A 144,179-nucleotide genomic window follows, 5' to 3' on the forward strand; every position below is an offset into this window, starting at 1 on the left:
CCACAGATCCCCCTCTAAACAGTGCCATCCACAGATCCCCCTCTAAACAGTGCCATCCACAGATCCCCCTAAACAGTGCCATCCACAGATCCCCCCTAAACAGTGCTATCCACAGATCCCCCCTAAACAGTGCCATCCACAGATCTCCCCCCTAAACAGTGCCATCCACAGATCCCCCTCTAAACAGTGCCATCCACAGATCCCCCTAAACAGTGCCATCCACAGATCCCCCTAAACAGTGCCATCCACAGATCCCCCCTAAACAGTGCCATCCACAGATCTCCCCCTAAACAGTGCCATCCACAGATCCCTCCTCCCCTAAACAGTGCCATCCACAGATCCCCCTCCCCTAAACAGTGCCATCCACAGATCTCCCCCCTAAACAGTGCCATCCACAGATCCCCCCTAAACAGTGCCATCCACAGATCCCCCCTAAACAGTGCCATCCACAGATCCCCCTAAACAGTGCCATCCACAGATCCCCCCTAAACAGTGCCATCCACAGATCCCCCTCCCCTAAACAGTGCCATCCACAGATCTCCCCCCTAAACAGTGCCATCCACAGATCCCCCTAAACAGTGCCATCCACAGATCCCCCCTAAACAGTGCCATCCACAGATCCCCCCCTAAACAGTGCCATCCACAGATCCCTCCTCCCCTAAACAGTGCCATCCACAGATCTCCCCCCTAAACAGTGCCATCCACAGATCCCCCCCTAAACAGTGCCATTCACAGATCCCCCCTAAACAGTGCCATCCACAGATCCCCCCTAAACAGTGCCATCCACAGATCCCCCCTAAACAGTGCCATCCACAGATCCCCCCTCCCCTAAACAGTGCCATGATGGCACTGTTTAGGGGATCTGTGGATGATACTGTTTAGGGGGGATCTGTGGATGGCACTGTTTAGGGGGGATCTGTGGATGGCACTGTTTAGGGGGGATCTGTGAATGGCACTGTTTAGGGGGGGATCTGTGGATGGCACTGTTTAGGGGGGAGATCTGTGGATGGCACTGTTTAGGGGGGGATCTGTGGATGGCACTGTTTAGGGGGGATCTGTGGATGGCACTGTTTAGGGGGGATCTGTGGATGGCACTGTTTAGGGGGGAGATCTGTGGATGGCACTGTTTAGGGGAGGGGGGATCTGTGGATGGCACTGTAGGGGGATCTGTGGATGGCACTGCCATCCACAGATCCCCCTACAGTGCCATCCACAGATCCCCCTCCCCGACGCTCACAGCAGTATATTTATAAACTAATCAGTAACTACTTTAACTTTAATCATTGCTCATTGCTGAGCTCTTGGATTATTTGGATATCTTACTTTGTCTTAGCTCCGGTAATAGCAGGCAGTGCAGGCGGCGCTCACTCACTGACGTCACGCGCCTGGCCGCCTAGTGGGAGGAGCAGGCGCGTGACGTCAGTGAGTGAGCGCCGCCCTCCCGCACTGCCTGCTATTACCGGAGCTAAGACAAAGTAAGAATCGATATCCAAATAATCAGAGTAAAGAGCTCAGCAATGAGCAATGATTAAAGTTAAAGTAGTTACTGATTAGTTTATAAATATACTGCTGTGAGCGTCATGGCCCTGTATATTCTAACCCCCAGGCAAGCGTCCCTGTCACCATGGGAACGCCTGGGGGTTAGAATATACCATCGGATTTGAGTTTTTACGATCTCACTGAGCTCGTAAAACTCAGATCCGATGGTATATTCTAACCCCCAGGCAAGCGTCCCTGTCACCATGGGAACGCCTGGGGGTTAGAATATACCATCGGATCTTCTGAGTTACTCAGCAAAACAAGCACCGGCTCTGCTTGGCCCCAGGCCAGCTCGGGGCCCCAAGCAATTGCTTGTTTTGCCTGTCTGTTAGCGACGGGCCTGCTCGGAGGCGCACTGTAACTACAAGTCCTTGTTCTAATCACTTGTAGATCACATGTAATCACACTGCGCAGCCGCTGCAAGGAAGACCTTGAAGAGGTAACAGCTTCATCCGAGCGCCTCATCCTCTTCGAATAGCCAGGAGTCAGTCCCCCACCAGTCGCATATTTATGACCTATCCTGAGGACAGGTTATCACTATGTACTGGCTGCTCCTTTAATGTGACCCCCGCTAAATGTTTAATACATATATATATATTATTAGATGGCTAACACAGCGCCCGCGTTCTCAAAATAACTATATATCCAAGTGGAATGGCAGTACATTGACCGCAGCCCCTCAGAGGCTTCACAACACCTGGAGGCCCCCGCTGGCACCACGTTGGAGACACTGCAGCGCACTGATGGGCTGCCATGGCAGGCGGGAGCCGATCTACTGATCATTTTACCTGATGTAACCAGTAATGATTCCAGTTCAGTCATCCAGGAGGTCTTCTTCTGCTATGGCTCTTACCTGGTTCCGGTTCCGGTCTACGATTATAACTGCAATGCAGGAAACATCTGGCATCTCTACTAATAAACGGTCTGTGCACATCGCACATTTCTGTGTTCATGGTCTCATCTGTGTCTGATATCTGGACTCCCAAAACGTGACACCAGCTTGGAGATCAAAGGGGTGAGAACAGGAGAAAGAAAGGCATGTATACCGGGGTGAGATGTAACCGCTGCCGGCAGTGTGTTATAAGGGTAGCTCCACACGTATCAGAATTGCTGCAGATTTTTGTGCAGTGGATGAAGGCACCAGGCAGGTGGACATGTCACAAATCTCACCTACACCCCGTGGTCCATTTGACATGTGGTGTAGATTATAAAACCTGCTGGATGTTCATTTCTGTTGCAGATTTCATGCCAATTTTTGGTTTCTTCATTTGGGTTCATCCTACTCAAGTTCCAACTTTGTTTTACCAAGACGTTGAGGCCAATTTCTAAGTGCTTTTATTCTTCTGTCAAAAGATGAGGCAGGCGATTGTTCGCCTCTGATGTCCAGATATCCCCAACATGGAGTCTAAACCCAGGAGGTGGAGGAGCTCTACTGCCATGTGCCCGGCCTGTCTCTGACACCAGCATCCTATGTGCAGTAAAATGGCCTAAGACGTTCCCTACAGCCACGTCGGTAGGTAATGAGTGGGTAATCTCTGACAAACTGCCCAACATCCGAATCAGACCTCAGGATTCCCCAGTATACTTTGAGGACTTCCCTTACCTTCTCATGTGCTTGATTGTATGTGCCGATGGTTCATCCCTGAAGCCCAATGTTGGATTTGAATCTAGCCTGGCATAGCAGGCCTTGTCCTCCAGGATCTGTAGACACATTCCTTTATAGGTATCCGTGTCTAGGATCACCACGTTACCCCCTTTATCAGAGGTTTTATGACAATGTCTTTGTCATCTTGTCGAGGTGCGTAAGGCCTGAGATTCTGCTGAGGTGAGGTTGGTCTTGTCCTGGCAGTGTATACGTAACGACCTAAGTCTGTCCGTAACCACTGTTAAGAAGGCGTCAAGTGGAGAGTAGTCATTGGTAGGTGGATTTCTTCTTGAGGGCAATTTCAGTTCAGTAAAGGGGCCAGTACCTATTGCTCTCTGTCCTTCTTCCAGGAGGTCAGCTAGGAGTCTCACATCATTTAGCTCCTCCTCTTCAAAACCCAATTTATGGCACTGATCCCGGTCCATTTCAATCTCCTAAAAAACAGGTTGATATCTTTAACCCAGTTAAAGGGATTGAATTTGCAATCCGGGACAAAGGACAGCCCTTTACGTAGCAGCAACCCCATCTCTGTGTCAGTCAAACTACGTTTTGAAATAATAATTATTTGGAGGTCGTCGGTGTGTTTAGTAAGGGTTATGGGCCCTTTGTGTTTCTGAGCTGGTAGTCTGACCCTAGTTGTCCTGTCTCTTAAAAAAAACTCCCCTTGAGCCTCTGTCCCCTCTACCTCTATTTCTATTTGATTGCCAACCTCACCCCCTCCCCCTAGTTTGGTGTTGAGACTGGTGGCTACGGTTGTGTCTGCGTCGGTATCGTACTATGCCAAAACTGTTCCCCAAACTCATAGAAATAAGTACTGAGTGAGTCCTTTGTGGGCATTACGGTTCATAGTCAAGGCTGGATTACAGAGAGGCCAGACAGGGCCTCCACCAAGCCACCATGATCTGGGAGGCCTCCACCAACCAACCTCCCTGTGACTTTCTATACGAGTAATGTATACAGTGGAGAGGGCCTAGGTATATTCCCTCACCCCTCCTTTAATTCTTTGCCTAGGGGCCTCCACCAACTTCAGTCCGGCCCTGCTATTCGGTCTTAGACCATCGCTGAGTCCTATCAACACGTTACCATATTGATCCAGTTCTCTAGATGCAGCCTGCAGTGCAGTGGCGTACATAGAGAAGTAAGGGCCCCATAGCAAGGATCTCACCAGGCCCCCCACACAGGACAGAGGGGTTTCTGCCTAAACCCTTTTCAATTACCCTTTGGCCATTTTTCCACTGCCTCATTTGCTAAAAGTTGTTTCTTTAGAGGGTGGAGTCCTAACCAAGTTTTCACCTCCAGTAGAAGAGGAGATAATCCCAACTAAGACTGGGCCCCCTCTTGCCCTGGGCCCCATAGCAGTCGCATGGTCTGCCGCTATGGTAGTTACGCCCCTGCTGCAGTGTAAAGAATGGAGGTTTTCTTTCTGGTTGTCATGGTTACAGTCTGGGTCATTCAACTGTGTATACTCTGTTGCTATTTTGTTTCAATTTTTTTTTTTTTAGCACTAACACAATCTTGCGTGCACTAAATATGTTTGAATCTTGTCTTTTTCCTACATTTTGGCAATACATTGAGAAAAACAAAGTGTGAACAGGGCTTAATGCTCACATGTGTAATCCAGTGGATGTCTTATAATCCGGCAGTTACTGGATGATTATCATCAGAAATTCTGCTCATGTACCGAGCTCCAGCCTGCTTTACGATTCTGATAGTCCGCTGCCTGCCCTGACCATTGCCAGTTCTCTGTTCTGACCCACTGATGCCAGCCCAGACCTCCAGCTTGACTTACAGATACATATGAAATCTGCCTGCCCAGACTTTGGTTTATCTTCTATGAGTATTGGTGCTTCACACCGGTGTCTCTGCCCCCTATGGGTCAGCTGTCAACCACATGGAACTACTCAAGGAGGTAGCGGCCAGGCTGATTCCCTGCAGCAAAGGCCAGATCCCTGTATATGGGTTAAATAATGAAAATCAGGGAACCGCCCTTAGGTTTGGCCCAAAGTCAAACTGGATAGATGGCACAGTGGGTCCACGCCCATTGTCCCTTACAGCCAGCATCCTACCGACATTATATACTATAATGTGTAAGAGCTCTATATACTGCCCCAACACCACAGAAAACCCCCAACCAGTGATGGATTGTCGGGTGCATCCATCCTGACAGCCCTCCATCCACTAAAGAGACTTCACAAGTTCATAAAATACACAACTTCTCTTTATATAATAATACAATATTATAAAATCTGGTGTCTCCATGATAAATCTTCAGCCTGGGGGCCCTGTGTGGCTTCTACACATTTTCAAAATAATCCTTGAGCGGGGCGAACAGATGCCGGATGACCGGGACGCTCCATGACCTTCCCAGGAGCTTCTGTCGGGAGCAGCGGTTCATATCTGAGACAGCCGTATAGTGCGGGGGGAATCCGAAGACCCTACAGGAAGAAGAGTGGATGGACTGACTGGTGGTGATGACTGAGGAGGTTCTGTCCAAATGTTTTTGCAAGTTTTATTGTCTACTTTTTATTATTTTCAACAATTAGAGAAGAGGGAATGGTCATATGACTGTGGCAGCCAATCAGTATTGTATGCTGCGGTCATGTGATGTCTCAATGGACATGATGTCACTTCCTGGAGCACCAGTGATGGGGGAAGAAGCAGATCATCTGATGTAAATGAGAAAAGTTCATTATATAAGTTCATGTGATGGTAAATAGAATTGATAATGCTGGCATCTCCGGTGGTCTAGTGTACTGGATGGGTTAATGTCAGCATCCCTGTTGGGGGGATTAATTCATGTTTCCCAGGTGGTCTAGTGCACTAGAGGGGTAAATGTTACTATTCCTCGTGGTCTAAGGCGCTGAAGGGGTTAATGTCAGCATCCTTGGTGGTCTAATGTACTAGAGGGATTATTGTTGGGATGCCTGGTGGTTTAGGATGCTGGATCGGTTCTATCAGCATCTCTGGTCACTTAGTGTACTGAAGGGGTTGATGTCTGCCTTCCTGGTGGTCTAGGGTGTGTAAACAGGTTGATGCATGTTTCCCTTCTGGTCTAGTGTCCTAGAGGAGTTAAAGGGGTGTTGCAGGAATTTGATATTGATCGACATCAATTTCATATCAGCGGGGCTCTGACGCCTGGCATCTCCGCCATTCTGTTACTTGAAGAGACCACCGGGCTCCATGAGAGCTTAGGCCTCTTCCTAGGCCACTGACATCTTGTTCATCGGTCAAGTGAATGAGGCTGAACTGCAATACCAAGCAGAGCTGCTATCAAACGGATGGCGCTCCGGTGAGTGCTGTGGTCTCTTCAAACAGCTGATCAGGGGGGTGCCGGGAGACGGCCCCCCAACGATCTGATATTGACCATCAATATCAAATTCCCAGATAACCCCTTTAATGTTAGCATTCTTGGTGGTCTAGTGTCCTGCTTGCTTTCCTGGTGGCCTAACATATTACAGGGGTTCCTTTTATCATTTCTTTCTTTCTAGGATGCAGGAGTCGTTATGTCAGCATCCCTGATGGTCCAAGGAGATGAAGGGGTTATTTCCGGTTTCTCTGGTGGCCTTCTCTAATATACTACAGAGGTTAATGACAACATACCTGGTGGTCTAGTATGCTGAAGGAGATAATGCCTACTTCCCTGGTGGTCGTACTAGAGAGGTTAATGACAACATACCTGGTGGTCTAGTATGCTGAAGGAGATAATGCCTACTTCCCTGGTGGTCGTACTAGAGGGGTTAATGCTAGCATCAAATGACTATCAGGCTGGGGAAAGAGAGGACTAGGCGGCTGTGCAGATTGTTATGGAAATAATCTGTAGGGTCAGTTGCCCACCTACCACCTTTCCCCTAATTTTAGATTATAAGGCAGAAAGATTTCTTGGTGAATCTTCTAATATGAGACATGAATCTCTTATTACTTCCTGAGCTGTTTTCCAAATTCTGTTGGTTGGTCTTTTAGACCAAATTTAGCCCCAACCCATTGGTCGTATGACCCAACAGCAGAGCTCTGCCTTTTGTCCTCCCACGTGCCGCTTTGGATGTGAGAAGAGTATAATATGTTATGCAGTGTGGATCAGTACAAGATAACGTATTCACAAAGTTTCTCAACATTTTATGCAGATTTTGTCCCGTCCGGACACAATCCCCTGTAGGTGAAGGCTCAGGTGCCCGGTCACATTACCTCTCCATCTCCGTGCACCACAGGATGTCCTCCTTCCCATCCATCATGACTGGGAACTCCTGATCCTTTCCCTGACGAAGAGACCAAGGGCTGGTAGTAATGGTTTGTATCTTGGTGAACTGCGGGAGACAATCCAGTGTAAAAATCCAAAAAGCTCCAAAAAATGAAAATAAATTCCCCCATGTGCATTACAAATACATATAGTTTATTTTAAGTTTTATGACTTTTACACAATAAACCCCCCCCCCCCCAAAAAAAGAAAATGTATTTGCATTGCTGCATCCCAAGAACCATAACTTTTTTATTTTTGATTCTACTGAGCTATGTGAGGGCTTGATTTTTGTGGGACGACTTGTATTTTTCATTTGGTACCATTTTGGGCTACATAACACTGTTTCATTGCTTTTTAGTCTTTTTTTGTGATGAATAGGCAAAAAACAGCAAATCTGGCATTGTTTTTTTTAATTTTTTTATGGTGTTCACCGTGTGGGATCAGTTATGTGATAATTGTATAGTGAGAGTCGTTACCAAATACTTGGAAGTGTTTTTATTTTTGTAATATTTTCCATGGAATATCAATGGAAAATGTGTATTTTTTGAATATTTAACTTTTTTTTTTTACAACTCATTAGTCCCACAAGGGACCTTTGACATGCAATCCCTTGATCGCTCACATAGTACACTGTACCACTTATGTAGTGCAGTGTACTATATACTGTCAGTGCTACACTGACAGGCACAGCCTAAAAGCATGCACTGCAGGCAGACCCGGGGGCTTTCATTAGGCCCCCAGCCATAATGTACAGATATTTGCACTCCACCATCTATGACCACGGCATCAAAGGTGGTTAATCGGCTTTCATCGGCACTTCGGCAGGGACGGGAGCACAGCTGTCATATGAGAGGCGACCTCTGCTGAGCTTATTCTAGCCGTAAAAAGACGACAGCCTGGAATAAAGCCCAGGATTGACTGCTGTAGAAACACATATCAGTGGTCATTAAGGGGTTAATCTGCTCTAACTGTAATGAATCTTCAGAATATGTGAAATTCTATATTTAGTATTTGAGAAGAAGGAATCACTCACCAGACTGGATGATCCGGCTGATGGAACCATTGATTCCTACTCTCAATCTGCTCTGCTACCTTATCACTAATACACTTGTAACGGGGTTCCGAAGGTGCACTCGGTCCCCCATTACCCACAGACCTGTTTCTTAGCTTCGGGAGCGAGGATCTGTGTTTGACCTCATTCCCAGGGCGGCTTTACTAGCTGGGTGGCTCCCTGCTCCTAGTCTGCCTTGAGCGCCGAGCTGATCACTTGGTGCTCGACTGGTTGGTCTGTCGGTCATGTGACGCTGGCCACGTCACATGACCCTCACTCCCCACTATAAATACAGGCAGCCTGCTGGCCACAGGTTGCCTGTTAATTTAGGTTCCACCTGTGATTTGGTCTTTCCTGGCGTACTTACCTCCTGCTGAATTCCTGACAATCCTCTGCCTGCTTCTTGTGTACTTTGCTGCTATCCTGGTATTCTGACCCCGGCCTCCTCCTGACGTTCCTCTGCTGACTCCTTTGGTACTTCACGTCTCTCCTGGTTAATCTGTAACGGTCGCGTACACACACACACACAGGGGGGAGGGAAGTGACCACTGCGCTCCAACCTTACCCCTGGCCCTGCCTACTTGCCTCGCGAGTCCTAATGACAGGGGACAACTGGACGGCAATCCCTAACTTGTAATAAGTGCAGGGATGACAGACAGACAAACAACAGGACGTGAACGGACCGAGTCAATACCAGGAAAGCTACAAAGTACAAATGGAGCAAGCAGAGAATTGTCAGGAGAAGCCGGGGTCATAAATACCAGGAGAGACGTGAAGTACCAAAGGAGTCAGCAGAGGAACGTCAGGAGGAGGCCGGGGTCAGAATACCAGGATAGCAGCAAAGTACACAAGAAGCAGGCAGAGGATCGTCAGGAATTCAGCAGGAGGTAAGTATGCCAGGAAAGACAAAATCACAGGTGGAACCTAAATTAACAGGCAACCTGTGGCCAGCAGGCTGCCTGTATTTATAGTGGGGAGTGAGGGTCATGTGACGTGGCCAGCGTCACATGACCGACAGACCAACCAGTCGAGCACCGAGTGATCAGCTCGGCGCTCAAGGCAGACTAGGAGCAGGGAGCCACCCAGCTAGTAAAGCCGCCCTGGGAATGAGGTCAAACACAGATCCTCATTTCCAAAGCTAAGCAACAGGTCTGTGGGTAATGGGGGACCGAGTGCACCTTCGGAACCCCGTTACAACACTGCTATAAAGCTCATCATGTCCTCCACCGTCACATTACTTCTCACCTTCGCGACTCTTCCGGGCTCCAAGCAATCTTGAAGCTTTGTCTTCTCTTGCTCTGTAGCTACTAGAGGCCTAGAACAACAATGGAGTTATTATCTATGGCACGAAGTCACGGCTGTAGGTCCAGGTAACCCAACCCTCAGGATGGAATACTAATTTTCTTTATTCTTAGCACCAAGACTTGTGGGACTAGTTCACACCATTAACAGTAGGGGCGCCATTCGGATTTCACCCCTCTTTTTCTGTGAGCAGTTTTGAAGGGACGAAAAGAAGAGATACCTGGATGTTTTTTTAACTCAGTTTCAAATCTAGTTACAGCCATTTCGGTGACCATGTGATCGGCCATGTGACCATCGGGACCAGTACAGGCAGTGGCACTGCTGCTATCTCTATTCCATACACAGGACTCAGCAGCTTGTACGTGAGAATTGAGAAGACCAAGGAGATGAAAACCACCACTATCTTCTCTTCAGGGTTCGAGATGGCCGGGCACCTGATTGCCCACCACCCGATCCCTCAGGCATCCCACCACGAATATACATTGCCGAAGGCTTAAGGGTCAGGACTGTGTCCTGTTACTTTATTGTGGGTGGTTAATTTGTTGCTTCCTAACAATAGTGTTACTGACAATGGTTGTGGACCCACTGTGCCAAGTAACCGGTTTAACGTTGGGCTAGACCTGAGGGAAATCTCTTCTCCCCTTTACATCAGTATCATAGCATTAAAGGTGTTGTCTCACTTTAGCAAATGGCATTTATCGTGTAGACAAAGTTACTACAAGGCACTTATTAATGCATGGTTTAAAATAGTCCTCGAAGATGTGAGTCCTTGACTACGTCACCACACTCAGGGTGGAGATACAATAGACACAGAGTTATTCATTTGTATCTAAAAAAAAAATCTAAGTATGCGCTACATTGACGATGTTTTTTTTTTTTAAAGATCTGTGACTAACCTGTTCATGCCAGGCAGGTTCCCCCAGAAGTATCTTGCTCGATGAGCAGCCGATACCACACCTGCATCAATCTTTACAGGATTTGTCTGAAAGAAGAAAACCCTTTATTATTATTAGCTCATGGGTGACACACCGCTGATATCAGCATAAAGTTGATGACAGGTCCCCTTTAAATAGGAAGTACAATAAAGTAAGTAAAGGTGTAACTGGGATGTGACTGCAGTGGACAACATGATGTGTACGACATGATATATGGTAAATTTATGTTAAAGTGGACATCTGCTTTTAGTTTAACTTTAACCCAGTCCTACATGCTGCTTACCTCCAGGTGGAGAGAAATTGTTTTTTGGAAAGCTTTCTCCATCGCGACCACGTTCTCGAATAACCAGAAGACTGGCCGATTCTCTCCTGTCTTAGGCAACACTTTATTGAGTAATCGTGGAAAGTCAAAAAACAGTTGTCCACTTCCCCCTGGTGGAGATAACCGTGTACATATTTAGGTCCCTTCCCATAATGTCCTGTATATCACCTTTTATGGGATGAGAAATGCATTCTGATGGTTTACATACCATAAAGGCCTTTCCGGTGAGGGTTAACCAGAGATAAGTCATTGCAAGGACTGCCGCCAATTATCAGATCGAATTGTCCCCATTCTTCAATCTGCAGAAAAATTCACTGTAACGTTAAGGACAGATTCTATAAGTTTAGAGAGAGAGAAAGAGGGATCGGGGAGGTATGAAGAATGAGCCCCCATAAAGAACTGGCAGTTGTAATGAAAATGATCTGACGGCCATTCTCATCATTGTAATCTGTCCATAAGATCCTGTCGTCCTGGCTCTGCTATGTGGCTTAGTGACGTGGGGATCCAAGAATGGACAAGGAGGATTCCCTCAGGATTCACCCTGTCTGAGGAAGATGATGGCTGGATACCTCAGGTCATTCTCACACTGTAGTCACTTACATTACAGCGGGACAAATAATACCGACACAATATGATATCTATAGTAGATTGTAGATTCACGTGTGAGGACTAATAACAGCTCAAAGCTGAATGTGTATGACAAAGAAATGCAACGTACAGCACTGCCAGGCGGTATATGAGATTAGAAGGATGTTATATTCCTGTACATAGGGCAGTATTATAGTAGTTATATTCTTGTACATAGAGAGCAGTATTATAGTAGTTATATTCTTGTACATAGGAGCAGTATTATAGTAGTTATATTCTTGTACATAGGAGGCAGTATTATAGTAGTTATATTCTTGTACATAGGAGGCAGTATTATAGCAGTTATATTCTTGTACATAGGAGCAGTATTATAGTAGTTATATTCTTGTACATAGAAGCAGTATTATAGTAGTTATATTCTTGTACATAGGAGCAGTATTATAGTAGTTATATTCTTGTACATAGGGCAGTATTATAGTAGTTATATTCTTGTACATAGAGAGCAGTATTATAGTAGTTATATTCTTGTACATAGGAGGCAGTATTATAGTAGTTATATTCCTGTACATAGGGCAGTATTATAGTAGTTATATTCTTGTACATAGGAGCAGTATTGTAGTAGTTATATTCTTGTACATAGGAGCAGTATTATAGTAGTTATATTCTTGTACATAGGAGCAGTATTATAGTAGTTATATTCTTGTACATAGGAGGCAGTATTATAGTAGTTATATTCTTGTACATAGGAGCAGTATTATAGTAGTTATATTCTTGTACATAGGAGCAGTATTATAGTAGTTATATTCTTGTACATAGGAGCAGTATTATAGTAGTTATATTCTTGTACATAGGAGCAGTATTATAGTAGTCATATTCTTGTACATAGGAGCAGTATTATAGTAGTTATATTCTTGTACATAGGAGCAGTATTATAGTAGTTATATTCTTGTACATAGGAGGCAATTTTTATTGGTATAAAACAAACATAAATACAGAAATACTTTTTCATCATAATAAATCAGACTTTTTCATCATTCAGTATAAATTATACATGTTCATCAGGAAATAAAATGCATATTAACTGTAACTTAAAAGCACATTTTAGCTAAAGCAGAAAAAGAAGAAAAGTAAAATAAAATAAGAAAACAAACACAGTTACATCGTACACTTGAACAGTCAGTCTAGATGGACGTTCCTCCATAGTTTTATATTTTCCCCTTTTTTCCTGACCTCTAATGACCGGATCCACCTGAGTTCTGACATGATGAGGGTTATAGCTGTGGTATGATGGAATGGTTCGTTATGGATGGACACTCGGGTTCTGGTTTGCCAGTGGTAATATTTGATGATGGTGATTATCAGATACATGGTCCCCCGGTCGATGTTATTCACATGAGATGTGACACCATAAATTATTTCTGGGTATTTTAGGGACTGTAATGATGGGATTTTTAGCTTGGCGGATATGTCATGCCAGATTGTCCGCCCACCCCAGCACTCTGATATAAAATGGAGCATAGTCTCCTCCTGCTGACAACCTAAGGGACACATGCGATCTGACACACTGAGGAATTTTAGATTCCCCCTGACAAAGAGTTTTCCCTGCAATGAGAGCCAGCCAATATCACAGAACTTAGGGGGCAGCCTTGGTCCATTCAGAAGCCTCAGACTATCCTGTAAGGTTGAGGTTGGACAGTCTGGAAGTGCTAGCTGTAAACAGTAGAAGGTCCTACATACTCTGGAGTATAGATCTTTCCTGGTTTTACTCTCAATGAAAGACTTGTCTATACCCCATTTCTTCAGACATCTTACACCATAGTCCAGGTACTGGGGGAGGAAGTCACGAGTCAATCGGCCCCTCTTGAGACTGCCGCCTCGCATCCAAGGTTCTGCAAAAGGCAATATCCAATCCCTGATACTATTCACCCACAGGGAGCTGTTGTTTGAGTCCAGGTCACCAAAATTAACTTTAAGAAACATGGAGTCAAAGAAAACCCTTGGATTTAACATATCCAGCCCACCCTCTCTCCTCTGTAGGTAGGTGATCCCTCTTTTTACTGGGTTCAACCTGTTCCCCCATAACAGCTGGAAGAACAGGCTAAAGAGCCTAGCCGAGAAAGATTCTGGCAAAGGAAAGACGACAGAGATGTACAAGAAGACAGGGACCAGGTAAGTCTTCAGCATAGTAACCCTTTCTCTATAGGTCAGCCTCCAGTTCTTCCATCGCTGAACCTTTATATTTCCGGCATCCAACTTTTCCTCCCAATTTAGTTTGGCATTATCTTCCCTACCAAATTTAACCCCAAGGATTTTAATATGGGTGGAGGCCTTCGCAAACTGTGGCAGATCAAAATCAGGGTCAGTATCCGATGTCCAGAAAGCTTGACTCTTCTCAAGGTTGACCAGAGACCCTGAGGCCTCCGAGTAGCTTCTGATGGCTGCCGACAACATCTCCACCTCACGAGGCTCAGATATCACCACAGTCACATCATCCGCGTAGGCAACAATACTCAGGGGCAGGCAATGGGGGACTGGCACCCCCTGAAAATCACACTCCTGCAGTGACCTCAGGAACGGGTCCAAGGCAAACACATACAGCAGTGGACTCAGCGGGCAACCCTGTCTCACCCCAGCCTCAACCCTGAACGTGTCACCCTGCCAACCATTGATTAGAGGAAAGCTCTCAGCCTCTCTGTACAAAGTTCTCAGCCAATCTACAAATTGTCCCGGAATGCCGTACTTTGATAAAGTGGCCCATAGATACTCGTGGTCTACTCTGTCAAAGGCTTTAGCCTGGTCCAGACCTACAACATATCTCCCACACCTCAGAGCTTTACATCTCTCAAACATCTCCCTTATCGAGATGACTGCTCCAGAGATGTTCCGCCCTTTTACTGTGCCGAACTGACAGCCTGCCAACAGTGCCCGGGACAAACAAACTAACCTAGAGAACAGAATTTTTGCCAAAATCTTCCTATCGACATTCAAGAGGGCAATTGGCCTCCAGTTCTTGATGTCACTAGGCTTTTTCCCTTTAGACAGCAGAATTAAAGAGGACACCCTCATGGACGGAGGCATCAGGTGATTTTCTAGACAATTTTTGTACACATCCACGAGGATTGGAGCTAAGTGGTCTTTGAACTTCTTATAAAATTCTGCAGTAATACCGTCTGGACCTGGTGCCTTCTTCAGATGTAATTTATCAATGGCCACTTTAACCTCCTCCACCGTTATTTCTGCTGTTAAAGGAGAAAAGTCCAAATCTCTAGTATCAGTCCCTGGAGTTGCCTCCAAAAATTGGGTCACTTTTTCCTTATCCAAAGCCTTCCTCTGAAACAAGTCAGCATAGTAGCATCTCACCACCCCCAGGATACCCTCCCGAGATTCTTGTAAAACACCCTGGGATTCAGTGAGACCTGTGATCAGTTTTTTAGCTACGCGCTCCCGGCAGTTCTCAAAGGGATCAGGAGCCCCTAAGGACCCATAATCCCGTTCAGCTACCAGGGAGGTGTACCTGCTGTACTGATACTGCCTTATCTCAGATTTCAGCCGGTCAATCCTTTGTTGGTCATCCCCACCCATCGAATAGAGTGACTCCAATTCTTTGCGCAGTCTCAGATACTGGCCATACTTACTCTTCCCCTTCTTAACTGACAGTCTCTGTAAGAGGGACCTGATCTCCTCCTTGACATCCTCCCACCAGTCAGCCATGTTCTCATAGAAATCCACTCTGTCAAGTTGGTTCTGAAAGAAAGAGTAAATGTATTCCTGGACAGAGCTATCATCTAAAAGACTAGCGTTCAGTTTCCATAGCCCTCTACCAAGATCTGGATGCTTAGTGGCGCCCAAACAAAAGTACAAGGCCAAATGGTCAGAATAAGGGACTGTCTTTTCCCTTCTTTCACTGATGGCTTCAGTAGGACTCACCAGAGCCAGATCTATCCTACTACTGCGTCCTGCACAGGTGTAAGTGAACTTTGGACGCCTACCACCCTGTACAAAAACATCAGACAGGCCGGCATGCAGAATAATGTTGTTTAGGACCTTACAGTCCCTAGTAAGGGGTCTACCACTAGGCCTGTCACTGGTTGTAGTGGTGGCATTAAAGTCTCCAGCCATGATAATAGGAATAGATGTGAATAAGTATGGCTTAACATCATTAAAAAGCTGAGTCCTTTCGCTCACTGTCTGTGGCCCATAGACGTTAATAAGCCGGAGTCTTCTACCTCGGATGGTAATCTCTAGCAGAAGGCACCTTCCCATCGAGATCTCCGTTAGTCTATGTACAATTACATCATGGGTGTTAAACAAGATAGAGACCCCGGCATAAGGCTCCACAGACATCGACCAAAAGGACGGACCAGACTGCCACTCTCGCTCTGCCTCTCGTATGAGACCTGAGGTGTTTAAGCGTGTCTCTTGCAAGAAAAACACATCGGCCTTGAGGTATCTCAGGTGTTCGTAGACGGCATGTCTGGTCTTTCTAGCTCTAATACTATTCACATTGCTGGTGACCACTTTAAGATGGAAGTCTGCCATCAGGAGAAGAAGAAGAAAGATAACCCCCATCATCATAAATCAGGGTCAGAGTTTTCTTGCTGACTACCAGTTTCCATATCCCATACAGCCTGTGACTCGGCATGAAGAGGTCTCCTTTTTGTGGGAGGATCCCCTCCTGGGTCGTCATCACATTCCGCCATCATACGCTTCAGCTCTCTCTCTATTTCTGCCTCTCCATCTGACTCGGAGAGCACACCGTATCTGTTGGTTGTTACAGTTCCATCAGCCTGCCTGTCCACTCTCATTTTAGTGGGTTTTTGGACGGTGGTCCATTCACCCTCAGGCCTGCGGCTGGACTTATCTTTTTTCCGTTTAAGGATTTTATTTTCCCCAGTGGTGGGTGCTGGGGCAGGGGAGGAGACAGACACTGGATGCTCTACAGGCTGCTCCACAACCTCCATGTCCCCCTCGGTGTTACCTGCCTGCGGGTGGTCCGGCACAGTATCATTCATGTGTGGGGTCTCTGGCACTGTGTATAATGACCCTGACAATAGCGCCTCCTCCTCCTGCTCCTCATCTGGGACATCTGCCCCTTCCACCAAGTCCTCATCAGGGAGATTTCTACAGATGTTATGCCACGCTTCAGGACAGTCTCTGTGGGGGTGACCGATGTTACCGCACAGGTTACACCTTATGTTCTGGCAGGTGGCGCTCACATGGCCGATGTCCCCGCACAGGCTGCACTTCATCATGGTGCAGACACTCGCCACGTGACCTGATTTCCCACACTTGAAGCATAGCCTGGGCTGACCAGCATAGAAACAAACCCCTTTCTCCCGGCCAATGAAGAAGGAATTGGGAAGGTGATGGGTGATGTTCTGGTGCTGGTGTAATGTAACCAGGACCCTCCATCCCCCAGTCCAGATTCCATCCTCATCCCTGGTCTTGGTCAGGTTTGACTTGAGGTCGCAATGCCTCCTGAGCCAGATAATAATATCCTGAGGGGGGACAGACTCGTTCCAGAAAATGATGGTGACATTTACAGTGTCAGGCTTAGAGATGGGAATGAAGCTGAACTTGTTCCACCCCTCAGTATCTCTGACCCGGGTGTAGAGAACCCAGAACCGGTCCAGATCAGACATGAGCTTGAAGCTAATATCATAGCCCTGTCTGTCTGGGAGGTTTATTACTGCCAGGATGTTGGCTGGCAGGAAGCCCTTCTGGGTGCACAACATGTCTCTGACCACACACCTTCTGTCAGGGAGATCTTCTTTTGCCCCTTTATGTCTAAACCTGACAACGTTCCTTCTCTTGAAGGCCTGGCCTGTGTATCTGGCGTTAGAGGGAAATGATGGAGAACCCCGACTCCAAGCATTCCCAGATGTCTGACCAGTACCAGTATCCTGCGGGGGGCGACGTGTGGGCTGCTGACCGCCCGTACTGTGGGACTCTGCTGCCTGTGGTGTAACTAAAGGGGGGAACTCCTCAGCCTGAGACTGCACTGCCCCCTCCCCACCATCAATACCAGGGTTCTCTATGTTCCCAGCAGCCATAGATGACTCCTCCGCTGGAACATTATCACCCACAGAGACATCAGCAACATCAGACATGGCAGCCATAGAGGACTCCTCCACTGGGACATTATCACACACAGAAATATCAGCGACATCAGACATCTCAGCATCCATAGAGGACTCCTCAGCTGGGACATTATCAGACATCTCAGCAGCATTACAGTCCTCAGTATTAACCCCCTGCACCCCACAGTCCTGAGCGTCCTGCTCAGACACACCCTGAGGTGCTGCTACAGTGTTACCTGTAGGTGTCAGTCCACAGTCCTCCTGCAGTGCACTGCCTCCTGGGACTTGTGGTGTCTGCACTGCCACTTCATTGCTGTCATCAGGTAAGAGTCCACAGTTTTCATTTTGTGCAGTACTTACTGCTGGGACTTGTAGTACCTCACCGGGGGCTGATGCAGGACTTGGCTCTTGTTTCTTAGATGTACTTTTCTTGTACAACTCTCTCTCCTCAAAGGGAAGAGTTGCTGGCTGTAATATGGGTCTTACGTGGGACTGCAGGGTTTCAGACCTAGATGTTGATTTGGTCCCAGAGTTTTTGTCCTTCTCAAACCTCTGCTGGTTCTGGTATGTCTCTCCCACTGGTCCCATTTTCTCCAAGACAGAGTCAATCTCCTGCGCATTGTCAGCGAGTTCCTTGGCCAGTGAGTCCAGCTTCTTGTCCAGTAAGGCCTGCTTCCCTGGGTTTGCAGCCTTTAGTTTGTATGTGCAGTTTATCTGTTTCTGCAGGTACAGCTTATGTTTCTTCAGCGTCTCCATTCTCCTCACCAGTGCTGGGATCTGCTCAGCCAGGTGAAGCTCAGGTGGCTGCTCTGGAGGCCTCTGATTGCTGCTGGGGAGTTTTGCAGGCTGTTTGTTTGCAGTACAGGTTTCTGTCTGTCCTGGAACAAGAATCTGCATTTTTGGTGCAGAGCCTCGCAGTCCCTGGAGTTTTGCGGCTGCTGTCACTGCTCTTGGGTCACAATCTCCTGGTGGGCGACTGGATCCCGGCTGTGTAGCAGAGACAGTACTGGTAGCACCTTGAGGTCTTCCTCCATTACTGCCTTTGATCTCCTTCACAGCTTGCATGCCCCCAGACTTTCTGCGCTCAGAACCTATCACCACACGCTGCTGCAGATTCTCCTGGATGGTTTGCTTTTCCAGAGATGTCCTCCTCTGCCTCCCCGGGGTGGAGGTGGATTGTCCACCTGAGGCCGGCAATGGAGATTGTGTCAGCTCCTGCACACTCTGCACGGTTCTTACTTCTGGACTCTCCAACACTTTGGTCTTGCACACAGGTGACCCTTCATTCACACTGGCAGGTGGTTTCACCGGACACTTACTTTTTCCTTCTTCTTCTCTTACGCTGGAACTGGTACTGCTGACATACTTTCTGTCCATAGAAACTTTGGGATTTACATCCCCTGACGGAGTTGTCTGGGTGCTTCCCAGATTTGGCCTAGAAGCCTGGGCCTTGCTTGGGGAGCTTCCCCCCCGGGGGATGGCCACTCCCTGGACTTTCTCCAGACATCAAAAGCCTCAGGAGAGCTCCTGACACACAACCTCTCAGCAAGGAGGCAGTATTATAGTAGTTATATTCTTGTACATAGGAGCAGTATTATAGTAGTTATATTCTTGTACATAGGAGCAGTATTATAGTAGTTATATTCTTGTACATAGGAGGCAGTATTATAGTAGTTATATTCTTGTACATAGGAGCAGTATTATAGTAGTTATATTCTTGTACATAGGAGCAGTATTATAGTAGTTATATTCTTGTACATAGGAGGCAGTATTATAGTAGTTATATTCTTGTACATAGGAGCAGTATTATAGTAGTTATATTCTTGTACATAGGAGGCAGTAGTATAGTCGTTATATTCTTGTACATAGGAGCAGTATTATAGTAGTTATATTCTTGTACATAGGAGCAGTATTATAGTAGTTATGTTCTTGTACATAGGAGGCAGTATTATAGTAGTTATGTTCTTGTACATAGGAGCAGTATTATAGTAGTTATGTTCTTGTACATAGGAGCAGTATTATAGTAGTTATGTTCTTGTACATAGGAGGCAGTATTATAGTAGTTATATTCTTGTACATATGAGGCAGTATTATAGTAGTTATATTCTTGTACATAGGAGGCAGTATTATAGTAGTTATATTCCTGTACATAGGAGGCAGTATTATAGTAGTTATATTCCTGTACATAGGAGGCAGTATTATAGTAGTTATATTCTTGTACATAGGAGGCAGTATTATAGTAGTTATATTCTTGTACATAGGAGCAGTATTATAGTAGTTATATTCTTGTACATAGGAGCAGTATTATAGTAGTTATATTCTTGTACATAGGAGGCAGTATTATAGTAGTTATATTCTTGTACATAGGAGTAGTATTATAGTAGTTACAATATCTCACAAAAGTGAGTACACCCCTCACAGTTTTGTCAGTATTTTATATCTTTACATGGGACAACACTGAAGATCTGACACTTTGATACAGTGTACAGTAGTCAGTGTACAGCTTGCCATTAATGTCTAAACCGCTGGCAACAAAAGTGAGTACACCCCTAAGTGGAAATGGCCAAATTATGCCCAATTAGCCATTTTCCCTCCCCAGTGTCATGTGACTCGTTAGTGTTCCAAGGTCTCAGGTGTGAATGGGGAGCAGATGTGTTAAATTTGGTGTTATGGCTCTCAAACTTTCTCATTACTGGTCACTAGATGTTGAACATGGCTCCTCATGGCAAAGAACTCTCTGAGGATCTGAAAAAAAGAATTGTTTCTTTATATAAAGATGGCCGAGGATATAAGAAGATTGTCAACACCCTGAAACTGAACGGCAGCATGGTGTCCAAGACCATACAGCAGTTTAACAAGACAGGTTCCTCTCAGAACAGGCCGCGCCATGGTTGACCAAAGAAGTTGAGTGCACATGCTCAGCGTCATATCCAGAGGTTGTATGAGTGCTGCCGGCATTGCTGCAGAGGTGACAGGGCTGGGGGGTCAGCCTGTCTGTTCTCCGCACATAAACCGCACACTTGGTCTGCATGGCTGTCATCCCAGAAGGAAGCCTCTTCTAATGATGATGCACAAGAAAGCACGCAAACCGCTTACTGAAGACAAGCAGACTAAGGACATGGATTACTGGAACCATGTCCTGTGGTCTGATGAGACCAAGATAAACTTATTTGGTTCAGATGGTGTCAAACGTGTGTGGTGGGAACCATGTGAGGAGTACAAAGACAAGTGTGTCCTGCCTCTAGTCACGCATGGTGGTGGGAGTGTCATGGTTTTGGGCTGCATGAGTGTTGCCGGCTGTGGGGAGCTACAGTTCATTAAGGGAACCATGAATGCCACCATGTACTGTGACATACTGAAGCACAGCACGATCCCCTCCCTTGGGAAACTGGGCCGCAGGGCAGTATTCCAACATAACGACCCCAAACACCTCCAAGACGACCACTGCCTTGCTAAAGAAACCGAGGGTGAAGGTGCTGGACTGGCCAAGCATGTCTCCAGACCTAAACCCTATTATGCATCTGTGGGGCATCCTCAAATGGAAGGTGGAGGAGCGGAAGGTATCTAACATCCACCAGCTCCGTGATGTCATCATGGAGGAGAGGAAGAGATTCTAGTGAACTCAATGCACGAGAGTGTTAAGGCAGTGCTGGAAAATAATGGTGGCCACATAAAATATTGACACTTTGGGCACAATTTGGCCATTTTCACTTAGGGGTGTACTCAATGGCTGCGTGTTGAGTTATTTTGAGGGCACAATAAATTTATACAAGCTGTACACTGACTACTTTACACTGTTATACAGGCCGTACACAGACTACTTTACACTGTTATACAGGCCGTACACAGACTACTTTACACTGTTATACAGACTGTACACTGACTACTTTACACTGTTATACAAGCTGTACACTGACTACTTTACACTGTTATACAGGCTGTACACTGACTACTTTACACTGTTATACAAGCTGTACACAGACTACTTTACACTGTTATACAAGCTGTACACTGACTACTTTACACTGTTATACAGGTCGTACACTGACTACTTTACACTGTTATACAGGCTGTACACTGACTACTTTACACTGTTATACAGGCTGTACACTGACTACTTTACACTGTTTTACAGGCTGTACACTGACTACTTTACACTGTTATACAGGCTGTACACTGACTACTTTACACTGTTATACAAGCCGTACACTGACTACTTTACACTGTTATACAGGCTGTACACTGACTACTTTACACTGTTATACAGGCTGTACACTGACTACTTTACACTGTTATACAGGCTGTACACTGACTACTTTACACTGTTATACAAGCTGTACACTGACTACTTTACACTGTTATACAAGCTGTACACTGACTACTTTACACTGTTATACAGGCCGTACACTGACTACTTTACACTGTTATACAGGCCGTACACTGACTACTTTACACTGTTATACAGGCCGTACACTGACTACTTTACACTGTTATACAGGCCGTACACTGACTACTTTACACTGTTATACAAGCTGTACACTGACTACTTTACACTGTTATACAGGCTGTACACTGACTACTTTACACTGTTATACAAGCCGTACACTGACTACTTTACACTGTTATACAGGCTGTACACTGACTACTTTACACTGTTATACAGGCTGTACACTGACTACTTTACACTGTTATACAAGCTGTACACTGACTACTTTACACTGTTATACAAGCTGTACACTGACTACTTTACACTGTTATACAGGCTGTACACTGACTACTTTACACTGTTATACAGGCTGTACACTGACTACTTTATACTGTTATACAGGCTGTACACTGACTACTTTACACTGTTATACAGGCCGTACACTGACTACTTTACACTGTTATACAGGCTGTACACTGACTCCTTTACACTGTTATACAGGCTGTACACTGACTACTTTACACAGTTATACTAGCTGTACACTGACTACTTTACACTGTTATACTAGCTGTACACTGACTACTTTACACTGTTATACAAGCTGTACACTGACTACTTTACACTGTTATACAAGCTGTACACTGACTACTTTACACTGTTATACAGGCTGTACACTGACTACTTTACACTGTTATACAGGCCGTACACTGACTACTTTACACTGTTATACAGGCCGTACACTGACTACTTTACACTGTTATACAAGCTGTACACTGACTACTTTACACTGTTATACAAGCCGTACACTGACTACTTTACACTGTCATACAAGCTGTACACTGACTACTTTACACTGTTATACAAGCTGTACACTGACTACTTTACACTGTTATACAGGCTGTACACTGACTACTTTACACTGTTATACAGGCTGTACACTGACTACTTTACACCGTTATACAAGCTGTACACTGACTACTTTACACTGTTATACAAGCTGTACACTGACTACTTTACACTGTTATACAGGCTGTACACTGACTACTTTACACTGTTATACAAGCTGTACACTGACTACTTTACACTGTTATACAAGCCGTACACTGACTTCTTTACACCGTTATACAAGCTGTACACTGACTACTTTATACTGTTATACAGGCTGTACACTGACTACTTTATACTGTTATACAAGCCGTACACTGACTACTTTACACCGTTATACAAGCTGTACACTGACTACTTTATACTGTTATACAGGCTGTACACTGACTACTTTACACTGTTATACAAGCTGTACACTGACTACTTTACACTGTTATACAGGCCGTACACTGACTACTTTACACCGTTATACAAGCTGTACACTGACTACTTTACACTGTTATACAAGCTGTACACTGACTACTTTACACCGTTATACAAGCTGTACACTGACTACTTTACACTGTTATACAAGCTGTACACTGACTACTTTATACTGTTATACAAGCTGTACACTGACTACTTTACACTGTTATACAAGCTGTACACTGACTACTTTACACTGTTATACAAGCTGTACACTGACTACTTTACACTGTTATACAAGCTGTACACTGACTACTTTATACTGTTATACAAGCTGTACACTGACTACTTTACACTGTTATACAAGCTGTACACTGACTACTTTACACTGTTATACAGGCTGTACACTGACTACTTTATACTGTTATACAGGCTGTACACTGACTACTTTACACTGTTATACAAGCTGTACACTGACTACTTTACACTGTTATACAAGCTGTACACTGACTACTTTACACTGTTATACAGGCTGTACACTGACTACTTTACACTGTTATACAGGCTGTACACTGACTACTTTACACTGTTATACAGGCCGTACACTGACTACTTTACACTGTTATACAGGCTGTACACTGACTACTTTACACTGTTATACAGGCTGTACACTGACTACTTTACACTGTTATACAGACTGTACACTGACTACTTTACACTGTTATACAGGCTGTACACAGACTACTTTACACTGTTATACAAGCTGTACACTGACTACTTTACACTGTTATACAAGCTGTACACTGACTACTTTACACTGTTATACAAGCTGTACACTGACTACTTTATACTGTTATACAAGCTGTACACTGACTACTTTACACTGTTATACAGGCCGTACACTGACTACTTTACACTGTTATACAGGCTGTACACTGACTACTTTACACTGTTATACAAGCTGTACACTGACTACTTTATACTGTTATACAAGCTGTACACTGACTACTTTACACTGTTATACAGGCCGTACACTGACTACTTTACACTGTTATACAAGCCGTACACTGACTACTTTACACTGTTATACAGGCTGTACACTGACTACTTTACACTGTTATACAGGCTGTACACTGACTACTTTACACTGTTATACAAGCCGTACACTGACTACTTTACACTGTTATACAAGCTGTACACTGACTACTTTATACTGTTATACAGGCTGTACACTGACTACTTTACACTGTTATACAAGCTGTACACTGACTACTTTATACTGTTATACAAGCCGTACACTGACTACTTTACACTGTTATACAAGCTGTACACTGACTACTTTACACTGTTATACAGGCCGTACACTGACTACTTTACACCGTTATACAAGCTGTACACTGACTACTTTACACTGTTATACAAGCTGTACACTGACTACTTTACACTGTTATACAAGCTGTACACTGACTACTTTATACTGTTATACAAGCTGTACACTGACTACTTTACACTGTTATACAAGCTGTACACTGACTACTTTACACTGTTATACAAGCTGTACACTGACTACTTTATACTGTTATACAAGCTGTACACTGACTACTTTACACCGTTATACAAGCTGTACACTGACTACTTTACACTGTTATACAAGCTGTACACTGACTACTTTATACTGTTATACAAGCTGTACACTGACTACTTTATACTGTTATACAGGCTGTACACTGACTACTTTACACTGTTATACAGGCTGTACACAGACTACTTTACACTGTTATACAGGCCGTACACTGACTACTTTACACTGTTATACAAGCTGTACACTGACTACTTTATACTGTTATACAAGCTGTACACTGACTACTTTACACTGTTATACAGGCTGTACACTGACTACTTTACACTGTTATACAGGCCGTACACTGACTACTTTACACTGTTATACAAGCCGTACACTGACTACTTTACACTGTTATACAGGCTGTACACTGACTACTTTACACTGTTATACAAGCTGTACACTGACTACTTTACACTGTTATACAAGCCGTACACTGACTACTTTACACTGTTATACAGGCTGTACACTGACTACTTTACACTGTTATACAAGCCGTACACTGACTACTTTACACTGTTATACAAGCTGTACACTGACTACTTTATACTGTTATACAGGCTGTACACTGACTACTTTACACTGTTATACAGGCTGTACACTGACTACTTTACACCGTTATACAGGCCGTACACTGACTACTTTACACTGTTATACAGGCTGTACACTGACTACTTTACACTGTTATACAAGCCGTACACTGACTACTTTACACTGTTATACAAGCTGTACACTGACTACTTTATACTGTTATACAGGCTGTACACTGACTACTTTACACTGTTATACAAGCTGTACACTGACTACTTTATACTGTTATACAGGCTGTACACTGACTACTTTACACTGTTATACAGGCTGTACACTGACTACTTTACACTGTTATACAGGCCGTACACTGACTACTTTACACCGTTATACAAGCTGTACACTGACTACTTTACACTGTTATACAAGCTGTACACTGACTACTTTACACTGTTATACAGGCTGTACACTGACTACTTTACACTGTTATACAAGCCGTACACTGACTACTTTACACTGTTATACAGGCTGTACACTGACTACTTTACACAGTTATACAGGCTGTACACTGACTACTTTACACCGTTATACAGGCTGTACACTGACTACTTTACACAGTTATACAGGCTGTACACTGACTACTTTACACTGTTATACAGGCTGTACACTGACTACTTTACACCGTTATACAGGCTGTACACTGACTACTTTACACTGTTATACAGGCTGTACACTGTCTACTTTACACTGTTATACAGGCCGTACACTGACTACTTTACACTGTTATACAAGCTGTACACTGACTACTTTGCACTGTTATACAAGCTGTACTCTGACTACTTTACACTGTTATACAGGCCGTACACTGACTACTTTACACTGTTATACAGGCCGTACACTGACTACTTTACACAGTTATACAAGCTGTACACTGACTACTTTGCACTGTTATACAAGCTGTACTCTGACTACTTTACACTGTTATACAGGCCGTACACTGACTACTTTACACTGTTATACAGGCCGTACACTGACTACTTTACACAGTTATACAAGCTGTACACTGACTACTTTACACTGTTATACAGGCCGTACACTGACTACTTTACACAGTTATACAGGCCGTACACTGACTACTTTATACTGTTATACAGGCTGTACACTGACTACTTTACACTGTTATACAGGCTGTACACTGACTACTTTACACTGTTATACAAGCTGTACACTGACTACTTTACACCGTTATACAGGCTGTACACTGACTACTTTACACCGTTATACAGGCTGTACACTGTCTACTTTACACTGTTATACAGGCCGTACACTGACTACTTTACACTGTTATACAAGCTGTACACTGACTACTTTGCACTGTTATACAAGCTGTACACTGACTACTTTACACTGTTATACAGGCTGTACACTGTCTACTTTACACTGTTATACAGGCCGTACACTGACTACTTTACACAGTTATACAAGCCGTACACTGACTACTTTATACTGTTATACAAGCCGTACACTGACTACTTTACACTGTTATACAGGCTGTACACTGACTACTTTACACTGTTATACAGGCCGTACACTGACTACTTTACACTGTTATACAAGCCGTACACTGACTACTTTATACTGTTATACAAGCCGTACACTGACTACTTTACACTGTTATACAGGCTGTACACTGACTACACTGTTATACAAGCTGTACACTGACTACTTTACACCGTTATACAAGCTGTACACTGACTACTTTACACTGTTATACAGGCCGTACACTGACTACTTTACACTGTTATACAAGCCGTACACTGACTACTTTATACTGTTATACAAGCCGTACACTGACTACTTTACACTGTTATACAAGCTGTACACTGACTACTTTGCACTGTTATACAAGCTGTACTCTGACTACTTTACACTGTTATACAGGCCGTACACTGACTACTTTACACTGTTATACAGGCCGTACACTGACTACTTTACACAGTTATACAAGCTGTACACTGACTACTTTGCACTGTTATACAAGCTGTACTCTGACTACTTTGCACTGTTATACAGGCCGTACACTGACTACTTTACACTGTTATACAGGCCGTACACTGACTACTTTACACAGTTATACAAGCTGTACACTGACTACTTTACACTGTTATACAGGCCGTACACTGACTACTTTACACAGTTATACAGGCTGTACACTGACTACTTTACACTGTTATACAGGCTGTACACTGACTACTTTACACTGTTATACAAGCTGTACACTGACTACTTTACACCGTTATACAGGCTGTACACTGACTACTTTACACCGTTATACAGGCTGTACACTGTCTACTTTACACTGTTATACAGGCCGTACACTGACTACTTTACACTGTTATACAGGCTGTACACTGACTACTTTACACCGTTATACAGGCTGTACACTGTCTACTTTACACTGTTATACAGGCTGTACACTGACTACTTTACACTGTTATACAGGCCGTACACTGACTACTTTACACTGTTATACAAGCTGTACACTGACTACTTTACACTGTTATACAGGCCGTACACTGACTACTTTACACTGTTATTCAGGCCGTACACTGACTACTTTACACAGTTATACAAGCTGTACACTGACTACTTTGCACTGTTATACAAGCTGTACACTGACTACTTTACACTGTTATACAGGCTGTACACTGTCTACTTTACACTGTTATACAGGCCGTACACTGACTACTTTACACAGTTATACAAGCCGTACACTGACTACTTTACACTGTTATACAGGCTGTACACTGACTACTTTACACTGTTATACAGGCTGTACACTGACTACTTTACACCGTTATACAGGCTGTACACTGACTACTTTACACTGTTATACAGGCTGTACACTGACTACTTTATACTGTTATACAAGCCGTACACTGACTACTTTACACTGTTATACAGGCTGTACACTGACTACTTTACACTGTTATACAGGCCGTACACTGACTACTTTACACTGTTATACAAGCCGTACACTGACTACTTTATACTGTTATACAAGCCGTACACTGACTACTTTACACTGTTATACAGGCTGTACACTGACTACTTTACACTGTTATACAGGCTGTACACTGACTACTTTACACTGTTATACAAGCTGTACACTGACTACTTTACACTGTTATACAGGCCGTACACTGACTACTTTACACTGTTATACAAGCCGTACACTGACTACTTTACACTGTTATACAGGCTGTACACTGACTACTTTACACTGTTATACAGGCTGTACACTGACTACTTTACACTGTTATACAAGCTGTACACTGACTACTTTACACTGTTATACAGGCCGTACACTGACTACTTTACACTGTTATACAGGCTGTACACTGACTACTTTATACTGTTATACAAGCCGTACACTGACTACTTTACACTGTTATACAGGCTGTACACTGACTACTTTACACTGTTATACAGGCTGTACACTGACTACTTTACACTGTTATACAGGCCGTACACTGACTACTTTACACTGTTATACAGGCTGTACACTGACTACTTTACACTGTTATACAGGCCGTACACTGACTACTTTACACTGTTATACAGGCTGTACACTGACTACTTTACACTGTTATACAGGCTGTACACTGACTACTTTACACTGTTATACAGGCTGTACACTGACTACTTTACACTGTTATACAGGCTGTACACTGACTACTTTACACTGTTATACAGGCTGTACACTGACTACTTTACACTGTTATACAGGCTGTACACTGACTACTTTACACTGTTATACAAGCTGTACACTGACTACTTTATACTGTTATACAGGCTGTACACTGACTACTTTACACTGTTATACAGGCCGTACACTGACTACTTTACACTGTTATACAAGCTGTACACTGACTACTTTATACTGTTATACAGGCTGTACACTGACTACTTTACACTGTTATACAGGCTGTACACTGACTACTTTATACTGTTATACAAGCCGTACACTGACTACTTTACACTGTTATACAGGCTGTACACTGACTACTTTACACTGTTATACAGGCCGTACACAGACTACTTTACACTGTTATACAGGCTGTACACTGACTACTTTACACTGTTATACAGGCTGTACACTGACTACTTTACACTGTTATACAGGCTGTACACTGACTACTTTACACTGTTATACAGGCTGTACACTGACTACTTTACACTGTTATACAAGCTGTACACTGACTACTTTACACTGTTATACAGGCCGTACACTGACTACTTTACACTGTTATACAAGCCGTACACTGACTACTTTACACTGTTATACAGGCTGTACACTGACTACTTTATACTGTTATACAAGCCGTACACTGACTACTTTACACCGTTATACAGGCTGTACACTGACTACTTTATACTGTTATACAAGCCGTACACTGACTACTTTACACCGTTATACAGGCTGTACACTGACTACTTTACACCGTTATACAGGCTGTACACTGACTACTTTACACAGTTATACAAGCCGTACACTGACTACTTTATACTGTTATACAAGCCGTACACTGACTACTTTACACTGTTATACAGGCTGTACACTGACTACTTTACACTGTTATACAGGCCGTACACTGACTACTTTACACTGTTATACAAGCCGTACACTGACTACTTTATACTGTTATACAAGCCGTACACTGACTACTTTACACTGTTATACAGGCTGTACACTGACTACACTGTTATACAAGCTGTACACTGACTACTTTACACCGTTATACAAGCTGTACACTGACTACTTTACACTGTTATACAGGCTGTACACTGACTACTTTACACTGTTATACAGGCCGTACACTGACTACTTTACACTGTTATACAAGCCGTACACTGACTACTTTATACTGTTATACAAGCCGTACACTGACTACTTTACACTGTTATACAGGCTGTACACTGACTACACTGTTATACAAGCTGTACACTGACTACTTTACACCGTTATACAGGCCGTACACTGACTACTTTACACTGTTATACAAGCCGTACACTGACTACTTTATACTGTTATACAAGCCGTACACTGACTACTTTACACTGTTATACAAGCTGTACACTGACTACTTTGCACTGTTATACAAGCTGTACTCTGACTACTTTACACTGTTATACAGGCCGTACACTGACTACTTTACACTGTTATACAGGCCGTACACTGACTACTTTACACAGTTATACAAGCTGTACACTGACTACTTTGCACTGTTATACAAGCTGTACTCTGACTACTTTGCACTGTTATACAGGCCGTACACTGACTACTTTACACTGTTATACAGGCCGTACACTGACTACTTTACACAGTTATACAAGCTGTACACTGACTACTTTACACTGTTATACAGGCCGTACACTGACTACTTTACACAGTTATACAGGCTGTACACTGACTACTTTACACTGTTATACAGGCTGTACACTGACTACTTTACACTGTTATACAAGCTGTACACTGACTACTTTACACCGTTATACAGGCTGTACACTGACTACTTTACACCGTTATACAGGCTGTACACTGTCTACTTTACACTGTTATACAGGCCGTACACTGACTACTTTACACTGTTATACAGGCTGTACACTGACTACTTTACACCGTTATACAGGCTGTACACTGTCTACTTTACACTGTTATACAGGCTGTACACTGACTACTTTACACTGTTATACAGGCCGTACACTGACTACTTTACACTGTTATACAAGCTGTACACTGACTACTTTACACTGTTATACAGGCCGTACACTGACTACTTTACACTGTTATTCAGGCCGTACACTGACTACTTTACACAGTTATACAAGCTGTACACTGACTACTTTGCACTGTTATACAAGCTGTACACTGACTACTTTACACTGTTATACAGGCTGTACACTGTCTACTTTACACTGTTATACAGGCCGTACACTGACTACTTTACACAGTTATACAAGCCGTACACTGACTACTTTACACTGTTATACAGGCTGTACACTGACTACTTTACACTGTTATACAGGCTGTACACTGACTACTTTACACCGTTATACAGGCTGTACACTGACTACTTTACACTGTTATACAGGCTGTACACTGACTACTTTATACTGTTATACAAGCCGTACACTGACTACTTTACACTGTTATACAGGCTGTACACTGACTACTTTACACTGTTATACAGGCCGTACACTGACTACTTTACACTGTTATACAAGCCGTACACTGACTACTTTATACTGTTATACAAGCCGTACACTGACTACTTTACACTGTTATACAGGCTGTACACTGACTACTTTACACTGTTATACAGGCTGTACACTGACTACTTTACACTGTTATACAAGCTGTACACTGACTACTTTACACTGTTATACAGGCCGTACACTGACTACTTTACACTGTTATACAAGCCGTACACTGACTACTTTACACTGTTATACAGGCTGTACACTGACTACTTTACACTGTTATACAGGCTGTACACTGACTACTTTACACTGTTATACAAGCTGTACACTGACTACTTTACACTGTTATACAGGCCGTACACTGACTACTTTACACTGTTATACAGGCTGTACACTGACTACTTTATACTGTTATACAAGCCGTACACTGACTACTTTACACTGTTATACAGGCTGTACACTGACTACTTTACACTGTTATACAGGCTGTACACTGACTACTTTACACTGTTATACAGGCCGTACACTGACTACTTTACACTGTTATACAGGCTGTACACTGACTACTTTACACTGTTATACAAGCCGTACACTGACTACTTTACACTGTTATACAGGCTGTACACAGACTACTTTACACTGTTATACAGGCTGTACACTGACTACTTTACACTGTTATACAGGCCGTACACTGACTACTTTACACTGTTATACAGGCTGTACACTGACTACTTTACACTGTTATACAGGCTGTACACTGACTACTTTACACTGTTATACAGGCTGTACACTGACTACTTTACACTGTTATACAGGCTGTACACTGACTACTTTACACTGTTATACAGGCTGTACACTGACTACTTTACACTGTTATACAGGCTGTACACTGACTACTTTACACTGTTATACAAGCTGTACACTGACTACTTTATACTGTTATACAGGCTGTACACTGACTACTTTACACTGTTATACAGGCCGTACACTGACTACTTTACACTGTTATACAAGCTGTACACTGACTACTTTATACTGTTATACAGGCTGTACACTGACTACTTTACACTGTTATACAGGCTGTACACTGACTACTTTATACTGTTATACAAGCCGTACACTGACTACTTTACACTGTTATACAAGCTGTACACTGACTACTTTATACTGTTATACAGGCTGTACACTGACTACTTTACACTGTTATACAAGCCGTACACTGACTACTTTGCACTGTTATACAAGCTGTACACTGACTACTTTATACTGTTATACAAGCTGTACACTGACTACTTTATACTGTTATACAGGCTGTACACTGACTACTTTATACTGTTATACAGGCTGTACACTGACTACTTTATACTGTTATACAAGCCGTACACTGACTACTTTGCACTGTTATACAAGCTGTACACTGACTACTTTACACTGTTATACAGGCCGTACACAGACTACTTTACACTGTTATACAGGCTGTACACTGACTACTTTACACTGTTATACAGGCTGTACACTGACTACTTTACACTGTTATACAGGCTGTACACTGACTCCTTTACACTGTTATACAGGCTGTACACTGACTACTTTACACTGTTATACAGGCTGTACACTGACTACTTTACACTGTTATACAAGCTGTACACTGACTACTTTACACTGTTATACAGGCCGTACACTGACTACTTTACACTGTTATACAAGCCGTACACTGACTACTTTACACTGTTATACAGGCTGTACACTGACTACTTTATACTGTTATACAAGCCGTACACTGACTACTTTACACCGTTATACAGGCTGTACACTGACTACTTTATACTGTTATACAAGCCGTACACTGACTACTTTACACCGTTATACAGGCTGTACACTGACTACTTTACACCGTTATACAGGCTGTACACTGACTACTTTACATTGTACAAAAGTGTCAGATCTTCAGTGTTGTCCCAGAAAAATATCTAATAACATATTTACAGAACTGTGAGGGGTGCGCTGACTTCTGTGGGGGGTGCACTGACTCATGTGACGGGTGCACTGACTCATGTGACGGGTGCGCTGACTCATGTGAGGGGTGCGCTGACTTCTGTGAGGGGTGCGCTGACTTCTGTGAGGGGTGCGCTGACTCATGTGACTTGTGCACTGACTCATGTGACGGGTGCACTGACTCATGTGACGGGTGCACTGACTCATGTGACGGGTGCACTGACTCATGTGACGGGTGCGCTGACTCATGTGACTTGTGCACTGACTCATGTGACGGGTGCACTGACTCATGTGACGGGTGCACTGACTCATGTGACGGGTGCACTGACTCATGTGACGGGTGCACTGACTTCTGTGAGGGGTGCACTGACTTCTGTGAGGGGTGCACTGACTTATGTGAGATACTGTATATTCTTCTACATTCAGGTCAGGTGTTATTAGTCAGATTATAGTGAATCGCCTCCACTGTTCTATAAGTTACTATGAAGGTTTGTCGCTCACCTGTTTCCTGGTTATATCCTGTATGTCGCCCACATATACGATCTGCCCTGGATGGCGTACCCGTCCTATCGTGATGGCGTCCTCACACACCTCTGACGCCACATATGTTTCAACGTTGATTCTAAGCTTTTTGAGAACCAGTAATCCTGTGCGTCATGTAGGAGAAATACAAGAAGTGAGGAGTTTTCCGGAGTCAAAACCGCAATAAAATTCCTGAATCCCCCCCACCCTCTCTCTATGACCTCCAGCCTGTCTCCATCATGATACCGCCTGTCACATACCTGTCTGTCCTTTCCAACATAACCGGCACACTCCTGAAATACTCTGCACTGCTGCGGAATCCTGCTCCTTTCACTCTCAGTGTGTGATATGCTACTCATCTTTAAAGAAGTCTTCGTGCAGACTTCCTGAAACTCTCTGCACTGCTGTGGACAGCTGCCGTTCACTTTACCTGTTGCAATGCCATCAAAGAGGGACAGTACTCTGATTGGCTTCCTCCTGTCTGCGGGCAGTGGGGGGTAAAGCGGTGGCGGGTCCTGTAACATGTATAATGCAGAAATATTGTATAATAATCTCCATTAGCGCTGCAGCTGCCTCGTGTACGGGGCCCTGTGGCCCCCGGTGCACTCACATAGTCCTGGTCGTGGGTGTTGGACAGCAGGTTCTGCAGGTGGCGGGGCCAGTCCTCCCGTCTCTGCAGTAAGTCATGGACGCGCTCCTCTCTGCACATGTAGCAGCTCCAGGGATCCTCCTCTATGGCGGCCTGAGAGGTTCCTCGTCCCACCAACAAGTCTACGCAGTCCACGCAGAAACACCTGGGACATGAAGGGGGAGATGTTGAGGGTTATTCTTCAGTTTTTCTTCACAGGAGTGAAAAATGCCAACAATCCGGATACAACCCGGTCGGCAGAATATGCCGACACTGAACGTGTGGAAGGTGCTGCAAAGCCTTCCGCTCGTCCCTGAGCAGATCCTGACACCATCCATATCGCTGGTGCGGAAGAGACCTCCAAGTCCAATCATGGCCAAGTCTCTTCCTACCCACCGATGCGGCTATGCGAATAAAATTGTCGCACGGCCCCATGAATCAATGACGAACAAGTGAAGCGCCGAAGAAATTAGACCAAATGTGCGACTAATTCTGCCAGAAAAAAGGCACAGCTACATAAAAACATACACGACCCCTAAACCACTACCCCAAAGTCAGTGGAACCAGGAAAAAGAGACAAAAAAACAGGCGCAAAACGAGTAAAAAATAGAGTCTGACGAAAAAAAAACTCCAAATGAGACCAAAAAAGGCGCAAATATCCATGATAAATGACCCCCCTTTGTTTCTTCTTGCGCCTCCTCATACAGTAAATGAAGCTAATACGAGGCAGTTCATGACCCTCTTGCACACGACCGTATGTATTTTCCAGTCTGCAAAAAATATGCATTCCGCATTTTGCGGAACGGAACAGCTGGCCCCTAATAGAACAGAGCTATCCTTGTCCGTAATGCAGACAATAATAGGACATGTTCTGTTTTTTGCGGAACGGAAATACGGACATACGGAAACGTTTTTATTGTGGACCCATTGAAATGAATGGTTCCGTATATGGTCCGCAAAAGAAAAAACGGAACGGAAACGCAAAAAACTTTAGATGAAGTTCAAACATTGCTTTACTTTAAATTACTTGCATCCAAACAGCATACAGCATTGGTATCTTGGTACCAGCAGGTTTTGGCAATCATTGGCAGGAATGAGTACTTCTGCTTTAAATTTGGAGCTTGCAGGATAAAATGTCTGCTTGGTAGCTCTGTAACTGTGGCAGGATTAGCTTCTGCACTTATCTGGTACCTTCTAATGTGTGGGGACAGACTAACTGAGGAGGACTGCTGGAGAGGAGACATCATGTGACCTAACACCTTATCTCTACCTGTGATCTGAGCTCCCACAATGCACTGGTCTCCGGTAACAGCAGAATTATAAACGCAGTTCTGGATACCTATCATTTTATGCAGATTCATCTCCTAAATGTAGTAAACATGTAACTTATGTTGGGGGGTTCAGTCAGCACAACCCTGTATGCAGGTGCACATCGCTATGGCGAAATACACATACAAACGTAAAAACATAAATGCAATAGCACTCTGCAACCAGCACTCTGCCCTGCCTCTATGCTGGATGTTGAATGAGGCATTGGTGTACATTTTGGCCAAAGCGTAATAAGCCACTCACCACGTCAAGGTCGCCTCTATGAGTGGTCCCTAACACTAGTACCTACCTGTTTATGGGCCATGATAGCCTCATTCAACATCCAGCATAGAGGCAGGGCAGAATGCTGGTTGCAGAGTGCTATTGCATTTATGTTTTTACGTTTGTATGTGTATTTCGCCATAGCGATGTGCACCTGCATACAGGGTTGTGCTGACTGAATCCCCCACATTTTTTCTTTGTAGTATATATTGGAGGCGTGGCGATCTCCATGCAGTAATGCACACCTGACCAGTTAGTCTGCCCTGGAGGCTGGTTTTAAAGTCAGTATAAAACTGAGTCTACTTTTATAGCGCCTACCAGTAGCCATTTGGCTCCAGGAGAAGTATATAGTGGGCTCAGAGTGCATGTTGGTACTTGCATCCCTGGATCCGATGGAAGCTGTAATGGCACCGGACGGGGTTAAAAGCAGAGTGTGCTTGGCGTGTATGCTGACCTGCATTCCCTGGACTTTGTGTGGCTGTCATGGCCCATAACAGGTAGGTACTAGTGTTAGGGACCACTCATAGAGGCGACCTTGACGTGGTGAATGGCTTATTACGCTTTGGCCAAAATGTACACCCATGCCTCATTCAACATCATGTAACTTATGTTGTCACAAATTTTCTGCTTTTTTGCATCAATGATTTTCTTTCCTGGGAAACTTTTCTTGGTGACGGAGCGAAGCTTATTCTGTGTGCATTCACTGTGAATATATCAGATCAACAAAAAATTATAAAAATTACAGTACTTGATAAAACTCCAACTTAATGGTGCACGGCGGCAACACCAAAAAAAAAAAATAACCGATAGTCCTACCAGATCGTAAGGTTCATCCGGACTTCGTAGAATCACAACGGATAGTATGATCCTGGAAATAGAAGGTGGGCCGGTGCATTTGTTGAGGCAGTAAGATGACCTGTCACCGGACTGGAGGTCTCTTCTCATCATAAGGTTCCCCCACATTACGGCAAGTGCCCCACATCGCATGGTAGTTGTATAGGCCCAGCATCTAGGAGTGGAGCTTACATGTTGGGCTACCACTTCTATTGAAATAGCCCGAATTACCTTTCTGGCATTCGCTTACATTATGTACTAACATCTATCTGTACATTTATTTAACTCATGCCCTTCTAGATATGGTTTTTGTTCCTTTCTAGTTTTTGTTATGTTTCCCCTGATGAGAGTAAAATCGAAAACATGCATGTAGGGATTAGCTGCACTAGGGCACTTTAGGGCCAAGTAGCTTGAGGGCAAGGTTCCGGATGGGGTCATTCTTTTTAGGACGGGTGCTCCGTGGCTAGGACAATAGGGCTAGCATAACACCCGTACCTTAGGGTTGTCTAGGGATCTAGAGCCCCCTTCTGTACCTGTCCGTTACTTGCCTTTATTTCCAGGATCATACTATCCGTTGTGATTCTACGAAGTCCGGATGAACCGTACGATCTGGTAGGACTATTGGTTATTATTATTTTTTGGTGGTGCCGCCGAGCACCATTAAGTTGGAGTTTTATCGAGTACTCTAATATTATTATTTTTTGTTGATCTGATATATTCTGAGGGACCATTATTAATCTGACTGATTAAAAGTTTTGTTTTATTAGGGATCACCGTTTATTCTTTCGTGTTTCTGTACCCCGTAGTGATAGTGTTATAAATTATCATACAGTGCTTCTCCAATTGTGCATTCACTGTGAAAGAAGTTCCGCTTCAAATTCCAGGAGACATTATCCATTATGGCCAGCAGGTGGCAGTAAAGCACCTCTTTACATTGTAGTCTATAGAAAAATTTGGCTCTATTGCCACCTGCTGGCCAGAACAGGCACTACCTCTATATTGAATCTTACAGTACCTTGTGCTCTGTAGTAACATGTCATTTTCTGTTAGGAGTCTGAACATGGACGTGTGTCCTTCTAGTGTCCACTGTCATGTATTCCTGCATTTCACTCACCTCCAGCAGCTCCTGTTACTGCACATCAGAATCTCCTCCCCGGAGCAGCATATACTGCAGTAACTCTGCCGCCCGTCCTCACCGACATGATACCCCCAGCTCAGGAACCAGCTCTACATGGGGGGACATAGGACAGATAGTCGTTATATGAGGATGGGCTCGGGACCAGAACTCATCTATCCCCCCATACCACCTGATAACCTCTAAATTATTAATATTTGAAAGCTCCATTAATTCAATGGTGCTGTCCAAGAATATATTAGATGAAGCTCTATGTCAGTGCAGTGAGATAATTACCATGCATCTGCTGCACAGGCTCCCAACAAAGAGGGGGTGCAGGTCACTGATACTGAGGTCTCCACAGGCAAGGCAAAAATCTAGAAGAAACAGAAGAAGCAGCGTCAAGATAGAGAAGTCCTCATCATTAAACATAGAAAACTATTGTCTATGAGAGACTGGGACAACCAGACTTCCAGGATAGGACCAGCGTAGCATCTACCCCAGGGATGGTCACCTAGCTTTACTAGAGTCCTTAACAGTGAATCTTAATTGCTGTGCGACATCTTCTGTAAATGTAAATATATGATCTACCTAGAGACAGAGAGACACTGTTGTATCTTCTACCTCCAGCAGAGGGAGCCTGGACAAAATGTGTGCAGAGAACACTGCTCCAGTGTGTACCGAGGACACTGCTCCAGTGTGTGCATGTGTGTGCCGAGGACACTGCTCCAGTGTGTGCACATGTGCAAAGAACACTGGTCCAGTGTGTACACGTGTGCAGAGATCACTGATCCAGTGTGTGAATGTATGCAGAGATCACCGCTCCAGTGTGTGCATGTGTCTGCAAAGAACACTGATCCAGTATGTGCACGTGTGGGCCGAGGACACTGCTCCAGTATGTGCATGTGTGTGCAGAGATCACTGCTCCAGTGTGTGCATGTGTCTGCAGGGAACACTGATCCACAGAACTCTTGGGTACGTTCAAGAGTTCAGCTTTGGTCTCCATTCCCTCAGTGCTTTGTGGCCAGGGGCCACAGAAGCTCATAGCTTTCATGCTGCCCCAGTCAAAAATTGAAATGGTACCCCCCCATGCCAAATTCTTGACCTAATCCCTTCCCTCCAGCCAGTGTGTAACCTAACCAGCATCCACCTCTATAATACCAGTGTCTTCTAATGTGGCACAAAGGTCTTTGGGCCCCATATGGCTCCTGGGCCCAGTAGCGACTGCCACCTGTGAACCCCCTATAGCTACGCTCCTGAGTGTGTGCAGAGAACACTGCTCCAGTGTGTGCACATGTGTGCAGAAACCTCTTGTGTAGCTCTCTCAGAGTTGGACCCAGGTACCATAGAAGAACCAGAACAACAACAGGAGAAATTATGACTTTGTGGTCCCACTGCAGAGTATCAGAACCGGATGGCAGGAAGTACAAACCACAGTGCTGATGGAGAACAGAGGAATCCTCCAGACAGTCATCTCCGGTGGAGGCCACTGGCTGTATACAGAGGCTAAACACACTGTTGTCCTCACAGACTGATCAAGCAGTGTATTATCCTGACTGCCCCTGAGAGGGAGGTAAAGACTGTTTTAGCTGCCCCCAGCCCGTCACATGTCACATCTGTATTCCACCTCCACTTCAGCAAAGAAAAGTTACCGTAATCACACCCAGTCTGTCCGCCCGCACCTTACATGACTAAGATCTGAGATACACAGACACGTCTGCACTCGGCGTCACGTATGTTCTGACTACCGCTCTGTTAGTATGTTGTCACACCGTCTGCTGGACAGCGGAGCAGACAAGAAGCTACAGAGGTTCTTCTCATTACTACAGATGGTTCCTTACCTTCCATGTGTCTCATCTCCTGCCTCACCTCATCGAAGAGAGCTTCTGAAAGACATAAAGAACCTGGATGTGTGCCCATGTTATACCAGGATATGTGCCAACATTATAATCAGTGCCCATGTTATAATCTGCGCCCATGTTATAGCAGAATATGTGCCAACTTGAGATGAGTGAACCACTCGAGATTCTATTCGGGTCTGATTTGCTGAATTTTTGAAAAAGTTCAGTTCGGACGCGAATCAATTAGATTCTAATTGCCCTGAAAGTTGGTATATAACTCCCTTTTAGGAAAATTTGTTATCTCTTTTTGTTCATTTTTGATAAGTTTCTTTCTCCCTCCCTAAGCTCTTGGACACAATGACAGCAATAGTAAATGATGTCTGAGGGACACTGACACACATAGCTGGGGGGAAATGCACGTTTGATGGCGGTAACATACAGCGTGTTTAATATCACACCGCGCCGCCACTTGTGTTCTGCTTTCTCACATTCCTTTGTTTCCAAAAATTGTCCCTTATTGGGGGCAGATGATGGTTAAACACACACTGCTTGGGGGGGGGGGGGGGAGCAATTGTCCAAAAATTATGCCTTGACAGAATGGTGCCCACACGACACGCACAAGTGCTGATTGTCAGAAGAAAAAGTGTCTCATGAACGAGCCTAAAATAATTCTCCATTTTATTTGGGAGCAGCAGCAGAGCAGTGTAGATGTGGAAAGGGTATGGTATGATATAGTGGCATGCGGCTGCAATGGTTGCCGTCTATGGGTAGTAGTAGTAATAGTAGTAGTGGTGATAGATGCTTTGCATAAATGGTGGTTGCAGTAGGGGTTTAACAGGGAAGAGCAGCAGCCATATGGTACATGTTGGCAGAAAGGCAGCAGCATGATGGAAGATGATGGTCGGCAGGTTGCAGTAGTTGGTCAATGGAGTTGGCAGAAGCAGCAGCCATACAGAACCTGGTGGTAGTTAGGCAGACATGCAAACGGGGTGAGGGGGGGATGTAGAGGGATGTCCCTGTCAGACACGCTGGTGGCAGCCGTCTGTCCACCATAAACTGCGACTAGCTGCATACACAGTATTTTCTGGTAATAACGCAATTTGTCCTGCGAGGGGAAAATATTCCCCCATTTTGCTTTGATAGCGAGGGTCTAAAAGTATGGCTATCCAGTAACCATCAGACTGCTTGATGTCAACACTATGCCTGTCACTGCATAGGCAAGCGAGTCTACAGGTTGCTATTTTGGCCACCATGCCCGAGGAGCCACTTCTTTCCAACTCCACCCCACTGAGACGATTGGGTGTCATGGTCAGTGAAACTATCATCATTATCCTCTTTATCCTCCAACTCTGACTGCTCTACCTCCTCCTCAAATGGCAGCCACTCCTCCTCCATGGGAGTTTCTCATTGTCATTCCCCAACAGCTCCAGGGTCACCTGTTGCATGCATCATTTCAAAAATACATATGAGGGGGGTGAGGGACAACTGCAGTATGAACAGCATGAGCTGCCACTGCCCGACCTGGAAACAACACATGCTCCCTGCTGAGACCGTCTGGTGCATGACCAAATCATTTACGGCTTTCTGCTGTTCATACAGATGCTCGAGCGTGTGCAATGTTGAATTTCAGCAGTGTAGCTACAGACCATTCTGATGCTGCAAGTCCAGGAGAGTGTTCCTCACCACGTGAGAACGGTTGAAAAGAGGGACAGTCTCCTGGACATTGCCAGCACCTTGCCCAAGCCAGTGCAATGTGTTAGGTCATGTAGGGTGCATGTGTTATTTCACACAGGTTCTGGGCGGCCAGGATATTCCACCCAATGTTGCTGACCACCTTGCCCAGTTGAGTCGGCGAGATGACAGCCAGCGGGATGCTTGCTGCTTGATGTACTTGAGCAACTGCTCGCCAGTGTGGCTACTCTCTCCCAGGCCAATCAGCTCCAACACGGCGGCATCATCAGATCCTGAAGCAGGTGTGGCTCTGGCTGTTCTTTGGGGGGTACGTGGCCTGTACTCTTTATTGCTGCCGCCATTGCTCTTCTACACTGATGTTGCTTCCTCCTCAGCACCCCGATCCAACTCCCAGGTCCTGTCCCCACCATCCCTGCCGCTTTTTATCCAGACTAGGAGATATCATGGTGGGTTCCTGGGGCCATTCTCCCCTGCTCTGAGTTTTCCCCGACTGTCACTGTCGCTGCCCCATCACCAATGCTATGGCTACGGGGGACACTATTACCACCACCATCAACACAGGTATGCATGTACCTCCTCCCCAACCTCCTCCTCAGGGCAGCCCAAATGGTGAGGGCTCTCACAGAAGTTGTCAACAGGAAGACTCTCTTGACTATCTCCCTTAGGATGTGGTAGGGTTTTCTTGCCACTTCTTAGGAAGAAGGAAGGCACCACTCTAGGAATGGGCAGTGAAGACTGAGAGGACTCCACTGAAAGCCTTTTTGGGGGCTGCAGGGAGGAGGAGCAGGAGGAACACTGTGACCCCTGGCTTCATGGCACGGTGTCGGACTGCTGAAACTGAGAGGAGGAGTGAGCCATCCAATCCACAATCTCATCCTCTTTCTCCTCAACTATAATGTTGCGTCTTTCCGAAGCCAGCAGGGACAACTGCGGCCTACCACTGCTACTACTTCTGGCCAGATAATTGGTGCTGTTGCTACCCACATTCTGGATCTGGGTCTTTCGTTTGATGTTGAAATAAATGAACATTAACGGATGATTAAGGGCTAGGCCTCACGCTCAGTTTCAGGTTATCACTCACAGGTAGACTGCTGCTATACATTGTGTATTAATGCAGTAATTGGGTATATATGCTGCTTAATTAAATGGAACAAGTCCCAAAAAAATTTAATTTTCATTTCCAACCGTGTGGAAACAGAATATATGTAAATGGACGATTGAGGCCTAACCCTTAATATCACATTAATACTCCCTGGTAAATTGTTACCCTAGCCTGTAGACTGTTGTACTGATCACCTATATGCTGGTTTAATTAAATTCAACAAGTCCCCATAAATTTCAATTGCAACCGTGTGGAGAAATAAATAAATGTTAACGGATGATTAAGGGAGAGGCCTCACATTATCACTCACAGGTAGATTGCTGCCCTACTCTGTGTCTTAAAGTAACCACATATATGCTGGTTTAATTAAATGTAACAATCCTCTAAAAAAAATATTCAACCGTGTGGAAATGGAATTCATGGAAACGAACGATTGAGGCTTGACGCTCAATTTCTCATTATCACTCACAGGTAGAGTTCTGCCTTACCCTGTGTCTTGTAGTAACCACATATATATGCTAGTTTAATTAAATGTAACATACCCCCCAAAAAAATGTAAGTTGCAACCATGTGGAAAGTGAATACACATAAATGCACAATTGAGGCTTGATGCTCAATTTCACCTTCATACACAGAGGTAGATTGATGCCCTACCCTATGACTTGTAGTAATCACATATATATTCTGGTTTAATTCAATTTAGCAATTCCCCCAAAAAATTAAATTGCGACTGTATGAAAACTGAATATATCTAAAAGGATGACTGAGACTTGACGCTCAATTTCACCTTAATACCCACTGGTAGATTTCTGCCACACCTTCGGTACTGCTGCAGTAATCACGTATTTATATGCAGCTTAATTAAATTGAGCCCCCCCCAAAAAAATATAAATTGTGACCGTGTGGAAACTGTATATACGTAAATGGACAATTGAGGATTGGCACTCAATTTCACCTTAATACACAGGTAAATTGCTGCCACACCTTGGGTATTGCTACAGTAATCGCATATATATGCAGCTTAATTAAACTAAACCTCAGAAAAAACAAAAGGATTTCTGTGAAAATGAGGGAGAAAAAGGATTCCCTTGCAGGTAGCTGCTTTTGAGGTCTGCACTGCAGCAGCTCCAGTCCTACTAGAAGGCACAGCGGCCACGCTCCTTTATCCCTGGCTGACACCTTCCCTGCCTACCTATTCTACACACGCTATTCTTCTTTATTTTTTGTAATCCTAGCCTTTCCCTTCACTCTCCCTGGCAATAAGCTTGATTGATTTCTGACTGTCCCTGATTGATTTTTCACTGTCCCTGACTCCCTTAGATCATTTTTCTAGCAGACACTGTCACACCCAACCACCCTCATTCACAGCCCAGCACAGAATGACATTGTGCTCGTTCTGCTAGGGCACCTCCCTGCCTGCTGCAGCACTGATTGACTCATCCAGGCTGTCTGTCAGCCTCGGAGCCAATCAGGGCAAGCCATCCACCCCACTTCCTCTCAGGGTCATGTGAGACCCCTTCTTCTTTTCCCCTAGTGCTTTTTTCCCCGCCAACATGTGCACTACGCTCCATTTTAGTGGATTCGTCCAAAAATAACCTGAAAATATTCGGGTTTTTCTGCGGTCCGAAAACGTCAGTTTGCTCATCCTTAGTGCCTAATTAATGCCTATGTTATTTCATAAATTGTGCCTATTGTATACCAGGATATCTGCTAATAATATATTATTAGTGCCCATGTTATATTATAATCAGTGCTCATGTTATAATCAATGCCTATGTTATGTCATAATCAGTGCCCAAATTATATCAGAATATGTGCCAACATTATAATCAATGCTCTTTTTATATCATATTCAGTACCCAGTATGTGATTTGATAATCATTGGCATGCCTGGCACCACATACTGGTTTTATATGCCAGCCATTGAAATACCTGGTGCCAGATACTGGTTTTATATACCAGCCATTGAAATACCTGGTGCCAGATACTGGTTTTATGGACCAGTCAATGACATACCTGACACCAGATACTGGTTTTAAATACCAGCCATTGACATACCTGGTGCCAGATGCTGGTTTTATGGACCAGTCAATGACATACCTGACACCAGATACTGGTTTTATAGACCAGTCATGGATATATCTGGCACCAGATACTGGTTTTATAGACCAGTCATAGATATAACTGGCACCAGATACTGGTTTTATAGACCAGTCATTGACATATCTGGCACCAGATACTGGTTTTATAGACCACTCACTGACATGCTTGGTGACAGGACATTGCTGATGCCCCAGAGAGAGCTGAGATGTTGGTGATGTGAGACGGACAAACCTCGGATCTGCAGATCTCTCATTCTCCTCTCGGCCTCCCCAGGACACGATTCCTCATCAGACACATAAATGTAATCATCTATAGGAGAGAGGAGTAAATAATCCATAAGTGCCACACCTCCCCTACCGCGTGCAGCTGCCTGGATGTAATACATTATTACAGTGCTGCATATTTTCACTTTGTTGTCAGTTTACAGACTATTAGGCAGATTAGATGAGGAGAGACTAATGAAGACTAAAGCCGGACACATCAGAAGGCTACTGACTGACTGGATGCTGGTTTGGTCGACAGCTGTCTCTCCAAAGGTTGGGACTTATGCTCAATGGGCTTGGACCAACATGCACGTCTTGAACAGGATGAGAGGAGAAAGCTGCTGCCAGACCTCTCTGTCCCCTCCAGACCTCTCTTCCCCTCCAGACCTCTGTCCTCTCCAGACCTCTGTCCTCTACAGACCTCTCTGTCCTCTCCAGACCTCTCTGTCCTCTCCAGACCTCTCTGCTCCCTCCAGACCTCTGTCCTCTCCAGACCTCTCTGCTCCCTCCAGACCTCTGTCCTCTCCATACCTCTGTCCTCTACAGACCTCTCTGTCCTCTCCAGACCTCTCTATCCTCTCCAGACCTCTCTGTCCTCTCCAGACCTTTCTGCCCACTCCAGACCTCTTTGCCCCCTCCAGACCTCTCTGCCCCCTCCAGACCTCTCTGCCCCCTCCAGACCTCTCTGCCCCCTCCAGACCTCTCTGCCCCCTCCAGACCTCTCTGTTTCCTCCAGACCTCTCTGTCCTCTCCAAACCTCTCAGTCCTCTTTAGACCTCTCTGTCAGCTCCAGACAGCTCTGTCCTCTCTGTCACGAACTATGGATCCGATCGCTCCGGATCCCACAGCTGTGACGTAGTGGTCTGTGACGGAGTCTGCGCACACACAGAGACCTCACGTGACCGGGGTATTACCATCCGGCTAACACCCCCCCACTACACTTCGGTAACTGCCACCACGTGGGTTCCCGGTCCACGAGCCGACTATCCGGGTCATTCACTATCACACAGATCAGTGGATGAACCGGATATCACTTACTGACCAACCGCAGTCAATCAGCCCCAGCTACAATTCCTAAATGCAATTTAACTAACTACCTGGTAACGTCTCTTCAAAGGCAAGGTACGTTGTTCAGCAGCTTAGAATATGGAAGACTTGGCCACTTAGATTTTATAATCTTTAATAAGAGGTAAAAAGCAGTGCATACATCTAATGAAAATGACTATAAATCTACAGAATAATAATAACAATATAAATAATCACGACAGTTCAAATGAAAGGGAAAAAGATGAAAGAATACTTAGTTTCTCTGGAGGCTTTCAGATGGTCGTTCATATGTCCTTTTTGAATCCTTGCAAACCCAGTTCAGTATGTATCAGGGGAGACCCTCAAAGTTCTTCTGATACAGGGATATGCTGTCAATGTCCAATTAAGTGTCTGGTGATGTTCCATGGGTCTCTCTCTCTGTCCTTGCGCACAGATTTTTATCAACTCTCCCATGGGCAGGAGACTTACTCCTGTCAGCCAATGGCAGAAGAGTGACTGTGAAGCCTAGGGATTGGCCTCCAAGGGTTTTATGACCCCCATCAAAGTTCAGTTCCTACAATGAGGATTATACTTAAGCCTGTATCTCCCTGATACATCGGCATATTTTTATACAGAATACATATTTGCGATCCTTATTTATTTACATACAGAATGAGACCACACACGGTAATGCTGGGACCTGTAGTTCTTCTACCACCCATAGGTGAGCTACAGAATCACATCCTCTGGTCATATTTGATACCCAATTAACCACAATACTCTGTAGAGCCTGGATCTGGTGTCAGAAAGGGCATAAGTTGATTCATAACTGAAATATGAAAGTGGACTGGTTTTATGCCCAGAGCTAATTAAGGGCTATTAGCTCTCCTCAAACCAGACCTGGAAATTAATGACGTCACGCTCCAGCCAGGCTTGACAGCGAGCTGATCTTTATCTTATAGGACAGGATGAGCTGGGCCTGGTATGGCCTTTATGACCTTTTATAGCCGGCCTCACAGAGTAGTGGTAATAAAAGTGTCCATCTATATCATACTTGACCCAGGCTTCAGGAAGATGAGAGTTCACTGTTCTTTTACATAGGCCAGAAGCATATAAGATGGCTACCCAGAGGAATTATGTATGTATGCCGGCACACTCTCCATATCTCTCTGTCCCCTCCAGACCTCTCTGCCTGCTCCAAACCTCTCTGCCCCCTCCAGATCTCTCTGTCCTCTCGAGACCTCTCTGCCCCCTACAAACATCTCTGTCCCCTCCAGACCTCTGTCCTCTCCAGACTTCTCTGTCCTCTATAGACCTCTATATCCTCTCCAGACCTCTCTGCCCCTCCAGACCTCTCTGCCCCTCCAGACCTCTCTGCCCCCTCCAGACCGCTCTGTCCTCTTCATATCTCTCTGTCCCCTCCAGACCTCTCTGCCTGCTCCAGAACACTCTGTGCTCTCCAGATCTCTCTGTCCCTTCCAGACCACTCTGTCCTCTCCATACCTCTCTGTCCCCTCCAGACCTCTCTGACCACTACAGACCTCTTTGCGCCCTTCAGATCTCTCTGTCCCCTCCAGACCTCTCTGTCCTATCCAGACCTCTCTGTCCTCTCCAGACCTCTGTGTCCTCTCTAGACCTCTCTGTCCACTCCAGACCGCTCTGTCCTCTCCATATCTCTCTGTCCCCTCCAGACCTCTCTGCCTGATCCAAACCTATCTTCCACCTCCAGACCTCTCTGCCCCCTCCAGAACTCTATGTCCCCTCCAGACCCTTCTGTCCCCTCCGGACCGTTCTATCCTCTCCAGATCTCTCTGTCCCCTCCAGACCTCTCTGCCCGATCCAGACCTCTTTGCTTCCTCCAGACCTCGCTGCCCTCTCTAGACCTTTCTGTCCTCTCCAGACCTTTCTGTCCCCTCAAGACCCCTATGTCCCATGCAGACCCTTTTATCCTCTCAAGACTCCTCTGCCCACACTTTCCCCTCCAGACACATCTGTCCTCTTCAGATCTCCCTGTCCCCTCCAGACCTCTCTGACCCCTCTAGACTCCTATGTCCTGTGCAGACCCCTCTGCCCTATTCAGATTCCACTATTAAGACTCCTCTGCCCACACTGTCCTTTCCAGACTTTTCTCTTCCCTCCAGATGCCTCTGTCCTTTACAGACCCCTCTATCCTCTACAAACTCCTCTGTCCCTTCCAGACTGCTTTGTCATTACACTATTCTGTCCCCGTCAGACCCTTATGTCCCTCCAGACTCCTCTATTCCTTACAGACCCCTCTGTCCTCTCCATACTCCTCTGCCCCATCCATAATCATCTGTCCCCCCAGACCCTTCCAGTCTAGACCCCTCTGTCTCCTCCAGACTCCTCTGTTTTCTGCAAACTCCTCTGTCTTCTCCAAGTTCTTCTGTCCTCTCAAAACTCTTCTGTCTCCCTCCAAACTCTTCTGCCCCTTCCAGACTCTGTGGCTATCATTGTGATGAGGGCACTGTTATGGGGACAATCTGGATGTCATTAATATGGGGGGCACTGTCTGTAGCATTATCAGGGCACAAGCCTCTCATGTCTGTCTTTTCCATCTCCAGAAGTGCAGGTACAGGTGGTAGGAGCAGTGTCACCAGTGTAATTACAATACATGTGCCCCTTGTCTCTACAGTAGATGGTCTGACGTCTTCAGACATCTCTAACTTACCAACAGACTTTGTGTTTCCATTGTCTGACTTATTTAACATCGGTGTATGCTGTCAGTGAATGGAAACATTGTTATAAGAAATTCTCCCTGATGTGATCCCACCTGATACACAATCCTTTTCATCCGCCGTCTTCTCCTTCTCTGAACTTGCAGCAGTAGAATACGACTCATCCTCATCATCATCATCGGACACCACATAAATATAACCTGTCACAAAATTAACTTAAAGTGAGCAGAAGATATGGGAGCACTGTGGATGTCACTGTTATGGGGGCACTGTGGATGTCACTGTTATGGGGGCGCTGTGGATGTCACTGTTATGGGAGCACTGTGGGTATCACTGTTATGGGGGCGCTGTGGATGTCACTGTTATGGGGGCACTGTGGATGTCACTGTTATGGGAGCACTGTGGATGTCACTGTTATGGGGGCGCTGTGGATGTCACTGTTATGGGGGCACTGTGGATGTCACTGTTATGGGAGCACTGTGGATGTCACTGTTATGGGGGCGCTGTGGATGTCACTGTTATGGGGGCACTGTGGATGTCACTGTTATGGGGGCGCTGTGGATGTCACTGTTATGGGGGCACTGTGGATGTCACTGTTATGGGGACGCTGTGGATGTCACTGTTATGGGGGCACTGTGGATGTCACTGTTATGGGGGCACTGTGGATGTCACTGTTATGTGGGCGCTGTGGAGGTCACTGTTATGGGGGCGCTGTGGTTGTCACTGTTATGGGGGCACTGTGGTTGTCACTGTTATGGGGGCACTGTGGATGTCACTGTTATGGGGCACTGTGGATGTCACTGTTATGGGAGCACTGTGGATGTCACTGTTATGGGAGCGCTGTGGATGTCACTGTTATGGGGGCGCTGTGGATGTCACTGTTATGTGGGCACTGTGGATGTCTCCGTTATGGGGGCACTGTGGATGTCACCATTATGGGGGCACTGTGGATGTCACTGTTATGGGGGGCGCTGTGGATGTCACTGTTATGGGAGCGCTGTGGATGTCACTGTTATGGGGGCGCTGTGGATGTCACTGTTATGTGGGCACTGTGGATGTCTCCGTTATGGGGGCACTGTGGATGTCACCATTATGGGGGCACTGTGGATGTCACTGTTATGGGGGGCGCTGTGGATGTCACTGTTATGGGGGCGCTGTGAATGTCACTGTTATGGGGGCGCTGTGGATGTCACTGTTATGGTGGCACTGTGGATGTCACTGTTATGGGGGCACTGTGGATGTCACCGTTATGGGGGCGCTGTGGATGTCACTGTTATGGGAGCACTGTGGATGTCCCTGTTATGGGGGCACTGTGGATGTCACTGTTATGGGGGCACTGTGGATGTCCCTGTTATGGGGGCGCTGTGGATGTCACTGTTATGGGAGCACTGTGGATGTCACTGTTATGGGGGCACTGTGGATGTCACTGTTATGGGGGCGCTGTGGATGTCCCTGTTATGGGGGCGCTGTGGATGTCACTGTTATGGGAGCACTGTGGATGTCACTGTTATGGGGGCACTGTGGATGTCACTGTTATGGGGGCGCTGTGGATGTCACTGTTATGGGGGCACTGTGGATGTCACTGTTATGGGGACGCTGTGGATGTCACTGTTATGGGGGCACTGTGGATGTCACTGTTATGGGGGCGCTGTGGATGTCACTTATGGGAGCGCTGTGGATGTCACTGTTATGGGGCACTGTGGATGTCACTGTTATGGGGGCGCTATAGATGTCTCTGTTATGGGGGCGCTATAGATGTCTCTGTTATGGGAGCGCTGTAGATGTCACTGTTATGGGGGCACTGTGGATGTTAGTATCACTGATTGCTGGCAGTGTCTGGAAAAACTGAAAAGGACATTGTCCCTGATATGGATGTACCTGATGTGTGATCTTCATTCACTTTCCTCCTCTTCTCTGAGCTTCCAGCAGTAGAATAAGGCTCATCATCATCATCATCATCGGACACCACATAAATGTGGCCTATTAAAATATGAATATGAGGGGAGTGGAATTGAGATATGGCAATGTGTATTTCACTGTTTTTGGCATTGATATCACTGTTTGCTGTCAGTGGATGGAACTTTTTTTTTAATGGGTATTTGCCCTGATGTGTTTGTACCTGACATATGATCCTCTTCATCCACCTTTCTCTTCCTTGAGCATCCAGTAGAGCACGGCTCATCATCATCATCGGACTGTATATAAATGTAGCCTGCCATGACATGAACATGAGGTGAGCAGATGAGACACATGATCTCCTTCATCCTAAATCTGCCACTTCCGTGCCCTGATGTAGGAACAAGGGCCGCATTTTGGGGGTCAAAGAGACCACCTTATTGCTGGGGGTGATAATGACCTAGGAATGTGACATCTGCAGCTTCATATCCCCCATACTGCCATCTATACATCAGGTACAGTCTCCTCCCTTACCCTGGAGGTACTCACCATCATTACTCTCCTTCATCTTCGCTCTGGAGTTCTCATTATCCGACTCCTCAAAGACGTGATCTTAAAACAGAGGATACAGTGGTTGTGAGGACATCTTGTCCTAACAGTCCCCCCTCTAAGACCCTCTGAAAACTCTGACAGCTCACTTTATTACATGTGCCTCTATGTGCCCCGGTCCTGGGGGTAACTCTTCTTGTTACTAGGAACATCTTCTAATAACTGACGCCCTAATATCTGATTCTATATCCTCTATCCTCCCTAGACTCCTCTGACCTCTCCAGATCTCTGTTACCCCTAGATCCCTCTGTCCCCTCAAGAAATCTATGTCCATCCAGTCTCCAGTCCCCTCCAGGCCTCTGTGTCCCCTACAGATCTCTACCCCCTCTGTCCCTTCTAGACATCTGTCTCCTCCAGATCTCTCTACCCTTCTCCAAACTCTTCTGTCCATTTCAGACCCCTCTTTCCTCCTCTAGACCTCTCTGCTCCCCCATCCTCTGGCTTCTCCAGACCCCTGTATCCTGTCCAGACCTCTCTGTCCCCTCCAGATCTCTGTCCTCTCCAGACCCCTGTTTCTTGCAGGCTACTCTGCCCCCTCCACACCTCTATGTCCCATCCAGACTTCCCTTTATCCCTGTCCCTGTTGCCTCCAGACCCCTTTATCCCTTCCAGATCTCTGTCACCCCAGATCTCGCTGTCCCCTCCAGACCTCTGTTCTCTCCAGACCCTCTAACCTCTCCAGACCTCTGTTACCTCCAGACTCTTCTATCCCCTCCAGATCTCTGTCACCCCTACATCTCTCTGTCCCTTTCAGACTTCTCTGTCCTCTTCAGACACTTCTATCCCCTCCAGATCTCTGTCACCCCTAGGTCTCTCTGTCCCTTTCAGACTCCTCTGTCCCCTCCAAACCCATCTGTCCCCTCCAGATCTCTGTTACCTCTAGATTCCTCAGTCCCCTCCAGGCCTCTATGCCCCCTACAGATCTCTATGTTCCTACAGACTCCTCTGTCCCTCTCTGACCCTTCTAGACAACTGTCTCCTCCAGATCTCTCTACCTCCCTCCAAACTTTTCTGTTTATTTCAGACCCTCTATCCTCCTTTAGACCTCTCTGTCCCCATTAGACTTCTCTTCTCCATCACCCTCTGTCCTCTCCAGGATCCTCTGTCACCTCCAGATCCACCTCCGGCATCCTGCATGCCACAGCTCCAGGGTTCTGGCCACTTTGTTGCACTGTCACCTCCATTCATGGTGCAGCTGTGTATGAAAACATTTCTGCTTAGAAACATCTTGTCCCCCATGTAAAACATTGCATTACACTGCTACTGTGTATAATACAACACACACCCAACATCAGCCATAAATACAACAAACGGTAATAGAACTCACATAGAGCAGACATATAATAGTACAGCACAAGTGCAATTATACAACTCAGATATCACAATACAACATATAAATGATACAGCACTGCTACAATAATACAAGGATACAATAATACGACACATGTATAGTAATAGAACTAATGAACATCATCAACTATAATACAACAAAGATACTATCTACAACACATAACTAATACAATGCAGATACAAATTATACCACACACATATATATAATGATACAAGTACAATACTGCAACTCATATACAATACAACTCAGATATAATAACACTGCACATAATAATACCACACATACTGTAACACAATACAAATACTATAATACAACTTAATATAATACTACAACACTTATATAGCACAGGGGCAATAATACAGTATGAGAAGTCAGATACAATAATACAGCTCACAGTAAGTTACAGTAACACATAGATAACTATAAAACACACACTAATGCCCAGGGTATATGCAGTGTCACAGCAGGTATATAATGGCACAACACACAATGATGCTGCACAGATACAGTAATACAGGTGGTATTCTCATAGTACAGCAGGGATATAATAGTACAGTACAGACACAGCAGATACAGTAACACACAGTCCACATTGATGTGTATGGCTGCACCAGTGACTACTATCATCTCCATATCATTTCTGGGCATTTCTGGTACTTACTTCTCACTCCTCGGAAGGTCGATGCAACAGAAGGAGATTCCACATGTGACCAGCAGAGGGCGCTGTACCGGAGCTCAAAGTAACACCCTGCATTTCCACACATGACCAGCAGAGGGCGCAGCTCACCAGCCTGTTACTGTGCAGACCGTGAGGTAGGTAAGTGCTAGAGAATGTTAGAGACATCTCCTGGGGGCAGCACAGTCCCTGATGTGACCCCATAGTCCTGAGAATCACAGTAATAGTGCATGCTGGGGCTCATCACTGCAAACGGTGCTGGAAATATGGGGCTACGCTACATCTCTGGACTGGAACCAGTATGACCATGGGAAGGGTTTGCATTGGGACGCCATCCATGTGGCAGGTGTATCACACGGCCATTACATTATTACATCAAGCTCTATATAGAAGAACAAACAGATATCTCATAGATAACTCCCATCATCTGCTTCATGGAGCCCACATAGCATTATTACTGTCTGGTTGTCAGAGAACATTGCTGGCCTTGAGTTGTCAGATAACATTGCTGTTCTTTAGTAGTCAAGTGACATGACTGATAGTCTTTGGTGGTCAAAAATATTACTGGTCGCAAGATCACAGATTTTTAGTTGTCAGATTACATTACGCGTCTCCAGTTGTCAAATAATATCCTTAATTGCAAGTTGCCACATTGGTGATCTCCGGTTATTAGATATAATTACTGCTTTTCACTTGTCAGAACATATTTCTGGTCTTAGGTTGTCAGGTACTGTAGCATTACTGATATCTGTCTGATAGCATAGCTGGTTGTCAGATAGGATTACTGATCCTTAGTTGTCAGATAACATTACAGTCTCTGGTTGACAGAATCATTTACTGACCTTTAGTTGTCAGGTAATATTACTGGCCTTCAGTTGTCAGAGAACATTATGGGTCTCCAGTTGTCAGATCACTTTACAGATTTCTAGTTGTCAGATTAAATGACAGGTTTCAAGTCGGAAGATAAAATATTTTGTCTTCAGTCATCACATGATATAAATGGTCTTCAGTTGTCAGACGGCATGATGTGCCTAGAGTTGTTGCATGATCTTATTGGTTTCTGGTTGTTGGATACAATTATTGGTCTCCTTTAGTTGTCAGGGTTGGTGGGATGATTTTACATTATACAGACATGGACAAAACTGGACTTAAATACCACTGGAAGAACTTGTGAAAACATCAGGACTTCCAGATACGAGGGATGCCTAGAGGAAAGGTAAGTAAGTGACCCCAGACACAAGGGTGTGGTCAGTAATCCAGAGGCTCCAAATGGGGTTGTCTTCTACTGGACCTTTGGTGTCCATTATTATCTCAGAGCCCAGAGGATCTTTTGGTTCTGTGGCCGACCAACCTTACTGGTAACCAGATATTTCACCCAGTAGAACCAGTATTGACCGGTCACTCTTCCAGTGAGTCATCCCAGCTGTAAATGCTACAAATGATGATGGTGCCCCGGATGTGAGCAGTGTATAAGGTATATTCAAGGACAAAATATCTGGAACCATAGTGGGAGGTTCATAGATATGATCATAGAGGAGGCGGCCGGACAGGTAACACCAAGAACAGATTATAAAGTAAAAGGAATGAATCTTGTACAATCCTCAGAAGAGACATTACCATTCACTAAAGACAACCCTGTTATGATAGAATATTCCACAAAAATGCCTAATATCATGATATTTTGCTATTGGAATCCCCAGAGAATGGCTGTAATCTGTGGAGGACCCTGCAGTGCCTCCACAGGTGAAATGAAGCATTGCACATTGCTGTTCACATCAATGGGTTGCATGGAGGTGCTGGGTCCTCCAAAGAGATGGAGATGTTCTTTGTAGACACTATTTGCCATGACTAGTTGCTGAAGGCCAATAATTAGAAACCTCACCAACCCCACTGTGAACAGCATTTCTAAGCCTGAGAACTCCTCATGAGGATTTATAGATAGCAGCCAAACTGGTATCATCTTTCCCAAACCTCCATGTCTTGTCCCTGAAGGACCTATAAGGCTGTTGACCCTGAGTTTCCTGATTTTAATAATCACTGGAGTAAAGTAAAGGCTGACTCATACAGAGGCTTGCCAATGGACTAACATAACTCCACAGTCTACTCCAGTAGCGACTATTAGATGAAGAATCTGCAACTTATGTATTAGAATATGAAGATCCATGTCCTATCACTAAAGGACCTATAAGTCTGTTGACCCTGAGGTTCCTGGTTTTTAAAATGGCTGGACTAATATGAAAACGTACTCATTCAGAGGCTTGCCAGTGGGCTAATGTAACTCTATAAGCCACTCCAGTTGTGACTATTAGTGGTTTCTATCTAGAATTTGCAAGCTATTTATCAGAATTTGAAGTGAAGACTCAAATATGGCTAAAATGTATAGTTAAGAAGATGTGGGAAACACTGTTTTAATGACAATCTTGATCACCGGTGATGTTATAAAGAGCATAGATCATGGGGCTTCAATATAACAGAAGTTCTCCATAAATTTTGTATGGCACCTTGAACATCTTTATTTCTTAAGCTATAAATGATGGGGTTCAACATTGGGGTGACTAATGTATAAAACACAGCCAAGAGTTTATCCGATAAGTGCCCTGAGTGTTCAGGCTTCATATACATGATGATCGCCGAGCCATAGAAGAGAATGACTATGATAAGGTGGGACATACACGTGGAGAAAGCCTTGTATCTTCGAGACCGGATCTTCAGGACGGCCAAGATGATGTGACTGTAAGAGTAAAGGATGCAGGAAAGAGGAATCAGGAGCAATATGGAACTCCCTGCCAACTTGACCACATTGAATATGGAAAGGTCAATGCAGGAAAGCTTCATCAATAATGGAGCTTCACAGAAGAAGTGGTCAATTGTGGTGAATTCACAATATCTTAGCTGTAACAGAAAGTATATGTCCACAGATGATATGATGCCTCCGGTCAACCATGAAGCCCCTATCATTCTAACACAAGTCACTGTCTTCATAATCACACTGTAACGCAATGGATTGCTGATGGCAACATATCGATCATAAGCCATGAAGGCCAGGAGAACACACTCCGTCTCACCAAGGAAAAGGAAGCTATGCACCTGAATCAAGCAACCGGCATATGAAATACTCTTCTTCTCTCTCAAAAAATTGCTGAGCATGTTGGGAACGGTAATGGAAGTGAGGCAGATGTCCAGAAAGGATAGATTAGCCAGAAAGATATACATAGAATTGTGTAGACGATGATCATGTCTTACAACCACTATGAGCAGAAGGTTCCCAGCCACGGTGATCATATATAGGATCAAGAAGACCTGGAAGAGCAGAACTTGTAGAGTGGGGTCTGTGGAAAATCCGAGAAGAATGAATTCGGTCACTTGGCTGTAATTTCCTCTTTCCATGATGAGTAAAGTCTATTTATCTTGGATCATGTTGTGCCAGAATGGAATCTGCAAAGATCACACATAAGAATGTCATAGCCATAAAATGAAACACAGAAACTTCTAGAAAGGGTCAAACTGTAAAGAGATTGTCTATTGTAGGACTAGTCTTCGTTGCGTTGGGTAAAAAATCTTCACCCAAAACATCATAACTTGGCTAATGCTGGCCATGCACTAGAGATTTAGATCATTTTATGCCTTTCATGACATGAATGAACATGACAGATGTTAACTTAAGGTAGAAAGGTTATCCGCCATGGTAGAGTTTTATGGTCGTTAGGTGCTGTAATTGAAAAGTCGTTCATGCCAAATGACAGATTTGCAAAGGGAAGCCCAAACCAGTTCACAGATCCTGGCAGAGATTGTGTGGTGATTTGTCATTTTAACTTATGGCATTGGCATCCAAGGAAACGATTTTCACAGACCAACCATGGAAAACATGTCAGAAAATGGTCATCTAAATTCCCTATGCATTTCAAGCTTAAGATTTTAAAGGGGTTTTCCAGGTTCCTCAGCATAGGTCATTAATATTTGATCTGTAAGGGCCTGACACCCCGCACCACCACCAATCAGCTGCAGCCTCTGGAGCTGGTACTATCTCTGTGAATGGAACACGAAGCGGACAGCTCTGTTCAAAGTGTACTGGTCATGCAGCTCAGTTCCCATTCACTTCAAAGCCAGCATGAACACAACTTTTTGATCTGAGCTGTGCTTCCGGTTCCAACATGTAAGTATCCGAACACTGTCAGTCATATTACTTTGTAAGGTGAGAGCTGCCACCCCCCTACAGCTGCTAAGCCAAGATGCATCTAGTTCGGGTACAGCCAGATGGTCAGTTTTCCTGATGGAATTTTAGAAGCCAAAACCAAAAGTCTTGCCGCAAGTCCCTGTGGGAGCTTGTGTGGAGGATGGGAGTGGTAGTGGCCCAGATGTAGTGTAGTTGTGTCACAGTGTCCTACCTCAGGCCGTCGTTCTCTGGCATCTGTTGCAGTGAAAGTTATAGTACTGAAGAAGGAGGCCAGAGTTGAACATAACAAAGTCCTTTTTACTAGAACTTAAAAATATATGCAGTTGCAGCAGACTTTAATGCAGTTCTTCTCTGGCAGCACTTGAGGAGGTATTGTGGCAGGTTAGATGGCTGCAGTTCTGTAATTAGATGTTGCTGATCTTTATCTGTAGTTCCTCACTTCACAACAGTGTCTGGAAGCGATGTCACAGTTCATTTTGCCATCTTGGATCCCTTGGATATCTTGAGAGTGGGGGCTTTAGGAGCTACTTTTTCTCTCTACAGCAGGAGAGGGGTCATTTGGATTCTGCACTTCCTCACAGGGCAAATGATATAATTCTTAGGAATGGGTGCTCCATGAGCTGCTCCTCACTCTATGGCAGGAGAGGGATTATTTAGGTCTTGCACTTCCTCACAAGGGAAATTATATGATTCTTGGGAGTGGGTGCTCTAGGAGCTGCTTCCTCACTCCCTTACTATATGGACAGGACCTTCCTATCCTCTCTCCACCTAACTCTGACTAGATTACTAAACTACACTAGACTTTCCCCTCCTGGCTGGAAGTCAGACAGCCATCTCTACCAGGATAGGGTGGAACAAGGTGGTTAAACCCAGTTACAGCTAGTCATTGCCAAATAATGTATCACAGAGTGCATGAGGCTCTTAAAACATAATTTTTAATAGCACTGATATAAAAGGATTACATAAAAAAACATCCCAGTCCAAAATTGGGCCAAATAAAAAAAAATGTGTACACTAGGCGGATAGAGAGGATGGAGGAAACCACCGGTCAGGGATGCTGATATTTACCTAAAAAGTCCCTGCTTATTCCTCAGCGCAAAGATGCACCCTAATGGTGGGTACACTTTGTCCATGTCCTACCCCTAATGGGCCCTATTGTACCCTACGTCATACCGACGAGTTTCCCCCATATTTGGGTTCCTCAGGAGATAATAGAAAAATTGGGTATATACTGATATAAGAAATGTAAAAGTTTTTTTGTTTTTTGATGTAATCCTTTTATATCAGTACTATTAAAAGTTATGTTTTAAGAGCCTCGTGCACTCTGTGATACAGTTTTTGAATAGCATGACCAAACATAGCAATACCCCCCACTGCTGGATAAAATGACATTGTACATGTGACATACATAACATTGCATAGAAATCAATATAAAACATATAAAATGCAGAAATTAAAGGGCACAATAGTAATACCCGCAGGTCTGGGTTATTACAGTCTTTTCTGTCCTTTATATTTTCTCTCATTTTATGATCCGCACCTGATTTTGGCTTCCAAAACTGCATGCAGAAAGCTGACGGTTAAATACCAGTGAGGAGCCCCTGGAGGCCCTGAGATCTGATGAGGCTGTAAAGGGCAGACGCCTAGATCTCGGACCTGATCTGCCTCTGACTGAGTCACTGGAATGAGCGTTGACCTTGGTAGAGGAGAATGTCCTGGATAGTGCAGATGGCCTGATGGCCTAGAGGTCTTAAAGGGAATCTGTCACCCCGATTTTAGACCATTATCTACAGTAAAACATGAGTAGTCCTGCAGAGTGCAGATCACTATTTTTTATCTTCCTACTGCCCCCCCGTACACCCGCTGTCAGCTCTCAGAGCTACACTGAAATACATTCTCAGTACTGCTGCGCATGCGCACAGGAGTCCTCTCCACTGTGTTGGAGCGGCACAGCACTGGACTGTGTGTTTCAGTGCAGCTCTCAGCACTGACAACAGGGGAACGAGGGGGGCAGTAGACCGTCCAGTTACCATGTAAACTGACTGTGGACTATAGAGACTGTCCTGTTACCATGGCAACTGTCTGTGGTATGCAGAAACTGTCTTGTTACCATGGCAAATGTGTGTGAAGTGCAGAGACTGTCCTGTTACCATGGAAATTCCTGTGGAGCATAGAGACTGTCCTGTGGCTAGTGGTCACCGCCTGTTACACCTGTTGTGTTTGCACAATGAGTGCTGGCACTGTTTCTAGGGTCAACCACCAGGTACAAGAAAGGTACAGGTACCCTGTGTGTGGGTGTAGTGCCCTACTCAGTAGCAACTGCCTGTGGAGTTTAGAGACTGTCCTGTTACAATGGCAACTGCGTGCGGAGTATAGAGACTGTCCTGTTACCATGGCAAACTGCCTGTGGAGTATAGAGACTGTCCTGTTACCATGGCAACTGACTGTGGAGTATAGAGACAATCCCATTGCTATTCATAACCAGAACAAACCTCCAAATAAGTATAGACCAGGGGCGCACTGCTTATGAGGCAAAGCGAGGCATTGGCCTAGGACTGCAGGGGGCTGTCATTAGGGTCAGTCTGGCCTCTGGCTCCCCTTGTTCCTAAACTTCAGTTCCTACCCCTGACCAGACCCTGTAAATATACACTCACCTAAAGAATTATTAGGAACACCATACTAATACGGTGTCAGACCCCCTTTTGCCTTCAGAACTGCCTTAATTCTACGTGGCATTGATTCAACAAGGTACTGATAGCATTCTTTAGAAATGTTGACCCATGTTGATAGGATAGCATCTTGCAGTTGATGGAGATTTGAGGGATGCACATCCAGGGCACGAAGCTCCTGTTCCACCACATCCCAAAGATGCTCTATTGGGTTGAGATCTGGTGACTGTGGGGCCATTTTAGTACAGTGAACTCATTGTCATGTTCAAGAAACCAATTTGAAATAATTCGAGCTTTGTGACGTGGTGCATTATCCTGCTGGAAGTAGCCATCAGAGGATGGATACATGTTCTCATTCTGTTTACGCCAAATTCGGACTCTACCATTTGAATGTCTCAACAGAAATCGAGACTCATCAGACCAGGCAACATTTTTCCAGTCTTCAACAGTCCAATTTTGGTAAGCTTGTGCAAATTGTAGCCTCTTTTTCCTATTTGTAGTGGAGATGAGTGGTACCCGGTGGGGTCTTCTGCTGTTGTAGCCCATCCGCCTCAAGGTTGTGCGTGTTGTGTCTTCACAAATGCTTTGCTGCATACCTCGGTTGTAACGAGTGGTTATTTCAGTCAACGTTGCTCTTCTATCAGCTTGAATCAGTCGGCCCATTCTCCTCTGACCTCTAGCATCCACAAGGCATTTTTGCCCACAGGACTGCCGCATACTGGATGTTTTTCCCTTTTCACACCATTCTTTGTAAACCCTAGAAATGGTTGTGCGTGAAAATCCCAGTAACTGAGCAGATTGTGAGATACTCAGACCGGCCCGTCTGGCACCAACAACCATGCCACGCTCAAAATTGCTTAAATCACCTTTCTTTCCCATTCTGACATTCAGTTTGGAGTTCAGGAGATTGTCTTGACCAGGACCACCCCCCTAAATGCATTGAAGCAACTGCCATGTGATTGGTTGACTAGATAATTGCATTAATGAGAAATAGAACAGGTGTTCCTAATAATTCTTTAGGTGAGTGTATACAGACCACACACCAGAACTCTAAATAAATTGAGACCACAGACTGGACTATCTATTGTAAATAGACTCTAGATCACTTCAGCCTCGGATTTCTGCCTCTAGCAATATAGGTCGGACTCAACATGTGTGAAGATATCCTAACATTAATGATTGGATTACCATTAGCAATTCTATGATTACTAATAAATCTATGAATACACATTAATCTAGTACTGCACTGATACTTATAATTCTGCGACTGCTTCTAATACTATCACTGCTGTTAGTAATAAATATTGCAGGATACCATAAGAACTTCTACTACTAGTAGTACTACTAATGATCCTAACCTTACTACTTATACTACTATGACAATTTATGATTATAATACTATTAGTATGGATGAGCGAATTTTTTGAAATCCATTTCGGGTCGATTTTTACCATTGATTAGAAGATTCTATTTTGCTATAAATAAATTTGACCCAAATTGAAAGTGCTCCAATTGGCCTCAAAATTGGTGTATGACACTCTGTGGTCTCATTTTCTTATTTGTCTTTCTTTCTTTTTTTCTTTTTCACAGCAGAAACCCAGAGCTAATGTCTTTGATCGGCAATAACGCCGATCAGAAACATTTAACTTCTCAGGTGCTGTGGTCAATTGTGATCAAAAAGTCAGGTGCGATGACATTTACACTGACATTGGTCATTTCAATCAAAGTGCAAATGCAGAGAGAGCAGAGCCTCTAGGAGTAATGGTAACATCACCGTTGCTCCTGGAGGCTCATTTACATACAGTACAGACCAAAAGTTTGGACACACCTTCTCATTCAGAGTTTTCTTTATTTTCATGACTATGAAAATTGTAGATTCACACTGAAGGCATCAAAACTATGAATTAACACATGTGGAATTATACACATAACAAACAAGTGTGAAACAACTGAAAATATGTCATATTCTAGGTTCTTCAAAGTAGCCACCTTTTGCTTTGATTACTGCTTTGCACACTCTTGGCATTCTCTTGATGAGCTTCAAGAGGTAGTCCCCCTGAAATGGTTCTCACTTCACAGGTGTGCCCTGTCAGGTTTAATAAGTGGGATTTCTTGCCTTAGAAATGGGGTTGGGACCATCAGTTGCTTTGAGGAGAAGTCAGGTGGATACACCTGAAGCTGAGTCCTACCGAATAGACTGTTAGAATTTGTATTATGGCAAGAAAAAAGCAGCTAAGTAAAGAAAAACGAGTGGCCATCATTACTTTAAGAAATGAAGGTCAGTCAGCCGAAAAATTGGGAAAACTTTGAAAGTAAGGGCTATTTGACCATGAAGGAGAGTGATGGGGTGCTGCGCCAGATGACCTGGCCTCCACAGTCACTGGACCTGAACCCAATCAAGATGGTCTGGAGTGAGCTGGACCGCAGAGTGAAGGCAAAAGGGCCAACAAGTGCTAAGCATCTCTGGGAACTCCTTCAAGACTGTTGGAAGACCATCTCAGGGGACTACCTCTTGAGTGTGCAAAGCAATAATCAAAGCAAAAGGTGGCTACTTTGAAGAACCTAGAATATGACATATTTTCAGTTGTTTCACACTTGTTTGTTATGTATATAATTCCACATGTGTTAATTCATAGTTTTGATCCCTTCATAGTGATAAAAATAAAGAAAACTCTTTGAATGAGAAAGTGTGTCCAAACTTTTGGTCTGTACTGTATAGCAAAACTTCATTTTGATCATGCACATGGGACCAACACAGATGCCTTCAGCCAGTGTCATAGCTACAAACCTACAAGAAAAGTATAAAAGTGGTATCACTGTAATTGTACTGACCTGGAGAATGAAGGGAACAGGTCAGTTTTACCCCAAATAGAATTCCATAAAAACCTTAAAAACCCATAAAACAGTGGCAAAATTGCCTTTTTTCCCAATTCTGACCCATTGGGAATTGTTTTCCAAATTTCCATAATTTATAGCAACGGTGACACAGACCGGTACATCGGGTTAGGCACACATTAGGTTAGGTACACTAGTCTGGTCTAAATAGAATTTTTTTTTTTATTAAAATTTTTTCCTTTCTACGTTCCAATAGCCATAACTTTTTTAGTTTTCGTTCACATAGGCATATGAGGGCTTATTTTTTGCGAGACAAGATATACTTTTTAAGGGGCTTCCCTGTCCACGCCAGACCCACTTTTTTAGACCTGGTGTAAATGGGAAAAAGTCGCACATTGATGCGCAAATGTCTGCAATCTATGCTGGAAATACACCTAATATAGGCATATTTCTGTTAGTAAATAACCCCCTTACAGTGGTGTAACTAGAGTTCTATGGGCCCCATGGCAAACTTTGAATCGGGGCCCCCCACCCCAAGCCACCGTCCACCCCAAGCCTCCGCCCACTGCAAGCCTCCGCCCACTCCATGCCTCCGCCCACTCACGGTTTGAAAGTGTTGTAGTCGAATATTAAATAGAAGGAGATAGGGGTTTTAATTTTTTTTTATGTTACCATATAAAATATAGAAAAAAATGTTAAAGTATTCCAGAACAAAGATTCCCCACATAAGGCATAAACCTTCTTGACCCAAATCTTGGTAAATCACCTACAATTAAAAAAGATAATAATCACAGAATATTGGCTGTCAGTTTGGTGCCTAATTAGATAAGAATTTCAAATATAATACATTTTTTTTACTTACTGAAATTTGATTGTGAATAAGTACGAGTCGTGCTTCTTAACCAGAACAGAAATCCAAATGAATCATCAAAATTAACCAGCCAGGTCCAACGAGGAGGCATCAAGTAGAAAGGAACCAATTTGTTCTCACTGTAGGAAAGGAGATGGTAGCATTTAGTAAGTGGCATAATTGGGCTTGGGTTGAGTCTTGTTCTGACGTCAGTAGGGAATAACAGACACAACAATGATGTACTGAATGAACGCTCTGAAGTTTATTATTAGTGCACACAGGTTATATAGAGGGGGTCTTACCCCCTTTATTAGCATATCAAACTAAGTTATTTATTCAACCTATCATAAATCAACATGTTCTATTCTACAGGCAAATAGAGCAAAAAGCGGAACTTCCATATTTGGGGTATTGTCCGGGAGTAGTGCCAAAGAGATAAGATTCATGGTTACAGAGAACAGAAACTTAGCAGAAAACAGAATTAGTTTTAACATATAAAAACATGGATTCCTTTCAAATCCCCTCTTAAAACCTTTAGTGTGTCACACTACATGGTTCTTTCCTTTCTTGTCCTTTTTCTCTCCTCTATATGATATTAGGTAATTTTTTATACCCTTCTGGGCTTCGATCCTCCTGGGATAAGAGAGTTTGATATAATGAGATATTATAGATCCCCTTTTCAAGCATTCGTCTCACACAAGGAACAACACATAATGCTACTACACCTATTACTATTGGTTAGTAAACTCAATAAAGTTATTGAGGCCATTGCAATCTTAATCAATGCGCTCGACCGTTTCCCAAAACAGGGGGAGAGGATCTTCATGTTGGAGGTCAGGGCTGTCTCCCCCCGTTAGTACCTCTGGGCCTTGTTGGAGGTCAGGGCTGTCTGCCCCCGTTAGTACCTCTGGGCCTCGTTGGAGGTCAGGGCTGTCTGCGCCCGTTAGTAACTCTGATTCTTTTTCAAGGCCAAGGCTGTCTGCCTCCGTTTCTGCCTCCTCTCTTGCTTTTACCAGCTTCACTCGTGTGGCATGGATCCACGTCGGAGATTGTTCGTCAGTATAGCTGTTCTGGTTACTGCGAAGTCACCTTGGGATTTTCCTTTCTTCAGTGTTTTGATCACCACCTCATCCCCCACCCTGTATGGGTGGGTGGGTTCCTGCGGAAGAGAGGGAGACTAACAAGCAACTTTTTCCTCAGTTTTATTAAGTACCTGTATCAATTTGGTGACATATTCCTCTCTTATTAAATCAAGGTCCCCTTCCTGTACTATCATTGGGCGTCTGGCCCAGGGGGTGGGGAAAGGCCTCCCCATGAGTATCTCAAATGGTGATAACCCTAACTTTTTATTAGGTGTCATCCTTATCTCTGCAAGTATTATGGGTAGGGTCTCTTTCAATTTTTCAAAGGTACCTGCAGTGGCCTTCCTCAATTTATCTTTAATTGTCCTGTTCATGCGTTCCACAATTCCTGAGCTCTGTGGGTGATATGGAATGTGAAATTTCCATTCTATTTGTAGTAATTTAGCAATTTCCTTGAGTTTAGAGGTGAATGCTGTTATGTCCTACTCCGTGGAAATGTGCTATAAAGATGGAAGCACTGTGTTGGGGAATGCATGGCTTCCCCTCTTTGCAGACTAATCCTGTCTTAGTATTTTTTTGCAATACTGGATAACACCAGTCTTGCTGTTCCTGTTCAGTGGCGTATCTTTGAAGGTTAGTAAGCATCTGTGACATCTCAGGGGTTGGGGGTGCCAAACATGGCATCTCCCAATGGTTACACGGACCTGTGGGATTGCATTTAGCCACTCGTATTGCCACCTTATCTGCCAGCGCATTGCCCTGTGAGTCATGATCCTTGCCATTGGTGTGTGCCTTGCAGTGGACAATTGCTAATTGTGAGGGTAGTCTGATGGCTTCAAGTAGTTCTGTGACCAACTGTGAGTGTGAGATACGCTTACCATCTGCTGCCGTGAATCCTCTTCTCTGCCAAATCATACCATGGTCCCACACTACTCCATGTGCGTACCTACTGTCAGTGTAGATGGTGACAGGTTTGTTAGCATGTAGAATACATGACCTAGTAAGGGTGATGAGTTCAGCTGCCTGTGCAGACTGAAATTTTATGGGTTTCGCCTCTAGGATGACATCTGGGAGCATAACAATGGCGTAGCCTGTACAGTATTTGGTGTCATTTGGTATGGTGCATGACCCGTCCACAAAAACTTCTGGAGCTCCTTCAATGGGTGTGGATGACAAATCATGTCTTGGAGAGGTTTCATGTTCTAGGACCTGTAAACAGTCATGTGTGTCTGCGAGGCAATCTTCCTGTCCTTTAAGCCTAAGAGAGCATTCAGTATTGGTGCTGGACATGAGGTGTGGGAAGCATACTTGATTTTGAGTGAGGGGTCACTGAGTAGTATTACCTCATATCCTGAAAGCCTTTGTGCAGACATGTGTTGAGTGTGGATGCCCTTGAGTAGGCCTACAACATCATGAGTGGTGTGCAAAATGGTGTAATGTCCCATTGTGAAAGGAGTTGCCAACTCTACCATCATAGCACAGGCTGCAAGAGAACGCAGACATGCCGGCATCCCTTGGACAGAGGTGGACATTACCTTCGAGAAAAATGTACATGGGCGCAACTTGCCTCCATGTTCTTGTGTCAGTACGCCCGCCATGGTTTTACAGTTTTGTCGTGCAAACATGTGGAAGAGCAGTTTGTAGTCAGGGAGGCCCAATTCTGGACTTGACATTAATGAACATTTCAGATAATCAGAAGCATTGTAAATTTCTGAAGACCATCTTATTAAATCTGGTTTGTCCTCCAATGTTGCCTGCCTCAAGACATTGTCATAGTAGGAACAGTCTGGGATCCATTGTCTGCAGTAGTTTATCATTCCAAGGAAGGACAGCATTTCCTTCTTGGAGTGCGGGGTGACCAGGCCCGCCACAGACTGGACTCTCTCTGGACTGATCCTCCTTTCTCCCTTTGCGAGGACAAATCCCAAGTATTTAACTTGCTTTTTACACCATTGCATTTTCCCTAATGACACTTTGTGTCCACATTCAAACAACCATTGTAACAGTGATATACCATCCTCAATGTTGGCCTCCACTGACATACTGCATAACAGTAAATCATCCACATATTGCAACAACACGGAACTTTGGGGGGTGCCATGGTTTTAAAGTCATTTGGAGGACGATCCTGAACACTACAGGTGAGTCAGCATATCCCTGTGGCATTCTTGCCCAGGTTAGTTGTCGCCCCTCGAAGGAAAAAGCAAAAAGTAGTCTGGTCTTCTTGTCAACTGGGATATAAAAGAATGCAGTTTTCAGATCTATCACACTGAAACAAACAGCGTCTGCTGGGATGGCAGATAATAACTGAGTGATGTCAGGTACAACAGGGGCTATAAGCACAATGATGTTGTTGATGGCCCTTAAATCGTGTACAAAGCGAACTGAACCATCTGCTTTTGCCACAGGATTTATGGGAGTGCTGAAGAAGGGTGAAATCACCTCTTCTAAAATGCCCTTCTTTAAAAATTTCTGCATCATTGGCCTTAAGCCCTCAATTTTCTCTGTGGTCAACGAGTATTGTTTCTGGAACACTGAGATGACACCTGGTTTCACAGTAGCTTTGTAAGGTGTGCAATCTATGAGCCCCGTGTCATATTCATTTGAGGACCATAATGCAGGGTTAATGTTGTTAAGCTCTGAATGGTCCTGTATGTTTGCAAGAATCAGTGGCACGGGTGTAGAGATTGGAATGAGATCTGAGTGTACTTTTATGCCCTGATTTTTGGCTGACACTTGTAAGTCAAGCTTAATGAACAAATCTCTCCCTAACAGGCTGACTGGGCAATCTGGTATAATGCTGAATACATGATCTATGATGTATTCCCTGTCCATGGTCTCAAGTGGTAGTGAGTCAGTTTTGTAAGTTTTTGTCAATACCCCAATAATTCCCATAGAGGGCTCAGATTTTCTCAATGGTCCTTTGTACAAATCCTTGCTTAACACACTTGAGGTTGCACCGCTATCTACCATAAAACCTACTCTCCTTCCTCCCACTCTCAGTCCATCTAAGTCCACCCCTTTTAGTCGGACGCTGTGGTCCTCCTACTGTCCGTCAGTAGTGTCCCAGCTGTCCATGAGAACAGAGCTCTGATGTTAAGCACAACACTTAACATGTAACACGTAACTTCAAACATTGAAACAAACAGATCTGACAATACAGACATGAACACACAAAGGGCCCATAAGAAACTTTTCATTGACTTCAATAAAAAAAATATGTACAGCTCAATCAACATTGTTGGCACCAATAAAACCCAAAAATCTTCCAAGAAAAATAAAATAAAATTCTCAATGCGCATATTATATGAAAACAAATATCGTACTCCATACGCATTCACATTTTCATGTACTCCTTTTCACAAACAGCTTATAACCACGCCCTTATACATAAAATATGAATTACATACACAGCTCTGCTAAAAACATCCATCAGTCTTCACACATTTTCGACTCAACTACAACTCAAAGCCACACCCATTCACATTCCACTGAATCATTTATATCTTCCAACCCAGCCACATAGTTTTCTTTGTTTCATCCCAAAACTTGCAGCACAAAAAAACACAGCTTTCCTGGAAACAGGTAACCACACCACACCCAGAATTGCTGATGGTCTATGTCACTGTTGTGCTGTGTTTTCCAATGTCTTCTGGTCTTCACTCTGTGATTAATCAACTCTTATAAGAAGACAATATACATGTTATAATCATACAGTATTTTTGTTAAACCCATATCATCTTATATGCCAAGTGGTCTTAGTTAGTGTTGCACATATATAATAATTTTTGTTAAAAGCTGGATTCCCACATTACACTGCTTGGGAAAGAAGAAAAAAAATTATTAAACAATTCTTTGTCTTCTATAATGTTATTACACATATAACATCACTTACTCTGCATGATTCCCTCCCCCCTTTTTCTTTGCCTGCTTCTCTTATCTTAGGAATGTTTCTCTGTAACATTCTTTTTCACATTTTAACTTTCAGGACTCAGGTCTGATCACAAAATATCTGAGAGTTTCATCAAACATATAATTTGTTGTTTTGGTCCGCCACTTGCGTTCCCCTATCCCCGGGTCAAGGGATTGCTCCTAGCAACAACAATACAATGTCCTTATAACTCTATGCAAATAGTCTATTTCAGTCCGTACACTTACCACCTGGACATCAGTATCCTTATATCAACTCTAATATTCTTATACTTTAAAACAACTTTAAAAAGAGTCAAACCAAGCTCCGTCCTTGTCTCCCTGAGACAATATTTTCTAGTGCGCACTATATTTTCTCTGAGTGATCCTCATGGCGGAATCCCGGAGTCCCCGGGTCACTTCTCCCCAGACTCCCGGAGTCTGTTCCCTGTATCCCTGACACAGTAGTTATACTAGAAGTTGTAGGTTCTACTTACTAGATCGAGACGTGGTCCTCGGATCGGCCAGAGGACAATAACAGATGTCTTTCTTACCGGACCCGAGGATGACCTTCTCGATCCTGGACACGAGCCCCCAAACTGATAGGAAATCTCAACGTCCCACTTGGTACCCCTGGTACCGAACTTCTAGTATCGGCTTGGGATGAGTCTTGTTCTGACGTCAGGAGAGCGCTTCACTCAGTAGGGAATAACAGACACAACAATGATGTACTGAATGAACGCTCTGAAGTTTATTATTAGTGCACACAGGTTATATAGTGGGGGTTTTACCCCCTGTATTAGCATATCAAAGTAAGTTATTTATTCAACCTATCATAAATCAACATGCTCTATTCTACAGGTAAATAGAGCAAAAAGCGGAACTTCCATATTTGGGGTATTGTCCGGGAGTAGTGCCAAAGAGATAAGATTCATGGTTACAGAGAACAGAAACTTAGCAGAAAACAGAATTAGTTTTAACATATAAAAACATGGATTCCTTTCACATAAGGCATAAACCTTCTTGACCTATATCTTGGTAAATCACCTACAATTAAAAAAGATAATAATCACAGAATATTGGCTGTCAGTTTGGTGCCTAATTAGATAAGAATTTCAAATATAATACATTTTTTTACTTACTGAAATTTGATTGTGAATAAGTACGAGTCGTGCTTCTTAACCAGAACAGAAATCCAAATGAATCATCAAAATTAACCGGCCAGGTCCAACGAGGAGGCATCAAGTAGAAAGGAACCAATTTGTTCTCACTGTAGGAAAGGAGATGGAAATGATGTCTGAAATCAGGGTGTGGGTGGGGCAGATGGATGGATGAATCATTACATTACTAATACTACCTACCAGTCCATAGACCAGTCCAGGCAGATGGTCCTGGAGTACTTCTGCTGCAATGCCCAGCGCACGCCCTTGATGGTTTGTGTCTGGTGACTTGGTTGGTCGGTTAATCGGTCGGTCTCTCTCTGCCTCTCACTCAGTCTCTCTTCCTCGCGGAGTCGCGCCCTCTAATCTGCGCTGGCTGACGCTGGGGCGCATTTAATTCTGCTCTGGCAGACTCTTGCTGAGCCTGCGCGCCTAGAGTTTACTCTCGTGACGTCAGACTCTCATCTCAAGGGAGCGGAGGGTCGGGTCACCCGGCCGCTTCCAGACAGCGGTATGAGGTGAGAGAAGGCCGCGGCGGGCGTGTCCTAGCTGCCTGGTCATGTGGGCGTATTATGGGCGTGTGTGTAGCTTGAGGGAGAAGTGGCAGCAGCTGAGTGAGGGACAGTGCGATGATTTTTCATCTGCGACACAGGCAGCAGGTGATCAAGTTCCTCAGTGCACAGATTAGTTAACTCGCAGGGCCCGCCCGCCGCAGCAAGCACTTGCGGCCTGCAGCGGGCCCTCCCTCCCGCCGGGCCCGGTCACAGTCACACTCTCTCGTTACGCCCCTGCCCCCTTAATATATATATTTTTTTTTTACTTTTTACTTAATACCTATTAGCCTCCTTAGGGTGCTAGAACCTAGGATCTTTTCATCCTTTTTCCCATTCACCATAATAAAGATCTGTTCAGGTGAATAGGATTCTGACACTCTCCCTGCTGAGCTGTGCCTCGTTCATAGCTCAGCAGGCAGATTACCATGACAGTCCTGGGAAGCCTCAGCAGGCCCCAGGCTGTCATGGCAACCGATCAGAGCACTGCGATTTCACTGCAGGGGGCTTCAATGGAAAGGCAGAGGAAGCCGCATCCCTCTTCAGTACCTCACAGATGCTGTAATCGCTTTTGAACACGGTATCTTAAGGGATTAAATGACGAAGTTTGGCCTGATTGCCGTTCCCCATCATTGTGGCCGGGTGCCGGCTGTATTGTAGAGCCGGCACCCACCGTGTATAGAGCTTATTAGCTTATTAGAAGGTTGGCAACAGGTTTTAGAATAAAGAAGCTACCTCTGAGGCAAAAAATACACTGCCGCTGACCCTGGAAGACACTCTTATTGTGCAATTGAAGTTTCTATTAAGTACTTCAATATACCTGACTAATTATACCTTCCCTATCCCTACCACTGTCCCCGTAAGAACCTAAACTGGCTGTGACAGAAGCATCCTTATCACGTCAGTGGCTGAGCTCAGAATAGAGTCTCTGCTTGGGGAGGACAGGGAGAAAAAGTAAGATAACCTCATTGTTCAAGAAAATGGATTCTGTTGCACATTTTGCATCCATTTGAGCCATTTCTGTCTGAAATTCGTTTTTTTATACAGGGAAAAAAGTCCTGCATGCAGGACTTTTTTTCTGTCTAAAATTACGGATTGGAACGGAAAATCAAATGGAGATGTGAAATCTCCCTTAAAGAGATTTAAAAAAGGCACACAAAGCCTGGTCACTGACAAGTCTGTTCTTCTCAAGAAAGACTAGTTAGTGTGACCCATGTCTTGAAGACCGGTTATAGAAACGGATGAAACTGGAAAAGGCCAAAGCCCCGGGTGCCCATCGATCCACAGTTAATAACATTATCTACAAATGGAGAAAATTCAGGACTTCTGCTACTCTTCCTACGAGAGGGCATCCTTTTAGGATCACTCCAGAACTCCTACTACTACTCCTACTACTCCTTCTCCTCCTGCTATTACTCCTCCTCCTCCTACTATTACTATTACAGCTGGTAGAATAAATAACAATGAACAGAATAAATAACAGCAGGAAGACACTGATACATAAAGGAGGCTGATACCAGAGAACAGAGGCTGGCACCAGGCCTGATGCCCCGATGATGGCAGTTCCTGCAAGGATGGGTGTTAGATTTCCTTCTGCATGTTCTTGGAGCCTGAAGAAAAGCTCCAGAGAACGTGGACACCCTCCCTTTATATACTGTAAGTCCAGTGTAGACTCTCATGTTCTCTAAAATTAACCCTTACTCATCCCCATCTCCTGCCAAGAAAATGAAGTCACTGTAATTAATAGAAAAAGTTTCAGATCCCAGTAATTGATCTCCGGGGAGCTGGCACAGAATGCACCAGGTTTTCATATATGGAATTGAACTTTTTGTGTGACCGACTGTATAGGAGGATCTCACTTTTTATGTACTTTATATATAGTTTGACATCTTAAGTTTTTGCTTTTTGTTTTCGTCACATAATTTTACAGTTTTTATAACATTAGTTCTATAATATTCTTAGTAGATGTGACTTCAGTTCTAATTGTAAATACCAGACATCGGCCATACGTCCCCTCTAACCCCTCTTATCATGTATTCATGGGTCCAGTAAGCTGAGATAGGGGGCACTGTTTACAGGACTACTCACATTGTCCGGCCTCAAGAACATGGCCATATAATCCATGTATCGAGATGTAACATTACATGAAAAAGTAAGTGACTCCTTTGAAGGTACCTGGATTAACTAACCTCCAACTGTGCAATTATAGACAAACACATTGCACAGTTGCCAACTGTCCCAAATTTGCCAAGACTGTCCCTGATTTACAGAGACAGTCCCGCCACATTCACACTGTCCTGGACTGAAAATGGGTGGGGCTAGCATAAACCCCACCCGCAAATGGGTGTTTCTAGGTTGGGGTGGGGTCGTGGCGTTCTGAGTGGCAGAACTTATATGGCCTGATTATACCAACTGAAACGTTGGTAAGTATGACATTGTAACTATAGGAATAACATGTAAGGTGGTGTGGAAGTACACACATCTTGAAAGTGCTACCCCTATCAGGAATTTGAGGGGTGCGGCCACTCCAACACCATATAATCTGGAGTAGGAGACGCTGGTTCTGCTCATTATAATAAGTATGGACTGTAGTGGTGACTAAAGATGTCCCGAACTATTCGCCGGCGAACATCGCTTGTTCGCGTTCGCCGCGGCGGGAGAACATATGCGATGTTTGGTCCGCCCCCTATACGTCATCATTGAGCAAATTTTGACCCTGTACCTCACAGTCAACAGACACATTCCAGCCAATCAGCTTATCCTCCCTCCCAGACCCTCCCACCTCCTATCAAAAAGCAAGGACAGCATCCATCTTAGATTCATTCTGAAGCTGCAGTGTTAGTGAGAGCAGGGAGAGTGCTGCTGCTGCTGAATTAATAGGGAAATCGTTAGCTAGGCCAGTGTTCTGTGTCCACTCCAGTCCTCAAAGACTCATCTGCTGTAAGGACAGCGTCCTGACAGCACCCCAAAAAGCCCTTTTCAGGGCTGGTACATCAGTCTGCTTTTTTTTATTTTTATATATATTTATAAAATGCAGTTGCCTGCCCGTGTGTGAGAGGCCACAGGCCCACAGACTGTACTGTGTGCACACCACTCATATCGGGTGGCACAGTACCTTGCAGATAAAAAAGTCATTTCATTTTTACCCTTTAATATAATTGCAGTTGCCTGCCAGTGTGTGTCAGGCCCACTGACTGTACTGTGCCAACTGCCAGTGCCCACCACTCATATCGGGTGGCACAGTACCTTGCAGATAAAAAAGTCATAAAATTTTTTCCTCTGTAATATAATTGCAGTTGCCTGCCAGTGTGTGTCAGGCCCACTGACTGTACTGTGCCCACTGCCCACTACTCATATCGGGTGGCACAGTACCTTGCAGATAAAAAAGTAATTTCATTTTCTCTCTGTAATGTAATTGCAGTTGCCTGCCAGTGAGTGTCAGGCCCACAGACTGTACTGTGCCCACTGCCCACCACTCATATAGGGTGGCACAGCACCTTGCATATAAAAAGTCATTTAATTTTTTCTCTGTAATATAATTGCAGTTGCCTGCCAGTGTGTGTCAGGCCCACTGACTGTACTGTGCCCACTGCCCACCACTCATATCGGGTGGCACAGTACCTTGCAGATAAAAAAGTCATTTTATTTTTACCCTTTAATATAATTGCAGTTGCCTGCCAGTGAGTGTCAGGCCCACAGACTGTACTCACTCATATCGGGTGGCACAGTACCTTTCATGGCACAGTACCTTTCATGCATAGTACCACTAATCTAAAAAAAAATGACAGGGAGAGGCAGGCCACCCCGCAGGGGCCGTCGTGGTCATGGTGCTGTGATTTTCTTTGGCCCTAGAATAATGCCCAGTGTTCAGAGGCCACGTACCCTTAACTCGAAAAGTTCTGAGGACATAGTTGACTGGCTTACACAGGACACCCAATCTTCTACAGCCAGTGGCGTCGCCAGGGGGGGGCCAGAGGGGGCCACGGCCCCCCCTACATCATGCTGTGCCCCCCCCATGTGCCCCCCCAACTAAAATGCCCCCCCAAGTGAGCCGCCGCCGCCGGGCACAGGGAGATGAGCGCTTCCATTGCGCTCATCTCCTTAGTAATCTGCCTGTGCCAGCGGAGGTGCAGGGGAGGGAGAGGCGTGTCCCTTCCCTTTGCTCTGATAGGCTGCAGGCACTAGGCCGGCAGCCTATCAGAGGCCGGCGCAGGCGGGGCGATGACGTCATCGCACCGCCCGAGCCTTACAGCGCGGGACACAGGAAGAGTCTGCATCGCATCGCTGCCACTGAGGTAAGTATAAGTGTTTTTTTTTTTTGTTGTTTTTTATTTTACAATAGTGTTACTGGCATTGGGGGGGGCTTATTACAATGGGGGGGGGCTTATTACAATGAGGGGGGCTTATTACATTGGGGGGGCTTATTACAATGGGGGGGGCTTATTACAATGAGGGGGGCTTATTACAATGGGGGGCTTATTACAATGAGGGGGGCTTATTACAATGAGGGGGGGCTTATTACAATGGGGGGCTTATTACAATGAGGGGGGCTTATTACAATGGGGGGCTTATTACAATGAGGGGGGCTTATTACAATGAGGGGGGGCTTATTACAATGAGGGGGGCTTATTACAATGAGGGGGGGGGGGCTTATTACAATGGGGGGGGGGCTTATTACAATGAGGGGGGCTTATTACAATGAGGGGGGCTTATTACAATGAGGGGGGGGCGTATTACAATGAGGGGGGCTTATTACAATGGCGGGACTTATTACAATGGGGGGGGGGCTTATTACAATGAGGGGGGCTTATTACAATGGGGGGGCTTATTACAATGAGGGGGGCTTATTACAATGGGGGGCTTATTAAAATGGGGGGGCTTATTACAATGAGGGGGCTTATTACAATGGGGGGGCTTATTACAATGAGGGGGGCTTATTACAATGGGGGGCTTATTAAAATGGGGGGGCTTATTACAATGAGGGGGCTTATTACAATGGGGGGGCTTATTACAATGAGGGGGGCTTATTACAATGGGGGGGGCTTATTACAATGAGGGGGGCTTATTACAATGGGGGGGGCTTATTACAATGAGGGGGCTTATTACAATGAGTGGGGCTTATTACAATGGGGGGGGCTTATTACAATGAGGGGGGCTTATTACAATGAGGGGGGCTTATTACAATGAGGGGGGCTTATTACAATGGGGGGGCTTATTACAATGGGGGGCTTATTACAATGGGGGGGCTTAATACTGGCACATGATGATGGGGGGACTGAATACTGGCACATGATGGGGGGGCTTAATACTGGCAAGTGATGGGGGGGCTTAATACTGGCACGTAATGGGGGGCTTATTACTAGCACGTAATGGGGGGCTTATTACTGGCACGTAATGGGGGGGCTTATTACTAGCACGTAATGGGGGGGCTTATTACTGGCACGTAATGGGGGGCTTATTACTGGCACATAATAGGGGGGCTTATTACTGTCACGTGATGGGGGGCTTATTACTGGCACATAATGGGGGGGGCTTATTACTGGCACGTGATGGGGGCTTATTACTGGCTTGTGATGGGGGCTTATTACTGGCACGTGATGGGGGGCTTATTACTGGCACGTGATGGGGGGCTTATTACTGGCACGTGATGGGGGCTTATTACTGGCACGTGATGGGGGGCTTATTACTGGCACGTGATGGGGGGCTTATTACTGGCACGTGATGGGGGCTTATTACTGGCACGTGATGGGGGGCTTATTACTGGCACGTGATGGGGGGCTTATTACTGGCACGTGATGGGGGCTCTTGTTATTGGCACATTGGGGGGCTCTTGTTACTGGCAGTGGCACGTTATTGAGGGCACTTATTACTGGCACATTATTGGTGGGCACTATAGGGGCATCTACTGAGGCCACAAAGAAGGGGTGTTTTATATGGGGGGCTCTGTACAGTAGCATTTTATACTGGGACACATTATGGTGATTCACCATGGTAAAAGATCATGTGACGTACCATATGATGACCAGAGTGACGTCATCCCAGGTCCTTAAACTATAGTTAATGCTCTCCACAGGTCCTATACAGTAAAAGAGTCAGACGGAGATGCCGGGCATCGCGAGCAAGTGGATTAAGGTGAGTTAAATTATTTTTTATTTTTTTTTAACCCCTCCAGCACTGTTTTACTTTTTATTTACAGAACACCGATCCCAAGCCCGAACTTCTGTGAAGAAGTTCAGGTTTGGGTACCAAACACGCGCGATTTTTCTCACGCGAGTGCAAAACACATTACAATGTTTTGCACTTGCGCGGAAAAATCGCGGGTGTTCCCGCAACGCACCCGCACATTTTTCCGCAACGCCCGTGTGAAAGAGGCCTAAGTGTTCATGTGAAATATGTTTATTTTATATATGTACACTCCTGTGAGAGGCGGGGAGGGAGATCTGTGGATGACACTGTTATAGGGAGGGAGATCTGTGGATGACACTGTTATGGAGGGGGAAATGGGGATGACACTGTCATGGGGTGGATCTGTGGATGACACATATAGCATAAGATGCTATATACGGTATGTGGCATCCACAGATCCCCCCCATAGCAGTGTCATCCACAGATCCCCCTCTCTATAAAAGTGTCATCCACAGACAGCTGGACTTTTCTTCCCTGTTGCGGTTTTAGGTATTGGGTAAAGTATTGTAGCATTTCTAAGCGTACTTGTGTAAATGTATCATTGTTATAGCTGCCCCCCCTACTTTTGTCCTGGCCCCCAGTGTGCCCCCCCAAAATTTGAAAGCTAGAGACGCCACTGTCTACAGCTTCCGCTCTGAACCTTGACGCACCATCCTCCTCCAGCTCAGCTTCGGGCACCTCTCAAGTTACCACTCGCCCGCCCGCTGCCACCACCAACACTAGCACCACAGCTGCTTCACTTGATCTGTCAGAGGAGTTATTTACACATCAGTTGGAAGAAATGAGTGATGCGCAACCATTATTGCCAGAGGATGTAGATAACAGGGATATGTCTCAGTCAGGCAGCATTACACACATGGACGTACGGTGTGATGATGATGATGTTGTACCCGCTGCTGCTTCCTTTGCTGAGTTGTCAGATGCAAGTGAAGCGGTTGATGATGACGATGTGTCCGTGGAAGAACAGGGGGAAAGTTCAGATGGGGAGACAGAGAGGAGGAGGAGACGAGTTGGAAGCAGGGGAGGTCATCGCAAGGAGCTAGTAGCACAGTCAGACAGCATGTATCGGCACCCGGGGACAGCCAGACAGCACGCCAATCAACCCATGCTGTTGCCACCACCAGAAAACCGTCATTGCAAAGCTCAGCAGTGTGGCATTTTTATTTTTGTGTGTCTGCCTTTGATAACAGAGATGCCATTTGCAACCTGTGCCAAAAGAAACTGAGTCGTAGGAAGTCCAACACCCACCTAGGTACAACTGCTTTGCGAAGGCACATGATCTCACATCACAAACGCCTATGGGATCAACACATGATGAGTACAAGCAGCACAGAAACTCAAAGCCACCATCCTCCTCCTGGTCCAGCATCTTCAGCCACGTCAACCACTGCTGTCCTCCTTGCCCCCTCTCAACCACCCGCCACTCCGCCTCTCACCTTCAGCAGTTCCTGCTCATCTGCCCACAGTCAGGTGTCTGTCAAGGACATGTTTGAGCGTAAGAAGCTAATGTCACAGAGTCACCCCCTTGCCCGGCGTCTGACAGCTGGCTTTTCGGAACTCTTAGCCCGCCAGCTGTTACCATACAAGCTGGTGGAGTCTGAGGCCTTCAAAAAGTTTGTAGCTATTGGGACACCGCAGTGGAAGGTACCCGGACAAATTTTTTTTTCACAAAAGGCAATCCCCAACCTGTACTCTATTGTGGAAAAGGAAGTCATGGCATGTCTGGCACACAGGGTTGGGGAAAGGGTCCATCTGACCACTGATACCTGGTCTGCAAAGCACGGTCAGGGCAGGTATATCACGTACACTGCGCATTGGGTAAACCTGCTAATGGCTGCCAAGCATGGAATGTGTGGCTCTGCAGCGGAGTTGGTGACACCGCCACGACTTGCAGGCAGGCCTGCTGCCACCTCCTCTACTCCTCCTACTCCATCCTCTTCGCTAACCTCCTCGGCTGAGTCCTCTTCTGCTGCTGCGTCTTGCTCCACATCAACTGCACTCCCCAGCTCCCCAGGGGCTATTCCTGAACGCACAGGTGGATCAGTGGCTGACCCCGCACCAACTGGAGATCGGCAAAGTGGTGTGTGACAACGGAAGCAATTTGTTGAATTTGAGCAAGTTGACACATGTGCCGTGCATGGCACATGTTTTGAATCTGATCGTACAACGCTTTGTGCATAAATACCCAGGCTTACAGGACGTCCTCAAGCAGGCCAGGAAGGTGTGTGGCCATTTCAGGCGTTCCTACACGGCCATGGCACACTTTTACGATATTCAGCGGCGAAACAACATGCCAGTGAGGCACTTGATTTGCGACAGTCCGACACGTTGGAATTCAACACTCCTAATGTTCGACCGCCTGCTCCAACAAGAAAAAGCCGTCAACGAGTATTTGTATGACCGGGGTGCTAGGACAGCCTCTGCAGAGCTGGGTATTTTTTTGCCACGTTAATGAACGCTCATGCGCAATCCCTGTAGGCTCATGCGTCCTTTTGAGCAGGTGACAGACCTAGTCAGTCGCAACGAAGGCACTATCAGCGACATCATCCCATTTGTTTTCTTCCTGGAGCATGCATTGCGAAGAGTGCTGGATCAGGCCGTAGATGAGCGTGAAGAGGAAGAGTTGTGGTCACCATCACCACCAGAAACAGCCTTATCATCATCGCTTGCTGGACCTGCGGCAACACTGGAAGAGGAGTCTGAGGAAGAGGAGTCAGAGGAGGAATGTGGCTTTGAGGAGGAGGAAGACCAACCACAGCAGGCATCCCAGGGTGCTCGTTGTCACCTATCTGGTACCTGTGGTGTTGTACATGGCTGGGGGGAAGAACAGACCTTCAATGAGATCAGTGAGGATAAGGAACAGGACATGAGTAGCTCGGCATCCAAGCTTGTGCAAATGGGGTCTTTCATGCTGTCATGCCTGTTGAGGGACCCTCGTATAAAAAGGCTGAAGGAGAATGACCTGTACTGGGTGGCCACGCTACTAGACCCCGGTATAAGCAGAAAGTGGCTGAAATGTTACTGAATTACCGGAGGTCGGAAAGGATGCAGCAGTTCCAAAACAAGTTAAAAAGCATGCTTTACACAGCGGGGTGATGTCAAAGCACAACGGGAATCTAACAGGGGAAGAGGTGAAAGTAATTCTCCTCCTACTACGACCACGCCGGCAAGGACAGGACGCTTTACAGATGTGTTGTTGATGGAGGACATGCGGAGCTTTCCACGCATCGCCACAGCCCTTCGGGGTCCACCCTCAGAGAACGACTCGACCGACAGGTAGCAGACTACCTCGCCTTAACTGCAGATATCGACACTCTGAGGAATGAACCCTTTGACTACTGGGTGTGCAGGGTTGACCTGTGGCCTGAGCTATCCCAATTTGCGATAGAACTTCTGGCCTGCCCCAAGTGTCCTGTCAGAAAGGACCTTCAGTGCAGCAGGAGGTATTGTCACTGAGAAGAGTCGTCTAGGTCAAAAAAGTCTAGATTACCTCACCTTTATTAAGATGAATGAGGCATGGATCCCGAAGGGACTGACAGTGGGGGATACATTTGACTAAAAAAGGCCTGATGAGATGCCTTGGGCTAAAAATGGTCCACACGCTGCTGTATTTAATCTCTGCATGCCGGATGACTTGCGTGACTTCTCGGCCACCAACTAGGGTTCAAGCTGCAATGTTTTAGTGCACTTTCTGCATGGAAAACATAAATTTTTCCGGCCGCTGCTACAGCAGCGGCTGCAACAATACCGAATTTTTCTGTGTACATGCCTAATTTTTCTGGCCTCTGGTGCTGCACTGTGGCTGCAAAAACAAAACAAAAAAAAGGCACATACATGTGTCAATTCCCCTTCGTGATCTTCACCTTGTTGTGGTGAAGGGGCTTGCGTATCACAATGAAGCGATCACCTCTATGAGTGTGTTGGCAATGGCAATGTTGGCACACCCCAGATGATAAGGTCGTTGCTTCATTGTGAACAGACCAAAAGCGATCGGCTGGATAATTTTGCATAGAAAAAACATTAATTTTTTTTGTGATTATCTAAGGTGATCATTAAAGCCTACTAGGCCAACAATGGGCCCACACTGCAGAATCATTGTTTTCTGGGTCACTTAACTGCCACTGAACTACCTCAGCACAACCATAGGCTTTGAAAAACCGCCATCGCCTGCAATCTCCCAAACGTGCGCACGAGCACAGTCATCACTACACCAAGATTGACGCATAGAGGAATAAAATTTATCTCATGAGTGTGTCAACTATTGACCACTCTTTGCGGTTGTCTAAAATCTATTCGATACACGTCCCCTGACAGGGGACGTAACAGGGATTAAACTGATAAGAATAGTACTACTTAACACACCACTCATATAGGGTGGCACAGTACATTGCACGGCGCACGCGCAGTGCCCCAAGTTGAAAGTAAGAGGACCAACCAACCATCTTTTTCCATCTCCCGTTTCCTAAAATCTATTCCATACACCGGCCCCTGATAGGGGACGTAACAGGGATTAAACTGATAGGAATAGTACTACTTAACACACCACTCATATAGGGTAGCACAGTACATTGGACGGCGCAAGCGCAGTGCCCCAAATTGGAAGTAAGAGGACCTACCAACCATATTTTTCCATCTCCCCGGTTCCTAAAATATATTCCATACACCGGCCCCTGATAGGGGACGTAACAGGGATTAAACTGGTAAGAACAAATTTTTTTCATTAAATAAAAAAGAGGACAGCCTCTGCGGAGCTGGGTATTTTTTGGCCGTGTTACTGAACGCTCATGCACAATGGCTGTAGGCAGTGGCGTACCAAGGGGGGGGGGGCCCGCCCCGGGTGCCACTCACAAGGGGGGTGCCATGACGGAGTCACCCCTCCAGGGCCGCCATCAGGGGGGTAAAGCAGCCGATACCCCAGTAAGGGGCCCGGACCCAGCGGGGGCCCGGCCAGTCCCGAGCCTTTTTTTTTTTTGTGTCAGTGTGTTAACTTTAAATCAGCGCTCATATCTTTGCTATATTACACTGACTCAGCTCCGGTAACACGCAGTGCGGGCGGCGCTAACTCACTGACGTCACGACTCACGCGTCTGCTCCTCCCACTAGGCGGCGCAGGCGCGTGATGTCAGTGAGTGAGCGTTGCCGCCTGCACTGCCTGTTACTGGAGGGAGCTGAATGTAAGGTAGGTAGTAAAGAGATGAGCGCTGATTTAAAGTTACTGTCTGCAGGAAACGGATTACAGTTTACAAATGTATACTACTGTGTGCGGCGGGGAGGGGGATCTATGGATGGCGGCACTGTTATAGGGAGGGGGATCCGTGGATGACACTGTTATGGGGGCTCTAGACTGTGGATGGCATTGTTATGGGGGTCTGTGAATGACACTTATGGGGGGATCTGTGGATGACACTTATGGGGGGGGGGATCTGTGGATGACACTGTTATGGAGGGGGATCTGTGGATGATACATAGCGTAAGATGCTATATACGGTATGTTTAATACACAGATCCCCCTCCATAACAGTGCCATCCACAGATCCCCCTCCATAACAGTTTCATCCACAGATCCCCCCCCCCATAAGTGTCATCCACAGATGCCCCCCCATAACAGTGCCATCCACAGATCCCCCATAATAGTGTCATCCACAGAACACTGTTATGGAGGGGGATCTGTGGATAACACTGTTATGGAGGGGGATCTGTGGATGACACATAGCATAAGATGCTATATACGGTATGTGTCATCCACAGATCCCCCCATAAGTGTCATCCACAGATCCCCCCTATAGGTGTCATCCACAGATCCCCCCCATAACAGTGCCATCCACAGATCAGCTTAAAAATTTCTAATAAATATTATTGAAAACATTGAAAAAAGTTTGTGCATGTTTTCTTAACTTTATTTGGGGGGGGGGGGGGGCAAACAAAGGGTTTGCCCCGAGTGCCAAATGCTCTAGGTACGCCCCTGGCTGTAGGCTCATCCATCCTTTTGCGGAGGTGACAAACCTGGTCAGTCAAACCCAAGGCAACATCATCGACCTCATCCCATATGCGTTTTTTCTGGAGCGTGCCCTGCGAAGAGTGCTGGATCAGGCCATAGATGAGCATGAAGAGGAAGAGTTGTGGTCACCATCACCACCAGAAGTAGCCTTGTCGTCGTCGATTGCTGGACCTGCAGCAACGCAGAGAGAGGAGTCTGAAGAAGAGGAGTCAGACGAGGAAGGTGGCTTTGAGGAGGTGGAAGACCAACCACAGCAGGCGTCCCAGGGGGCTTGTTGTCACCTTTCGGGGACCCTTGGTGTTGTACGTGGCTGGGTGGAGGAAGAGACCTTCAATGACGTCAGTGAGGACAAGGAACGGGACATGGCTAGCTTGGTATCCAACCTTGTGCAAATGGGGAGTTTGCGGTTGTGCAAATGGACTGTTTGCGGTTGGTTGCGGTGCGTTAAACGGGGAGTTTGGTCTGTCAGAGTTTGCTCTGTCACTGTGAAGCGGGCGTAACTCTTACACTACCCGATCGATACAACATCATACCTGATCGTATACACACACTGGATGTTTTAAAGCACGTTATTCCAAACAATTTAGGAATGTTAGATTATTTATGCCCTTTATGGATTAAAACCCGACTCTGTGTCAACTACGTAATTTTCCATGGGAGTTTTGCCATGGATCCCCCTCTGGCATGCCACAGTCCAGGTGTTAGTCCCCTTGAAACAACTTTTCCATCACTATTGTGGCCAGAAAGAGTCCCTGTGGGCTTTAAAATTCGCCTGCCTATTGAAGTCTATGGCGGTTCGCGAACATTTGCGGAAATTCGCGTTCGCCGTCCGCGAACGGAAAATTTAATGTTCGCGACATCTCTAGTGGTGACCTCCGACCAGTAGATGGTGGTGTTACACAAAAAATGCACTGGAGAATGCAGAACAGGGAATATGCAAGCTCTTCTCTGATGTCAGCCAGAGGAATGAGTCTGCATATAAGGACTAGAAGAGTGTTTTGGCACAAGCATGCATGGTGTGCACTCACTCCCCTCCTTACTGGGGGTGGAGATAGAAAGGCCAATGAAAGACCTGCAGCAGCAGGCTAGTATAGTGGGGGGCGAAGAGCCCCTGCTTCAGTGACAAGGGAGCAGACACATGAGAGAGTGCCCCCTGCCTGAAGGTGGCAGAAGAGTGCCGACAGATGCTCATTTTCCAGGCTGGGATACATCAACGGCAGTGCTGCAGACCATGTCTCTGGCTAGGGACGAGTGGCAGAAGAAGGTGGATGCATAGGAGAGACAGCCTAGGGTACTGCTGAGGATCCTGCAGATGAGATATAGTAGCTGTATTCACGACTGGCTACAGAGACCTACTGTAGAAAGTGACCGAAAGTAAGGTGAGAAGATCTAGACCGAGAGAGAGAGAAATTATAGGGTTTAGTTTGCTGGACCAAAGAGGAGCCAATGCCCTGGTCCATGCTTCAGCTACTTGTCCCGGAAGACAAAGTGTGATGACTGCAAGTCATTCAGTAAGCGGCATGTTATTGCGGTGATTGCAGACGTTCAGGTGCGTGTTTAGTGATTAGGACGCGCACCTTATTAGCCGGCGTATTCATTACATGTTCATTATTGAGAATATACACTCACCTAAAGAATTATTAGGAACACCTGTTCTATTTCTCATGAATGCAATTATCTAGTCAACCAATCACATGGCAGTTGCTTCAATGCATTTAGGGGGGTGCTCCTGGTCAAGACAATCTCCTGAACTCCAAACTGAATGTCAGATTTCGGCCATTCTAGCCGACTGTCGTTTGAAAGACTAGCGATCACCGACGGCAGACTCTTGTCTAATGCAAATATAATCTGTCATGCTGGAAAACTTCAGCCATTCATTGGCTGATATTGCACATTGATGGCAGATTAGCTGAATTCAGCCGATCACTTGCTATTGTGCTCAAGCACCAGGCAGTTAGTTTTTTTTATAAAAAACTGACTCCCTGGTTGGGCAGTTTAGTCCTATGGATGACTGCATTGCATCCGATCATTATTTCAAATGTATGGTCTGCTTAAGGGGGAGGTAAACAGCTGATAATGTGAGATGTAGACATTTCTCACTGATAAGGCATATTACAAAGTTTCTCGTGGTAGCTTGTACTATTGATTTATGCAACGTTGTGTGAAAAGATAATGACCATTTAAGATACAGCTGGCCAAACTGTCTCCACGTGTGGAATGGTGTTCTAGCAATGTTTACTCTTACAGCAGTAAGGTCTCTCTGCCATAAACGTGCACAGTACCATGCAGTCTGACTACATTGCACAGCCTTGTAGATTCGGGACCTTCCGACATCCTTCACTCCGGAGCACTTTTGATGATTAAGTAGCTTTGTTGGCTGCAGAAGTTTTAGAGATGAGAACATTCATCTCTCTGAGCTCGAGATTTTGCTCTGAGGAGCTTGTACGTGTAGATCTTCATTGTACAAAAGCTAGACTTAAACTAACTACCTAATCAGTTGGCAGACCCAGGGTTCATCTCTGATTTTGAAGCATATTGTAGTAGTATATTGTTTGATGCTACCGTGGAGATATTTTCTGCTGTTCTCAGATGCTTATCTAGCACTCCTGGAGAGATATTTTTGCACTGTGGTATTTCTTTTTGCTGGGAAGGTATTTCATGCTACACTGTGGTATTTGGGTATTTGTTTGGCACTGCTATGGAGATATAAGGTGCTGCACTGTGGTATTTGTTTTGTACTGCTGAGGAGGTATTTTGTGTTGCCCTGTGGTATTTGGCACTGTTGTGGAGGTACTGTGTGCTGCACTACGGTGTTTGGCACTGCTGGGGAGGAATTTTATGCTCTACTGTGGTGTTTGGAACTGCTGTGAAGTTAGGAGTTGCTACAAGGGGCTATGATGTGCACTGGATAGGGTATTTGGTTAGAAATGCTAGGGGTAATATTAGGGCTTTTTAGTTATTTGCTGTTGAGATCTCGGCATCATCATGGATTTGCTCAGGAGAAACAAATTTAAAAATTGTAAATAAAAATGGTAAAAAAAAACAAAACATTTTCATTCCCTCCACCACCCCAAAAATGTATTGAAAGTCAACCAATAAACTAAATGTCTCCACAATGGTGCTACAAGTCGTCCTGCAAAAACCAAGCCCTCATTTTGCTGTACTGGTACCTGTAGATTAACATCTTAATCTATATGTATAATATCTCAAAGTGAAAATGTGTTTGTTGTTCTTCATGTTCCTCTTAACCAAACTTGGTACAGTGGTTAAGATCCAGCTAAAAATACTGGGGGGTTGTCAAGTCCAGCTGACAGGGTTCTGGAAGGCTCTAGTAAAATAATGTGTTTTTGATGTAGCGTTCTCTATGTATACACTCAGGGGCGTAGCTATAGGGGAAGCAGGGGAAGTGGCTGCTTTCGGGCCCTGACCCAGAAGGGGCCCATCTAGGAGGAAGAGGACTAAAGGATTTGGTCAGGGCCCCCTCAACAGTATTACACAATGAAATTAGATACAGTGACAGTATAGACAGTGTAGAAAACAGATGGAACAGCTGCCGGCCCTGGTCTGAGAGAGCGATCTTTACTAGCCACAGGAGTGGGGGCGGCATGAAAAGAAGGGGTTGCGAAAAAATTACTGGGGGAGGGGGGCCCCATTCAAAAATTTGCTGTGGGGCCCAGTCATCTCTAGCTACGCCACTGTATACACTAATGTAATTGTATCTGCTGAGGCACTGCTTCTCATTGCCTCTCATTTCCCCTGCATTTCAGTCTGCCTCCCATCTCCTTGCATGTTCTGTGTAAAACACAAATTCTTACTGAGATCAACCAATCACAGCATAGCTTTAATTTTACAACACTGTAGACCTATGTTTATTAACCCGTGGATCTCCAGCTGTTGCAAAAGTTTAACTCCGATCGGGCCCTTATGGCTGCAGGCTGTTGGGGCATGATAGGAGTTGTGCAACAGCTGGGGAGCCACAGGTTGGTAATGATAGGTCTACAGTATTCTTATAAGCACTGTAGTAAAAAGAAAGCTGTCCTGTGATTGGTTGATATGGGCAAAATAAAAACTGTGCTACGACTGATTGCTATGGGCAGCAAACCAGCAGGGAGATAAGAGGCAGACTGAATTGCAGGGGAGATGTAAGATGCAACAGACTGTATGTAAAGGGACACTCCCAAGACAGATGCAAAGATGTTTCCTCTGTGAAATGGGAACCTGGGGCTAGTAGCAAGTTTTCAAAGTTTGCAGTCGTGATCAAAGTGTTAAGTCAGTCACATACATTCAATAAAATTTCGTCAAACGATCTATCGCAACTCCCAGCTCCCTATATACATATATGTTCACCCGTATGCATATTTAGTGGGGGAAGAGGAGAAAGGCTTATCTCCTGGGAGAGCAAAAGGATCATCTGATCTTTCTCTCCCCCAACATCATCTGTCAGGGGAGAGTCAGGAGCTCTCCATACACATTAAACTGTTGGCCGAACCTACCGAGAACAGCGAGTTCAGCCAACAATACGCTAATGTGTATAGGGGGGGGGGGGGGGGGGGGGGGGCTTTAGAGAAAAAAAAAGATTTAAAAAATGTTAGATGTTTTCTTTACCTCTCTGATTAGACCAAAGATAACAATGAGTATTTCTAGGAAAGAAATGGCATTAGAAAATATTTACATACATAGAGTTGAAACCAGAAGTTTCCATACACTATATAAAAAGACACATCTGCATGTTTTTCTCAATATCTGACATGAAATCAGAATAAACCTTTCCCTTCCTGTCAATTAGGATTACTATAATTATCATTATTTGCCAAATGCCAGAATAATGAGAGAGAGAATGTTTTAAGGCATTTTTATTGCGAAATATTGAGAAAAACATGCATATGTGTCTTTTTATACAGTGTATGTAAACTTCTGGTTTCAACTGTAGATGTTCACCTGGGCAATGCTGGGTATATGCGCTAATGTGGCTTAAAATGCAGAGCGCGTGTGAAGAACACTGGGGAAATGCTGTTTAATGGCCACCTAGACCACCACTGATGTTATAAGGAGCATATGTTGTGAGACTTAAACAGATCGGCAGATCTCCATAAATGTTGGATGGCCCCTTGAACATCTTTATTTCTTAAGCTATAAATGATGGAGTTCAACATTGGGGTGACTGATGAATAAAATACAGCTAAGAGTTTATCCGGTAAGTGCCCCGAACGTTCAGGAGTCATATATATGATGATGGCCAAGCCATAGAAGAAAATGACTATGATAAGGTGGGACATGCATGTGGAGAAAGCCTTGTATCTTCGAGACCGGATCTTCAGGACGGCCAAGATGATGTGAGTGTAGGAGTAAAGGATGCAAGTGAGAGGAACCAGGAGCAATATGGAACCCCCAACTAGCTTAATAACACTGAGCACCAAATGTTCAGTGCAAGAAAGCTCCATCAGTGATGGAGCTTCACAGAAGAAGTGGTCAATTGTGGTGAATTCACAATATTCTAGCTGGTATATAAAGTATATGTCCACAGATGATATGATGCCTCCAGTTAACCATGAAGCCCCTATCATTCTAATACAAGTCACTGTCTTCATAATCACACTGTAACGCAATGGATTGCTGATGGCAACATATCGATCATAAGCCATGAAGGCCAGAAGAACACACTCCGTCCCACCAAGGAAAAGGAAGCCATGCATCTGAATCAAGCAACCGGCATATGAAATACTCTTCTTTTCTCTAAAAAAATTGCTGAGCATGTTGGGAACGGTAATGGAAGTGAGGCAGATGTCCAGAAAGGATAGATTAGCCAGAAAGATATACATAGAATTGTGTAGACAATGATCATGTCTTACAGCCACTATTAGCAGAAGGTTCCCGGCCACTGTGGACATATACAGGATCAAGAAGATCTGGAAGAGCAGAACCTGTACAGTAGGGTCTGTGGAAAATCCGAGAAGAATGAATTCGGTCACTTGGCTGTAATTTCCTCTTTCCATGATGAGTAAAGTCTATTTATCTTGGATCATGTTGGATCAGAGAGGAATCTGTAAATATCACAGCTGTATAAGAATGTCATAGTAATAAAATGAGACACAGAAACCATAAAAAACTCTAGAATGGGTTTACATTTAAAAAGATTGTCTATTATAGAATTACTCTTTGTTGCCAGCTAAGTAAGAAATCTCCACCCAACACATCATACTGTAGTCATGCACATGTTAGTCATACGATATACTACAGATTTAGACCATTTTTATTCCACTATCCTCTCTTGAGATAGTGGTAACATAAACAAATGTGACAGATCTGAAGGGAGATGTTTATAAAAAATTTGATCCTCCGTGATTTTTTGTAGGTGAAAAATTGTTCATACCAAACAACAGATATGATTTTTCGTCAATGGAAGTTCAGATAAGGCCACAGGTCTTTACATAGATTTATCAGCAATTTATCGTCATCCAAGACACTGATGTTCACAAGCCAACCATGGATGTCAAGTCCAAAAATGGCCATCTGAAAACCTTAATATATGGTGATCTTAAAATGAGAAGTTTTTTTGCTTCACCATTACCTGGCTATGGAGCTTTATGCACCTGGAACACGATTGAGACATTCTTGTTATATAAGACATTATACCATGCATAGTTTCCTTTTTACCCCAAAGTGTACATGAGATTTCCTCTCATAGAAGTCACCTATGGTTACATTACAAATATGGTCTCCAATCTGTGTTTCTCCTTATAGAAACTATAACTTACAGCATGACATAAGGGGGTGCTCTGATGAGAACTGCCAGAGTCACCTATCCACTCCCTTCCTGCAAATTATATCCTTGTACAATATAGCATGTTATAGTATAGAAGTTGTGCTGGACAGGGGATTGTACGTGAGGGCTGACACACTTTATTGCTGTATTATGGCAGTGGTTTTGGAATCACTGTGTTAACCAACAGATTTGACTTTAAGCTACTCCTAAGGGTGTTATCCTGGCAGACCCATGGTTTTCACCCTATAATCCCTGACAGCTAACTCCTGGAGTAGTCTCTGTATGATTGACAGCTGACTCACAGGGGTCAGAGACACCGGTGCAGAACATCGAGGACCCAGACAAAATTGTAGTCAGGGTCAGGTCAAGGTCAGGACAGGCGGAGGGTGGGCTATACAATAAATGATCTGAGGTTAAAGCAGGCAGCAAGGGGTCAATGTGGAAGTCAGGCACAAGTGAGGTCAGGCAGTGGAGGGTCAGAATCCAGGAAACAGGCAAAAGTTGGTGCACAGGCACATAGACAGCACAGTTTTGCAGGAACTTAGCAAGCTAGGAAACCTGTTGCTCAGGCACCTTCCCACTACTTCACTTTAGAAAATGTAAAATGTAAATGCTGCGCTATAAATGTGAGATTCTTGGCAAATATATATTGCACAAAACTATTGCATTCCATGAATTTAATAGGGGCCATTGTGGAACCACAAAAGGGATAATATAGTGTGGGCTCAGCATGCATGTGAAACCTAAATTTTTGGAATTTGATGGAAGCTGATATGGCACCTAGTGAATGTAGGGAAACCTTGCAGAGTCAATATGAGTGACTGCTCAAATGGAGAGCCATTTATTTGTCACAGACCACACCCTAGGGTTCAGACTGTCTTAAAGCCTGACAGAAGCAGTGAGAGCATGTTGGGAGTTGTACAAATGGAAAGCTACATATTTTCTTGGAAAGACCAACATCATGTAGGGAGCACTGTCCAGGTTAGTTCTGTGAAGATCAGGTTGATTGGGAAACATGTTGGACATGCTACATAGAGATGTGTAAGTTGGGTCAGAGAATGCACAAAACAGACTGGGAGCATCTATCACACCTAGAACCTTATTCAATTTAATGGGCAGCTCACCTATGACAATGATAAATGTTTGTACAGTTATGTGGCTGGGACGGCTCCCTGGGAATTCAGTGGCAGCAGTATAGGCACTCAACCTCAACACATAACGCACACTAGGGTCGAATTCATAGGAAGCCAATTTGCCTTTCAGTATATTTTTGGTGTGTGTGAGAAACATAGAAACTCCATGCAGATGTTGTCCCTAAGACACCATTATTACTATCGCCAATGATAACACTAATGCTCTCTCCACTAGGTGTCCAGTAGTTGGTGGATCGAAAGCCTGGATCACCCCGGTACCTTCAGCAATCAGAATAAAATACAGAAAAATGTAAGTGCTCCACTTTCAAGATCACGCACTGAAAAGTATGTAGCGTATTTAATATGTTTATTGCTGGTAGTCAATGAGAAATCAGCAGTTAAATGAATATCACAGTCAATTAAAATCCAACAGAAACTCACATGAAATCGTGAAAATAAGGATAAATATTATACATTTTCTTAATAAAATCAAATGCCTATAAAAATTGTATGAAAGTAAACTGACTGCTCAGAATGAACCTTTCACTTGACCCCCCAATGAGGAGACTGATACCTCTGGAAAGGTTGGGAGATGTGATGGAAGGAGAATGAGACCGGCAACAAAATGGGACAATCCCAGGAACCATTAACCGTGGCTGAGCCTGAAGACCCCAACACGGGACAGGACATTCTGAAGAACGACTACTGTATAACCTGGAACTGGAAGAAATAATAGAAAACACTTCTGTGATTACTACTGTTAATACTACAATTGCTACTAATAATAACATGACTACCGATACTACCAAAATCACTGCAAATACCATTACTACTCCTACTGATAACACTAATAGTATTAGTACTTCTACTAACAGTGATACTATTATTACTGCTACTAATAACATAAATAACATAGCAGCAAACAGTTCAACAGGTAACACAAGAGGAATGAGGGCCCTGCTCCCAAGAGCTTGCAATCTATGAGGCGAATGGGGTGAGGCAAAAGGTAAACAGGCTTGTTTTGTACAATGGTCATCTTAACACAATGGGGGAGTAGATATAAAGCTGCATGAGCCATCACCAGCAGATATCTGTAGTGCTTCTGAGAGCATGGGGTGTGGATTGACTTGCTTGCCGTGTTGGATTTTTTATTTTGTGTGATATTGGAATAAAGAACTACTTCTTTTTTGGAAGCTGGACATCCCGTCTTATTTTTATATAGTCCTAACTGGTGCCTTTTCCAAGCACAGTTCGTGCCTCCATCGCAAGACCGATCAGGTGAACGCAGCCTACGGAACTTTTAACCATGGGGTGTGGATGTTTGATGATGTATCAAGTTCAGAAGCATGATGTTGAAGGGGGAGGGGGTGGGGTAAATGGAGAAGATTTAGATTAGGGGATGTGATAGGCCACCATAAAAATATATGTTTTTAGGGATCGCCTAATACTGTAGATGTGAAACAACCTAATTGATTGGGGTAGGGCATCCCAGAGAACTGGTGCAGCTCGGGAGAAGTCTTGGAGACAGCAGTGACAGGTTCGGATTATGGTGGATGTTAGGTCATTGTCTGAACACAGAGCAAGAGTAGGATGGTAGAAAGAGATTAGGGAAGAGATGTAGGGGGTGCAGCACTATGAAGAGCTTTGTGGGTGAGAATGAGGACTTTAAATTGAATCCTGGACTGAATGGGCAACCAGTGCAATGTCTGGCACAGGCTGGAGGCATTGAAGTAGTGACTGGCAACGGGCGGAGGCATCAGAGTAGTGACTGGCACAGGGCAGAGGCATTGGTGCAATGACTGACACAAGGTGGGGGCATCCGAGTAGCAGTTAGACAGATTAATCTGGCTCCTGCGTTCAGGATAGATTTGAGAGGGGAGATTCTCATGAAGGGGAGACCAATTAGGAATGAGTTACAGTAATCAAGACGAGAATGGATCAGGGCAAAAATTAGAGTCTTTGTTGTTTCCACAATAAGATGAGGCTGATTCTAGTGACGTAGTGATTGAATATCAGAGGTGAAAAAAAGATCAGTGCGAAACATAACACTGAGACAGGTGGGATGATGGTGCCACACACTGACATGGAGATATTAGGTTTAGGTAGGTTAGTAGATGGAGAAAAGATTCAGTTTCAGATATAGAGAGGACATGATGTTAGGGACTGCAGACACAGTCACTGGAGGACATGATGTTAGAGACAGTGGACTGACAATAACTGGAGGACATGATGTTAGAGACAGCAGACAGACAGTAACTGGAGGACATGATGTTAGAGACAGAGGACAGTCACTGGAGGACATGATGTTAGGTGTTCTGTAGTACAGCATGGGTGATGTCAAAGGATGAAGTTTATAGCTGGGTGTCATCAGCATAGAGATGATACTGAAAACCAAATCTGCTGATAGTCTGTCCAATAGGGGATGTGTAGAAAGAAAAGAGGAGAGGACATAGGACTGAAAGCTGAGGAACCTCAACAGCAAAGAGGGAGAGGAGAAGAAGTAAAAGAAAGAGCGTCCAGAGGGATAGGAAGTAAACCAAAGAGAGAGCAGGGTCCTTAAATCCAACAGATTTGAGCATTTACCAAGTAGGTAAATGGTGGTCTACAATGTCAAATACTGCAGAAAGATAGAGGAGAATTAGTAGAGAGTAGTCACCGTTGCATTTAGCTGTCAGGAGGTTGTTTGTCACTTTTGTATGGGAAGTTTCTGTAGAATGTGAAAACTAGATTGTAAGGGGCATAGAGAGAGTTAACAGGCAAGAGTAGACCAGGTGTTGAAGGACCCGTTCGGGGGTTGTGAATGAGTACTGCGGCATGACGTAGGGGTGCCGCGCTCCTCCTCTGGCTGCCCTCTCCTCTCTCTCCCCACCTCGCTCCACCTCGCTCCACCTCGCTCCTGGATGTGACCGCTGATGCTAACGCCGATCCTAGACCGGCCCTGTCTAATCGAGCCCGGATGTGATCGATGGAACTACGTTCTGCCTGCCGCCTGCCGCTCCGTTATCAGCTCTGTGGTCTCCTGCTACCCAATGGGACCTGCCGTCTCCCGCTCCGTCCCTCTGCTTGCTGGGTCCCGCTTTGACGCTCTAGCTCTCTGCTATCTGCTCTGAGCGCCCCCCCAGCTACTTGATGTGGTCCGCTACCTGCCGCTTCGTCCTGCCGCTTGTTGCCTGCTTTACGGTACCTGCCTTGCCCCACTGCCTGCGGCCCGCTGTAATATGTTTGCTCTGCCCTCCGTTTGCCCTCTGGTTGTGACCCACCTCATGGTGAGCATCGCCTCGGATCGGTGGCGCCCTTGTGGCTCGCTGCATGTGGTTTGCTGCCTGTGAGGTGTTGCGGGTGCAGGAGTTGCTGAGCCTGCGTTATTGCTGAGCTGCGGTCTCCGTGGGTGGAGTGGAGAGCTTGGGTCCGGTGACTGGTGGGTGAATTTGGGGTGTTTTTTTGCCCTTGACTAACAAGCTAACACTCTTTTGGGAGGCGGTTGTGATCTGGTGTGGTTGGCGGGGGGCGCTGTGAGACTGGGGGATATTTCAACCCACGATATTTTCGTGGTCCTTACTGGATCCCCGTGGGACTGTCAGCTGTATGTCTTGCTGTGGTCACTGGAGCTGGGCCCTGGGAACATAAGGAACGGTTCCCCCCCTTCCCCTCTTCTTTACAGATGAAGCACTGATAGAGGCTAGGACCCTTTTTGCTTTTTCCATTTTGATGGGCCGTCTAGATGGACTGTCCTGTTGAAAATTAATCGTGTCAGTGGGGGCCTTGTTTGGGCGCCCTTGGTATTGTAGCGGGGTGGCTGAAAGCTATTCAGAAAGCAAGAGTGGTGTTGTTACTGGGTATTTTGATGTTGTGTTCAGTGGACTGGACTAACACACTAATCCTAATTGCAATAAGTTATTTAATTATGTTAACAAGTTTTCTAGTTATTTAGTGGCCCTGCCACACTGTCACGAACATGATTCTTATAGAATGATTTCCAACTATATTTTGTCTGTTAGCATCCTGGAACCGCTCTCTGCTCTAGGGGAAGATTTCTATATAATTACCTGCAACTGTTTATAGCCCCTTTTTTTGGGGGGGATGTAGTTTTTTTTTTTTCTTTTATTTAGTGTGCAATTATTTTGTGTATTAGGGGTGCGTATCCATTTTGTACCCGCTTTCCCTCGGGGTTATGCTTACTTGTAAGTTATCTTCTCCTGATTAGGTGAACCTGATACTAGTAACAACCGGCTTTTTGTGGGGACACGTTGGGTTTATAACTTTTTGTATTGTAGTGTGTCTTTAATTGTAGCTCACCTATTTAGCTGAAAAAAAAAAAAAAAAGGGAAGGGGAAAGAAAAAAAAAAATAAAAAAAAAAAATGCCGCCAAAGTTTCGTAAATCAGGAGGAGTGACTTCCCCAAAAGGAGGATCAGGGGGGAGCCCACAGGCCCGATTAGATAAATTTTTGAAGTCACCACCACCTAAAACTAGAGGAGGGGTACATAGGTCTGCCGCCCAGACCGAGTCTGGATTAGAAAATATGGATCAGTTAGAACAGGGTTTATCAAAGGCCAGCTCTTCCCATAGTGAAGGTTTTGATAGTATTAATAAAAAACTCCAGGATATACTGGGAGTAGTAAATGCTACTAATACCTCGGTGGCAGAGTTGACTTCTTCCCTTGCAGTAGTTCAAGGTGATGTCACCATAATAAGAGATGAAATGGCCAAGTTGAGACTAAAAGTGAAGGAATTGGAATCTGCAGTCAACTCTGTCACCGCGGAGAATGGTCAATTAAAGAATAGACTAGAAGAGGTAGATGAAGACCGCTCTTGGTTAAGAAGGAAAGTGGTAGAGCTGGAGGACAGATCTCGTAGATATAATCTGCGGCTAGTAGGGTTCCCAGAAGGGGTAGAACAGGATAACGCGTCGAATTTCATTCAGAAATGGCTGGTAGAGAGTCTGGGACCAGACTATGATGTGTCTACCTTCTGTGTGGAAAGAGCCCATAGAATCCCCTTTAAAAAACCGCCTCCAGGGGCCCCTCCTAGGGCTATCCTGGCAAAATTTGTTTGCTCAAAGGATCGGGACTGGGTCCTTAGACGCAAAAGAGAAGTAGCAGACACACATTTTAATGGTAATCTGATATCAATCTTTCCTGATTTTTCGCAAGAAACCCAAAATAAAAGAAGATCCTTCTTCGAAGTGAAAAAAAGATTGATCGCAGCTAAGATTAACTATTCAATGTTATATCCCGCTAAACTGAGAGTGGTATATAATGATTTGGTGCGGTTTTTTTCCACACAGACGGAAGTGGCGCAATGGTTGGATTTAAAGGGTCTATGAACGGTGCGGAAGGTGGGTGAGGGGGGAGGTTAATGAGGGGAGGTGGCGGGGGGGAGGTTTGGTGGAAGGAAAGAGGTTGATGGGTATTGTGAAATTCCCTGTCAACCAGATAGGGGGGAGTTTTGAGGGTGGGTTCAAGGGAGGGATTGGCTGCCGTCGTTGGCTGTGTGGATATGCGTGCTTCTCCATTAAGGAAGGGGGTTTTGGAAATTATTTTTCTTTTTTTCTTTCATAGGATATGCCGTGTAACATTCTATTTTGGAATGTGAGAGGGCTGGGAGACAGGGTGAAGAGGACGGTGGTGTTTGACCTTGTAGTCCGTCACCTGCCGGCGATTGTGGTACTACTGGAGACCCATGCTATAGCAGATAGGATTTACACACTGAAAAGGAAATGGGCTTCTCTTGAGTACCACGCTTGCTACTCTTCTTATGCAAGAGGGATTAGCGTATATATTCATCATGGGATGGAGTATCAACCCCTAGATAATTTGATTGATAAAGAGGGTAGATTTGTATTTCTCCACGGGTATTGGAAAGGGCAGGAGGTCATACTGGCTTTTATTTATATCCCCCCACCATTTAATGCAACGGTGTTCGCACTGTTAGTTCAGTATATATCCACAAAAAATCAATGTGCGCTTTTAGTGGCAGGTGACTTTAATGCAGTACCTGACCCTGAGTTGGACCGGTTCTCGTCGTGCTCCGGGCGCGGCCGCGCGGGATCCCCCTTGACTGCTGTATGCCAGGAGCTGGCGCTGGTCGATATCTGGCGCCACCTATATGGCAATAAAAAAATCTTTTCATGTTTTAGCCAGTCATTCGGGTCAATGTCCCGTATAGATCTGGCGTTCGCAAGTCGTGATCTGTGCGGTCGAGTCCTGAGAATGAGATATGAACCCGACGGAATCTCCGATCACTCCCCAGTTCTTGTTGTGTTTAAGGAGGCTCCAAATATAGGTAGAACTTTTAAACTGAACCCGCATTGGTTTGATGTGATAGGGGAGCAATCCCGAATAGACCAAGATATTCGGGAATTTTGGGACCTTAATGTAGGATCTGCACATATTCACTATGTGTGGGACGCTTTGAAGGCTTATATAAGGGGCTTATACTTTAGTAAAATTAATAGGTTCAGAACGGAAGTACGGCGTAGGGAACAACAATTGACAGACTTAATAAGGAGTTTACGCGCCGAATTAATTGACTCCTATACGGAGCAATCTATTAAACATTTAAAAGAGGCCAATTTACAGCTTAAGACGCTCCTATATAAAAAAGCACAACATAAGCTCCTATTTCAGGGCCAGAATCGTTTCTGCGAATCTGGTAAAACGGGTAGGTTTCTGGCTCGTTTGGTGGCCAATCAGAGGGAGTCTACCAGTATAAGAGAAATTAGGAACTTACAGGGTGCTGGAGTGAATTCTGCAGAGGAGATAAGGGAGGAATTTGCGAGATATTACTCTACCCTCTATAAATCTGAGTCCATGATTAGTCGCACCGTTATGGATCAATATCTTCAAAAATTAGAGCTCCCCCAGTTATGTTCTTAAGATAGAGAGCGCTTGGACTCCCCTATTCTGTTAGAGGAACTCCAGGCGACTCTTTCCTCTCTAAAATATAAATCAGCCCCTGGATCAGATGGATTGCCGTTTGAACTATATAGGTACCATGCTAGCGCACTCTTGCCGATCCTGCTTTTAGTCCTGAATGAATCTCGCGGATGCTGTGCTTTACCTCCATCATTTGGGGAAGCAGTGATTATTTTGGTCTTGAAAAAGGACAAGGATCCGTGTGATATGGGGTCATATAGACCCATATCACTCCTGAATACGGATTATAAGATTTTCGCCAAAATTCTGTCTAATCGTCTAAAAAGGGTCATAGCGGGTTTGATACACCCCAATCAGACAGGCTTTATTCCGGGACGGCAAATACAGATGAGTCTATATAGGGTTTATTTGAATCTGTCTGTGGGGGGTAGAATAGACCACTCCATTCTGTCTTTAGACGCCGCAAAGGCGTTTGACAGGATGGAGTGGTCTTTTTTGTGGGCTACAATGTCCCATTTTGGCATTGGGAACCCCTTTTTGGAAATGACTCAAATGCTATATGCACATCCTGTTGCATGTATTAGTGTCAATGGTATTAGATCTTCCCCCGTTACGATGCAAAGAGGGATGCGACAGGGTTGCCCCCTCTCTCCTCTCCTCTTCGCTCTCTTTATTGAACCATTGGCTTCTCGGATTCGCTTAGATAGTCGTATAGACGGTTTTGGAGTAGCGGGAGCGGGCGATAAAATAAGTCTATATGCCGATGACGTGATTCTGTTCCTGGACCAGGGGTGGAAAATTCTCCCGTATGTCATAGAGGTAATAGAAGATTATGGTAAACTATCAGGCTATAGAATTAATTGGTCAAAATCATCGCTCCTCCCGCTAAACCGGAAAGCTGTAGACGAGGGGAGGCGAGTTCGTGTTTTGGTCCCCAATGACACTCTAGATTATTTGGGGGTTAAGATTGGGCTCCCTATAAATAGGTTTTATGATCTTAATCTGGCCCCGGTTCTGAATAAAGTTAGGGATAAAATCTGTGCTTGGCGGAAGCTGAGACTGGCACAGACGGATCGAATAGCTCTGATTAAAATGATTATCCTCCCGATAGTTTTATTTCCGTTGTGTGCCTCCCCCATTTGGATAGATGATATTTTCTTTCATAGGTTAGAGGCTATGATCAATGATCTAATTTGGGGAAGGAAGAGGGTTCGCATAAAGCAGAGATATCTATGGTTGTCGGAGGCAGATGGTGGGCTGTCATTACCCTTTTTTCAAGGTTATTATTTGTGTGCACAGATTCAGCGTTGTTGCTGTTCTAAGGAGAGTTTACTTTCACTATATTTGACAAAGCTTTTTGATAAACCAGTTGATAATATTTTTGTATGTTTGGAGAATGGGTTTATGGGAATGAGGAGGTCCTGGTTGATCCCGTGCTCACTGCAGAGGGTTTGGAACAGACTGAAGAAGATTCTTAAATCTTCCGGTCCGTTTGGTTTCACCCCTCTGTGGGAGAACAGGGAGCTGGAGGAGTTCTTCAAAATTACAGATTTTCGTTATTGGGTACGTAATGGCATCAACAGGGTGTCTGACCTTTTTTATATGGGTCAGTTTAAATCACTTTTGGAATTTGGTTTTACTAATAGTTCACCATTAGATGTATTTATGTATTCACGTCTGAAACATATATTTGAAGCCTCTAGGAATAGAGGCCTCTTTTTTCCACGAGAGAATATATTTTTTGATTTTTGTGACGCTCAGAAGTATGAAAAAGTGAAGCTATCCAGGCTTTATGCAAAACTCCGAATTGCACTGGCAACTGTAACACCTTTCAAAAGCACAGTTAAGTGGGAGCAAGAGCTGAATTGCCCCCCACTACAGTGGTCTACTATTTATAGGAATGTGAGAAAGGCGTCAGTTTCCAGTGCGCACAGGTTAATCCAATTTAAGATCCTCCACAGACTTTATTATACCCCTAAAATCCAAGGAAAATTTCCCCAAAATAAAGATCGGGTTTGCTGCTGCTCCAAATGTGGATATATTAATGCGGACTATGTCCACTTGCTTTGGAGCTGCAGCAAAATAAGAAGTTATTGGGATGAGGTTTTCGTTGCCCTACAAAGGGAGAGCTCAATGAATTATAACCCGGGGGTTTTGATAGTGCTCTTTGGAGAATGTGGGTTAGAAGGGGAAGTCCCGGTCCAGGTCAGACGGATTTGGATGCGGGGATTGATGGTCGCCAAAGCTATATTGATAAAGTATTGGGGCTCTGTCTCCCCGCCCTCAACAAGAGAGTGGGGTTCATACCTCCAAAGAATTAGAGTTTATGAGGACATTGAAAGGAATCGGAGAATTGCACGCAGATCTACATAGACATAATTAATATTACCTTACACATTGATGAATGGAGTGGACGGCAGCCAATGGGGGGGGGGGGGGGGGGTAGGGGGTGGATATAGTTATTATTATATATTGTCGTGAGGGTGTTCTTAGGATGTTGTATAGAATTTTTCTTTCTGTAAGGATGTTTATGATTGCCATGCTAGGCATACCGTCGTGATTATTACTGTTTTATGTATTAATATCATGATTTGGAATATAAAAATATATATTTATTAAAAAAAAAAAAAAAAAGAGATGAAGGGGAGATTGAAGGTCAATAATTAATACTGTGACTACTACCAATAAGAACACCACTGCCCTCAGTACTAATAGTATCACCACTACTAATAACAATAATATGACTATTACTAAGAATACTACAAATACGACTGATAAAACTACAATTAATTTCACAACTACTACTAAAGTTAATGTGACTAGTACTTCTAAAAATAGCACCACTGCATGTATCACAATGTCTACTGCATTAATACAATGACTAAAGCTATTAAGCTAATATTACTATGAATACTACTGCTAATACCAGCTCTAATGCTACTAGGAGTACTATGGTTATTACTTCTAATAATGACACCAATACTACATTAATACTATTACTACTGCTAATCACACTAGTCCTATTACTACCCAGGTCAGGACATGGCATTTTGCCCTAGGTAGAAAAGATAATCCAGAAAGAGATGAGAAAGAACCCATGGGTAAAAGCAAAAGATGTACAGAAGACCCCACAAACTATAAAACCCTCTCTTCATGTGTCCAGTATTAGAGAAACCCTGAATACGAATGGTGTTCATGGAAGGACAACCCGAAGGAGCCACTGCTGTCCAAAAATAATAATAATAATATCAGGGCCTCACACTAGTTAATGTTTGTTCTAGAATGGACTTAAACCTATAGAGATGCTGTGACATGACCTGATGGAGCATGTCTGACGCATGGCATCCCAGAGCTGATAAACTGAAGAGACATTTGCTTGGAGGAATGGTCCAAAATTCCTCCTCAACACTGTTCAACTCATACCTAGCTGCACAAAATGCTTGGTCAAGGTGATTGCTGCTAAAAGGGAATCTACAGGCTATTGAATTCAAGGGTTCACTTACTTTTTTCCCTGCACATTGGATAATAATAGACATGAACATTATCGATTTCTCCATAAACTACTACTACAAAGTGTTCTGATTATTCTCTAAGTCACAATTATAGATGAACACAATTTGTGTTTGTCTATAATTAGGTCCTAGAGAACAATCAGATCACATAGTATTCGTAGTCCATGCTGAAATACGGGTCTTTACAAAGGGTTCACTTACTTTTCTTGCTATTGCAGATAACTACTACGAGTATTATAAATAATCATACTAATATTGTCATAATATTAATGTCACAACTTCTACTGCTACTGATCTCCTTCTGCATTCAGTCCATAAATGATCACCTACATATGTCCCTGTTATTACATCTAGAAGATAACAGCAGGAAGACACTGATACATAAAGGAGGCTGATACCAGAGGACAGAGGCTGGCACCAGGCCTGATGCCCCGATGATGGAAGCTCCTGTAATCATGGGTGTTAGATTTCCTTCTGCATTATCCTGGAGCCTGGAGAAAAGCTCCAGAGAACGTGGACACCCTCCCTTTATATACTGTAAGTCCACTGTAGATTTTCATGTTCTCTAATATTAACCCTTACTCTTCCCCATCTTCTTCCAAGAAAACAAAGTCACTGTAATTAGCAGAACAGGTTTTAGATCCCAGTAATTAATCTCGGGGGACTTGGCACAGAATGTCCGACTCTCCTCCTAACGTGTAATAGCTGAGTAGTAGCTCTCTACGAGGATCTCACTTTATTTGTACTTTATATACATTTTGTCATTTTAAATTTTTGCTTTATTCACATATGTTAAAAATTAATTCTATAATATTCTTAGTAACTCAAAACTTTAAAACCCATATGAGACGTAAGTCCAGTACCAGTCATGTCTTTTCCTGAGCAAACATCCAGAAAAAGTAAGCGAAACCTTGAATGTGTAACAACAGGTTGCTGTCCGTTGATGTTCTCATACTTACTACCACGGTCCCGGTCTCTGGGTATGGTGGTAATCAGCTGCTGGTGTATCACCATTCACCGCCGCAGTACTTAGTTGTGTCCTTGAAGGCATAGTCCTTCCTGGAATATGAGATAGAAGTTGAGAAAGAGACGCGGCACTCACCGGACTTCTGAATGCTGGTGGCTGTTTATTACAGGTGCGACATCATGCGCAGGCAGGGGGGGCGGGATGGCCACAGTGTGCGTCGGCGGCGACGGCCGTTTCGCGCTGGGATAGCGCTTCTTCTGGCCGGATAACTTCCTGGAATATGCTCCACGGTTTCCTTCCAGCCCTGGGCCCAGCATACCTTCCATTCTGTTCCCTGAAGCACTTCTTTAAGGGTTGGCGTGTGTCCCTTTCTGTGATTTATGGGTTTAGCATAAGTAACCGTGCTGACCAATCCTAGCCCTCCTGCACCTATAAAATTGGTCCAGCCCCCTTCCCAGGTGCCTGAGCGTCAAAGGTCCTTGGTCACCAATGTTGCTGTTATCTGTGCTTGTGTTCCTGTATACCTGACCCGTGCTTGTGTTTCTGGACTCCACTACCTATTTGATCCTTACCAGCTCTGCCTGAACTCTCCTCTTGCTGACCTGGATTGCCTTAGCTGTACCTGTGCTGCCTGCACTGACCTATTGCTTGTTTGACTTCACCTCTGCCTCATCCTTTGGTCCTGCACTATCACTCCTGGTTATAACTTGGCCTGCTGACTATGACTGTACCCCTGGTACCTTGTTCTGGTACCTCCTGGTCCGCCTGGACCAGCTGCCTCATGTGCCAATCCTCCTCAAGAGGTAGTGACCTGGTGTTCCCCTTGGGAAAGTCTATCCCCACCATTAGGGGTACTGCGAAGAATGAGGGATTCACTTACACAACATCCTTAGAAGAGGTAGGACATATGGCACAGTGGGTTCACAAACTTGTAGCTCCTGAGAGACAAAAAAAGGCTGGTTACCACTATTAAGATTGAGGGTGCTCAAGTTACCAGACTAAGAGACTGTGAGCCAAGCAAATGTAAAAAGGAGGGCATGGAATGAAATGTGAGCAGCACAACATATAATGACAACAGCTCTACTCAGCAGAAAAATCTGTACAGTACAAAAACATATAATGCAGTGCACTTGCACTAACAGCACTGGCCAAAATAAGCCTCAAAATCATCAACACCCCCCAAATAAACCGCCTAACCGCCTACACTACCCCTCATATAATAGAAGACAAGTGCCCAACCAGAGTAGTAAAAGATATAGCCACATTAGCACAACCAACATTCATTAACAGAAATACACACACCAGTACCAAAAATGTGTAAATAGGTAATAACAATGCTATTAGATACTGCCATATTTAAATAAATAGCAGTGAGTTTAAAAAAGCAAATACATTACAAAATCATTATAATAACTTTTATTTCTGTAAATGCAAATACACTGGAAACACTACACATTCATTTCAAATAAAACCAATAACACAATTTCTCCAGTTTGTGTTAATCCTTTACAGAAAGTAAAGAAAAATTAATATTAGGCTGTTCAAAAAAGCAGCTCTAGCATTTTTCTTGAAAAAAAAATTATGTACCTGTATTTTTCGCCCTATAAGACTCACTGGCCCATAAGACGCACCTAGGTTTTAGAGGAACACAATAAGAAAAAAATATTTTTCATTAGACCTCAGCTCACAGCCCCAATCAGACCCCCAATGTTAATAAGTTCCAGCAAATACCGATATCCACCTCAGTACATATGAGTAGAGTTGAGCGAACACCTGGATGTTCGGGTTCGAGAAGTTCGGCCGAACTTCCCGGAAATGTTCGGGTTCGGGATCCGAACCCAACCCGAACTTCGTCCCGAACCCGAACCCCATTGAAGTCAATGGGGACCCGAACTTTTCGGCACTAAAAAGGCTGTAAAACAGCCCAGGAAAGGGCTAGAGGGCTGCAAAAGGCAGCAACATGTAGGTAAATCCCCTGCAAACAAATGTGGATAGGGAAATGAATAAAAATAAAAATAAAATAAATAAAAATTAACCAATATCAATTGGAGAGAGGTCCCATAGCAGAGAATCAGGCTTCATGTCAGCAGAGAATCAGTCTCTTCATGTCATAGCAGAGAATCAGGCTTCATGTCAGCAGAGAATCAGTCTTCATGTCATAGCAGAGAATCAGGCTTCACGTCAGCCAGAACTGGAACAGTCCATTGTCAGATATTTAGGCCTCGGCACCCAGACAGAGGAGAGAGGTCCCATAACAGAGATTCAGGCTTCATGTCAGCAGAGAATCAGTAGAGAATCAGTCTTCATGTCATAGCAGAGAATCAGGCTTCATGTCACCCACCACTGGAACAGGCCACTGTCAGATATTTTTAGGCCCCGGCACCCAGACAGAGGAGAGAGGTCCCATAACATAGAATCTGGCTTCATGTCAGCAGAGAATCAGTCTTCATGTCATAGCAGAGAATCATAATTCACGTCACCCAACATTGGAACAGTCCATTGTCATATAATTTAGGCCCCGGCACCCAGACAGAGGGGAGAGGTCCCATAACAGAGATTCAGGCTTCATGTCAGCGACTCAGCAGAGAATCAGTCTTCATGTCATAGCAGAGAATCAGGCTTCATGTCACCCACCACTGGAACAGGTCACTGTCAGATATTTTTAGGCCCCGGCACCCAGACAGAGGAGAGGTTCATTCAACTTTGGGTTGCCCCGCAATATAATGGTAAAATGAAAATAAAAATAGGATTGAATGAGGAAGTGCCCTGGAGTACAATAATATATGGTTAAGGGGAGGTAGTTAATGTCTAATCTGCACAAGGGATGGACAGGTCCTGTGGGATCCATGCCTGGTTCATTTTTATGAACGTCAGCTTGTCCACATTGGCTGTAGACAGGCGGATGCGTTTGTCTGTAATGACGCCCCCTGCCGTGCTGAATACACGTTCAGACAAAACGCTGGCCGCCGGGCAGGCTAGCACCTCCAAGGCATAAAAGGCTAGCTCTGGCCACGTGGACAATTTGGAGACCCAGAAGTTGAATGGGGCCGAACCATCAGTCAGTACGTGGAGGGGTGTGCACACGTACTGTTCCACCATGTTAGTGAAATGTTGCCTCCTGCTAACACGTTCCGTATCAGGTGGTGGTGCAGTTAGCTGTGGCGTGGTGACAAAACTTTTCCACATCTCTGCCATGCTAACCCTGCCCTCAGAGGAGCTGGCCGTGACACAGCTGCGTTGGCGACCTCTTGCTCCTCCTCTGCCTTCGCCTTGGGCTTCCACTTGTTCCCCTGTGACATTTGGGAATGCTCTCAGGAGCGCGTCTACCAACGTGCGCTTGTACTCGCGCATCTTCCGATCACGCTCCAGTGCAGGAAGTAAGGTGGGCACATTGTCTTTATACCGTGGATCCAGCAGGGTGGCAACTGAGTAGTCCGCACACGTTAAAATGTGGGCAACTCTGCTGTCGTTGCGCAGGCACTGCAGCATGTAGTCGCTCATGTGTGCCAGGCTGCCCAGAGGTAAGGACACGCTGTCCTCTGTGGGAGGCGTATCGTCATCGTCCTGCGTTTCCCCCCAGCCACGCACCAGTGATGGGCCCGAGCTGCGTTGGGTGCCACCCCGCTGTGAACATGCTTCATCCTCATCCTCCTCCACCTCCTCCTCATCCTCGTCCTCCAGTAGTGGGCCCTGTCTGGCCACATTTGTATCTGGCCTCTGCTGTTGCAAAAAACCTCCCTCTGTGTCACTTCGAAGAGACTGGCCTGAAAGTCCTAAAAATGACCCCTCTTCCTCCTCCTCCTCCTGGGCCACCTCCTCTTCCATCATCGCCCTATGTGTTTTCTCAAGGAGACATAGAAGTGGTATTGTAACGCTGATAACGGCGTCATCGCCACTGGCCATGTTGGTGGAGTACTCGAAACAGCGCAACAGGGCACACAGGTCTTGCATGGAGGCCCAGTCATTGGTGGTGAAGTGGTGCTGTTCCGCAGTGCGACTGACCCGTGCGTGCTGCAGCTGAAACTCCACTATGGCCTGCTGCTGCTCGCACAGTCTGTCCAGCATGTGCAAGGTGGAGTTCCACCTGGTGGGCACGTCACATATGAGGCGGTGAGCGGGAAGGCCGAAGTTACACTGTAGCGCAGACAGGCGAGCAGCGGCAGGATGTGAACGCCGGAAGCGCGAACAGACGGCCCGCACTTTATGCAGCAGCTCTGACATGTCGGGGTAGTTGCGAATGAACTTCTGCACCACCAAATTCAGCACATGCGCCAGGCAAGGGATGTGCGTCAAACCGGCTAGTCCCAGAGCTGCAACGAGATTTCGCCCATTATCGCACACCACCAGGCCGGGCTTGAGGCTCACCGGCAGCAACCACTCGTTGGTCTGTTGTTCTATACCCCGCCACAACTCCTGTGCGGTGTGGGACCTGTCCCCCAAACATATGAGTTTCAGAATGGCCTGCTGACGTTTACCCCGGGCTGTGCTGAAGTTGGTGGTGAAGGTGTGTGGCTGACTGGATGAGCAGGTGAAAGAAGAGGAGGAGGAAGCTGAGTAGGAGGAGGAGTAGACAGGAGGCAAAGAATGTTGCCCTGCGATCCTTGGTGGCGGAAGGACGTGCTCCAAACAGCTCTCCGCCTGGGGCCCAGCCGCCACTACATTTACCCAGTGTGCAGTTAGGGAGATATAGCGTCCCTGGCCGTGCTTACTGGTCCACATATCTGTGTTTAGGTGGACCTTGCCACAGATGGCGTTGCGCAGTGCACACTTGATTTTATCGGATACTTGGTTGTGCAGGGAAGGCACGGCTCTCTTGGAGAAGTAGTGCCGGCTGGGAACAACATACTGTGGGACAGCAAGCGACATGAGCTGTTTGAAGCTGTCTGTGTCCACCAGCCTAAATGACAGCATTTCATAGGCCAGTAGTTTAGAAATGCTGGCATTGAGGGCCAGGGATCGAGGGTGGCTAGGTGGGAATTTACGCTTTCTCTCAAATGTTTGTGAGATGGAGAGCTGAACGCTGCCGTGTGACATGGTTGAGATGCTTGGTGACGCAGGTGGTGGTGTTAGTGGTACATCCCATGTTTGCTGGGCGGCAGGTGCCAACGTTCCTCCAGAGGTGGAGGAAGAGGCCGAGGCGGCAGCAGCAGAAGAGGCCGAGGCGGCAGCAGCAGAAGAGGTAGCAGGGGGAGCCTGAGTGACTTCCTTGTTTTTAAGGTGTTTACGCCACTGCAGTTCATGCTTTGCGTGCTGGTGCCTGGTCATGCAGGTTGTGCTAAGGTTCAGAACGTTAATGCCTCGCTTCAGGCTCTGATGGCACAGCGTGCAAACCACTCAGGTCTTGTCGTCAGCACATTGTTTGAAGAAGTGCCATGCCAGGGAACTCCTTGAAGCTGCCTTTGGGGTGCTCGGTCCCAGATGGCGGCGGTCAGTAGCAGGCGGAGTCTCTTGGCGGCGGGTGTTCTGCTTTTGCCCACTGCTCCCTCTTTTGCTACGCTGTTGGCTCGGTCTCACCACTGCCTCTTCCTCCGAACTGTGAAAGTCAGTGGCAAGACCTTCATTCCATGTGGGGTCTAGGACCTCATCGTCCCCTGCATCGTCTTCCACCCAGTCTTGATCCCTGACCTCCTGTTCAGTCTGCACACTGCAGAAAGACGAAGCAGTTGGCACCTGTGTTTCGTCATCGTCAGAGACGTGCTGAGGTGGTATTCCCATGTCATCATCATCAGGAAACATAAGTGGTTGTGCGTTAGTGCATTCTATCTCTTCCACCCCTGGGGAAGGGCTAGGTGGATGCCCTTGGGAAACAATGCCAACAGAGTCTTCAAACAGCATAAGAGACTGCTGCATAACTTGAGGCTCAGACAGTTTCCCTGATATGCATGGGGGTTATGTGACAGACTGATGGGCTTGGTTTTCATGCGCCATCTGTGCGCTTTCTGCAGAAGACTGGGTGGGAGATAATGTGAACGTGCTGGATCCACTGTCGGCCACCCAATTGACTAATGCCTGTACCTGCTCAGGCCTTACCATCCTTAGAACGGCATTGGGCTCCACCAAATATCCCTGTAAATTCTGCTGGCTACTGGGACCTGAGGTAGTTGGTACACTAGGACGTGTGGCTGTGGCAGAACGGCCACTTCCTCTCCCAGCACCAGAGGGTCCACTAACACCACCACGACCATGTCCGCGTCAGCATCCCTTACTAGATGTTTTCCTCATTGTTACCGTTCACCACAATAAGAAAAATATTATTTGGCCCAATGTATTGAATTCAAATTCAGGCCTTTTTTTACAGACACCTAACACTATCTGGCTATCTATTTAGGTACCGTATTACACTAATACAGGCACAGCAGTAATGACAGATTTAGCTGAATATAAATTTGAGGCCTATTATTTAGGCTCTGGGTGACAGGTATACGTTTACGGACAGAATTAGACTTGGATATGCACAGTAGCGTGTGTGTGAAGTTATTGAGAATATCAGCACCTTGAATCTAATATACCCTTTTAGGGATAGATTTAAAGTAGGCCTGATACAGCAGAAACCACTAATTTAGAAAATTGCTAGGTTGGGAATTGTATTTCAACCCAGAACAAAAACTGTGCTTTGACGGACACAAAATAACTTGAGCAATTAAAGCAATAGCCACAGATTTAGCTGAATATAAATTTGAGGCCTATTATTTAGGCGCTGGGTGACAGGTATACGTTTACGGACAGAATTAGACTTGGATATGCACAGTAGCATGTGTGTGAAGTTATTGAGAATGACCTTATCAGCACCTTGAATCTAATATACCCTTTTAGGGATAGATTTAAATAACCACACTATTGATGGTTAAATGGACTTGGTGGCAGCTTGCCCCTGATGTAGGATATAGCCAAAAAATAACCACACTATTGATGGTTAAATGGACTTGGTGGCAGTTTGTGCTGGCGCACCACAAGCCACAAAATGGCCGCCGATCACCCCAGAAAAAGTGACTGAAAAACGCTCTGGGCAGCCTAAAAACAGTGAGCAATTGAATAGCAGCAGTTCAATGATCCACAGCTGTAGATTGATCTCTGTCTTAAGTGTTTTGGAGGAGTTAATCTGCCTAATCTCGCCCTAACGTCGCAGCTGCAACCTCTCCCTACACTTGTAACAGCAGAGTGACGTGCAGCGCTACGTGACCCAAGCTTATATAGAGGCTGGGTCACATGCTGCACTGGCCAATCACAGCCATGCCAATAGTAGGCAAGGCTGTGATGGCCTCTTGGGGCAAGTAGTATGACGCTTGTTGATTGGCTGCTTTGCAGCCTTTCAAAAAGCGCCAAGAAAGCGCCGAACACTGAACCCGAACCCGGACTTTTACGAAAATGTTCGGGTTTGGGTCCGTGTCACGGACACCCCAAAATTCGGTACGAACCCGAACTATACAGTTCGGGTTCGCTCATCCCTACATATGAGTCATTCAAAATATATCAAACTAAGTGCAGAAAAAAGTAAGACCCTTAAAAACACACTTTAATTAATCGAATTAAAAAATAAACCTAAAGTTTCCCAATACATTATTCTAATGATGGTCACCCTGTGATGACCCTGCAGTGTCCCTTAGCCCAGAGACAGCCCCTAAAGGTGGAGACTCTCTGTCCTCGTACCTATCCTGCCAATAACCCTAATTGGCCCTCATGGGTCCCTGTACCCCAACGCGTTTCCCCCACTTCTGGGTTCCTCAGGGGGACAATATCTCATAAGGTGGCTGATTCAATATGCGCCACCATCAGGGTTATACATAACAAAGGTATAGATACATAAAAAAAAAAAATTGTAATGTATATAGATAAATCAATATACTGCACCAGCAACCATTGATCATGGGGGGCAGTATTGGTAAGACATGACATCAAGATTAGATGTAAACCAATCTCTACAATGGAGATCTACCAGGTAATGAGAGCCTATAAATGCGTGCATAGTGATTGCCGATTATTGGTCGGGGCGGTTCGCAAACGCGATCGCGTAAAAGCGATCAAATGTTCGCGAACCGCAAGTTCGCTGTGGGCCCCATTTACTTTAATGGCAGTCGAACCTGGAAAACCTTTAGGTCATATTTGCAGCCACCAAATACTTACTAGAAGTGCACAAATAGTCCCACAACATGGACAGTGACATACTAGAGGGGGATAAATGACAAAAATTCCCACAAAAAATATGTATATTAATCAGGGGCCATTTTTATGCGTGTTAAAGAGAAATTCTCAAAAATGTGCCCTGCTGGAGGCTACAAATTTTTTATTTTAGGCCATGGGAGTATGGGCCCTAAAAATTAGGCATTCACCTGACATAAAAGAACAAGTGATTATGTGGCTCAAGGTACATTTTGCGGTCAATGGAATTTTTTTTTACTGTAGCCCACTGGAGTACAGGCCCCAAACATTAGGCATTCACCGTACAGAAAAGAACAAGTAATTATGTGGCTCGAGGTACATTTTGCGGTCAATGGATAAAAATTTTACTGTAGCCCACTGGAGTACAGGCCCCAAACATTAGGCATTCACCCTACAGAAAAGATCAAGTAATTATGTGGCTGGAGGTACATTAGGCAGTCACCGTATAACAATTTTACTGTTGGCCAGTTAGATTACAGGACCTAAAAATTATGCATTCACTGTACAGAAAAGATCAAGTGATTATGTGGCTGGAGGTATATTAGACGGTCATTGGATAACAATTTTACTGTTGGCCAGTACAAATACATGTCAAATACATATGTTTAAAAGAACAAAAAATATTAAATTGGATTAAAAACATGGCGAAATCCCCCCTCTTGAATAAACCCCAAATGATAATAGGTGAAATTCAATAACACTTGGTCGTCACAGGTGTTGAATTCCTTCGAGGCCCCAACAATTGGGCATTCACTGTACAGAAAAGATCAAGTGATTATGTGTCTAGAGGTATATTAGACAGTCATTGGACAGCAATTTTACTGCAGGCCAGTGGAGTACAGACCCCAAAAATTTTGCATTTACCGTAGAGAAAACATCAAGTGATTATGTGGCTGGAGGTATATTTGACGGTCATTGGATATCAATTTTACGGCAGGCCAGTGGAGTACAGGCCCCAAACATTAGGCATTCACCAGACAGAAAACATCAAGTGATTATGTGGCTGGAGGTACATTAGACGGTCACCGTATAACAATTTTACTGTTCGCCAGTTAGATTACAGGCCCCAAAAATTATGCATTTACCGTACAGAAAAGATCAAGTGATTATGTGGCTGGAGGTATATTAGACGGTCATTGGATAACAATTTTACTGCAGGCCAATGAAGTACAGGCCCCAAACATCATGCATTCACCGTACAGAAAAGATCAAGTGATTATGTGGCTGGAGGTACATTAGACGGTCACCGTATAACAATTTTACTGTTCGCCAGTTAGATTACAGGCCCCAAAAATTATGCATTTACCGTACAGAAAAGATCAAGTGATTATGTGGCTGGAGGTATATTAGACGGTCATTGGATAACAATTTTACTGCAGGCCAGTGGAGTACAGGCCCCAAAAATTATGCATTCACCGTAGAGAAAAGATCAAGTGATTATGTGGCTGGAGGTATATTAGACGGTCATTGGATAACAATTTTACTGCAGGCCAGTGAAGTACAGGCCCCAAACATTAGTCATTCACCGGACAGAAAAGATCAAGCGATTATGTGGCTGGAGGTATATTAGATGGTCAGTGGATAACAATTTTACTCCAGTGGAGTACAGGCCCCAAACATTAGGCATTCGCCGTACAGAAAAGAACAAGTGATTATGTGGCTGGAGGTACATCAGGCAGTCACCGTATAACAATTTTACTGTTGGCCAGTTATATTACACGCCACAAAAATTATGCATTCACCCTACAGAAAAGATCAAGTGATTATGTGGCTGGAGGTATATTAGATGGTCAGTGGATAACAATTTTACTGCAGGCCAGTGGAGTACAGGCCTTAAACATTAGACATTCACCGGACAGAAAAGATCAAGTGATTATCTGGCTGGAGGTATATTAGAAAGTCACTAGATAATGATTTTACTGTAGTCCAGTACAAATATATATCAAATACATATGTTTAAAAGAACTAAAAATATTAAATTGGATTAAAAACATGGCTAACAAAATCCCCCCTCTTGAATAAACCCCAAATGATAATAGGTGAAATTCGATAACACGTGGTCATCACAGATGTTGAAATCCTCAGAGGCCCCAACAAGTAGGCATTCACCATACAGAAAAGATCAAGTGATTATGTGGCTGGAGCTATATTAGACGGTCATTGAATAACAATTATGTTAATCACCGGACAGAAAAGCATTTTATGCTGCTGTATTTACATAAGACAGGGACCATTCTTTGTTCTGGGTGGTGGCGGATATGTGGGCTGGCATGAGGAAATTCAATTAAAAGTGGTCGTCACAGGTGTTGAATTCCTCCTAGATCCATGCCTCATTCATTTTAAGAAATGTGAGGTAGTCCACACTGTCATGAGCTAGGCGAGTGCGCTTATCGGTCACGATCCCACCTGCTGCGCTTAATGTCCTTTCGGACAGGATACTCGATGAGGGGCAAGCCAAGAGTTCCATGGCAAATTCTACCAGCTCTGGCCACAGGTCAAGCCAGCACACCCAGTAGTCCAGGGGTTCCTCGCTTCCCAGAGCGTCCACATCGGCCGTTAACCCAATGTAATCGGACCCTTGTCGGTCTGGGCGTTCCCAGAGGCTGGATCCAGAGGGCGTCTGTCGACTGGTTGGCTGAAAGAATGATCTCATATTTGCAGTGACCAACACATCTTCAAACCGCCCTCTTCTTGCATGCGCGGTAGGATTGGTACTCGCAACTGTTTCTCTGTGGGTGGAAATTCCTTTGCCAGCGCCCGCAACAGCAGAATGCAGCATCTCTCACAGCAAGGCCTGGAAATGCTGCATTCTGACAGCCCTCTGTGATGCAGGTAACATGTCTGCCATTTTGTGTTTGTACCGGGGGTCTAATTACGTTGCCACCCAGTATAGGTCCTTGCCCTTTATGCTTTTTATACGGGGTTCCTCTTCAAACACTGGAGCATGAAGGCCCCCATTTGCACTAAATTGGAAGTGGTGGAGAGCTCCTGCTTATCGCTAAGGAGAATTTTGTCCTCGGTCTCCTCCACCCAGTCACGGAGAACACCAGGGATCCCCAAAAAGTTGAAAGCATGCTGTTTTTGCTCCTCCTCCTCCTCCTCCCCCCAGCCACCATCTTCCTCTGACTCCTCTTCAGACTCCTGCTGACTTGTCTCAGATTGAGTAGCCCCCGGTGGGAATTCATTCAGTATTGCGACTTCCTCATGTTCCAGCTCCTGTTCCTCGACGGCTTGATCAATGACACGATGCAATGCATGCTCCAGAAAGAAGGCGTAAGGTACGATGCCATCGTGGCACAGCATACCAGAGGAGGCGGAAACCTGGGTAGCTTGGAAGAGTCCACGCATTTATAGGCTATCTTTACCTGGTGGATCTCCATTGTAGGGATTGGTTTACATCTAATCTTGATGTCATGTCTGATCAATGGTTGCTGGTGCAGTATATTGATTTATCTACAGTACAGACCAAAAGTTTGGACACACCTTCTCATTCAAAGAGTTTTCTTTATTTTCATGACTATGAAGGCATCAAAACTATGAATTAACACATGTGGAAGGCCGCCATATACCTGTTTCCGCCAAATACTGATTGAGGGGTGCTATATACCTGTTTCCGCCAAATATTGATTGAGGGGTGCTATATACCTGTTTCCGCCAAATACTGATTGAGGGGTGCCATACACCTGTTTCCTCCAAATACTGATTGAGGGGTGCTATATACCTGTTTCTGCCAAATACTGATTGAGGGGTGCCATATACCTTCTTCCACTAAATACTGATTGAGGGGTGCTATTGCTATATACCTTCTTCCACCAAATACTGATTGAGGGGTGCAATACACCTTTTTCCGCCAAATACTGATGGAGGGGTGCCATATTCCTGTTTCTGCCAAATACTGATTGAGGGGTGCTATATACCTGTTTCTGCCAAATACTGATTGAGGGGTGCTATATACCTGTTTCTGCCAAATACTGATTTAGGGGTGCCATATACCTTCTTCCACTAAATACTAACCGCTGACCGCTGGCTTGTCAAAACTGCTACCCCGCCAACTACTGCCATATAAATTAGTGGACTCGGAGGCCTTTAGAATATTTGTGGCCATTGGCACACCACAATGGAAGGGCCCCGGAAGAAAATATTTCTCCCAGAAGGGCATCCCTGAACTATATGGCCACGTTCAGCGGAAAGTTAATAAATCTCTGGCACACAGTGTCGGTGCCAATATACATCTGACCACAGACACATGGTCTAGCAAACAAGGGCAGGGAAGGTACATAACTTTTACTGCCTACTGGGTGAACCTTCGGATGGCCGTCAAGAATGTAACCCGTGGCACCCGTGTGGATTTCGTGTTACCGCCATGGATTGCATGCAGGCCTGCCTCTTCTTCTCCTCCTCCTACTCCATCCTCTGTCTCCTCCTCGGCTGACTCCTCCTTTTCCACTGCTACCGCCTCTTCCGCTGCACTCCCCAAGCTACCCAGAACCTATTCGACATGCCAGGTGAGACGTTGCCATGCTTGCTGTGGCTGTTGTGCCTGGAAGCCAAGAGCCACACCGGTCATGCACTCCTTTCAGCTCTGCGGTCACAGGCTGAATTTGAAAGTTGGTAAAGTGGTGTGCGACAACGGTGCCAATCAACTTAGTCGTGCAGCGGTTCATTGCCAAATACCCCGGGGTCCAGGACGTCTTGCGGCAGGCCAGGAAAATCTCTGGCCATTTTGGAAGATCTTAAACAGCCATGGCTCGCCTTGCTGACGTTCAGCGGCGACACCACTTGCCCGTCAGACGTCTGATTTGTGACTGCCCGATGCGCTGGAACTCCACCTTGTATATGCTTGATAGGCTGCTTCAGCATAAACATGCCATTATCGACTACTTGTACAAACAATGCGACAGGACAGGTTCTGGGAGCTTGTTTTTTTTTTCACAGCGCCAGTGGCTGCTCATGCGCCATGCATGCAGACTTCTGCGGCCATTTGATGAGATCCTAAAACTGGTCAGTCGCAGCCAGGGCACCATCAGTGACATAGTACCTGACGCCTTCTTTCTGGAGCGTGCATTGCGTCATGTAATTGATTAAGCCATCGAGGAGCAGGAGCTGGAAGATGAGGAAGTCGCTATGCTGAATGAATTCCCAGGGGGGCTACTCCATCTAGTCAACAGGAGTCTGAAGAGGAGTCAGAGGAGGATGGTGGCTGGGGGGAGGAGGAGGAGGAGCAAGAACAGCAGGTTTTAAAGTTTTCGGGGATCCCTGGTGTTCTCTGTGGCTGGGGAGAGGAGACCGAGGACGACATTCTCCTGGGCGATGAGCAGGAGCAAGGACGCTCCACTGCTTCCAATTTAGTGCAAATAAGGGCCTTCATGATCCAGTGTTTTAAGAGGGACCCCCGTATAAAAAGCATAAAGGTCAAGGACCTGTACTGGGCGGAAAAGTACTTAGACCCCCAGTACAAACACAAAATGGCGGACATGTTACCAGCATCACAGAGGGCTGTCAGAATGCAGCACTTCCAGGCCTTGCTGTGAGAGATGCTGCATTCTGCTCCCCACTATGTCACTGGGCCACTCTGTTGTCTTCTCATGCTGCTGCTACCTCAACACTATGTCACTGGGGCACTCTTTAATCTCCTCATGCTGCTTCCACCTCAACACTATGTCACTGGGCCACTATGTGGTCTCCTCACACTGCTGCCACCATACCACTATGACACTGGGCCACTTTGTGGTCTCCTCATGCTGCGGACACCTCACCACTCTGTGGTCTTCTCATGCTGCTGCCACCTCAACACTATTAACTGAGCCACTCTGTGGTCTCCTCATGCTGCTGCCACCTCAACACTATGTCACTGGGCCACTCTGTGGTCTCCTCATGCTGCTGCCACCTCAACACTATGTCACTGGGCCACTTTGTGGTCTCCTCATGCTGCTGCCACATCACCACTCTGTGGTCTCCTTATGATCCTGCCACCTCAACACTATGTCACTAGGCCACTCTGTGGTCTCCTCATGCTGCTGCCACCATACCACTATGTCACTGGGCCACTCTGTGGTCTCCTCATGCTGCTGCCACCACACCACTCTGTGGTTTCCTCATGCTGCCACCTCAACACTATGCCACTGGGCCACTCTGTGGTCTCCTCGTGCTGCTGACAGCTCACTACTCTGTAGTATTCCCATGTTGCTTCTACCTCAACACTATGTCACTGGGCCACTCTGTGGTCTCCTCGTGCTGCTGCCTCTTTACTACTCTGCGGTCTCCTCATGCTGCTGCCACATCACTACTCTGTGGTCTCCTCATGCTGCTGCTACCTCACCACTATGTCACTGGGCCACTCTGTGGCCTCCTCATGCTGCTGCCACCACAACACTATGTCACTGGGCCACTCTGTGGTCTTCTCATGCTGCTGACACCCTCCCCACTCCATGACTGGGCCACTATTTTGCCTTTTTGGCCTGCATGATATCACCAGTTATTTGACCCTTCTTATTGGCTTATGATTTGGTAGCCAAAAGCAGGAGTGGATACAAAACACAGAAGACATGCAAATATTCCATTCACGTGTCATCTCTGTTTTGGATCCATTCCTGTTTTTATTTGACTTTTGCCTGTGTGACTACAACTCTGCCTCATCCTTCGATCCTGCACTGTTGCTCCTGGTAACAACTCCGCCTGCCTGACTATGCTTGTACTTCTGGTACCTACTCAGGTACCTCCTGGTCCACCTGGACCAGCTGCCTTGTTTGCCTACCCTCCTCAAGAGGTAGCGACCTGGTGTTCCCCTTGGGAAAGTTTATCCCCACTATCAGGGGTACTGTGAAGAATCGAGGGGTACACTTAGACAACGCCCTTAGAGGAGGTGGTAAACGTGGTACAGTGGGTTCACATCCGCTGGTTCGTGACATAGTATTGTTTCACTACCACAGCAGACTACCTATGCTTGTTACTGCAAGGCATAGTGTTCTACACCACTACACAAGCTCTCTGAAGCCAGGAAATAGCTGTTTTTTAACTCGATCTGCCACAAATACGTTTGGATTGAATCAAATCTTTTAGGAAAATTTGACGAACCGACCGAATGGATTTTTGCTCATCACTAGTTATCATGCAGGTCTATATCTGTACAAAATACCTAACCAGAAAAATTAGAGCAAAGTTAATGCAATGTGGCACATTTTTAGTGCCATTTTGTGCATCTAGTTTAATAAAAATCCACAGTACTAAACTTGCCAGTACTAAGTGTGGCTTAGAGAGAAAACTTGTGGCTTAGTGGGAAAGGGGGCATGGCCTAAATGTGACTTTTTGAGGCAAAATAGCCCCATAATTATGGCACAAACAAAGTAACCCAACCAATGTGGTATACAGTCACACGCCAAATTTATCATCCAACCTGAGCCCCTTTGTGCTTTCATGCCTACTCTTGGGCAGATATGCTCAGGATGTGCCATTGTTAAAAGAAATCCATATATTTCATGCACTACATGATAAGGAATTTTTTTCGCTGTGGCCCTCCAAGTTGGAAAGTACCATTTACAAATAGTAAACCTGTCAGATGGAGATCATAAAAATACCCTTTGACTTTGTCTGGTGAATAGGGTACCATGAAAAGGTTACTGCTATTTTTGGGGTAAATATATTTTAGTATTCATCTTATAATAAGGAAACAAGTTTTTATAAAAAATTACAACAAAACCATTTTTATTGCTGGAAATAACACAAAAATATAAAAATCATGGATGGATAATAATACAAAGTTACGTTCATAATGTAAAGTAGAGAAGATTCTTCTATCATTTTGCTTCTTTCATGGCTTGGGTGGTAATTATATGTCCATGGAGCTTCATTTTCCCTAATGAAGCAATGTTGGCTAATTGGTTGGACTCATTATGTGTTTATGGTATATTTACAGTAGCTCACTAATGAAAGTTCAGATTCATCTTATTAAACCCAAAGAAATCCCAGGATCCCAGTGTTTGAGTTTGATCAGAGTACTGTAATATCTACTAATTAGCCAGGAGAAAATACAAAGCCTGTGCACACTAACTGTTTGTGTCTGCCAGTTCTGTGTCGTCTATTAGAACTTGTCGTATACAATATTAGGCTACTTTCACACTAGCGTTTTTGCTTTTCAGCAGGGTTCAGCAAAAACTCTTCTGTTACTGATTATACAATCATCTGCATCCGTTATGAACGGATCCGGTTGTATTATCTTTAACATAGCCAAGACGGATCCATCATGAACTCTATTGAAAGTCAATAGGGGATGGATCCGTTTTCTATTGGGTCAGATTGTGTCAGAGAAAACTTGCTCCGCATCCCAGGATGGAAAGCAAACTACAACATGTTGCGGTTTGCTCTCCGGTATGAGAACGGAACGGAATGCATTTTGGAGCACTCTGTTCTGTTCAGTTACGTTTGGTCCCCATTGACAATGAATGGGGACAAAACGGAAGCGTTTTTGTTTCCGGTATTGAGACCCTATGACGGATCTCAATACCGGAAAACATAAACGCTAGTGTAAAAGTAGCCTTAGACTTTTTCTTTTATATCTTTAGATTTAGTTAATGTTAAACCTCCAGTAGCATAAAATATGATCTACAGTCATGAGAAAAGAAGTCCACCCTCTTTGAATTCTATGGTTTTATATATAAGGACCAGTGTGTCATGCCCTACTCTGACGATGTGCGGAAGTCGGCCAGGATAGCAGCACGAGTTTAGTATTTGTTTTGGTGCCGTGCTGGATCCGCCTCTCATTAGGTGCACTGGGTGGAGTCATTAGTTTAAATGGCCTCCAGCTAAGTGCTCTGAGCGGATTATACTGATCATTTTGGTCTGGGAAGTTTGGAGGGAAGGTTGGCTGTCAGTTCCTGCTCTCAGAAGATAAGTGTCATTTCTAGTTTGGTTGTTTGTGTCATCTTTCCCATCCAGGTTCTGTGCGAGCAGGCTGCTCCTATCTCCCCACGTCACCATCTCAGGGAGTTCAGGGTTTTGTCAGTCCAGGCTGGAGGACACAGCACACCTACCTTCAAGGTCTGCCTGTGGGCTGAGCAGTGCAGGGAAAGAGGTCAGGGATAAACTAGGAGGTGACCCTTCCCCTGTCTCTCGTCCAGAGCCTGGTTGGTGTGTTATCTTTTATACTGAGTGCACGTCCGCCGTGACAGTTGGTCCGGGGTGTCCGGAGGTCACCCGTAGAAGGGGGGGTACTGTCATGCCCCACTCTGACGATGTGCGGAGGTCGGCCAGGATTGCAGCACGAGTTTAGTGTTTGTTTTGGAGCCGTGCTGGATCCGCCTCTCATCAGGTGCACTGGGTGGAGTCATTAGTTTAAATAGCTCATCAGCCCAGTGCTCTGAGCGGATTATACAAATCATTGTGGTCTTGGAAGCTAGGGAGGAAGGTTTTCTGTCTGTTCCAGCTCAGAGAGATAAGTGTGATTTCTGGTTTAGTTGTTTTGTGTCATCTTTTCCATCCAGGTTCTGTGCGAGCAGGCTGCTCCTATTTCCACTCTTCACCATCTCAGGGAAGTTAGGGTTTTGTCAGCCCAGGCACGGGGACACCTCACACCTACCTTAAAGGTCTGTAGGTGGGCTGAGCAGTGCAGGGAAAGAGGTCAGGAATTAGCTAGGAGGTGACCCTTCCCCTGTCTCTTGCCCAGAGCCTGGTTGGTGGGTTTTCTGTGATTCTGAGTGCACGCCCGCCGTGACAGCGTTATCCCTGAGCAGCGAGATGATGATGCCCACCCTCTTCTCCTCCTCACCAGAGGAATGGGGAAGTAGGCGAAAATGGAGTTTGCAAGCCTCTCTAAAGAGAACAAAATTCTCACTACCCCGGAGAACGTATCCAGAAGCGAGATCTTAGGCTCGGAACAAACTCCATGAACGCAAGCAGAACTGGTCACCTGAAACTGAGACACAGTTTTACGGAGATCTGCTACCTCCAGTGATAGACCCTGCACGCGGTCAATCAAGGCTGAAACCGGATCCATGCTTAAGACGGTTTTGGCGGTTTATAATGTCACGGATGGTGTTGCAGAAAATAAGAAGTAACAAATACAGATCCAACTGACTTGATCCCAAACTAAGGAACAAATGGGTGAGCCCTATAAAAGCCCTAGAGCTCTCCCTGACTGCTCAGCCCATGCAAAGATCTTTATGATAGAATATTGCATGTCCACGTAACTAGACTGAGTGACACCTGAAAACCCTATAATAGTGAGGGGACACGACCACCGGCTCCCTGCACTTAATACGGAGGGAGTCAGCGTCACCTAGAATCAAGCCAACAGGAAAACACAAATACAGAAATAGACTTATCTGAGGAACCAGCAGTTGTAGCTTCAAGCAGTGAACACAATCCAGGAAGTAGTATAAACCACAAAGTGAGGCAGTATGGGAGGGGATATAAAGGGAGGCAATCACTGCTAATAGATGACAGCTGGGAGAGGGAGAAGAGATGTCAAAGCGAAACCAAAACAAAAGAACATCATGCAGGAGGTACTGAAGAACGTCTGTCAGAACTTCTCAGAGATCTGGCGGTGACAGTATGATGAAAAAAATAAAAATAAAATAAGGGGAATGAGTTATATTTAAAAGGGTTGTCCCATGAAAAATATTCTACAGTTTTCAAACCAACACCTGGATCTGAATACTTTTGTGTTTGCTTTTAATTAACAATTTAGCATAGACACTGAGTTATGCAGTAACATGTATCTGTACAGCGCCACCTGCTGTTTGTTCTTTTTCTTATTTCTTTGACCTGCTCACTGAGATGGCCGCGCATGCACAGTTTCATCCTTCAACTACCTCCTGAACTATGATAGGGAGAGCATGGACACGCCCCCTTAGCATGGACACGCCCATCTGGAGCTATCAGCTTGATATAAATCTAGCAGAGCAATGAATGTGGAGATCTCTGGATCCATGTGAGGTACAGGGCTGGTTCTAGCTTTATTAGAAAGAGATTGTCATCTACTATATGATTATTTTTAACATTAGTCATGGGATAATCCTTTTAAAGTACTGGAAATCATGAATTACCCAGATATTATTTTTTTATTTCTTTCTCGAGGCAGGTGGTGTTTTGGGGAGAGGGAAGGGAAATAGGGGAATTGTTTTATATGTATATTATATTTGATTATATAAAACCCTAATTTGTGTTATTCGAATGGGAAACTGTTGTTCAATGGCTTTTAAATAATAATAAATATTAAAATAAACTAAAAAAACATACAGTACAGACCAAAAGTTTGGACACACCTTCTCATTCAAAGAGTTTTCTTTATTTTCATGACTATGAAAATTGTAGATTCACACTGAAGGCATCAAAACTATGAATTAACACATGTGGATTATATACATAACAAACAAGTGTGAAACAACTGAAAATATGTCATATTCTAGGTTCTTCAAAGTAGCCACCTTTTGCTTTGATTACTGCTTTGCACACTCTTGGCATTCTCTTGATGAGCTTCAAGAGGTAGTCCCCTGAAATGGTTTTCACTTCACAGGTGTGCCCTGTCAGGTTTAATTGATTTCTTGCCTTATAAATGGGGTTGGGACCATCAGTTGCGTTGAGGAGAAGTCAGGTGGATACACAGCTGATAGTCCTACTGAATAGACTGTTAGAATTTGTATTAAAGGGTTTCTATCACTTCGTATGACATAATTAGCTGTCAGACACTAGCGATCCGCTAGTGTCTGCTCTGGCCAACCATCCTAATATAGCAGCTTTTGGGGCAGCCGTTTTGCTAAAAAAATAACTTTTATAAATATGCTAATGAGCCGCTAGGTGTTATGTGGGCGTCATTAGCACCTAGAGGCTCCGTCTACCTTCATACACAGCCACCGCCCAGCGCGTCCCTCCAGCCCGCCCATCTCCTGCTGAATGCGATCCTCCGTGTGACGCAACGGACGAATTCTCGCGCATGCGCCGTGCGCGGCTGTATTCGGTGCATGCGCAGTGAATGTCTGACCGCTTCCCTGCAACGGCCCACTGACTATGGCCTCCTTTATAATACGGATCACCTCTTCTGGGACAAAGGAACCTTTTGGGCACCCTCAGGGGGCTGTCGGCTGTTGCCTGCAGGCTACCGGTCACTCTAGAGGGCGGGGACCTGACATACACAACCTATCACACCAGACAGACACTTTTCACTCCTCACAGGTCACTTTTACCTTCACTAGGTCCACTCGACTTGACTCACCCAAACAACAACTCTCAGCATCTTCACTCAAAATAATGCCATTGCTATTCCTGTCTCTAAATCCTTAAAGGGGCATCGCAGGATTATACCATGCTCCGGATAGACCATCAATATCAGTACTAATATCATCAAAATCAGCGCCAGAAGTCAGCACCAGAACTACATTGCTCCATATTCTCAAGCAAGGTTAATATAAAGGCGATGAAGGCTATGTAAACCTTTGGGAGCATTTTTTTTTTATATCATTGCATTGTACTCCTTTTGAGCTAAAACAATTTTTTTCGATTGGTCTATATTAAAAATATATTGGAGTCCCTTTCTCTGTTCAGCCTTGAGATTTTCCAGTAGCAGGCTCTGTATTTTTACTGTTTCCCGTCAGGCAGCTCAGCTGACGGCTCCTTATTTGTGATCTCTGACCTTATAAACACTTATTATAGCTCAATTATTTTCTTCGTGATGAAGAGTGTGGCTTAAATATGTGTTTAGAACCATTTACTAATTTAGAGATAAGAGTGATGTAGGTGACCGGCACAAAGTGAAAGAAAAAAAGTACGATTCACACAGCTAGAAAAACAGTTAACCCTTTTTAATATTTTTTTTATAAAAAACAATTGACAAAATTAATTTTAGCCCAAAATGAGTAAAATGCAATCATAAAAAATATGTCCCCGAAGCTATCCATAGCCTATAACATAGATGTGTTTAAAATGGCAGTCTATAGTAAAACGGTCTAAGTGGCTGGAACAGACAAAATGAGGATGCGATAGATTTGCATCTGAGAACCCATGAGTAAAAGATAATAATAATGGTAGTAATAAAATAAGCAAAGTGGCCAAACCTGGACAGATAGTAGATAGATATACAGGATAGTACAGCAGTGTGCCACATATACAGATAATCCAAGCACTGGATCGGGCTCCATTATCTCACTAGCTGGAGACATTGAAAAGATGAAGAAAAATTAATAGAAACATATTTCATATAAAACATTTCCATACATTATGTACACTATTAGAACACATTGACGCTGCTGCTGCCTGATAATGTAACTGCAATTGCTGATATAAAAACTTTTTCATATTGTAATGTTATAAAGGGTTCACCAGGGGTCAATAGTCCCTCTATCATTGGCTTAGTGGATACCAATACCTGGGATGTAATAATCACTCTAAGCCACGAGATGTCAGCCTAGGATAAGGTTAAAAAGGAAAAATAAAAGGAATGTTCCCCGGCAGTTGTTTGGACAATATTATTTTGGAGGGATTCGGTCACTTTCCACATCAGGTTCTATGTAGTAGATTGCTATTTTATGACGTTTTTGTTCTTATTGTTTCTAAATTGAGATTTCATTTCATGAAGTGTGTTCCGAGTTAGCCGGTCCTACAATTGATCCTTAGTAACTTCACCTGAGCCTGAGGGGTGGAAGGTGTGCAACAGCATAAATCCTCTGCACCTTGTGTGTTTTCACACGGGCGTTTGCGGGAAAAGGTGCGGATGCGTTGCGGGAACATGCGTGATTTTTCAGCGTGAGTGCAAAACATTGTAATGCGTTTTGCACGCGCGTGAGAAAAATCGCGCATGTTTGGTACCCAAACCCGAACTTCTTCACAGAAGTTCGAGCTTGGGATCGGTGTTCTGTAGATTGTATTATTTTCCCTTATAACATGGTTATAAGGGAAAATAATAGCATTCTTAATACAGAATGCAAAGTACAATAGCGCTGGAGGGGTTAAAAAAAATAAAAATTAAATTAAACTCACCTTAGTCCACTTGATCGCGCAGCTGGCTTCTCTTCTGTTTCCTTCTTTGCTGATTGCAGGAAAAGGACCTGTGGTGACGTCACTCCGGTCATCACATGGTCCATCACATGATCCATCACCATGCGCGATCAAGTGGATTAAGGTGAGTTAAATTTAATTTTTATTTTTTTTAACCCCTCCAGCGCTATTGTACTATGCATTCTGTATTCAGAATGCTATTATTTTCCCTTATAACCATGTTATACGGGAAAATAATAATGATCGGGTCTCCATCCCGATCGTCTCCTAGCAACCGTGCGTGAAAATCGCACCGCATCCGCACTTGCTTGCGGATGCTTGCGATTTTCACGAAACCCCATTCATTTCTATGGGGCTTGCGTTACGTGAAAAACGCACAAAGAGGAGCACGCTGCGATTTTCACGCAACGCGCAAGTGATGAGTCAAAATCACCGCTCGTGTGCACAGCCCCATAGAAATGAATGGGTCAGGATTTAGTGCGGGTGCAATGCGTTCACCTCACGCATCGCATCCGCGCGGAATACTCGCCCGTGTGAAAGGGGCCTAATAGCTTCTGGTCAGGACTGAAATGTAAAAATATGGAAAATGAGAAATAAGAAAACAAAGAATTCAAAAATGTGCTGTGGGGCCCCAGTCAATTCCAGTTACGCCACTGCAGCGGCCACATTCCAACATGCTCATAAAATAGATTGGAGAGCCTATGAAAACACACAAGGTGTAGGTCCGCATTTAGTGCTATACGGCCTTTGACATATCATCTAATTCTATCTGTGTCCATACCACTATAGTATTAGAGACTGTCTAAAAGTGGCAATTTTTTTCTCGTCTGAAGGTCAGATTGGAAAAAAATTACAACTATTAAAAAAAAGATTATAGCACTATATTAGCTAAATTGCTCTATATTCGTTTTTTCTTCTGAATATTCGCTATATTGCTATATATTCTTCTTTTAGAATATTACTAATATTCGAAAAAACTAATATATTCGATATAGTGCTATATATTCGTTTTTTTGGAATATTCGTCATTTTTCCCATTTAAAGTCATGATTCCTCCCTGCTTCTTGCTTGTGGGCCAATGACTCATTGGCCCACAAGCAAGAAGCAGGGAGGAATCATGTTTTTTCACGGCGATTGAAAAATTTGCGATAAAGATTCGCATTACGAAAATTCGCAATCAACACTACTCCTAAAGTCAAAGATTCTGCAGCCTTCTCATTGGCCCACAAGCAAGAAGCAGGGAGGGATCTTGTGTACTGATTTTTTTAAAAATCTCGAACATTCGAAATTATGAATATATATCACTATATTCTAAATATTCGCAAATTCTCGAAGTGCCAATATTCGTGATAAAAATTCGCAATTCGAATATTCGTGGTGAGCGTCCTGATGAGCGGTCACATGGCAGGAGGTGGGGCATGTATCCATGAAGGGATATGGAGTGGTTGGACATTTGTACCAATGACCGCTCAGATGAGAGGCGTGGTGTTTGCTTCGGTGATAACAGCACGCGCCGCCTCCTCTAATATTACGTATCAAGGGACTATAGGCTAGCCGCACCAATGACTGCAGTGATTTTAGGTCACATGTTGGGAGCCATGTTGCGTATTCACGTGACTCACGAGTCATAGATGCCGCACAGGTGTCTGCAATCTAGTATAATACACCAGATATAAACAGGGCAGCCATTCCACTGCTCCTCACTTCCCCTGATGAAGCCATCAGGCGAAACGCGTAGGCTAAGTGAGGGACACTGGGATGGGTGATGCGGCCGTCATTACGTTTTCATGACTGAGTGAGTAGCTACAGTACATGTGTTTTCCAGTTTTCCTTGGCACTATTGATATGCACTTTACATGTCTAGCGGCCATTATGTGGAAACCCTTTTCTGTGTTTTTCTTTCCCCATTCTTTGTAAGAAAATTTGGGGTGATTACCTTATACATACCTTTATGCTCACTATATTTATGGCATCTGCTGCTCCTCCTATGTATATTAAAATCTACTGGCCCCTCCCCCCTTTTCCCCAGTAGTTCCTCTCTTAGGTTTGTGTTACCCCATGGAATTTTGTATGACTCCATTAAATGCGTTTTGTTGAGTTGTATTTTTGCTTACATGTTTGTGATCTGGGTACTCGCATATTGTTTGTAGGTTTAGATGGTATATTTATATGTGGCCCTATTAGGTGGTCTTTTTAGGTATTTTTTCAAGATAATTTAGGCATGCTTAGAGAAAATCCAGGAGCCTTCTATTCTCGAATTATTACGGGTGATGAAACATGGGTCCACCACCATGATCCTGAGACCAAACAAGAGTCCATGCGATGGAATTACAAGGGGTCACCAACTCCAAATTTTGTGTGCAGCAGTCAGCTGGAAAGATCATGGCAACAGTTTTTAGGATACAGAACACATTTTATTACTAGAATGCATGCCACACTAGACAACAATTACTGGAGAAACCTACACCATGTTCCAAATAATTATGTAAAGAATTATTTTTTCTGAATGAACTATTCCGAATTATTATTGCATGACAGCGTTTCCAAACATTTTATAGGTTGTAAAGAAATGAAAATGGTTATTTGTTGAATTTGCAGCATTAAGAGGTCAAATTTACTGAAGTCAAAAGCTATTTCAATCAAAAACAACTTAGGCCAAGTTACATGTTAACATAGGACCCCTTCTTTGATATCACCTTCACAATTCTTGCATCCATTGAACTTGTGAGTTTTTGAAGAGTTTCTGCTTGAATCTCTTTGCAGCATGTTAAAATAGCCTCCCAGAGCTGCTGTTATGATGTGAACTGCCTCCCACCCTCATAGATCTTTTGCTTGAGGAGACTCCAAAGGTTCTCAATAGGGTTGAGGTCAGGGGAGGATGGTCGCCACACCATGAGTTTCTCTCCTTTTATGCCCATAGCAGCCAGTGACTCAGAGGTATTCTTTGTAGCACGAGATGGTACATCGTCATGAATAAAAATAAATTTGCTACGGAAGGCACGGTTCTTCCTTTTGTACCATGGAAGAAAGTGGTCAGTCAGAAACTGTATTTACTTTGCCAAGGTGATTTTTTGCACCAAAAAGGGCCTACCAGCTCTCTAACCATGATTCTGGACCAAAACATGACCGCTACCTCCTTGATGACTTTGCATCCTTGTTGGGACATAGTGGCCATCCATCAACCATCCACTACTCCATCCATCTGAACCATCCATGGATGCTCATCGGTAAACAAGATTTTGAAAATTAGTCTTCATGTATGTCTGGGTCCACTGCAACCATTTCTGCTTGTGAGCAGTGGTTAGCGGTGACTGAATAGTAGGTTTATACACAACTGCAAGCCTCTGGAGAATCCTACACCAGCCGCATTTTAGCAGCTGCTCTCTTAGGCTACATTCACACGAACCTGGTGTTTTGCGGATCCGCAAAAACACGCATACTGGCCCATGTGCGTTCCGCAATTTGAGTGCTGCACATGCCGCCGCTATCATGGAAAATGCCTATTCTTGTCCGCAATTGCAGACGAGAATAGGACATGTTCTATTTATTTTTTTTGCAGGGCCGCGGAACGGGACTTTGGATGCGGACAGCATAAGGTGTGCTGTCCGCATCTTTTGCGGATGCGGACTCATTCATACGGTCTTGTGACTGTAGTCTAAATCTGATGAATTTGTCTGGCAGAAACCTTCCTCATTATGCCTTTATGTACACCAACCCATCTGTGCTCTGAATGAACCAAAAATCTCTTCAAAGTAAGATGATCATGCTTAAGGTTTTGTGAAATATCTAATGTTTTCTTACCTTGTCCAAGACATTGCACTATTTGACGCTTTTCGGCAGCAGAGAGATCCTTTTTTTTCCCCCTATTGCTTAAAACCTGTTGCCTGCTTAAGGCTACATGCACACGACCGTATGTGTTTTGGGGTCTGCAAATTGCAGATCCGCAAAAAAAAAACGGAAGCCATCCGTTTTTTTTGCGGATCCATTGTAACAATGCCCAAAAGGACAAGAATAGGACATGTTCTATTTTTTTGTGGGGCTACGGAACAGACACACTGATGCGGACAGCACATCCTATCCGCAAAAAAAACCGGAACGGACACGGAAACAAACAACGTTCGTGTGCATGTAGCCTAATAATGTCGAAATCCTTCTTAAGTACAGTAGCTTTCCTTTAATTGGGCTCACCTAGGGGCGGGCTGGGGCGGTGGGCAGGGAGGCAATCGCACCCCAGGCTGCCCTAAAAAATCGTCCGTCTTTAACAAATAATTATTATTATTTTTTTTATTCCTCAGGGCCGTACCGCCGATCACCACAGGTGGCGCGGCCCTGGATGTAATTGCGGCGGCGGGCAGTAGGAGATGAGCGCTTCCATTGTGGAAGCGCTCATCTCCATATTCATCTGTATCGCCGTCCTCATGACAGCGATACAGATGCCTGTGCTGCGGCAGTAATGCCTGCAGCCTATCAGAGGCAGGCTCAGGCGGCGCGATGACGTCATTATCATCGCGTCGTCTGAGCCGTGAAGCACACAGCAGGGACACAGGCCGGAAGTACAGTGTTCATTTTAGGACACGGAAGAGGCCTGCATAGCATCGCTGCTGATGGAGGTAGGTATTAGTGTTTTTTTTTTTTTTTTCTTTGCGGGGGGAGCTGGCACTAATGGGGGAGCTGGCACTATGGGGGGGAGCTGGCACTATGGGGGGGCTGGCACTATGGGTGGAGCTGGCACTATGGGTGGGGCTGGCACTATGGGGGGAGCTGGCACTATAGGGGAGCTGGCACTATGGGGGAGCTGGCACTATGGGGGGGCTGGCACTATGGGGGGGAGCTGGCATTATGGGGGGCTGGCACTATGGGGGGAGCTGGCACTATGGGGGGAGCTGGCACTATGGGGGGGCTGGCACTATGGGGGAAGCTGGCACTATGGGGGAGCTGGCACTATGGGGGGAGCTGGCACTATGGGGAGGGCTGGCACTATGGGGGGAGCTGGCATTTCTTACAGCCCCATTTTTTGGGGGTGGCATTCTAGGGGAGTTTATTTCTTGCCCATTTTGGGGGGGGGGCACTATGGGGCATTTTTTACTGGCACATTATGGGGGGGGGCACCATGGGGGAGAGGAGCACTATGGGGCATCTGGGGGCTCTAAAGGGGATTTTTTAAAATTATTGGCACATTATGGGGGGCACTATAGTGGAGAGCGGCACTATGGGGCATCTGGTGGCACTATAGGGGCATTATTTTGGGGCACTATGGGGAAGTGGGGGCTCTAAAGGGGCCTTTTTTATTGGCACATTATGGGGGCACTATGGCATCTGGTGGTACTAAGGGGGCATTTTTTACTGGCACATTATGGAAGGCATTATAGGGGAGAGCGGCACTCTGGGGAATTATTTGGGGGCACTATGGGGAAGTGGAGCACTATTGGGGCATCTGGTGGCACTAAGAAGGGGCATTTTTTACTGGCACATTATGGGGAGAGGAGCACTACAGGGGTATCTGCTGGGGGCACTAAGAAGGGGCTTTTTTTACTGGTTTATTATGGGGGACACTATGGGGAATGGAGAGAGGAGCACTATGAGGGCATTTACTGGGGCACTATATAGGGGTATTTTATACTGGCATACATTATGGGGACATTAGCTCAACTGCGGGCACTAAGCGGGGGTATTTCATGAACTGTCATATTATAGGGAGAATTATTACTACTAGGGGGTATTATGGGGAGCTTTACTACTACTGGGGGGCTATGAGGAACATGATTACTAGTATGGGCACTATAGGGGCATTATTACTACTACGTGTGCTCTGGCAGAGAATTATTTCTATTGGTGGGATTTTGGGAAACACTGTTACTTTGGGGGGCACCCTGGCACATTATCAGCTTAGCACAATTATTTTTGGGGACATTATCTTTATACTATCTGGGCGCAGTTATTTTTTAGAGCACTGTGTGCCAATAATTGTTGAAGGGGGCACTATCTGTGTGGAAGTAGTATTTCCAGGGGGACTGTTTCTGCAGTATAGTATTGGGGGCATAGCGGGCACAGTATTGGGGGCACTATCTGTGTGGTAGTAGTATTTCCAGGGGGACTGTTTCTGCAGTATAGTATTGGGGGCATAGCGGGCACAGTATTGGGGGCACTATCTGTGTGGTAGTAGTATTTCCAGGGGGACTGTTTCTGCAGTATAGTATTGGGGGCATAGCGGGCACAGTATTGGGGGCACTATCTGTGTGGTAGTAGTATTTCCAGGGGGACTGTTTCTGCAGTATAGTATTGAGGGTGGCAGGAAAGGGTGTTCAGAAGATGTGAAGATGATGGAAATGTGGGAAACTAATGTCTGTTTCTCAATCTCTGCAGAGACGGGAGATGGCAGAAAAATCATCATGGCCGTCTGGTCTGAATGGAGAAGATGAGGAAAGAGAACGTCTACAACAAAGGTGACATCACTGGAGGTAAGAGGTATGGGGCGCTATGTAGGAGAGGAGATGATCCGGCTCCCCCCCCTGCCATTTGCAGAAGGAGGATTCAGAGCTGGGTGAGGATGGCGAAAGGGGGCAGCAGGCCACGGGCGGGTGGCAGATGGTGGGGGGAACCATAAGCCTTGAGCTGGATCAGGGGAGGGAGGAGAGCGGAGGAGCTTCCTGGCTGTAGCCTGCTGTATAAGCAGGCAGTGCAGCCAGGACAGACCCTCCCCCCTCCGTATGATGTGTAGAGACAGGCCGCAACTATAGAATGTCAGCTGTACAGTGTTTGTTGGGAGTGGTCTATTATATGTAGGAGGGGCTTTTAATAATGGCGGGGCCTAAATGGGCCACTTGACTGGATATGCCCCCCAGGACTAAGTCTGCCAGCCCTCCCCTCACCTGACAAACTAATTATCACAGGTGTTTGAGATTGATTTTAGTGATCCAAAGAGCACTGAGACACAATACCATCCATGACTTTAACCCCTTAATGGCCGGCCATTTTACACCTTCGTGACCAGGCTTATTTTTGGAAATCTGACCAGTGTCACATTATGTGGTAATATCTTTGGAATGCTTTTACTTATCCAATCCATTCTGAGATTGTTTTCTCGTGACACATTGTACTTCATGTTAGTGTTAAATTTGAGTTGATATAAACCACCCTTATTTATAAAAACACCTTCAATTTACCAAAAAAAAAAAAATTTTCAAAGTTTGAATTTCTCAGTTTTTAAGGCAGACAGTGATAGCTCACAAAATAGTTATTACCTTACATTCCCCATATGTCTATTTTGTGTTGGCATCATTTTGTAAATATATCATATATGGAGAGCTCATCTGAAAAGTGCACGGCCTGCTATAACCATCCAGCTATAATAAATTCAGACCAATGGCCGGATCTCAAGTAATCAATACAGTATTTATGATTAAAATACAGAGAGAACATAAATTAATAATTGCAGGTTATTATAGTCGCGGTCCCTCCTATAATTCCAATTGCGGAGCTCACCCAGATTGGGATTAGATTCAGTTCATATAGTGTGTTACATAAAGTTAATTTCTCCCCTTTATTAGTGATGATCGAGCACCAAAGTATTCGGGTGTTCGGCCCGAACACATTGCTATATTCGTGCGCTCGGCCAAGCACCCGAGTATAATGGAAGTCAATGGGAGACAACCAGGCACCCCCTGCTCTGAAGAGGGGAGGGTGCCTGGTCCATTGGGAAAGGTCAGAAAGTGACAAACACCACCGAAATGGATCGGGAACAGCATGGGGACGATGTCTGGATGCATCTTGGACTTCAAGGTCGCTGCTGGGAATGATGTTGTCCGAGTTGTACGCCACTTTCACAGACTGACAATAATACACACAAACCCCCCCCCCCCAAAAAAAAATCTATTTTACAGGATAAATTGTTAGTAAATATTCTTTCCTGTATATTCAATTGTATATAAAGTGCAAGTTCTGCAAAAAATGACAAGCAAGAGGCTCTCCGAAACAGCCTGTATATCACATAAAGGAGGGCATCATTCACATTCTGGTACAATTGTTCAGGTAGTGGGACTCCTACACTCATAAAGCCTATGCACTAAGTGAAAGGGCTGCCAAAAATTACAAGGAAACGGCACTCCAATACACCCTTTATTACACATAAAGGATGGCATCATACACACCCTTGAAAAATTATGATTGATGGCCTGCTGGTGACCCTCAAAAACATTTGGAGCAAGGGCCTGCTGGTGACCCTCTAAAACCTTAGGGGTGAGGGCCTGCTGCCGCATTGGTGACTCTAGATAACCTCTGGGCGATTGCACGTCCCCGTGATGGTGACGATACATTTGGATGTCTGCCCTATCAACTTTCAATGTTCCTTTATGCGCCTACCATGGTGATCACGTGTAACATGGAATCAGGGTTCCACGCCGAAGAGGGAGCGTGAGAAAGGGATACCACTCCCAAGAGAGGTCAATGGCTGAAATCTGATTGGGTGGAGAGGGAGTGTCAAGTTATTAAATCAGAAACATCCAAGGAAGGCAGCAGGCGCACGGCAATTGCCCACTCCCGAATCGGGGAGGTAGTGACGATAAATAACAATACAGGACTCTTAAGATGCCCTGTTATTGGAATGAGTAATAAAAAATTACAGGGAATGTCACTGTGGTATTTTGGATGAGGAAACGTTAGACAGGAGAGGCCCTGCTCCCGCTTTGTTGACTCTGGATAACTTCTGCCTGATCGCACGTCCCCGTGACGTCCACGATCCATTTGGATATCTTCCCTCAATTTTACAGCTCCACAGGTTTATTCCATCTCCATCTTTCTAAACAATCTGTGGCCTTAGTCTATTATCCAGACTCTGTCATTGTGCGACTATGTGGCCTCCTCATGCTGCCATCTCCACACCATGTCACCTTGCCACTCATTTTTATCACCATGCTGCTGCTGATGCTGCTTAAATGGCTTAAACTGATCACCAGGCTCACAATCTAATTTAGGTTTTCCGCACAAAACCAAAGTAAAAAAATCAAATTTATAGGAAAAATGTATTGAAAACATTCTTTCCTGTATATTTATTTGTATATAAAGTGCAAGACCCTCTAAAACATTATGGGCAAGGGGCTGCTGCTGGAACTGACCCTCTAAAACATTAGGGGCGAGGGCCTGCTGCTGAGCTTACACTCTAAAACATTAGGGGCGAGGGCCTGCTGCTGAGCTGACCCTCTAAAACATTAGGGCGAAGGTCCTGCTGCTGAGCTGACCCTCTAAATCATTAGGGGCGAGGGCCTGCTGCTGAGCTGAACCTATTAAAAAAATTATAGTGGAGTGAATATAGACAATCTGGATTATGAGGAGGAGGAGAAAACAAGATTCAACCATATACTCTTTTTTTGCCGTGGAAAAGGTGCATGGGAATACACTACAGTAGATTGAGTACATTATAAATGATAGATTGAAATTGCCTTTATGTTCATCCTCAGCTCAGCTGTCCTCTGGTGGAGTTGAGAAGTCAGGGGCAATCCAGGCCTTGTTAATTTTTATCTGAGTCAACCTGTCAGCATTGCTAGTGGACAAGCGGATATGCTTATCTGTTATAATGCCACCAGCAGCACTAAATATCCGCTCAGACAAAACGCTGGCGGCAGGGCAGGCCAGCACCTCCAAGGCGTAGAGCGCATGTTCGTGCCACGTGTCCAGCTTGGATACCCAGTAGTTGTAAAGCACTGAGGGATCATTTAGGACGCTGACACGGTCTGCTATGTATTCCTTCACCATCTTCCAAAACTTTTCTCTCCTTGTACCACTATGCTGCGCTTCAGGGTGAGGTTGCTGGCGGGGTGTCATGAAAGTGTCCCATGCCTTGGAGAGTGTTGCGCTGCCTTTGTTGAAACTGCTGTGTGTTCCCCTGGTCTCCCTTCCTCGGTTGCCTAAGGAAGTATGGACTCTGCCGCCAGCGTTGTCAAATGGAAAATTTTGGAGCAATCTTCCAACAAGGATCTTCTGGTATTGCACCATTTTGCTCGTCCTCTCCACCAGAGGAATGAGAGATGAGAAGTTCTCTTTGTAGAGGGGGTCGAGAAGGGTGAACACCCAGTAATCAGTGTTATCTCAAATGCGAATAATGCGAGGGTCGCTGGAAAGGCAGCCTAACATGAAGTCAGCCATGTGTGCCAGAGTACCAACAGGTAAGACATTGATGTCGACATCAGGATGACTCTCCATCTCATCATCCTCCTCCTCCTCCTCTTCTGCCCATCCATGCTGAACAGAGTGAATTAAAGTTCCATCCATGGGTACTACCCTCTGTAGCAGAGGCAACTGCCTCCAGCTCCTCCTCCTCCTCTTCATGGTCCATTTCGTGCTGAGAAGATGAACTGAGGGTGGGCGGGCTATCACCTTGTGTAATGTTCTCCCCCATTTTCTCGTCTGCCACATTCAGAGCGTCGTCCTTAATTGTGAGCAGCGATCGTTTGAGTAGACACAGCAGTGGGATGGTTATGCTAATAATAACGTTATCGCCACTAACCATCTGTGTGGATTCATCAAAGTTTTTTAAAACCTCACAGAGGTCTGACATCAATGACCACTCCTCGCTTGTGAATAGTGGCAGTTGACTTGAAAGGTGACGACCATGTTGCAGCTGGTATTCCACAACTGCCCTCTCTTGCACTCAAAGCCTGGCCAACATGTGGAATGTAGAGTCAACTGCACAAGAGTTGGTGAACTGGAAGCCGCAAGTGCTGCTGCAGCGTTGACAAACCGGCTGAAACTGTGGACGACTTGCAGAAATGGGCACACACGCGGCGCACCTTCACTAGTAACTCTGGCAAATTGGGGTAGGTTTTGATAAACTGCTGAACCACTAAGTTTAAGACATGGGCTAGGCATGGGATGTGTGTCAGGTTGCCGAGCTCCAAAGCCGCCACCAAGTTACGGCCATTGTCAGACACAACCATGCCTGGTTGTAGGTTGAGTGGAGAGAGCCACAGCTTGGTTTGGTCCCTTATACCCTGCAACAGCTCTGTGGCGGTGTGCTGTTTGTCCCCTTAACAGATCAGCTTCAGCACGGCCTGTTGACGCTTACCCACAGCAGTGCTACACTGTTTCCAGCTAGCGACTGATGGCTGACTGCTGCTGGAGGTGTAAGTGGAGGAGGAGACAGCAGAGGAGGAGAAGCGGGGGTTAGAGTCAGTAATATAGCTGCTGGTGGAGACCCTGATGGACGTAGGGCCTGCAATCCTGGGTGTGGGTAGCACCTGTGCCATCCCAGGGTACAACTCACTCCCAACCTCCACAACATTCACCCAGTATGCGGTCACGGAAATGTAGCGTCCCTGGCCACCAGCACTTGTCCATGTGTCTGTGGTTAAGTGGACCTTCCCAGTAACTGCGTTGGTCAGGGCACGGGTGATGTTCTGGGACACATGCTGGTGTAAGGCAGGCAAGGCACACCATGAAAAATAGTGGTGGCTGGGGACTGCGTACCGAGGAGCGGCCGCCGACATTAGGCTGTGGAAGGCCTTAGTGTCCACAAGCCTAAATAGCAACATTTCAAGGGCCAGTAATTTGGAAAGTTGCGCATTTAGTGCTATGGCCTGTGGGTGGGTGGGTATTTGGGCTTGCATTCAAATGACGGTGTTATGGACATTTTGATGCTGTGCTGGGACAGGGAAGTGGATGTTGTTGCTGATGGTTCATGCGAAGGTCCAGGTGCAGGGCGAGGGGCATCCTGGCCTTCGACAGGGGATTAGCCAGCAGTGCATAACACAGGGGAAGAGGAGGCAGTGGTGTGACCCGCTGACCTAGATTGTTAGGGTGCTTGGATGCCATGTGGCGGATCATGCTAGTGGTGGTGAGGTTGCTAGTGTTCACGCCCCGGCTCATTTTGGTACGGCACAGGTTGCAAACTACCACTCTTTTGTCGTCTTTCCTCAAAGCAGCGCCATACTGCAGAACACTTACCCCTTGGCAAGGTAGATTTACACATGGGGGTGCTCGGTGAAACGGTTGCGGGCCTGTTTTGTGTGGGCCGACTTCTTCCTTTTGCAACCCCACTGTTTCTTCCAGCCTGTTGCGGTGCTGCGGATCCCTCCCCCTCTGTACTGCTGTCCTCGCTCGGCTTTTCACCTTCCCATGTTTGGTCAGTGACCTCATCGTCAACCACCTCCTCTTCCACTTCCTGACTCTGTTCATCCTCCTGACTTGACCTAACCACAACCTCATTGATTGGAAACTGTGTCTCATCATCATCCACCTCTTGAACGAATAATTGCCGTTCACCACCGTCATCTTCTTGAGGCTGTGAAGGCTCAAGAGGTTGGGAATCAGGGCACAATATCTCAGGTCCCTCTTCAAGCATGCTGGGCGTGAGGGCCAAATGTAATAGATAGGCGCCGGAATATCCGAGTGTGGGATAGCTCGTTTGGCAAGCCTCTCCATGGTGGGAGGAAGGATGATCAGAGAGAGGATTTGGTTGACCAGACTCTTGGCTACAGAAACTGGACTTGGTGGAAGAGCATTATCTTTAGCATTCCAACCGACCAACTGTTTGCACTGGTCCGACTTGGACAGTGTTGTCCTGCGCCGCCCAGCTAAGTTGGACATGAAGCTGGGTACAGTGGATGTTTTTTTTTTTCTGGTGCATTGGCAGCAGGCACAGTTTCATTGCGCCTGGGCCCACGGTCTCTGCGTACACCATCAGCATCTTAACCACTTCCCCGTCCCTCAGTGCTCGCCTTCTTTATTTTAATTGATTTGTCACTAGATGTGGCGCAGATTGTTTTACAGTCTGCTAAAGACCACGTTTTCTGATGCAGGACAGTATATGCCACAGAAACACAGAATATGGACACTAGATTAGGCCCAGATTTTTGGAATTTGCCCTAAAGACACAGTTTTCTGATGCAGGACAGTATATGTCACAGAAACACACAGCATATGGACACTATTTTAGACCCAGATTATTGGAATCTGCAATACAGACACTGTTTTCTGATGTAGTTTATATTTTTCACTATATCTGGGCCTGACAACCACAAATCGTATTGAAGCGCAGATCACACAATTCACGGACTGCACCGTTAACAGCAAAAATGTGGATAGATTATGGGGAAAAAAATAGTGTTTTCTGTATTCAAATTTTTTCCCTATATCTGGCCCTGACAACCACAAAATGTACTGAAGCGCAGATCACACAAATCATGGATTGCACTGTTGACAGCAGAAATGTGATAGATTATGGGTAGTGTTGAGCGAACCCGAACTGTAAAGTTCGGGTTCGTACCGAACTTTAGGATTTTTGGACCCTGGACCCCAACCCGAACTTTTCAGTAAAAGTTCGGGTTCGAGTTTGGTGTTTGGCGAGTTTATGGTACTTTTCCCTCCTGCCGCCCAGCTGACAAACACGGGCAGCAACTAGCTTAACTCTGCTACATGTGATCCATGCCAGTGTTTCCTTGCTGCTGGAGACTTGCACTGGTGCTGAAGCTTGCGTGGGTGTGTCTCTCTTTCCTATGTGGCAACACATACACGCCCTCTGTCTCAGCAGCCAATGGCCGGATTGCAGCAGGTATTTAAAGGCACTTCCTACTACAGGATGTTGCCTGAGCAACCTTAGTGTCTAGCCTGTCTAGTTCCTGTGCAAAGGTGTTTATCCTGTCTGCCTTCCTGTGTACCGAATCCTGCTATTGTACTCCTGGACTTTGCTTTCTGCCACCTGCCTCTGACCTCGGACTTCGTTTATGGACTTTGCCTGTTTGCTGCCTGCCCCTGACCTTGGATCTTGTTTGCTGACTTCGCTTGATTGACGCCTGTCCTGACCCCGTACCTCCAGGCCTCGTAAGTCCCTTCAGTACTTACACCGAGCACTCTGACCCCCTGGTCAGCTGCCACTGACTTGGGGACTACTCTGGAGTGGCACCTGGCAGCTACCCTACAGCCCAAGCCTATCCTCACCATCAGGGGCTCTACTGAATACCAGGTAGCTGCTTAGTTACACCCCTCAGGAGTATACCCAGTCAATGGCGCAGTGGGTCCGCACCCACTTGCATAACACAATACAAGCATTAGATACTGCTGTTATATTCTGGTATTTAAAAAAAACACTTATTTTGGGCAAGATAATAAATGTGCGGCCTTTGTTGCACTTGTGACAGTCCAATACAAGCATTAGATACTGCTGTTATATTCTGGTATTAAAAAAACACCCATTTTGGGCAAGATAATACATTTGTGGCCTTTGTTGCACTTGTGACAGTGAAATACAAACTTTAAATACTGCTGTTATATTCTGGGTTTAAAAAAACACCTATTTTGTGCAAGACCCTACGTCTGGGGCCTTTGCTGCATTTGTCACAGTCAAATACAAGCGTTAGATACTGCTGTTGTATTCTGGTTTTAAAAAAACACCCATTTTGGGCAAGATAATAAATTTGCGGCCTTTGCTGAATTTCTGACAGTCCAATACAAGCGTTAGATACTGCTGTTATATTCTGGTATTAAAAAAAACACCCATTTTGGGCAAGATAATACATTTGCGGCCCTTGTTGCATTTGTGACAGTCAAATACAAACTTTAAATACTGCAGTTATATTCTGGTTTTAAAAAAACACAAATTTTTAGCAAGACCCTACATCTGGGGCCTTTGCTGCATTTGTCACAGTCAAAAACATTTGTTAGATACTGCTGCTATATTCTGGTTTTAAAAAAAACACCCATTTTGTGCAAGACACTACATTTTGGGCCTTTGCTGCATCTGTCACAGTCAAATACAACCAGTCAATGCTACAGTTACATTGTTGGTTGACAAATTAAAAAATTTTGTGACCGTGAAGTAATTGTATAAATTCGCTTGTCACATTTTTTCCTCTTTATGACACCGGCACTGCCTTACTCTCAGTGAACTTAATTGTTGACTATTGGCGGTTACAATGTCGCCTGACATAAACCATCTGTGAGTTTGGTGGGTAAACGCAAAGAATGAGGAGAGCGTCAAATAAGGGATGTGGCCCCGGTCGTGATACTGCTGGTGGAGCTCCTGTTGCAGGGAGAGGACGTGGTCGATCTGTGCCAGCTACACGCACAAGTGAAACACCTTCCTTCGTGCGAGTAGGCGACAGAACCTTCAGTGTTATTTGGTAGTGCCGAATGCGGCTCTACGAATGGTGAGGCCAGAACAAGTATAGGCGATAGTAGATTGGGTTGCTGACAGTGCCTACAGTTCCTTTACATTGTCTCCCACCCAGTCTCCTGCTGAAAGATCAGAGTTGGCACCTGCAGCCGATGTCCATCAGTCTATCACCTCACCCCCTTGCAAATCAGCCAAGCAGTCTGAATCCCAAGTCATGGAGCAGTATCTTCTGCTTCTTGATGACTCTGCTAGCAGGGTTTCCCAGGGCCATCCACCTAGTCCTGCCCCAGAAGTGGAAGATATTGAGTGCACTGATGCCCAACCACTTATGTTTCAGGATGAGTACATGGCAGGACCACCGCAGCACGTCTGGGATGATGACGAAACACAGGTGCCAACTGCTGCGGCTTTCTGCAGTATGCAGACCGACAAGAAGGGCAGGGGTAAAGAGTCGGTGGAAGATGATGTGGAGGATGATGAGATACTAGACCCCACATGGAATCAAGGTCATGCGCGTGACCTGTCTAGCTCGGAGGAAGAGGTGGTGGTCGCACAGAGCCACAAGCACAACAAAAGAGGGAGCAGGGTGCAAAACCGTCTGTTACATTGTTAGGTGACATTTTACCAATTTTGCCGTATATAAACCCCTGCTCTGCATAGGTGACAGGGACCTTATGTTTCAGGATGAGGACATTGGAAGACCACCGCAGAACGTCTCTGATGATGACAAAACACAGGTGCCAACCGCTGTGGCTTTCTGCAGTGTGCGGACCGACAAGGAGGGCAGAGGTGAAGACTGGGTGGAAAATGATGTGGACGACACAAAATTTAAAAATAAATTATATAGCTCTGCCCAGATATCCGGCGCTTTTGGGCAAAAGGACCTAGTGAGACAATGGAACTCTCTGCCTCTGAGGAGGTGTTGATGGTGAGTACAATAAAAGAGTTCAAGAGGGGCCTGGATGTATTTCTGGAGTGTAATATTTATTACAGGCTATAGCTACTAGAGAGGGGTCGTTGATCCAGGGAGTTATTCTGATTGCCTGATTGGAGTCGGGAGGGAATTTTTTTCCCCTTAAGTAGTGAAAATTGGCTTCAACCTCACAGGTTTTTTTTTTTGCGTTCCTCTGGATCAACTTACAGGATAACAGGCCGAACTGGATGGACAAATGTCTTTTTTCAGCTTTATATACTATGTTATTATGTAAATGCAGGGACGGCTCGGATTGGTCCCCAGCCAGGTGCCCGGACAGCTCTGCTGTATCTGACACCCGTTTAGATGCCGGTGTCACAGCAAGTGTACTTGTGGTGAAACTTTGATCTCATGACGTACTGTGTACGTCATGATGCGGTAACTAAAATCACATCATGATGTACACAGTACGTCATTGGTCATTAACCACTTAAGGACTCAGCCCTATTTCACCTTAAGGACTTGGCCATCTTTTGCAAATCTGACCAGTGTCACTTTAAGTGCTGATAACTTTAAAACGCTTTGACTTATCCAGGCCATTCTGAGATTGTTTTTTCGTGACATATTGTACTTCATGACACTGGTAAATTGAAGTAAATTTTTTTAAATTTTTATTTATAAAAAAATACCAAATTTACTCAAAATTTGTAAAAAATAGTAAATTTCCAAGTTTCAATTTCTCTACTTCTATAATACATAGTAATACCTCCAAAAATAGTTATTACTTTACATTCCATATAAGTCTACTTCATGTTTGGATCATTTTGGGAATTATATTTTATTTTTTGGGGATGTTACAAGGCTTAGAAGTTTAGAAGCAAATCTTGAAATTTTCCAGAAATTTTCAAAAACCCAATTTTTAGGGACCACTACAGCTCTGAAGTCACTTTGCGAGGCTTACATAATAGAAACCACCAAAAATGACCCCATTCTATAAACTACACCCCTCAAATATTCAAAACTGATTTTACAAACTTTGTTAACCCTTTAGGTGTTCCACAAGAATTAATGGAAAATAGAGATACAATTTCAAAATTTCACTTTTTTGGCAGATTTTCCATTTTAATAATTTTTTTCCAGTTACAAAGCAAGGGTTAACAGCCAAACCAAACTCAACATTTATGGCCCTGATTCTGTAGTTTACATAAACACCCCATATGTGGTCGTAAACCGCTGTACGGGCACACGGCAGGGCGCAGAAGGAAAGGAATGCCATACGGTTTTTGGAAGGCAGGTTTTGCTGGACTGGTTTTTTTGACACCATGTCCCATTTGAAGCCCCCCTGATGCAACCCTAGAGTAGAAACTCCATAAAAGTGACCCCATCTAAGAAACTACACCCCTAAAGGTATTCAAAACAGATTTTACAAACGTCGTTAACCCTTTAGGTGTTCCACAAGAGTTATTGGCAAATGGAGATGAAATTTCAGAATTTCAAGTTTTTGGCAAATTCTCCATTTTTAATCCATTTTTCCCAGTAACAAAGCAATGGTTAACAGCCAAACAAAACTCTATATTTATGGCCCTGATTCTGTAGTTTACAGAAACACCCCATATGTGGTCGTAAACAGCTGTACGGGCACACGGCAGGGTGCAGAAGGAAAGGAATGCCATACGGTTTTTGGAAGGCAGATTTTGCTGGACTGGTTTTTTTAACACCATGTCCCATTTGAAGCCCCCCTGATGCACCCCTAGAGTAGAAACTCCCAAAATGTGGCCTCATTTTAGAAACTATGGGATAGGGTGGCAGTATTGTTGGTACTAGTTTAGGGTACATCTGATTTTTGGTTGCTCTATATTACAATTTTTTGTGAGGCAAGATAACAAGAAATAGCTGTTTTGGCACCGTTTTTAGTTTTTGTTATTTACGACATTCATCTGACAGGTTAAATCATGTGATATTTTTATAGACCAGGTTGTTACGGATGCGGCGATACCTAATATGTATACTGTACTTTTGTTTTAGTGTTTTCATAGTCTGAGAGCCATCATTTTTTCAGTTTTTGGGCGATTACCTTGGGTAGGGTATGATTTTTGCGGGATGAGATGACGGTTTTATTGGCACCATTTTGGGGTGCGTGTGACTTTTTGATCGCTTGCTATTACACTTTTTGTGATGTAAGGTGACAAAAAATTGTTTATTTAGCACAGTTTTTATTTTACATTTTTTACGGTGTTCATCTGAGGGGTTAGGTCATGTGATATTTTTTCAGAGCCGGTCGATACGGACGCGGCGATACCTAATATGTATACCTTTTTTTATTTATGTAAGTTTTACACAATAATATAATTTTTGAAACAAAAAAAAAATCATGTTTTAGTGTCTCCATATTCTGAGAGCCATAGTTTTTTCAGTTTTTGGGCGATTATCTTAGGTAGTGTCTTATTTTTTGCGGGATGAGATGACGGTTTTATTGGCACTATTTTGGGGTGCATATGACTTTTTGATTGCTTGCTATTACACATTTTGTGATGTAAGGTGACAAAAAATGGTTTATTTAGCACAGTTTTTATTTTTTATTTTTTACAGTGTTCATCTGAGAGGTTAGGTCATGTGATATTTTTATAGAGCCAGTCGATACAAACGCGGCGATATGAAATATGTATACTTTTTTTTTATTTTTTGGGCGATTGTCTCAGTTAGGGGCTCATTTTTTGCGGTATAAGGTGACGGTTAGATAGGTACTATTTTGGTGGGCAAACGCCTTTTTGATCGCTTGCTGTTGTACTTTTTGTGATGTAAGGTGACAAAAAAATGGTTTATTTAGCACCGTTTTTTCTTTTTTTTCACGGTGTTCATCTGAGGGGTTAGGTCATGTGATATGTTTATAGAGCCGGTCGATACGGACGCGCCGATACCAAATATATATGCTTTTTTCCCCCCCTATTTTTTACCAATTTTTACTAACTTTATTTGGGGAAAATGACGTTTTTGTTTATTTTTACATGAAACTTTAAATTTTTTGGGGGGAAAACTTCATTTTTTCAACTTTTTTTTTCACTGATTTTTGTCCCACTTTGGAAGATGAACTTTGGGGGGTATATTCCTTTACAATGCATTCCAATACTTCTGTATTGGAAGGCATTGGCTGTATGAGTAATACTGTGTGTATTACTCATACAGCTTCCGGGGCCTGTGAGATCCAGGGGGCTGGATCTCACAGGCTCATCACCGGAAGGCAGCGCGATGCCTTCCTTAGACATCGCGCTTCCTTCCATACCATCGGGTCCCCCATACCGCCGCATGGGGACCCGATGGCACCGCCGCACAGCAACCGCAGGTGAAGCTGCAAACCGCAGGTCTGAATTGACCTGCGGTTTGCGGCGATCGACGATACGGGGGGGTCACATGACCCCCCCCCCCCCGGAGTTGTGACAGGATGCCCGCTGAATGATTTCAGCGGGCATCCTGTTCCGATTAACCCCCGCCGCACCGCAATCACAGTTTAAACCCATGACGTACCGGTACCTCATGGGTCCTTAAGGGGTTAATTGAAAAATGAAAAATTGCATATTTATGACACTTAAATCCAATTTG

General features: G+C 45.0%; 3 protein-coding genes across 3 annotated transcripts; all 3 read right to left on the reverse strand.

The window, feature by feature from the left end:
• Positions 1-5,477: 5,477 nt before the first annotated feature.
• Positions 5,478-53,851, reverse strand: LOC120998928 (DNA (cytosine-5)-methyltransferase 3A-like). Its single transcript, XM_040429807.1, has 18 exons — positions 53,749-53,851; positions 51,677-51,739; positions 51,351-51,443; positions 51,110-51,211; positions 49,327-49,431; positions 45,478-45,555; positions 40,350-40,394; positions 38,806-38,885; positions 38,509-38,621; positions 34,953-35,136; positions 34,773-34,857; positions 34,322-34,467; positions 11,237-11,327; positions 10,990-11,138; positions 10,668-10,753; positions 9,715-9,784; positions 7,367-7,485; positions 5,478-5,619 (listed from the first exon to the last, which is right to left on the reverse strand). The coding sequence occupies exons 1-18, from the start codon at positions 53,849-53,851 to the stop codon at positions 5,478-5,480; spliced, it is 1,854 nt and encodes a 617-aa protein (XP_040285741.1).
• A 2,348-nt stretch (positions 53,852-56,199) lies between these two features.
• LOC120998929 (olfactory receptor 2D2-like) lies at positions 56,200-57,150 on the reverse strand. Its single transcript, XM_040429808.1, has one exon. It carries the CDS (start codon positions 57,148-57,150, stop codon positions 56,200-56,202), a length of 951 nt encoding a protein of 316 aa, XP_040285742.1.
• Positions 57,151-81,353: 24,203 nt separating this feature from the next.
• LOC121000021 (olfactory receptor 5V1-like) lies at positions 81,354-89,170 on the reverse strand (the record flags this gene model as incomplete). The annotated part of the gene is made up of 2 exons (XM_040431050.1): positions 88,280-89,170; positions 81,354-81,362 (listed from the first exon to the last, which is right to left on the reverse strand). Coding segments are annotated over exons 1-2 (900 nt in total), but the record flags the coding sequence as incomplete, so codon positions are not given.
• Between the last annotated feature and the right edge of the window lie 55,009 nt (positions 89,171-144,179).

Source organism: Bufo bufo, chromosome 4 (genome assembly GCF_905171765.1).
Source record: "Bufo bufo chromosome 4, aBufBuf1.1, whole genome shotgun sequence".
NCBI classification, from domain to species: Eukaryota; Metazoa; Chordata; class Amphibia; order Anura; family Bufonidae; genus Bufo; species Bufo bufo.

Excerpts from the sequence above, each read along its gene's own strand:
- LOC120998928 (XM_040429807.1), bottom strand. The coding sequence starts at position 53,851 with ATGTGTGGAAATGCAGGGTGTTACTTTGAGCTCCGGTACAGCGCCCTC. Across the intron at positions 51,444-51,676 it reads GATGAAGGAGAGTAATGATG|GCTACATTTATATACAGTCC; the intron begins GTGAGTACCTCC and ends ATGTCATGGCAG. Across the intron at positions 40,395-45,477 it reads GAGAGATCTGCAGATCCGAG|AAGCTCTCTTCGATGAGGTG; the intron begins GTTTGTCCGTCT and ends TATGTCTTTCAG.
- LOC120998929 (XM_040429808.1), bottom strand. The coding sequence starts at position 57,150 with ATGGAAAGAGGAAATTACAGCCAAGTGACCGAATTCATTCTTCTCGGA.